The 144179-nt window shown below is 43.9% G+C and overlaps 1 protein-coding gene across 2 annotated transcripts; it reads left to right on the top strand.

The window, feature by feature from the left end:
• Positions 1 to 50676: 50676 nt before the first annotated feature.
• LOC141110720 (MOB kinase activator 2-like) lies at positions 50677 to 140078 on the top strand. Of its 2 annotated transcripts, none has more exons than XM_073602259.1 (6): positions 50677 to 50842; positions 87243 to 87362; positions 104697 to 104842; positions 106577 to 106670; positions 127907 to 128031; positions 139201 to 140078. In XM_073602259.1, the coding sequence occupies exons 2-6, from the start codon at positions 87325 to 87327 to the stop codon at positions 139476 to 139478; spliced, it is 681 nt and encodes a 226-aa protein (XP_073458360.1). In that variant the 5' UTR covers positions 50677 to 50842; positions 87243 to 87324; the 3' UTR covers positions 139479 to 140078. The 2 variants fall into 2 exon arrangements, with proteins under 2 accessions (XP_073458360.1, XP_073458359.1); XM_073602258.1 differs by having other exon boundaries at positions 50679 to 50842; positions 104694 to 104842.
• Positions 140079 to 144179: the final 4101 nt, after the last annotated feature.

The following is a 144179-nucleotide window of genomic DNA, read 5'->3' as shown; positions in this document are numbered from 1 at the left end:
GAATATACTGCAGCTAACTGAATTAACTACCTGCCTGTAGTATATTAGGAAGAGAACAGGAACGGTCTGCAGCGAGATCTAGCTGCACAGGATACAGTACTGAATATACCGTAGCTAACTGAACTGCCTGCCTGTAGTATATTAAGAACAGAACAACAGGAACGGTCTGCAGCAAGATCTAGCTGCACAGGATACAGTACTGAATATACTGCAGCTAACTGAATGAACTGCCTGCCTTTACTATATTAGGAACAGAACAACAGGAATGGTCTGCAGCAAGATCTAGCTGCACGGGATACAGTACTGAATATACTGCAGCTAACTGAATTAACTGCCTGCCCGTATTATATTAAGAACAGAACAACAGGAACGGTCTGCAGCGAGATCTAGCTGTACAGGGTACAGTACAGAATATACTGCAGCTAACTGAATGAACTGCCTGCCTCTACTCTATTAGGAACAGAACAATAGGAACGGTCTGCAGCGAGATCTAGCTGCACAGGATACAGTACTGAATATACTGCAGCTAATTGAATTAACTACCTGCCTGTAGTATATTAGGAAGAGAACAGAAACGGTCTGCAGTTAGATCTAGCTGCACAGGATACAGTACTGAATATACTGCAGCTAACTGAATGAACTGCCTGCCTTTACTATATTAGGAACAGAACAACAGGAATAGTCTGCAGCGAGATCTAGCTAAACTGGATACAGTATTGAATATACTGCAGCTAACTGAATGAACTGCCTGCCTGTAGTATATTAAGAACAGAACAACAAGAACGGTCTGCAGCGAGATCTATCTAAACTGGATACAGTACTGAATATACTGTAGCTAACTGAATGAACTTGCCTGCCTGTAGTATATTAGGAATAGAACAAACAGGAACGGTCTGCAGCGAGATCTAGCTGCACAGGATACAGTACTGAATATACTGCAGCTAAATGTATGAACTGCCTGCCTGTAGTATATTAAGAACAGAACAAGAGGAACGGTCTGCAGCGAGATCTAGCTGCTCAGATTACAGTACTGAATATACTGCAGCTAACTGAATGAACTGCCTGCATGTACTATATTAGGAACAGAACTACAGGAATGGTGTGCAGCGAGATCTAGCTGCACAGGATACAGTAATGAATATACTGCAGCTATCTGTATTAACTGCCTGCTGTAGTATATTAGGAACAGAACAACAAGAATGGTCTGCAGCGAGATCTAGCTGCACAGGATACAGTACTGAATATACTGCAGCTAACTGAATCAACTGCCTGCCTGTACTATATTAGGAACAGAACAACAGGAATGGTCTGCAGCGAGATCTAGCTAAACTGGATACAGTATTGAATATACTGCAGTGAACTGAATGAACTGCCTGTCTGTAGTATATTAAGAACAGAACAACAAGAACGGTCTGCAGCGAGATTTAGCTGTACAGGATACAGTACTGAATATACTGCAGCTAACTGAATGAACTGTCTGCCTGTACTCTATTAGGAACAGAAGAACAGGAACGGTCTGCAGCGAGATCTAGCTGCACAGGATACAGTACTGAATATACTGCAGCTAATTAAATTAACTACCTGCCTGTAGTATATTAGGAAGAGAACAGAAACGGTCTGCAGTTAGATCTAGCTGCACAGGATACAGTACTGAATGTACTGCAGCTAACTGATTGAACGTGCCTGCCTGTAGTATATTAGGAACAGAACAACAGGAACGGTCTGCAGCGAGATCTAGCTGCACAGCATACAGTACTGAATATACTGCAGCTAACTGAATGAACTGCCTGCCTTTACTATATTAGGAATAGAACAACAGGAATAGTCTGCAGCGAGATCTAGCTAAACTGGATACAGTATTGAATATACTGCAGCTAACTGAATGAACTGCCTGCCTGTAGTATATTAAGAACAGAACAACAAGAACGGTCTGCAGTGAGATCTATCTAAACTGGATACAGTACTGAATATACTGTAGCTAACTGAATGAACTTGCCTGCCTGTAGTATATTAGGAATAGAACAAACAGGAACGGTCTGCAGCGAGATCTAGCTGCACAGATTACAGTACTGAATATACTGCAGCTAACTGAATGAACTCCCTGCCTGTACTATATTAGGAACAGAACAACAGGAATGGTGTGCAGCGAGATCTAGCTGAACAGGATACAGTACTGAATATACTGCAGATAACTGTATTAACTGCCTGCCGTAGTATATTAGGAACAGAACAACAAGAATGGTCTGCAGCGAGATCTAGCTGCACAGGATACAGTACTGAATATACTGCAGCTAACTGAATGAACTGCCTGCCTGTACTATATTAGGAACAGAACAACAGGAATGGTCTGCAGCGAGATCTAGCTAAACTGGATACAGTATTGAATATACTGCAGTGAACTGAATGAACTGCCTGTCTGTAGTATATTAAGAACAGAACAACAAGAACAGTCTGCAGCGAGATTTTGCTGTACAGGATACAGTACTGAATATACTGCAGCTAACTGAATGAACTGCCTGCCTGTACTCTATTAGGAACAGAAGAACAGGAACGGTCTGCAGCGAGATCTAGCTGCACAGGATACAGTACTGAATATACTGCAGCTAACTGAATTAACTACCTGCCTGTAGTATATTAGGAAGAGAACAGGAACGGTCTGCAGCGAGATCTAGCTGCACAGGATACAGTACTGAACATACTGCAGCTAACTGAATGAACTTGCCTGCCTGTAGTATATTAGGAAGAGAACAACAGGAATGGTATGCAGCGAGATCTAGCTGCACAAAATACAGTACTGAATATACTGCAGTTAACTGAATGAACTTGCCTGCCTGTAGTATATTAGGAACAGAACAGGAAGGGTCTGCAGAAAGATCTAGCTGCACAGGATACAATACTGAATATACTGCAGCTAACTGAATGAACTTGCCTGCCTGTAGTATATTAGGAACAGGAAGGGTCTGCAGCGAGATCTAGCTGCACAGGATACAATACTGAATATACTGTAGCTAACTGAATGAACTTGCCTGTCTGTAGTATATTAGGAACAGAACAAAAGGAACGGTCTGCAGTGAGATCTAGCTGCACAGGATACAGTACTGAATGTACTGCAGCTAACTGAATGAACTTGCCTGCCTGTAGTATATTAAGAACAGAACAACAGGAACGGTCTGCAGCGAGATCTAGCTGCACAGGATACAGTACTTTATATACTGCAGCTAACTGAATGAACTGCCTGCCTGTACTATATTAGGATCAGAACAACAGGAATGGTCTGCAGCGAGATCTAGCTGTACAGGATAGAGTACTGAATATATTGCAGCTAACTGAATGGACTGCCTGCCTGTACTCTATTAGGAACAGAACAACAGGAGCGGTCTGCTGCGAGATCTAGCTGTACAGGATACAGTACTGAATATACTGCAGCTAACTGAATGAACTGCCTGCCTGTACTCTATTAGGAACAGAACAACAGGAACGGTCTGCAGCGAGATATATCTGCACAGGATACAGTACTGAATATACTGCAGCTACTGAATTAACTACCTGCCTGTAGTATATTAGGAAGAGAACAGGAACGGTCTGCAGTGAGATCTAGCTGCACAGGATACAGTACTGAATATACCGTAGCTAACTGAATGAACTGCCTGCCTGTAGTATATTAAGAACAGAACAACAGGAACGGTCTGCAGCGAGATCTAGCTGCACAGGATACAGTACTGAATATACTGCAGCTAACTGAATGAACTGCCTGCCTTTACTTTATTAGGAACAGAACAACAGAAATGGTCTGCAGCGAGATCTAGCTGCATGGGATACAGTACTGAATATACTGCAGCTAACTGAATTAACTGCCTGCCCGTATTATATTAGGAACAGAACAACAGGAATGGTCTGCAGCGAGATCTAGCTGTACAGGATACAGTACTGAATATATTGCAGCTAACTGAATGGACTGCCTGCCTGTACTCTATTAGGAACAGAACAACAGGAGCTGTCTGCAGCGAGATCTAGCTGCACAGGATACAGTACTGAATATACTGCAGCTAATTGAATTAACTACCTGCCTGTAGTATATTATGAAGAGAACAGGAACGGTCTGCAGTGAGATCTAGCTGCACAGGATACAGTACTGAATGTACTGCAGCTAACTAAATGAACTTGCCTTACTGTAGTATATTAGGAAGAGAACAACTGGAACGGACTGCAGCGAGATCTAGCTGCACAGGACACAGTACTGAATATACTGCAGCTAACTAAATGAACTTGCCTTACTGTAGTATATTAAGAAGAGAACAACTGGAACGGACTGCAGCGAGATCTAGCTCCACAGGATATAGTACTGAATATACTGCAGCTAACTGAATGAACTGCCTGCCTGTACTATATTAGGAACAGAACAATAGGAACGGTCTGCAGCAAGATCTAGCTGCACAGGATACAGTACAGAATATACTGCAGCTAACTGAATTAACTGCCTGCCTGTAGTATATTAGGAACAGAACAACAGGAACGGCCTGCAGTGAGATCTAGCTAAACTGGATACAGTACTGAATATACGGCAGCTAACTGAATGAACTCGCCTGCCTGTACTATATTAGGAAAAGAACAGGAACGGTCTGCAGCGAGATCTAGCTGCACAGGATACAGTACTGAATATACTGCAGCTAACTAAATGAACTGCCTGCCTGTAGTATATTAGGAAGAGAACAACACGATCGCTCTGCAGGGAGATCTAGCTGCACAGGATACAGTACTGAATATACTGCAGCTAACTGAATGAACTGCCTGCCTGTAGTATATTAAGAACAGAATAAAAGGAACGGTCTGCAGTGAGATCTAGCTGTACAGGATACAGTACTGAATATACTGCAGCTAACTGAATTAACTACCTGCCTGTAGTATATTAGGAAGAGAACAGGAACGGTCTGCAGCGAGATCTAGCTGCACAAAATACAGTACTGAATATACTGCAGTTAACTGAATGAACTTGCCTGCCTGTAGTATATTAGGAACAGAACAGGAAGGGACTGCAGCGAGATCTAGCTGCACAGGATACAATACTCAATATACTGCAGCTAACTGAATGAACTTGCCTGCCTGTAGTATATTAGGAACAGAACAACAGGAACGGTCTGCAGAGAGATCTAGCTAAACTGGATACAGTACTGAATATACTGTAGCTAACTGAATGAACTTGCCTGCCTGTAGTATATTAGGACGAGAACAACAGGAACGGTCTGCAGCGAGATCTAGCTGCGCAGGATGCAGTACTGAATATACTGCAGCTAATTGTATGAACTGCCTGCCTGTAGTATATTAAGAACAGAAATACAGGAACGGTCTGCAGCGAGATCTATCTGCACAGGATACAGCACTGAATATACTGCAGCTAACGCAATGAACTTGCCTGCCTGTAGTATATTAGGAACAGAACAACAGGAACGGTCTGCAGCGAGGTCTAGCTAAACTGGATACGGTACTGAATATACTGCAGCTAACTGAATGAACTTGCCTGCCTGTAGTATCTAAGGAAGAGAATAGGAATGGTCTGCAGCGAGATCTAGCTGCACAGGATACAGTACTGAATGTACTGCAGCTAACTAAATGAACTTGCCTGCCTGTAGTATATTAGGAAGAGAACAACAGGAACGGACTGCAGCGAAATCTAGCTGCACAGGATACAGTACTGAATATACTGCAGCTAACTGAATGAACTTGCCTGCGTGTAGTTTATTAGGAACAGAACAACAGGAACGGTCTGCAGCGAGATCTAGCTGCACAGGATACAGTACTGAATATACTGCAGCTAACTAAATGAACTGCCTGCCTGTAGTATATTAGGAAGAGAACAACAAGAACGGTCTGCAGGGAGATCTAGCTGCACAGGATACAGTACTGAATATACTGCAGCTAATGGACTGAAATTGCCTTCCTGTAGTATATTAGGAACAGAACAACAGGAACGGTCTGCAGCGAGATCTAGCAAAACAGGATACAGTATTGAATATACTGCAGCTAACTGAATGAACTGCCTGCCTGTAGTATATTAAGAACAGAATAACAGGAACGGTCTGCAGCGAGATCTAGCTGCACAGAATACAGTACTGAATATACTGCAGCTAACTGAATTAACTACCTGCCTGTAGTATATTAGGAAGAGAACAGGAGCGGTCTGCAGCGAGATCTAGCTGCACAGGATACAGTACTGAATATACTGCAGCTAACTGAATGAACTTGCCTGCCTGTAGTATATTTGGAACAGAACAACAGGAACGGTCTGCAGTGAGATCTAGCTAAACTGGATACAGTACTGAATATACTGCAGCCAACTGAATGAACTGCCTGCGTGTAACATATAAGGAAGAGAACAACAGGAACGGTCTGCAGCGAGATCTAGCTGCATAGGATACAGTACTGAATATACTGCAGCTAACTGAATGAACTGCCTGCCTTTACTATATTAGGAACAGAACAACAGGAATAGTCTGCAGCGAGATCTAGCTAAACTGGATACAGTATTGAATATACTGCAGCTAACTGAATGAACTGCCTGCCTGTAGTATATTAGGAATAGAACAAACACGAACGGTCTGCAGCGAGATCTAGCTGCACAGGATACAGTACTGAATATACTGCAGCTAAATGTATGAACTGCCTGCCTGTAGTATATTAAGAACAGAACCACATGAACGGTCTGCAGCGAGATCTAGCTGCACAGGATACAGTACTGAATATACTGCAGCTAACTGAATGAACTGCCTGCCTGTACTATATTAGGAACAGAACAACAGGAATGGTCTGCAGCGAGATCTAGCTGCACAGGATACAGTATTGAATATACTGCAGCTAAATGTATTAACTGCCTGCCCGTAGTATATTAGGAACAGAACAACAAGAATGGTCTGCAGCGAGATGTATCTGCACTGGATACAGTACTGAATATACTGCAGCTAACTGAATGAACTTGCCTGCCTGTAGTATATTAGGAACAGAACAACAGGAACAGTCTGCAGCAAGATCTAGCTGCACAGGATACAGTACTGAATATACTGCAGCTATCTGAATGAACTGCCTGCCTGTACTCTATTAGGAACAGAACAACAGGAACGGACTGCAGCGAGATCTAGCTGCACAGGATACAGTACTGAATATACTGCAGCTAACTGAATTAACTATCTGCCTGTTGTATATTAGGAAGAGAACAGGAACGGTCTGCAGCGAGATCTAACTGCACAGGATACAGTACTGAGCGTACTGCAGCTAACTGAATGAACTTGCCTGCCTGTAGTATATTAGGAAAAGAACAACAGGAATGGTCTGCAGCGAGATCTAGCTGCACAAAATACAGTACTGAATATACTGCAGTTAAATGAATGAACTTGCCTGCCTATAGTATATTAAGAACAGAACAGGAAGGATCTGCAGCAAGATCTAGCTGCAAAGGATACAATACTGAATATACTGCAGCTAACTGAATGAACTTGCCTGCCTGTAGTATATTAGGAAGAGAACAACAGGAACAGTCTGCAGCGAGATCTAGCTAAACTGGATACAGTACTGAAATACTGTAGCTAACTGAATGCACTTGCCTGCCTGTAGTATATTAGGAATAGAACAAACAGAAACGGTCTGCAGCGAGATCTAGTTGCACAGGATACAGTACTGAATATACTGCAGCTAACTGAATGAACTTGCCTGCCTGTAGTATATTAGGAACAGAACAACAGGAACGGCCTGCAGTGAGATCTAGCTAAACTGGATACATTACTGAATATACTGCAGCTAACTGAATGAACTTGCCTGCCTGTAGTATATTAGGAACAGAACAGGAATGGACTGCAGCGAGATCTAGCTGCACAAAATACAGTAATGAATATACTGCAGTTAACTGAATGAACTTGCCTGCCTGTAGTATATTAGGAACAGAACAGGAAGGGTCTGCAGCGAGATCTAGCTGCACAGGATACAATACTGAATATACTGCAGCTAACTGAATGAACTTGCCTGCCTGTAGTATATTAGGAACAGAACAACAGGAACGGTCTGCAGCGAGATCTAGCTAAACTGGATACAGTACTGAATATACTGTAGCTAACTGAATGAACTTGCCTGCCTGTAGTATATTAGGAATAGAACAACAGGAACGTTCTGCAGCGAGATCTAGCTGCACAGGATACAGTACTGAATATACTGCAGTTAACTGAATGAACTGCCTGCCTGTAGTATATTAGGAAGAGAACAACAGGAACAGTCTGCAGCGAGATCTAGCTGCACAGGATACAGTACTTAATATACTGCAGCTAACTGAAGAAACTTGCCTGCCTGTAGTATATTAGGAACAGAACAGGAAGGGTCTGCAGCGAGATCTAGCTGCACAGGATACAATACTGAATATTCTGCAGCTAACTTAATGAACTGCCTGCCTGTAGTATATTAAGAACAGAACAAGAGGAATGGTCTGCAGCGAGATCTAGCTGCACAGGATACAGTACTGAATATACTGCAGCTAACTGAATGAACTGCCTGCCTGTAGTATATTAGGAAGAGAACAACAGGAACAGTCTGCAGCGAGATCTAGCTGCACAGGATACAGTACTTAATATACTGCAGCTAACTGAATGAACTTGCCTGCCTGTTGTATATTAGGAACAGAACAACAGGAACGGTCTGCAGCGAGATCAAGCTGCAAAGGATATAGTACTGAATAAACTTCAGCTAACTGAATGGACTGCCTGCCTGTAGTATATGAGGAAGAAAACAACAGGAATGGTCTGCAGCGAGATCTAGCTGCACAGGATACAGTACTGAATATACTGCAGCTAACTGAATTAACTGCCTGCCTGTAGTATATCAGGAACAGAACAGAAACTGTCTGCAGTGAGATCTAGCTGCACAGGATACAGTACTGAATATACTGCAGCTAACTGAATGAACTTGCCTGCCTGTAGTATATTAGGAACAGAAAAAATGGAACGGTCTGCAGTGAGATCTAGCTAAATTGGATACAGTACTGAATATACTGCAACTAGCTGAATGAACTACCTGCCTGTAGTATATTAGTAAGAGAACAGGAACGGTCTGCAGCGAGATCTAGCTTCACAGGATACAGTACTGAATATAAAGCAGCTAAATGAATGAACTTGCCTGCCTGCAGTTTAATAGGAATAGAACAACAGGAACGGTCTGCAGCGAGATCTAGCTGCACAGGATACAGTACTGAATATACTGCAGCTAACTGAATTAACTACCTGCCTGTAGTATATTAGGAAGAGAACAGGAACAGTCTGCAGCGAGATCTAGCTGCACAAAATACAGTACTGAATATACTGCAGTTAACTGAATGAACTTGCCTGCCTGTAGTATATTAGGAACAGAAAAGGAAGGGACTGCAGCGAGATCTAGCTGCACAGGATACAATACTGAATATACTGCAGCTAACTGAATGAACTTGCCTGCCTGTAGTATATTAGGAACAGAACAACAGGAACGGTCTGCAGAGAGATCTAGCTAAACTGGATACAGTACTGAATATACTGTAGCTAACTGAATGAACTTGCCTGCCTGTAGTATATGAGGAAGAAAACAACAGGAACGGTCTGCAGCGAGATCTAGCTGCACAGGATACAGTACTGAATATACTGCAGCTAATGGTATGAACTGCCTGCCTGTAGTATATTAAGAACAGAAATACAGGAACGGTCTGCAGCGAGATCTATCTGCACAGGATACAGTACTGAATATACTGCAGCTAACGCAATGAACTTGCCTGCCTGTAGTATATTAGGAACAGAACAACAGGAACGGTCTGCAGCGAGGTCTAGCCAAACTGGATACGGTACTGAATATACTGCAGCTAACTGAATGAACTTGCCTGCCTGTAGTATCTAAGGAAGAGAATAGGAATGGTCTGCAGCGAGATCTAGCTGCACAGGATACAGTACTGAATGTACTGCAGCTAACTAAATGAACTTGCCTGCCTGTAGTATATTAGGAAGAGAACAACAGGAACGGACTGCAGCGAAATCTAGCTGCACAGGATACAGTACTGAATATACTGCAGCTAACTGAATGAACTTGCCTGCGTGTAGTTTATTAGGAACAGAACAACAGGAACGGTCTGCAGCGAGATCTAGCTGCACAGGATACAGTACTGAATATACTGCAGCTAACTAAATGAACTGCCTGCCTGTAGTATATTAGGAAGAGAACAACAAGAACGGTCTGCAGGGAGATCTAGCTGCACAGGATACAGTACTGAATATAATGCAGCTAATGGAATGAAATTGCCTTCCTGTAGTATATTAGGAACAGAACAACAGGAACGGTCTGCAGCGAGATCTAGCAAAACAGGATACAGTATTGAATATACTGCAGCTAACTGAATGAACTGCCTGCCTTTAGTATATTAAGAACAGAATAACAGGAACAGTCTGCAGCGAGATCTAGCTGCACAGAATACAGTACTGAATATACTGCAGCTAACTGAATTAACTACCTGCCTGTAGAATATTAGGAAGAGAACAGGAACGGTCTGCAGCGAGATCTAGCTGCACAGGATACAGTACTGAATATACTGCAGCTAACTGAATGAACTTGCCTGCCTGTAGTATATTTGGAACAGAACAACAGGAACAATCTGCAGTGAGATCTAGCTGCACAGGATACAGTACTGAATATACTGCAGCTAACTAAATGAACTGCCTGCCTGTAGTATATTAGGAAGAGAACAACAGGAATGGTCTGCAGGGAGATCTAGCTGCACAGGATACAGTACTGAATATACTGCAGCTAATGGAATGAAATTGCCTGCCTGTAGTATATTAGGAACAGAACAACAGGTATGGCCTGCAGCGAGATCTAGCAAAACAGGATACAGTATTGAATATACTGCAGCTAACTAAATGAACTGCCTGCCTGTAGTATATTGAGAACAGAATAACAGGAATGGTCTGTAGCGAGATCTAGCTGCACAGGATACAGTACTGAATATACTGCAGCTAACTGAATTAACTACCTGCCCGTAGTATATTAGGAACAGAACAACAAGAATTGGTCTGCAGCGAGATCTATCTGCACAGGATACAGTACTGAATATACTGCAGCTATCTGAATGAACTGCCTGCCTGTAGTATATTAAGAACAGAACAACAGGAATGGTCTGCAGCGAGATCTATTTGCACAGGATACAGTACTGAATATACTGCAGCTATCTGAATGAACTGCCTGCCTGTAGTATATTAAGAACAGAACAACAGGAATGGTCTGCAGCGAGATCTAGCTGCACAGGATACATTACTGAATATACTGCTGCTAACTGAATGAACTGCCTGCCTGTACTATATTAGGAACAGAACAACAGGAAAGGTCTGCAGCGAGATCTAGCTGCACAGGATACAGTACTGAATATACTGCAGCTAACTGAAGGAACTTTCCTGCCTGTAGTATATTAGGAACAGAACAACAGGAACGGTCTGCAGCGAGATCAAGCTGCAAAGGATTTAGTACTTAATATACTTCAGCTAACTGAATGGACTGCCTGCCTGTAGTATATGAGGAAGAAAACAACAGGAGTGGTCTGCAGTGAGATCTAGCTGCACAGGATACAGTACTGAATATACTGTAGCTAACTGAATTAACTGCCTGCCTGTAGTATATCAGGAACAGAACAGAAACTGTCTGCAGTGAGATCTAGCTACACAGGATACAGTACTGAATATACTGCAGCTAACTGAATGAACTTGCCTGCCTGTAGTAAATTAGGAACAGAACAAATGGAACGGTCTGCAGTGAGATCTAGCTAAATTGGATACAGTACTGAATATACTGCAACTAACTGAATGAACTACCTGCCTGTGGTATATTAGGAAGAGAACAGGAACGGTCTGCAGCGAGATCTAGCTGCACAGGATACAGTACTGAATATACTGCAGCTAACTGAATGAACTTGCCTGCCTGTAGTATATTAGGAATAGAACAACAGGAACGGTCTACAGCGAGATCTAGCTACATAAGATACAGAACTGAATTTACTGCAGCTAACTGAATGAACTTGCCTGCCTGTAGTATATTATAAACAGAACAACAGGAACGGTCTGCAGCAAGATCTAGCTAAACTGGATACAGTACTGAATATACTGCAGCTAACTGAATGAACTTGCCTGCCTGTAGTATATTAGGAACAGAACAACAGGAACGGTCTGCAGTGAGATCTAGCTAAACTGGATACAGTACTGAATATACTGCAGCTAACTGAATGAACTTGCCTGCCTGTAGTATATTAGGAACAGAACAGGAACAGTCTGCAGCGAGATCTAGCTGCACAGGATACAGTACTGAATGTACTGCAGCTAACTGAATGAACTTGCCTGCCTGTAGTATATTAGGAATAGAACAACAGGAACGGTCTTCAGCGAGATCTAGCTGCACAGGATATAGTACTGAATATACTGCAGCTAACTGAATGAACTTGCCTTACTGTAGTATATTAGGAAGAGAACAAAAGGAACGTCTGCAGCGAGATCTAGCTGCATAGGATATAGTACTGAATATACTGCAGCTAACTGAATGAACTGCCTGCCTGTACTATATTAGGAACAGAACAATAGGAACGGTCTGCAGCAAGATCTAGCTGCACAGGATACAGTACTGAATATACTGCAGCTAACTGAATTAACTGCCTGCCTGTAGTATATTAGGAACAGAACAACAGGAACGGCCTGCAGCAAGATCTAGCTAAACTGGATACAGTACTGAATATACTGCAGCTAACTGAATGAACTTGCCTGCCTGTAGTATATTAGAAACAGAACAGGAACGGTCTGCAGCGAGATCTAGCTGAACAGGATACAGTACTGAATATACTGCAGCTAACTAAATGAACTGCCTGCCTGTAGTATATTAGGAAGAGAACAACAGGAGCGGTCTGCAGGGAGATCTAGCAAAACAGGATACAGTACTGAATATACTGCAGCTAGTGGAATGAAATTGCCTGCCTGTAGTATATTAGGAACAGAACAACAGGAACGGTCTGCAGCGAGATCTAGCAAAACAGGATACAGTATTGAATATACTGCAGCTGACTGAATGAACTGCCTGCCTGTAGTATATTAAGAACAGAATAAAAGGAACGGTCTGCAGCGAGATCTAGCTGCACAGGATACAGTACTGAATATACTGCAGCTAACTGAATTAACTACCTGCCTGTAGTATATTAGGAAGAGAACAGGAACGGTCTGCAGCGAGATCTAGCTGCACAAAATACAGTATTGAATATACTGCAGTTAACTGAATGAACTTGCCTGCCTGTAGTATATTAGGAACAGAACAGGAAGGGACTGCAGCGAGATCTAGCTGCACAGGATACAATACTGAATATACTGCAGCTAACTGAATGAACTTGCCTGCCTGTAGTATATTAGGAACAGAACAACAGGAACGGTCTGCAGAGAGATCTAGCTAAACTGGATACAGTACTGAATATACTGTTCCTAACTGAATGAACTTGCCTGCCTGTAGTATATTAGGACGAGAACAACAGGAACGGTCTGCAGCAAGATCTAGCTGCACAGGATGCAGTACTGAATATACTGCAGCTAATTGTATGAACTGCCTGCCTGTAGTATATTAAGAACAGAACAACAGGAACGGTCTGCAGCGAGATCTATCTGCACAGGATACAGTACTGAATATACTGCAGCTAACGCAATTAACTTGCCTGCCTGTAGTATATTAGGAACAGAACAACAGGAACGGTCTGCAGCGAGGTCTAGCTAAACTGGATATGGTACTGAATATACTGCAGCTAACTGAATGAACTTGCCTGCGTGTAGTTTATTAGGAGCAGAACAACAGGAACGGTCTGCAGCAAGATCTAGCTGCACAGGATATAGTTCGGAATATACTGCAGCTAACTGAATGGACTGCCTGCATGTAGTATATTAGGAAGAAAACAACAGGAACGGTCTGCAGCGAGATCTAGCTGCACAGGATACAGTACTGAATATACTGCAGCTAACTGAATGGACTGCCTGCATGTAGTATATTAGGAAGAAAACAACAGGAACGGTCTGCAGCGAGATCTAGCTGCACAGGATACAGTACTAAATATACTGCAGCTAACTGAATGAACTGCCTGCCTGTACTATATTAGGAACAGAACAATAGGAACGGTCTGCAGCAAGATCTAGCTGCACAGGATACAGTACTGAATATACTGCAGCTAACTGAATTAACTGCCTGCCTGTAGTATATTAGGAACAGAACAACAGGAACGGCCTGCAGTGAGATCTAGCTAAACTGGATACAGTACTGAATATACTGCAGCTAACTGAATGAACTTGCCTCCCTGTAGTATATTAGGAACAGAACAGGAACGGTCTGCAGCGAGATCTAGCTGCACAAAATACAGTATTGAATATACTGCAGTTAACTGAATGAACTTGCCTGCCTGTAGTATATTAGGAACAGAACAGGAAGGGACTGCAGCGAGATCTAGCTGCACAGGATACAATACTGAATATACTGCAGCTAACTGAATGAACTTGCCTGCCTGTAGTATATTAGGAACAGAACAACAGGAACGGTCTGCAGAGAGATCTAGCTAAACTGGATACAGTACTGAATATACTGTAGCTAACTGAATGAACTTGCCTGCCTGTAGTATATTAGGACGAGAACAACAGGAACGGTCTGCAGCAAGATCTAGCTGCACAGGATGCAGTACTGAATATACTGCAGCTAATTGTATGAACTGCCTGCCTGTAGTATATTAAGAACAGAACAACAGGAACGGTCTGCAGCGAGATCTATCTGCACAGGATACAGTACTGAATATACTGCAGCTAACGCAATGAACTTGCCTGCCTGTAGTATATTAGGAACAGAACAACAGGAACGGTCTGCAGCGAGGTCTAGCTAAACTGGATATGGTACTGAATATACTGCAGCTAACTGAATGAACTTGCCTGCGTGTAGTTTATTAGGAGCAGAACAACAGGAACGGTCTGCAGCAAGATCTAGCTGCACATTATATAGTTCGGAATATACTGCAGCTAACTGAATGGACTGCCTGCATGTAGTATATTAGGAAGAAAACAACAGGAACGGTCTGCAGCGAGATCTAGCTGCACAGGATACAGTACTGAATATACTGCAGCTAACTGAATGGACTGCCTGCATGTAGTATATTAGGAAGAAAACAACAGGAACGGTCTGCAGCGAGATCTAGCTGCACAGGATACAGTACTAAATATACTGCAGCTAACTGAATGAACTGCCTGCCTGTACTATATTAGGAACAGAACAATAGGAACGGTCTGCAGCAAGATCTAGCTGCACAGGATACAGTACTGAATATACTGCAGCTAACTGAATTAACTGCCTGCCTGTAGTATATTAGGAACAGAACAACAGGAACGGCCTGCAGTGAGATCTAGCTAAACTGGATACAGTACTGAATATACTGCAGCTAACTGAATGAACTTGCCTGCCTGTAGTATATTAGGAACAGAACAGGAACGGTCTGCAGCGAGATCTAGCTGCACAGGATACAGTACTGAATATACTGCAGCTAACTAAATGAACTGCCTGCCTGTAGTATATTAGGAAGAGAACAACAGGAACGGTCTGCAGGGAGATCTAGCTGCACAGGATACAGTACTGAATATACTGCAGCTAATGGAATGAAATTGCCTGCCTGTAGTATATTAGGAACAGAACAACAGGTATGGCCTGCAGCGAGATCTAGCAAAACAGGATACAGTATTGAATATACTGCAGCTAACTAAATGAACTGCCTGCCTGTAGTATATTGAGAACAGAATAACAGGAATGGTCTGTAGCGAGATCTAGCTGCACAGGATACAGTACTGAATATACTGCAGCTAACTGAATTAACTACCTGCCTGTAGTATATTAGGAAGAGAACAGGAACGGTCTGCAGCGAGATCTAGCTGCACAGGATACAGTACTGAATATACTGCAACTAACTGAATGAACTTGCCTGCCTGTAGTGTATTTGGAACAGAACAACAGGAACGGTCTGCAGTGAGATCTAGCTAAACTGGATACAGTACTGAATATACTGCAGCTAACTGAATGAACTTGCCTGCCTGTGATATATTAGGAAAAGAACAGGAACAGTCTGCAGCGAGATCTAGCTGCACAGGATACAGTACTGAATGTACTGCAGCTAACTGAATGAACTTGCCTGCCTGTAGTATATTAGGAAGAGAACAACAGGAACGGTCTTCAGCGAGATCTAGCTGCACAGGATATAGTACTGAATATACTGCAGCTAACTGAATGAACTTGCCTTACTGTAGTATATTAGGAAGAGAACAAAAGGAACGTCTGCAGCAAGATCTAGCTGCACAGGATATAGTACTGAATATACTGCAGCTAACTGAATGAACTGCCTGCCTGTACTATATTAGGAACAGAACAATAGGAACGGTCTGCAGCAAGATCTAGCTGCACAGGATACAGTACTGAATATACTGCAGCTAACTGAATTAACTGCCTGCCTGTAGTATATTAGGAACAGAACAACAGGAACGGCCTGCAGCGAGATCTAGCTAAACTGGATACAGTACTGAATATACTGCAGCTAACTGAATGAACTTGCCTGCCTGTAGTATATTAGGAACAGAACAGGAACGGTCTGCAGCGAGATCTAGCTGAACAGGATACAGTACTGAATATACTGCAGCTAACTAAATGAACTGCCTGCCTGTAGTATATTAGGAAGAGAACAACAGGAACGGTCTGCAGGGAGATCTAGCTGCACAGGATACAGTACTGAATATACTGCAGCTAATGGAATGAAATTGCCTGCCTGTAGTATATTAGGAACAGAACAACAGGAACGGTCTGCAGCGAGATCTAGCAAAACAGGATACAGTACTGAATATACTGCAGCTAGCTGAATGAACTGCCTGCCTGTAGTATATTGAGAACAGAATAACAGGAACGGTCTGCAGCGAGATCTAGCTGCACAGGATACAGTACTGAATATGCTGCAGCTAACTGAATTAACTACCTGCCTGTAGTATATTAGGAAGACAACAGGAACGGTCTGCAGCGAGATCTAGCTGCACAGGATACAGTACTGAATATACTGCAGCTAACTGAATGAACTTGCCTGCCTGTAGTGTATTTGGAACAGAACAACAGGAACGGTCTGCAGCGAGATCTAGCTGCAAGAGGATACAGTACTGAATATACTGCAGCTAACTGAAGGAACTTGCCTGCCTGTAGTATATTAAGAACAGAACAACAGGAACGGTCTGCAGCGAGATCTAGCTGCACGGGATACAGTACTGAATATACTGCAGCTAATTGAATGAACTGCCTGCCTGTACTATATTAGGAACAGAACAACAGGAATGGTCTGTAGCGAGATCTAGCTGCACAGGATACAGTACTGAATATACTGCAGCTAACTGTATTAACTGCCTGCCCGTAGTATTTTAGGAACAGAACAACAAGAATGGTCTGCAGTGAGATCTATTTGCACAGGATACAGTACTGAATATACTGCAGCTAACTGAATGAACTGCCTGCCTGTAGTATATTAGGAACAGAACAACAGGAACGGTCTTCAGCGAGATCTAGCTAAACTGGGTACAGTACTGAATATACTGCAGCTAACTGAATGAACTTGCCTGCCTGTAGTATATTAGGAAGAGAACAGGAATGGTCTGCAATGAGATCTAGCTGCACAGGATACAGTACTGAATGTACTGCAGCTAACTGAATGAACTTGCCTGCCTGTAGTATATTAGGAAGAGAACAACAGGAACGGTCAGCAGCGAGATCTAGCTGCACAGGATACAGTACTGAATATACTGCAGCTAACTGAATGAACTGCCTGCCTGTACTATATTAGGAACAGAACAATAGGAACGGTCTGCAGCAAGATCTAGCTGCACAGGATACAGTACTGAATATACTGCAGCTAACTGAATGAACTGCCTGTCTGTACTATATTAGGAACAGAACAATAGGAACGGTCTGCAGCAAGATCTAGCTGCACAGGATACAGTACTGAATATACTGCAGCTAACTGAATTAACTGCCTGCCTGTAGTATATTAGGAACAGAACAACAGGAACGGCCTGCAGCGAGATCTAGCTAAACTGGACACAGAACTGAATATACTGCAGCTAACTGAATGAACTTGTCTGCCTGTAGTATATTAGGAAGAGAACAGGAATGGTCTGCAGCCAGATCTAGCTGCACAGGATACAGTACTGAATGTACTGCAGCTAACTGAATGAACTTGCCTGCCTGTAGTATATTAAGAACAGAACAACAGGAACGGTCTGCAGCGAGATCTAGCTAAACTGGATACAGTACTGAATATACTGCAGCTAACTGAATGAACTTGCCTGCCTGTAGTATATTAGGAACAGAACAGGAACAGTCTGCAGCGAGATCTAGCTGCACAGGATACAGTACTGAATGTACTGCAGCTAATTGAATGAACTTGCCTGCCTGTAGTCTATTAGGAAGAGAACAACAGGAATGGTCTGCAGCGAGATCTAGCTGCACAGGATACAGTACTGAATATACTGCAGCTAACTGAATGAACTTGCCTTCCTGTAGTATATTAGGAACAGAACAATAGGAACGGTCTGCAGCAAGATCTAGCTGCACAGGATACAGTTCTGAATATACTGCAGCTAACTGAATTAACTGCCTTCCTGTGGTATATTAGGAACAGAACAACAGGAACGGCCTGCAGCGAGATCTAGCTTAACTGCATACAGTACTGAATATACTGCAGCTAACTGAATGAACTTGCCTGCCTGTAGTATATTAGGAAGAGAACAGGAATGGTCTGCAGCGAGATCTAGCTTCACAGGATACAGTACTGAATGTACTGCAGCTAACTGAATGAACTTGCCTGCCTGTAGTATATTAGGAACAGAACAACAGGAACGGTCTGCAGCAAGATCTAGCTGCACAGGATAAAGTACTGAATATACTGCAGTTAACTGAATGAACTTGCCTGCCTGTAGTATATTAGGAACAGAACAACCGGAACGGTCTGCAGCGAGATCTACCTGCACAGGATACAGTACTGAATACACTGCAGCTAACTGAATGAACTTGCCTTCCTGTAGCATATTAGGAAGAGAACAACAGGAACGTCTGCAGTGAGATCTAGCTGCACAGGATATAGTACTGAATATACTGCAGCTAACTGAATGGACTGCCTGCCTGTAGTATATTAGGAAGAAAACAACAGGAACGGTCTGCAGCGAAATCTAGCAAAACAGGATACCATATATATATATATATATATATATATATATATATATATATATATATATATATATATATATATATACAAAGCCTGGAATGTATATACTGTGGGGACGGAAAGTATTCAAACCCCCCTAAATTTTTCACCTTTTTTGTTATATTGCAGCCTTTTGCTAAAATCATTTGAATTCATTTTTTTCCTCATTAATGTACACACAGCACCCCATATTGACAGAAAAGCACAGAATTGTTGACATTTTTGCAGATTTATTAAAAAAGAGAAACTGAAATATCACATGGTCCTAAGTATTCAGACCCTTTGCTCAGTATTTAGTAGAAGCACCCTTTTGATCTAATACAGCCATGACTCTTTTTGGGAAAGATGCAACAAGTTTTTCACACCTGGATTTGGGGATCCTCTACCATTCCTCTTTGTAGATCCTCTCCAGTTCTGTCGGGTTGGATGGTAAACGTTGGTGGAAAGCCATTTTTAGGTCTCTCCAGAGATGCTCAATTGGGTTTAAGTCAGGGCTCTGGCTGGGCCATTCAAGGACAGTATATAACAATATAACAAAGTGAAAAATGTAAGGGGGTCTGAATACTTTCCATCCCCACTGTATATACTAAATGTACTGGAGCTAACTGAATCAACTGTCTGCTCAATCTATCTAAATGAAATTAAATGACACTCTCTCTCTCTGAATGCTGGAACACACTGCACATGGCCGACGTGCAGGCCGACTTATCTAGTGTAGGGCGTGTGCTTAATCCCCTGAGCCCTAATTGGCCAAAGCACCCTGCTTTTTTCCAATTAGGGTTCTGTTTGCTTACAGCGCTGTGATTGGCCAAAGCTTGCGGGTCATAGTGAATGCTTGGCCAATCATCAGCCAGCAAACCACTGAGATGACGCAGTGCATTATGGGCCATAATGCGCTGCTCGAGTTTGGTGCAAACAGGCCCACAATGTTCGATCTTCATCGAATGATCGAACAGCCAATGTTCGAGTCAAAGTTATGTTCGACTCGAACTCGAAGCTCATCCCTACCAGCCACAAAGGGCCTGGTAATGGGCTGGGGGGAGGGGGGAAACATTACATTACAGCCTCAAGCAGTTTTATTTGACTTTATTGTCACAGATCAGCCGCGGAGCTGATCTGTGTCTCACCTTTACTGCTGTAGGCCTGCTGGAACCTGTTCTTCCACTAGGTTGTGTTCAGCTCTGCTGCACTCTGCAGCTATGGGTGTCGCGGGCCTCACCTGTTGCTTAATATAGGATTCCTTCCTGCTACTCGACTTGTTCTGATTACGTTGTCTGCAGCCCATCCTGACTAGGTATGAGCTTTGTGTTCGAGTCGAACCCATGTTCGATTCGAACATCGTCTGTTCGACCGTTTGTCGAATTGCGAACGATATGGGCCGTTCACGCCAAATTCGTGTGGCACGTCATGGCCCATAATTCACTTCGGCATCGCAGTGCATTGCTGGCTGATGATTGGCCAAGCATGCACTATGACCCGCATGCTTGGCCAATCACAGCGCCGTCGGTAGAGAGAGCTGTAATTGGCCAAAGCCAGGGTGGCTTTGGACAATTATGGCTCAGGGGGTTTAGAACACACCCCACACTATATAAGGCCACCTGCACAGCGGCCCTGTGTAGTGTGTTCCGGCGTGCTAAGAGATAGAGAGAGAGAGAGAGAGAGACAGTGTCATTTCATTTGAGTTAGATAGATTAGGCAGGACAGTCAGTCAATTAGTTGCACTTACAGTGTATTGTTTATATATATGCATCCCAGGTGTTGTATATATATATATACACTGTATTCAGTTTAGCTAGATCCGTTCCTGTTATCTTCCTACTGACAGGCAGGCTTGTCTTGTTACAGTATTTACAGCTACCTGAAGAAAATTGCTGGTGTTCTTTTGATCCTATTAGTACCACAGTCAGGCAGCTAGACTATTTAGCGTAGTGTAGTGCGTCCTCCTCACAGTGTTCAGCTAAAGCTACAAGTTAGTTTAGTGTGACCTCTGCACAGTGTTCAGCTAAAGCTACAAGTTAGTGTAGTGCGTGCTCTGCACAGTGTTCAGCTAAAGCTACAAGTTAGCGTAGTGCTTCCTCCTCACAGTGTTCAGCTAAAGCTACAAGTTAGTGTAGTGCGTCCTCCTCACAGTGTTCAGCTAAAACTACAAGTTAGTGTAGTGCGACCTCTGCACAGTGTTCATCTAAAGCTACCTGTAGAAGGTTGGTGGTGTTTTCCTGATCCTATCACTACCGCAGGCAGCTAAAGTATTTACACGTTAGTGTAGTGCGACCTCTGCACAGTGTTCAGCTAAAGCTACAATTTAGTTTAGTGCGACCTCTGCACAGTGTTCAGCTAAAGCTACAAGTTAGTGTAGTGCGTGCTCTGAACAGTATTCATCTAAAGCTACAAGTTAGTGTAGTGCGTCCTCCTCACCGTGTTCAGCTAAAGCTACAAGTTAGTGTAGCGCGTCCTCTGAACAGTGTTCATCTAAAGCTACAAGTTAGTGTAGTGCGTCCTCCTCACAGTGTTCAACTAAAGCTATAAGTTAGTGTAGTGCAACCTCTGCACAGTGTTCAGCTAAAGCTACAAGTTAGTTTAGTGTGACCTCTGCACAGTGTTCAGCTGAAGCTACAAGTTAGTGTAGTGCGTCCTCTGAACAGTGTTAAGCTAAAACTACAAGTTAGTGTAGTGCGACCTCTGCACAGTGTTCAGTTAGTTAGTTTAGTGTGACCTCTGCACAGTGTTCAGCTAAAGCTACAAGTTAGTGTAGTGCGTCCTCTGAACAGTGTTCATCTAAAGCTACAAGTTAGTTTAGTGTGACCTCTGCACAGTGTTCAGCTGAAGCTACAAGTTAGTGTAGTGCGTCCTCTGAACAGTGTTAAGCTAAAACTACAAGTTAGTGTAGTGCGACCTCTGCACAGTGTTCAGCTAAAGCTACAAGTTAGTGTAGTGCATGCTCTGCACAGTGTTCAGCTAAAGCTACAAGTTAGCGTAGTGCTTCCTCCTCACAGTGTTCAGCTAAAGCTACAAGTTAGTGTAGTGCGTCTTCCTCACAGTGTTCAGCTAAAACTACAAGTTAGTGTAGTGCGACCTCTGCACAGTGTTCAGCTAAAGCTACAATTTAGTTTAGTGCGACCTCTGCACAGTGTTCAGCTAAAGCTACAAGTTAGTGTAGTGCGTGCTCTGAACAGTGTTCATCTAAAGCTACAAGTTACTGTAGTGTGTCCTCCTCACAGTGTTCAGCTAAAGCTACAGGTTAGTTTAGTGTGACCTCTGCACAGTGTTCAGCTAAAGCTACAAGTTAGTGTAGTGCGTCCTCTGAACAGTGTTCATCTAAAGCTACAAGTTAGTGTAGTGCGTCCTCCTCACAGTGTTCATCTAAAGCTACAAGTTAGTGTAGTGCGTCCTCCTCACAGTGTTCAACTAAAGCTACAAGTTAGTGTAGTGCAACCTCTGCACAGTGTTCAGCTAAAGCTACAGGTTAGTTTAGTGTGACCTCTGCACAGTGTTCAGCTGAAGCTACAAGTTAGTGTAGTGCGTCCTCTGAACAGTGTTAAGCTAAAACTACAAGTTAGTGTAGTGCGACCTCTGCACAGTGTTCAGCTAAAGCTACAAGTTAGTGTAGTGCGTCCTCCTCACAGTGTTCAACTAAAGCTACAAGTTAGTGTAGTGCGATCTCTGCACAGTGTTCAGCTAAAGCTACAAGTTAGTGTAGTGCGACCTCTGCACAGTGTTCAGCTAAAGCTACCTGTAGAAGGTTGGTGGTGTTTTCCTGATCCTATCACTACCGCAGGCAGCTAAAGTATTTACACGTTAGTGTAGTGCGACCTCTGCACAGTGTTCAGCTAAAGCTACAATTTAGTGTAGTGCGTGCTCTGAACAGTGTTCATCTAAAGCTACAAGTTAGTGTAGTGTGTCCTCCTCACAGTGTTCAGCTAAAGCTACAGGTTAGTTTAGTGTGACCTCTGCACAGTGTTCAGCTAAAGCTACAAGTTAGTGTAGTGTGTCCTCCTCACAATGTTCAGCTTAAGCTACAAGTTAGTGTAGTGCGTCCTCTGAACAGTGTTCATCTAAAGCTACAAGTTAGTGTAGTGCGACCTCTGCACAGTGTTCAGCTAAAACTACAAGTTAGTGTAGTGCATCCTCTGAACAGTGTTCATCTAAAGCTACAAGTTAGTGTAGTGCGTCCTCCTCACAGTGTTCAACTAAAGCTACCTGTAGAAGGTTGGTGGTGTTCTCATACTGTAGGCAGGCATTTGATTTTGTAGTTAGTGTAGTGCAACCTCTGCACAGTGTTCAGCTAAAGCTACAGGTTAGTTTAGTATGACCTCTGCACAGTGTTCAGCTGAAGCTACAAGTTAGTGTAGTGCGTCCTCTGAACAGTGTTAAGCTAAAACTACAAGTTAGTGTAGTGCGTCCTCTGAACAGTGTTCATCTAAAGCTACAAGTTAGTGTAGTGCGTCCTCCTCACAGTGTTCAACTAAAGCTACAAGTTAGTGTAGTCCGACCTCTGCACAGTGTTCAGCTAAAGCTACAAGTTAGTGTAGTGCGTCCTCTGAACAGTGTTCAGCTAAAGCTGCAAGTTAGTGTAGTGCGTCCTCCTCACAGTGTTCAGCTAAAACTACAAGTTAGTGTAGTGCGACCTCTGCACCATGTTCAGCTAAAGCTACAAGTTAGTGTAGTGCGTCATCTGAACAGTGTTCATCTAAAGCTACAAGTTAGTGTAGTGCATCCTCTGAACAGTGTTCATCTAAAGCTACAAGTTAGTGTAGTGCGTCCTCCTCACAGTGTTCAACTAAAGCTACAAGTTAGTGTAGTGCAACCTCTGCACAGTGTTCAGCTAAAGCTACAGGTTAGTTTAGTATGACCTCTGCACAGTGTTCAGCTGAAGCTACAAGTTAGTGTAGTGCGTCCTCTGAACAGTGTTAAGCTAAAACTACAAGTTAGTGTAGTGCGTCCTCTGAACAGTGTTCATCTAAAGCTACAAGTTAGTGTAGTGCGTCCTCCTCACAGTGTTCAACTAAAGCTACAAGTTAGTGTAGTGCGACCTCTGCACAGTGTTCAGCTAAAGCTACAAGTTAGTGTAGTGCGTCCTCCTCACAGTGTTCAGCTAAAACTACAAGTTAGTGTAGTGCGACCTCTGCACAGTGTTCAGCTAAAGCTACAAGTTAGTGTAATATCGTAAAAAATACTGCGCTATCCCATAAGTGGAAATGATCCCCACATGTGTGTGATGAAAAGACAAATATCTCAAACCAAAAATTGAAATGTAAAATGCTGCTGCAACCTTAGATGTGAAACAACCTCCACCTTACTAGCTATACAATTTAAAGGCTGCGCTGCTAGTGCAAATACATGATCATATTAACTGAAAATACCATAATTATGAATGAACACAAGTGAATTGTTTCATAACAAAAAAAAAAAAAAATGCACATAAATCGCATGCAAAAAAAAAGAATCGCATGCAAAAAAAATGAGTGGAACATTCAGTAAACAAAAACGATTAAGTAGAGTCCATTTAGTCATAGATTGAAATGAACTGTAGGTCTTGTGGGTGTAGAAAATGGTTGGATAGAGGGAGAAAGACACCCTTCCTTCAAGTGATATAAAGATTATCTCCGTAGGGAGCGTGATGTTAAAATAGAGAGAAGATCCTCCACCTCAAGTAAGGTAAGCCCCTTACCAGATCCAAAGATCTCCTGTCACAGAGATCATGCACACATGTGGCTGTGTCCCCCAGCCACTGGGTCTCTGTCAGTGCGCAGATCGGAAGCCACCTCTCCAGGAAATCAATCCAAACGTGATTTATCCGCTCACAGACCATGGATAAATAGGAAAGAAATGCTCCATAGCGTAATACAGTTAAAATCCACTTTAATTTATAAAAGAAAAGCACTTACAATTTGTGCAGTAAAGATCGCTTATAAAAACATGTAGCGCCGGCCGGCTTCAGCTGCTGCCCGTTTCTTCCGGGTTCAGCGTGGTATGGTGGTGACGTCAGCACGCCGCTCCTCCCTACGCCGTTTCGACAAATCTGTCGTCTTCCTGGGGTACGGGCGGCATGCTGACACACCACCTATATGGGAACTCAAAGCAGAGGAACGCCCCCTTCTGTGATCAGGGCGTCCGAGGCCGCTGCCGCCATCTTTGTATGGGGCAAGCGGAAACTGTATGTTGTTGATTCACTACCATGTATACCGTCACAACCCGGGCAAAAAGGGTTATAACAGGATAGGATTATACGCTCCATTGTTGCCAACAGCGTATAGACCACAAAAAAATGGATGTCAAAGGGATGCAGAAATTCAGATCGGAAAATACCGCATCTGATATTAGATGCATAATAAGCAAAAAATGAAAACAAAAATACAAACTATCTGTTAAATAAATAACATCTATTTAAATAAAAAAATCTATGTAAAAATGCCCAGGTGGCCTGATATTATCATTAATTGGGGCTGAAACTAGGTAGATTCGCCACTGGGGACCCTAGTGAGCTAATGCAACATCAAGTCAAGGAAAATTTAACCCTTAGGTTCCAAGGTTTTCTTGTATAGAGTAACCCTTTGTGTTCTAATAAAAAATTAAATGAATAATAATAATAAAACTTAAAGACGATCACACCGTCAGTGTGTACCTATACATATTGGTCCATCTCTGCAACAATGGAGCATAGAATCCAAAGAGAAGTTTGATTGTAGAATGCCCTATGAAAGTCCAAATGTAAAATGAACATAGAGAATGGATATCTTTGAGTATAGGACATCAAAGAAAGTCAACACCGATGGGGTCTTTGAAACCTATAAGGATGGGGATAATGATTTGGGAGGCCTCTTCATGAGACTAAAAAATCTTATGGTCTCAGAAATCCATACACAATGGGATGTGGCTTTCTTGGAAACTTACATCCGTTTAAAAATGGTCCCTAGAAGCTTGAGGTGGGAGGTCTGCCCACAAAAAGGAGAGACGGAGCTTGAAGAATGGTTCCGGTATTTCAATAATGCTGGTACTGACTTCCTCCAGTTCCTGGTAACTCGCAAAAAAGATAAACTCACGAGATTAGATTTGGAAATCAAGACTCTCAAAGACAGTCTCCTTCCTTACAAAAACGGTGAGGAATATAAAGAAAGAACCAGTTCCCTGATTAAAACACTTGACAAAGAGGAAAGGGAACAAAAAATCAAAAAACGCAAAAAATACAATAGTGATTATGATGACTATCAAGCTAGCCTGGTTTTCGAGTGGCAGAAAAAAATAATGGCTGAACAAACGGCCCATTCTGATCCTCGGATGGAGGCTATTACTCAGGGAGAGGAATGCCCTGACACAGCTCCCACATCGTCACAACAATTACCTAGAACACATCAAACCCAACAGACATCAAAAAAACAATCAAGAAATGTTAGGGGTGACAAGAGAGGGAGGAGGGCCTCTTACCAATCCCCACTTAGGGTGAGGGGTATGCCCGGAGGAGGATATCCAAAGAAACTCACAGGGGACCATACTCTTCCACCACAAAGAAGGAATGGTCACTATGAATATGGCTCTCCACACTACAAGGGTCCCTTCCGTGATCAGGGGAGAGAACATCAATACCCCAGAAGGGAAATAGATAGAACGCCATATTATGATCATGGCCCTAATAGGCATTATGATTATGAATACCGCTACAGGGACCGTACTTATTCTGAAAGGGATAACGATTATGGTTATGACTTTAGAATTGATACCCAGAACCGGTTTTTTCCCTTGAGTGACAGGGAGGGACCCACTGAATTGAGATCTGGTAATTCCGCCAACTATGGCCGTGATTATGAACATGTGAGACCAGGTCCCTCTGGTGAATATTCTAATAACCGGAAGGGGGCAAACCATTCACAGCAGGATTGGGGTTTTCCCAGGCCAAATCAAGGGGTCAAAAGACCGGTGGAAAACAAAGAGGAACCAGAGGGGGGAGGAGAGCACAGTCAAAAAAAATCAAGGAAGTGAATAGCGATGGGATCTTTAATCTCAGTTCTCAAGCTCTCACTGCCGCAGAGACCTCCTTGTTGAGTAAAGGTTTGAAATTTGCACCCCCTAAAAAGTTAAATAAGTTTCAAACCTATATGGATATACATAGATTTGTTCGCAAGGTAAATATCAAACGACATTTTGCGACCAATCAAACCATCCATACTATTACTGAACAACAACAAATCCAACACTCAGGGTTATCTAATGCTTCAACGTTCAATCCCCCTGGAACTTTGGCTCCTTCACTGAGGGTATTCAGGGATGTCCTTATACGGGATTTGGAACTTATAAAGAATCCGAATCCACGTATGGATAAGACCCTTGAGGAAGGGCTGGATTCACTCTGTAACAAAAAAAACATAGTGATTCGCCCGGCAGATAAGGGTGGGGGCATCGTCATTTTAGATAGAGATGCTTATCTCCTGGAAATACAGAACATTCTAAGTGATCAAGACACGTATGTCCGATTACCAGGTGACCCAACCCGCGACTATAAAAAGACGTTAATTCCTTTAGTTGACAAGGGTTTTAGATTGGGCATTTTAAATGAAAAAGAAAAACTCTTCCTCATTCCTAAAGCCCCGAGAATTCCCATTTTGTATTGTCTACCCAAGATTCACAAAAGTCTGACTTGCCCCCCGGGACGTCCCATTGTTAGTGGGATTGATTCCATCACGTCCCGGGTGGGCAAGTATATAGACCATTTCCTCCAACCATTGGTGCACACCATGCCCTCATATGTGAAGGACACCCGACATATAATTAATTTACTGTCGGAACAGAGGCCTAATGACCAGACATTGTTAGTGACTGCGGATGTCACATCCTTATACACCATCATCCCTCATCATTTAGGAGTGGCAGCCGTGGAACACTATTTGAAGAGGTTCTCTACCCTACAGGCACAACAACAGACATATATTTTGGAATTGCTTGAATACGCAGCTGGCCATAATTATTTTTGATTTAGTCATCAGTTTTATCGCCAACAACGTGGCGTGGCCATGGGGGCAAAATATGCCCCCAGTTTGGCCAACCTATTTATGGCCAAGTGGGAGGAGGACGTCATCTATAAAGACCGAAATCCCCATCTTAAGTTTTGGGCTAGGTATATAGATGATGTCCTCCTCCTATGGGATGGGTCCACCTCTCAGCTTGAGGACTTCTTCTCCGCAATTAATGACAACAATAGGGGGATAAGGTTTGTCCATGAGAGCAGCTACGAGAGGATTAATTTCCTCGATCTCACCATCTCTAAGGAGGGTGATATGTTTACAACCATTTCCTTTTTTAAGAAAACGGATCGGAACTCCTTTATCCCCATTGGGAGCTGCCATCATGATCCGTGGCTTAAATCCATTCCGAAGAGCCAATTTACCAGAATGAGGCGTAATTGCACTGACATTAAAGACTACAGGGTACAGGCTGATATCATATCCAAAAGATTAGAAGAAAAAGGATACGATAAAGAACTTCTAGTTAGAACTAAGCAACAAGTTGAAGCCCTTGACAGAGCCTCACTATTGAATGAGGCCCCCAAGGCTAATTTGGGGGGACCGTCATTACCGTTCATTACGGGCTTTTCCACTCAACATTATCAGATCACGAGGATCTTGCGAAAACACTGGCACCTTCTAGAAAATGACAGGATCATTAAAACAATCTTGCCCCATAAACCACAGATTGTATTTAGGGGGGTCCCTTCGTTGCGGGACAGAATTGCCCCTAATGTGGTGGACCCACCCACTCAAAAGGTATCCTTCTTCCAGAATTTATCTGGTTACCACCAATGTCGAAGGTGTCAGATATGCTCACTCAACAGAAGCAAACAGAGAAAAACAGAATCCTTTGTATCCTCCAGTACCTCTAGGGTCCATAAGATCGAACCTTTTGTCACTTGTAGCACTAAAGGGGTGGTGTATTTATTGCAATGTCCTTGTGGGCTGCAATATATAGGCCGTACCAAACGCCCCATGCAGGTCCGCTTAGGAGAACACATTACTAATATCAAGAATGGATATCAATACCATTCGGTATCAAAACACTATGCTTTACATCACAATAGGAACCCTGCTAACACTCTATTTTTGGGGATAGATAGGTACAGTGCACACTGGAGGGGTGGATCCTTAGTCAGAGAATTATCTAGATTGGAAATGACTTGGATCCATCGTGTCCGGTGTTACACCCCTTATGGTTTGAATATAGACACTGATGTGAACGCCTTCATTGATAATGGTTGATTGTTCATGTGTGTAACCTTCATCTGAGATCATGGTGTCCGGAGGTGGGCTAATAAGGTACGGGAAAAGAAAAACTCCCCATAGCACATTCTTCCTTTTTTCTGTTTATTTATTTTTATTAATGAAATTTGGGACATGGAGGGCTGTGTTTTTTATAGAGCATCATTCTCTATGTTCATTTTACATTTGGACTTTCATAGGGCATTCTACAATCAAACTTCTCTTTGGATTCTATGCTCCATTGTTGCAGAGATGGACCAATATGTATAGGTACACACTGACGGTGTGATCGTCTTTAAGTTTTATTATTATTATTCATTTAATTTTTTATTAGAACACAAAGGGTTACTCTATACAAGAAAACCTTGGAACCTAAGGGTTAAATTTTCCTTGACTTGATGTTGCATTAGCTCACTAGGGTCCCCAGTGGCGAATCTACCTAGTTTCAGCCCCAATTAATGATAATATCAGGCCACCTGGGCATTTTTACATAGATTTTTTTATTTAAATAGATGTTATTTATTTAACAGATAGTTTGTATTTTTGTTTTCATTTTTTGCTTATTATGCATCTAATATCAGATGCGGTATTTTCCGATCTGAATTTCTGCATCCCTTTGACATCCATTTTTTTGTGGTCTATACGCTGTTGGCAACAATGGAGCGTATAATCCTATCCTGTTATAACCCTTTTTGCCCGGGTTGTGACGGTATACATGGTAGTGAATCAACAACATACAGTTTCCGCTTGCCCCATACAAAGATGGCGGCAGCGGCCTCGGACGCCCTGATCACAGAAGGGGGCGTTCCTCTGCTTTGAGTTCCCATATAGGTGGTGTGTCAGCATGCCGCCCGTACCCCAGGAAGACGACAGATTTGTCGAAACGGCGTAGGGAGGAGCGGCGTGCTGACGTCACCACCATACCACGCTGAACCCGGAAGAAACGGGCAGCAGCTGAAGCCGGCTGGCGCTACATGTTTTTATAAGCGATCTTTACTACACAAATTGTAAGTGCTTTTCTTTTATAAATTAAAGTGGATTTTAACTGTATTACGTTATGGAGCATTTCTTTCCTATTTATCCATGGTCTGTGAGCGGATAAATCACGTTTGGATTGATTTCCTGGAGAGGTGGCTTCCGATCTGCGCACTGACAGAGACCCAGTGGCTGGGGGACACAGCCACATGTGTGCATGATCTCTGTGACAGGAGATCTTTGGATCTGGTAAGGGGCTTACCTTACTTGAGGTGGAGGATCTTCTCTCTATTTTAACATCACGCTCCCTACGGAGATAATCTTTATATCACTTGAAGGAAGGGTGTCTTTCTCCCTCTATCCAACCATTTTCTACACCCACAAGACCTACAGTTCATTTCAATCTATGACTAAATGGACTCTACTTAATCGTTTTTGTTTACTGAATGTTCCACTCATTTTTTTTGCATGCGATTCTTTTTTTTTTTGCATGCGATTTATGTGCATTTTTTTTTTTTTTTTGTTATGAAACAATTCACTTGTGTTCATTCATAATTATGGTATTTTCAGTTAATATGATCATGTATTTGCACTAGCAGCGCAGCCTTTAAATTGTATATACAAGTTAGTGTAGTGTGTCCTCCTCACAATGTTCAGCTTAAGCTACAAGTTAGTGTAGTGCGATCTCTGCACAGTGTTCAGCTAAAGCTACAAGTTAGTGTAGTGCGTCCTCTGAACAGTGTTCAGCTAAAGCTACAAGTTAGTGTAGTGCGACCTCTGCACAGTGTTCAGCTAAAGCTACCTGTAGAAGGTTGGTGGTGGTTTGCTGATCCTATCACTACCGCAGGTAGCTAAAGTATTTACACGTTAGTGTAGTGCGACCTCTGCACAGTGTTCAGCTAAAGCTACCTGTAGAAGGTTGGTGGTGTTTTCCTGATCCTATCACTACCGCAGGCAGCTAAAGTATTTACACGTTAGTGTAGTGCGACCTCTGCACAGTGTTCAGCTAAAGCTACAAGTTAGTTTAGTGCGACCTCTGCACAGTGTTCAGCTAAAGCTACAAGTTAGTGTAGTGCGTGCTCTGAACAGTGTTCATCTAAAGCTACAAGTTAGTGTAGTGCGTCCTCCTCACAGTGTTCAGCTAAAGCTACAGGTTAGTTTAGTGTGACCTCTGCACAGTGTTCAGCTAAAGCTACAAAGTTAGTGTAGTGCGTCCTCCTCACAGTGTTCAGCTAAAACTACAAGTTAGTGTAGTGCGACCTCTGCACAGTGTTCAGCTAAATCTACAAGATAGTGTAGTGTGTCCTCTGAACAGTGTTCATCTAAAGTTACAAGTTAGTGTAGTGCGACCTCTGCACAGTGTTCAGCTAAAGTTACAAGTTAGTGTAGTGCGTCCTCTAAACAGTGTTCAGCTAAAGCTACAAGTTAGTGTAGTGCGACCTCTGCACAGTGTTCAGCTAAAGCTACCTGTAGAAGGTTGGTGGTGTTTTGCTGATCCTATCACTACCGCAGGTAGCTAAAGTATTTACACGTTAGTGTAGTGCGACCTCTGCACAGTGTTCAGCTAAAGCTACCTGTAGAAGGTTGGTGGTGTTTTGCTGATCTATCACTACCGCAGGTAGCTAAAGTATTTACACGTTAGTGTAGTGCGACCTCTGCACAGTGTTCAGCTAAAGCTACCTGTAGAAGGTTGGTGGTGTTCTCATACTGTAGGCAGGCATTTGATTTTGCTAGCTGCAGTATCAGTGTATATATATATATATATATATATATATATATATATATATATATATATATATATATATCCCAGCTTAGTGCAGCTACAGGCCATTAGTATGTCTGGAAGGCCAACAAGGAGAGGCAGACAGGCACAAGCCAATAAAAGAGGGCAAGCAGGCTCTGTGTCTAGAGGCAACGGTGCTGGTCGTGGAGACGGTGCATCCTCATCAGCACGTGGCCGTGGGACACGCTTGGCCTTTTTTTCGGCAGCTGGCCGTGTTGAGCCGCAACATGCGGAAGACTTGGTCGAGTGGATGACCAAGCCGTCCTCATCCTCCACATCCTCCCTCACCCATGCTTAGGGTACTTTGTCTGGCAAAGCAGCTGCCAACGTGGCCTCTTCCCTCGGCTCAATGGTATCAGTGACTCCTTCCCTAGCCCCACCATGTCCTCCTGAGGAGTCTCTGGAACTGTTTGACCACAGTGTTGGGTACATGCTCCAGGAGGATGCCCAGCATTTAGAAGGCTCTGATGATGATACTGAGCTAGATGAAGGCAGTAACGTGAGTACGGACAGAGGGGGTGCCCAAGAAGGACAGCAATCTGGCAGTCATGCTCCCCCTGCTGCAGCATACTGCCAGGTTTGCTCCAGTGATGACGAGGGTATCTAAAAGACCCACACCAAAGAACAAAGAGGACCTCTCCTTGCTCCTAATCAGCTGAGATCTCCAACCCCACTATACCTTCAGTCCTCTCTGAGACCTGCACTGAGAGGAATGAAGGTGTAGAATTAGGTGTGTCACAGCCAAGTACTTGTGGGCAATCTGCTTTCAGTACACCAACGTCAGATTGTACCAGGCAAATTTCCCTGTCCCAGCTGCTGCACCACCGAAAGAAATTCGCTCCCAGCCATCCACATGCCCAGCGGTTGAATGCTAGCTTGGCAAAATTGCTAGCACTTCAACTGTTACCTTTTCAGTTGGTAGACTCTGCCCCCTTCCGTGAGTTTGTGGAATGTGCGGTTCCTCAGTGGCAGGTACCAAAACACCACTTTTTCTCACGGAGGGCGATTCCGGCTCTCTACTGGCATGTGGAAGGCAATGTCTTGGCCTCGCCTGACAGGGCGGTCAGCAGTAAGGTGCGTATTACTGCTGACTCATGGTCCAGCAGGCATGGACAGGGACATTACCTAAGTTTCGCGGCGCATTAGGTCACTCTGCTGGCAGCTGGGAAGGATGCAGGACAAGGTGCAGTAGTGTTGGAGGTTGTTCCGCCACCATGCCTCCAAAATGCCACTACTAATGATTGTGACACACCTCTCTCCTCCACCCCCTCCTCTTCTTCTTCCTCCTCCATGGCCTCTTCCTGTGCTTTGTCCTCGGAACCAGCGGTGCTCCATAGCCGTTCAAGGGGCTACGCAATTACGCAGGCCAAAAGATGCCATGTGGTGCTTGAGCTTGTGTGCTTGGGGGACAGGAGCCACACTGGGGCAGAGATTCTGTCAGCTCTGCAGGGGCAGGTTCAGAGGTGGTTGATGCCATGCCAACTTAAGGCAGGAATGGTGGTTTGCGACAATGGCACCAACCTCCTCTCCGCCCTCCGACAGGGACAACTGACCCATGTGTCCTGTTTGGCTCACGTCCTTAACTTGGTGGTGCAGCGGTTCTTGGGCAGGTACCCAGGCTTACAGGATGTCCTGAGGCAGGCCAGGAAAGTCTGTATGCATTTCCGCCAGTCACATAATGCCAGTGCTCAGCTAGCAGACCTCCAAAAGGAATTTAACCTGCCCAAGAACCGCCTAATCTGTGACATGCCCACCAGGTGGAACTCAACGTTGGCCATGCTGCAGCTGCTGCACACGCAGCAGAGGGCCATCAATGAGTACCTGTGCGACTATGGCACCAGGACAAGGTCAGGGGAGCTTGTTTTTTTTTCCCCACGCCAGTGGGCCATAATCAGGGATGCATGCACTGTCCTGTCACCATTTAAGGAGGCCACAAGGATGGTGAGCAGTGACAGTGCATGCATCAGTGACACTGTCCCCCTTGTCCACCTGTTGGAGGACACGCTGCGTGGAATAAAGGACAGGGCACTTGAGGCAGAACAGAAGCAGGAAGAGGAGGACTTCCTTAGCTCTCAAGGTCCCCTTCATCTGGACAGTGTTCCTGTGTGCCCGCCGATCACACAGGAAGAGGACGAGGAGGAGGAGGAGGATTGTGTCAGCATGGAGGTGGATCCTGGCACTCAGCATCAGCAGCAGTCTTTTATGGGATCATTTAGAGTCCCAAGAAACACATGGACTTGTACGTGGCTGGGAGGAGGTGGCTGCGGATCATGTCGTCCTTAGTGACCCAGAGGACTCCGGACCGAATGCCTCAGCAAACCTACGCTGCATGGCCTCCCTGATCCTGCAAAGCCTGCGGAAGGATCCTCGTATTTGTGGTATTAAGGAGAAGGACCAATACTGGCTGGCAACCCTCCTTGATCCACGTTACAAGGGTAAGGTTGCGGACCTTATCTTGCCATCGCAGAGGGAGCAGAGGATGAAACATCTTTGGGAGGCCTTGCAGAAAGATCTGTGCAACACGTTCCCAGAGACTGGGAGGTTACAAACTCCTGTTTCTGGACAACGTGTTGCTGAGGCTTCGGTCAGTCAAAGAAGGAGCGGTGGAGAAGGTGGCCGTCTGACCGATGCGTTCAGACAATTTTTTAGTCCGCAACCCCAAGGTATGATCGGTTCCAGCAACCATCGTCAGCGTTTGTTTTACATGGTGCAGGAATACCTAGGGGCAAGATCTGATTTGGACACCTTTCCCACCGAAAATCCTCTGGGTTACTGGGTCTTGAGGATGGATCACTGGCCAGAGCTTGCACAGTATGCAATTGAGCTACTGGCCTGTCCTGCATCCAGCGTTCTTTCGGAATGCACATTCAGTGCTGCTGGAGGCTTTGTAACCGATCACAGGGTGCATCTGTCCACCAACTCGGTTGATCGACTGACCTTCATAAAAATGAATCAGTCTAGGATCACCACCAGATACCAAGCACCTGATGCTGATGTAAACGAATAATTTTTTTGGAAATGTCAGATCCCTTAAAAGACTGCCTATGCTGATACTGAGTGACTATCCTGTTATGCTGAGTAATTATCCTCTTCCTCCTCAATGATCATGCTGATAGATTGTAAGGACAATTTTGTTTCTGGGCGCCGCCACCAGTGCCTAATGCCCAATTTTTAAGCCCCTGTTTAACAGGGGCGTGTAATTACAATTTTTGATGCAATACTTTGCAGAGCAGAGCTCGTTCCTGCGTTCCAACTAGAGTATCTGTGAGGGGTTGCAGTGTTGTGGCAACAGCACCAGTGCCTAAGGCCCAATTTTTCAGCCCCTGTTCAACAGGGACATGTAATTAGAATTCTTGATCTAATATTTCACAGCAGGGCCCGTTTCTGCACCCACCAAGAGTAACTGTGAGGACTTACAGTGTTGTGCCAGCAGCGCCGCCACCAAAGGCCCAATTTTTCTGGCCCTGTTCAACAGGGGCATGTAATTACAATTCTTGATCTAATATTTCACAGCAGGGCCTGTTTCTGCGCCCACCAAGAGTAGCTGTGAGGACTTACAGTGTTTTGCCACCAGCACCACCACCACCACCAAAGGCCCAATTTTTCTGGCCCTGTTCAACAGGGGCATGTAATTACAATTCTTGATCTAATATTTCACAGCAGGGCCCGTTTCTGCGCCCACCAAGAGTAACTGTGAGGAATTACACTGTTGTGCCACCAGCACCACCACCGCCAAAGGTCCAATTTTTCGGACCCTGTTCAACAGGGGCATGTAATTACAATTCTTGATCTAATATTTCACAGCAGGGCCCGTTTCTGCGCCCACCAAGGGTAACTGTGAGGACTTACAGTGTTGTGCCACCAGCACCACCACCACCAAAGGCCCAATTTTTCTGGCCCTGTTTAACAGGGGCATGTAATTACAATTCTTGATCTAATATTTCACAGCAGGGCCCATTTCTGTGCCCACCAAGTGTAACTGTGAGGATTTACAGAGTTGTGGCACCAGCACCACCACCACCATCACCAAAGGCCCAATTTTTCTGACCCTGTTCAACAGGGGCATGTAATTACAATTCTTGATCTAATATTTTCACAGCAGGGCCCTGTGAGGGCTTACAGTGTTGTGGCCACAACAACACCTAAGGCCCAAATTTCTGCTGAGTATATAGAGCAGGCCCCTACTTTCAAACATCCAACTTACAAATGACTCCTACTTGCAAACGGAAGGAGACAACAGGAAGTGAGATGAAATCTACCCCAAAGGAAGGGAAATTCTCTCCTGTAAGAGTTAATATGGGAAAAACTTTTCTCCTTTACACTGATGGTTTATCACCAATCCTTGTTTCACTAAAAACCCCAAATTTTCAAAAAAAAATTGTCATTGGGACAAAAAGTGAGGTGAAATCTTATGAAGAGGAGCACAGACAGCAAATCGAATGTCACAGAGGTGATAACCCTTCCCTATGTTTTCCAAAAAGCTTAAAATCAGATTTTTTGGCTGGAGCTACACTTTAAACAATGTACCAGTTCAAAATTACAAACAGATTCTACTTAACAACAAACCTACAGTCCCTGTCTTGTTTGCACTGCCTGTATACTGCTGTTCAGAGTATATAGGGCCTGGGGGCCCCACACCTTTCCTTTTTTAATTTGGGTGCGGGGTTCCACTTAATATCCATACAAGACCCAAAGGGCCTAGTAATGGACTTGGGGGTACCCATGCCGTTTGCCTCACTGATTTTCATCCATATTGCCAGGACACGACATTACATTAAAGCCGCAAGCAGTTTTAAATGACTTTTTTTCCTTTAAAAATGTCATTTTGTGCAGGGACTGTTCTAAGCACGTGAAACACGCTCTACTTTACAGGCATACTATAGACACCCCCCAAGTACGATATGTAAAGGAATATTTCACTTTTTTTTTTTACTTTAAGCATCATTAAAATCACTGCTCCTGAAAAGTTTTTTTTGCATTGATACATGTCCCCTGGGGCAGGACCCGGGTCCCCAAACCCTTTTTAGGACAATACCATGAAAATTATCCTCTAAAATGAGCACTTTCGAATGTTCGAGTCCTATAGACGTCAATGGGGTTCTAACTTTCGTGCAAATTTTCGGTCCGTTCGCAGGTTCTGGTGCGAACCGAACCGGGGGGTGTTCGGCTCATCCCTAGTCCTGACCTTGGCTCGCTATCCGGCTCTCCTTTGCTTTATCCATCCATTCTTGTCTGACAGTGTCTTCTGGTACTTCCCTAGTGAGTGGGGTGAACCCGGGGGTCGTGACCTGGGGTCAGCATGCAGCTAAGCCCAAACCCTTGTGAGGGGGTCCCTGGAAGAATACCAGCTGGCCCTTAGACTCCACGCCCTGGGGGATCCCATGTCACCTGCTCACCTGTGGGCTCACTGTAAGTAGTACCATGACATTTATTCCTTTAGAAATGTCATTTTGTGCAGGGACTGTTCTAAACAAGGGCAAAAATGCGCCACTTTACAGGCGTACTATAGTCACCCCCCAAGAACGATATTTAAAGGAATGTCTCACTTGTATTGTTTCACTTTAAGCATTATTAAAATCACTGCTCCCAAAAAAACGGGCGTTTTGTAAACTTTTTTTTGCATTGATACATGTCCCCTGTGGCAGGACCCGGGTCCCCAAACTCTTTTTATGACAATAACTTGCATATTAGCTTTTAAAATTAGCACTTTAGATTTTTCACGTTCGAGTCCTATACACTTTAACAGTGTTCGCACAAATTTTTTGCCTGTTCGCATGTTCTGCCGCGAACCGAACCGGGGGGTGTTCAGCTCATCCCTACAGTTAATCTATCTTTATAGCTAAGGCCTTCATGCCCAGTATTAATGTATTCGCCCCTTTTCCACAACATCCTTTTTGTGAATTGGTATTTGAAACTGATCTAAATATTCAAGATGAGGTCTTGCTAATGCTTTATAGAAGGGCCAGTTTATTTCTGACTGCCTCTTGAGTACATACTTCTTAACCACTTGCCGACCAGCTCCTATATATATACGGAGGCAATGTGGCTCTCTCCCACGAATCGCCGTGTATGTACGGCGGCTCCTTGCAGGCATGCGTGCACCGGCTGCATGCCGGGGGACCCGATGCGCATGGCCGCGGGCGCGATCTCCGCCAGCCACCCGCGATCACGGGCACGAGAGCCAGAATGGGGATTTGTGTATGTAAACACAGAAATCCTCGTTCTGTTGTAATGGCGAACAGTGATATGTCTCCTCCCCCAGTCAGCCCCATCTCCCCACAGTTAGAAACACTAACGAGGGAACACATTTAAACCCTTGATCGCCCCTAGTGTTAACCCCTTCCCTGCTAGTGACATTTACACAGTAATCAATGCATTTTTATAGCATTGATCGCTGTATAAGTGTCAATGGTTCCAAAAAAGTGTCAAAAGTGTCCAATCTGTCCGCCACAATGTCGCAGATCACCGCCAGTACTAGTAAAAAAATATATACGCTTATTGGGATTTTTTTACCAAAAATATGTAGAATACATATTGGCCTAAACTGATGAAGAAAATAGTTTTTTACATTTTTTGGGGGGGATATTTATTTTAGCAAAAAGGAAAAAATATTGTTATTTTTTTTTTTCAAAATTGTCGCTCTTTTTTTGTTTATAGCAAAAAACAAAAACGCAGAGATGAGCAAATACCACCAAAAGAAAGCTCTATTTGTGGGGAAAATAAGGATGTCAATTTTGTTTGGGTACAACATCGAACGACCGCACAATTGTCAGTTAAACAACGCAGTGCCGTTTTGCAAAAAATGGCCTGGTCATTAAAGGGGCAAATCTTTCTGGGGCTGAAGTGGTTAATACAACATAGTGTTTTGCTTGCTCTAAAAACTGAAGCTTAGCATTGCATGCTGTTATTTAGTCCACACTCATCAAAACACCCAGATCTGTCTCTATCATTGACTCAACCAGATGTACTCCCTGAGATTCAGAGACAGATTATTGCACAATGGGGCATCTTTGCTCACTACCTCCAAATTTCTGACATTGATAATGATATCGATATCAAATGGCACAGCAAGTTTATTCATTTGTCTGTGTTGACATTGTCCTGTCCTTCAACACCCAAGACAAAAAGCCAAAGTGGCCCACCTCATCATGAGCTGTGAACTACCCTAACATAACAGCATAAGTTGCAAGTCCAGCTATTTCTGTGCCCTCTTCATGCTGAAGTGCCCAGACAGTTGCCTCTTTTACTTAACTCTTGGCCCAGCTATGGAAATGCCACATCAGGCACCGACCAACATAAGCCCAAAGCCTGTTGACTCAGGTCCTATAGGTTGTGGATAGGCCCCCTGGACATCCACTGAGCCTAATGCCGCATACATACGAGCGGAATTTTGTTGGAAAAATCTTGGATAGTTTTTCCGACGGAATTCCGCTCAAGCTTGGCTTGCATACACACGGTCACACAAAAGTTTGCTGAACTTTCGACCATCAAGAACGCGATGACGTTCAACACAACGACGAGCCGAGAAAATTAGGTTCAATGCTTCCGAGCATGCGTCGAATTGTTTCCGAGCATGCGTAGGAATTTTGCTCGTCGGAATTGGTACAGACGATCGGAATTTCAGATCGGAACTTTTTCCAACCGAAAAATTGAGAACATGCTCTCAATCTTTTGCTGGCTGGAATTCCACCAGCAAAAGTACGATGAAGCAAAAACACGGTTGCATTTTCGGACCAAAAGCTCTCATCGGACTTTTGCTGGCGGAATTTCCGCTAGTGTGTACGGGGCATTAGGCTATCTTGTGCATAATCTAGATTTCCTGATGCCTGCATAGTTTAAGCTCCCAAGTGCATATTTTTATTAACATTAAACCTAATTTTTAAATATAGTTTCCCAATCAAGCAGAGCATTTAGGTCATTGGTTTAGTCAGAGACCTCTTGTAGGAACTTTATTCTACTACATTTTTGTTAACTGAAAACCATTCTCATTGGAATACAAAAAAGAGAAAGCTAAGAGTTCAGTTAGAAATGAGAAATGGCAAATATTTCACTGGATAAAAATGTTCATTTGATTTTCCAATGATTAATGGGATCAAAGCAATGATCATTTTCGACTTTAACGACAATATAAAAAAAAAAAAAAAGGCGCATGAGAATTTTAACAGTGAATGTACAGTAACACTGCATGTGGTTTCCATTCAGGAAATTCTTTTAAAGTGTAACTCCACTTCTGTTGAGAAAAAAACATTCCCCTTTGGGTGATCTATGTATATTGCAAGGATTATACCAACCTTTGTTGCAGATTCCTACCTTTTGTTATTCTGAAGAAATCCATGTGTGTTTGTCTGTGTCTCTTGGCTAAGTGAGTCTAATGGCAGTGGTTTCCTAATTATCAGTCAGCTATTCCTATTGGAAATGTCTCACAAAAAATGACATTTTTGTTGCAGGGGATGCCTGAAATCTGACTTGTATCTTAGGCATACTTCTGGGAAAATCAGTGAGCCAATCACACAAGCAGGAAATTATGTTTCTGGGGAGTGGTCAGTACACATTTTGTGTACAGAACAACTCCATGTAGCCATATTGCTTTGCATTTATAGAAAATTACAGCAGCTGTAGATTGAAAAGGAAAGGTTATTTTTAATAACATTCAATTACAATATGAGTTGTATCGCAATTGTATACGCTATATTATTTTTTCTTTATTTGCTATTTTTTTCCCCCACAAAAGTGGAGTTATCCATTGGTTCCAAAATTAAATGTCAAAAGCAAACAAAATTGTGAAGTACTTTTGAACATTTTTCAAGTCTCTAAAGGCATTATCAAATGTACTGATTAATTTTCTCATATGGATATTCTTACGAAAATTTTTCAGTATATGCCCAGCTTTAGAATGATGTCAGATGGGGGATTAACCTGGCAAGGAAACCACTTATCCTAATAGAAATGCTTACTCGCTGGCATTAAAGGTTAATGAGCGAGCAGCAGTGAAATCTCGCTGGTCTGGCTAGCAAACTTAAAGCGGGGCTCCACCCAAAAGGGAAAGCTCCACTTGTTCGCACCCTCTCCCATCCACTGCCACACTTGACACTTTTTGGGGGGGAAGGGGGAGCGGGTATGTACCTGGTTTTGACAGGTACCAGCTCCCACTCCTGAGTAAGATCTACGATTATGTCCATCCCAATCCTTCCTCATGCAGGCTTCTGGGACACACACAGGTCCCAGAAGACAGCGGAACTATTCACAAAGTGCACATGTGCAGTAGGAAACCAGCTATGAAGCTTGAAGGCTTCACTGCCAGTTTCCCTTAGTGAAGATGCCGGCAGGGACGTCTTACTGAGCGGGCACCCCTGGGCACTGCCCAGGGGCCCCAGGTTCACCTGGGGCCCCATCAGAGCCAGACAAATAGAAGAAGCAGTGGAGCAAGGGAGTCAGGCTTAGCAGGCACAGGCAGTCCGAGGGGCAGGGCCGCCATCAGGGAGGTACAGCCCATACACTAAGGGCCCGAGCATCTAGAAAGGCCCGGCTGTCTGGTGGGGATGGAAGAAGGCAGGGGCGGGTGCAGGAGAGCTCTGTGGCTGTGCTGGATTTTGGAATGTGTGTGAGAGTCATTGAGCTGACATTGGGCTCTTTGCTGTCCCCTCTGGTAAATTCCGGCATGTGCACCCCTTGTGTGTCTTGCACAAGAGCTGGGAGTGGGACAAGGAACACCACCTAACAAGTAAGGCAGACATCCCAACCTGCAAAAACTAATTTCAGGGAGGTGGCAAACTTATTTCAGGGAGGTGACACACATCAGGGCACGGGGCACACAGCGGGGCATGGGGCACACATCAGGGCACAGGGCACACAACAGGGCACAGGGCACACAGGGGCACTGGGCACACATCAGGACATGGAGCACACAGCAAGGCATGGGGCACACAGTAGGACACACAACAGGGCACAGATCAGGGCACGGGGCACACAGCGGGGCATGAGGCACACAGGAGGGCACACAGCAGGGCACATCATGAGGCACACAGCAGGGCACACAGGGGCACTGGGCACACATCAGGACATGGGGTACACAGTAGGGCACACATCAGGGCACATCATGGGGCACACAACAGGGCACAGGGCACACAGTGGGCATGGGGCATACTTCAGGACATGGGGCACACAGCAGGGCAGGGGGCACACAGCAGGGCACAGGGCACATCATGGGGCATACATCAGGACACAGGGCACACAGCAAGACATGGGACACACAGCAGGGCATACAGTGGGGCATGGGGCACACAGCGGGACACTGGGCACACAGTGGGGGATGGGGCACACAACGGGGGATGGGGCACACAGCAGGGCACACAGCGGGGCATGGGGCACACAGCAGGGCATGAGGCATACAGGAGGGCACACAGCAGGGCACACAGCAGGGCACATCATGGGGCACACAGCAGGACATGGGGCACACAGCAGGGCACAGGGCACACATCTGGACATGGGGCACACAGTAGGGCACATCTTGGGCACACAACAGGGCACACAGCGGGCATGGGGCACACATCAGGACATGGGGCACACAGCAGGGCAGGGGGCACACATCTGGGCACAGGGAACATCATGGGGCATACATCAGGACACAGGGCACACAGCAAGACATAGGACACATAGCAGGGTATACAGCAGGGCATGGGGCACACAGTGGGACACTGGACACACTGCAGGGCACACAGCAGGGCATGGGGCACACAGCAGGGCAAACAGTGGGGCATGGGACACACAGCAGGGCACTATGCACACACAGCAGGGCATGGGGCACATGATGGGTCACACAGCAGGGCACTATTCACACAGCAGGGCATGGGGCCAGGGCCGTCTTTAAGGCAGGGCAAAAGGGGCAGCTGCCCTGGGCCCTGTCATTGTTGTGGGGCCCAAAGCAGCTGCCTCATACTTGCCAACTATCCCAGTTTAAATTCCCTTGTCCCTTGAAGTTTTAGTCCTGTGCTGTGTCCTGATATCTCAGTGTGAAATGCTGTTACTAATGCTGCCCAGCTCTGCCCTATTGTTGTGTACAGATGACTCACCTGCAGACCCTGTGTTTACATGTAAATAACCAGCATTCATATGTAAATAGTGGCGGCATTACTAAGTAAATAGCTGCGGTCGGTGGCATTGATATGTAAATAAAGGCGGCATTCATATGTATATCATGCTCCCCTGCAGTCAGGAGATGATGTGCTGTAACCTCTAGCAACTAATCAGTAAGCTGTAATGTGTGCTGTAACCTCTAGCAACCAGTCAGTAAGCAGTAAAGATATGCTGTAACTGCTGGCAACCAGTCGCAATTGCTGCCTGATCTGATACAGTAAATTGATTTTAAGTCTAGCTGCTATTTATTGTATGTCTCAGAGCAGGTGGAGAGTGAAATTGCATGGGGGGGCCCAAGAAAATTTTTGCCCAGGGTCCAATCAATATTAAAGACGGCCCTGCATGGGGCACATAATGGGGCACACAGCAGGGCATTATTCACACAGCAGGGCATGGGGCACATAATGGGACACACATCACAGCAAGATCCAAGCAGCTGCTGTTACATTACTTGCAGAGTAGCGTGGGAAGCGGCTGTCATTACCTCTTGTGGCATGCTCCTCCCCACCGGCCCCTCCTCTCTTCTAGTCTGTCTGAAGTGATGACAGATCTGGTCCCTGCAAAGCGGCAGTCGTTTTACCTCTCATGGCACGCTCCTCCCCGCCGGCCCCTCCTTCGCTCCCGTCCACCCCAGAAGCACCTGGGGTGGATGGGAGGGAAGGAGGGGCCAGTGGGGAGGAGCGTGCCATGAGAGGTCTCAGCGTAGCACGGGGCACCAGATCTCTCGGCTCTGTCCCGCCCCCTCCCCTGGCTACAGAAAGAAGACGGAGCAGCTCGAGCGGCCACCGCGGCTGTACTCCATTAGACCACTCGGGTTGCTCTGTCTGTGGCTGAGTGACAGTCCGGGAGCCCGCAGTCAAATGCGGGAGACTACCGCAACTCGCGGGAGACTTGAGAAGTCTGAGTAAGGGATGTTCTACAAGTAAGGGGGGGTTGTGTGTGTACATGTGTGTGTCTGTGTACATATGTGTGTGTGCCTGTGTACATATGTGTGTGCCTGTGTGTCTGTTTATGTGTGTGCCTGTGTATCTGTGTGTATCATATATACACATGTGAGGGGGCTGCGAGCGTACAGGTGTGAGGGGGGCTGCGAGCGTGTGAGGTGCGTAAATTGGGCAGGCTTGTAGGGGCCCATGATGTTATAAAGATGGCCCTGGATGCCGGCACCTACACTTGAAGCCAGTTGAAGAATCGGCTCAGGTTTCAACATCGCTGGATCCCTGGACAGGTAAGTGTCCTTATATTAAAGGTCAGCAGCTACAGTATTTGTAGCTGCTGACTTTCAATTTTTTGGGGGGAGACTGGTGCTCCTCTTTAACATAAAAAAATGTTGCTTATTAAAAAAAAAAAAAAAATATATATATATATATATATATATATATATATATATATATATATATATATATATATATATATATATATATGTACATTATACTAAAACAGGAATAATCTCAGTCTAAAAAGGCCTAATTGCACCGCTCAGGAAAAAATGAAGTTCCCAAAACATATATGTAGAAAACATATATAATGTATATGACGTAAGTCTTTGTACATAGCGCAGCTGCTTAAAGAAAACATAAATATACATGTAAGTAAAAAAAGTCCATATAGACAAAGTTCCAATGCTCAAAGCAGCGCTCCAATAAAATAAATGAAATATGACCACCATTGAGATGTAAAGACATATGGGAAATCAATATTATGTTGAGACAGTTCAATTGATAGGTGAAGGATTCTGCTTAACCAGACCAAACAGGAGACACCTGGTGTGTTAAAGGCCTTTGAACTACATCCCTTTGGTGAGTGTAAACCCCAAGGGGGAGTGTGTTTCATGTGGTGTGGACTCTGGTGGATGGTATACGCCTATCAATGATTAAGTAGAATCCTTCACCTATCAATTGAGCTGTCTTATCACCTATCAACATACTATTGATTTCTTATATGTCTTTACATGTGAATGCTGGTCATATTTCATTTATTTGATTAGAGCGCTGCTTTGAGTATTGTAACTTTTTCTATATGAACTAAGGACTTTTTTTTACTTACGTGTATATTAATATACTAAAACATGTTCATTTGCCTTGAGTTGCATTACTGATGCCACCACACCTTAAAGCAAAACAAGGTTGGCAAGGGGTATAGAAGATAAGGCAAGGCTTGTTTGTGTGTAAATGCATATTTATATGCGGGGTGTGGCAGAGCACACAACCAAAGCCAAACGAAACAGCAGGCTGAAAGTTTGCAGTATACCATAAAGAGGCAGACTGCTTTCAATTGTTTACTACTGTCTACTAGGTGGATTACATGGATTTGGGATTATGCTAACTTATAACAATCACTCTCAGCAATTATAATTGGATCATGTGTAGGGCTGCCCATACATGGGTAGATATTGTCTCAGGAAGTCTCACCTTAAATTAAAAATAACATACGTAAAGGAAAGTAATACATAGAAATTTTTTTTTTAAGGAATGATAATAAAAATGACATGAAAAAATGACATGAAAAAATATATATACGGTATATTTAAAAAAATCTAGACCTAGTATAATAATATATTTTATATATATATCTATATATACTGTATATATAGATAGATAGATAAATATATAGATATAGATATATCTATCTAATATATATATATATTAGATAGATATATCTATATATATTTTTTTTGGTTTAAAAAAAACCTGACAGAGGTTTTAACCCTTTGGTGCTCCTTAAAAAAATGGTTTAAAAAGCATCGGGTGATGCTTTACTTATTAATTATCTTGTATTGGATCTGGTTAATAAAATTTCTCTGTATGCTTCTGAAATGTCACAAATTGTGTAATAAGCAATTTAGTATCGCCTATACTTGTTAGTTTTCCCAACCCTTTTTTCTTCATCCTTCCTTTGACTCTATGTTGTGTATATATGTATTTTATGGTTTCATATTTATATAGTTTACCAATGTTATTTTATGAACATTTATACAGATTTAGCTTTGTTAGAATAAATGTCCGCATTCCTTGTCTCCATTTTACAAAACTACTGTATATACTCAAGTATAAGTTGACCCGAATATAAGCCGAGGCACCTAATTTTACCACAAAAAACTGGGAAAACTTATTGACTCGAGTTTAAGCCTAGGGTGAGAAATGCGCAGCTACTGTAAGTGGAAAAGCGGGTCAACAATGCCCATTTGCAGCCTCACTGTGCCCACTTGCAGCAATAGGTCTCCCGAACTTAGTAGTTAAGGGTTCCTAGATGCCCCCTAGCTGCAGCCAAAATTTGGTGTCTCTGGACTCAAAGGGTCCCAAAATGACATTGATGCCAGATGGACACAGTTGACCAACTTTAGGGCCCCGTATCCCAGGGCCACTTAGTGCTAGGAACCCGAAATTTGGTGTGCAAACCCAGTGGAACTAGTACCACAATATATCCAAGGGTTCCTGGCACCAAGTGGCCCCGAGATATGGGGCCCCAAAGTCAGTTCAGAAAATGTCAAGCACTTTTCTGCAGCAGAGAATGACATTTTCCAAACTGACTTTGGGGCCCTATATCTCAGGGCCACTTGGTGCTAGGAAATCCAGCATGTTGTGGTGCTAGTTCCACTGGGTTTGCACACCAAATTTGGGGTTCCTAGCACCAAGTAGCCCCGAGATACGGGGCCCCAAAGTCGGTTCAGAAAATTACATTTTTTTTCTGCAGAAAAGTGCTTGACTCGAGTATAAGCCGAGGGGGGCACTTTCAGCACAAAAAAATGTGCTGGAAAAACTCGACTTATACTCGAGTATATACGGTATGTAATATGAAGACAAAACTATACAATCCAAACATTTTTTTATTCAGTGGCACCTGTGCTTCCATTACATACAGTAGTTGAGGGTAGCTCTAAAGGAGATAGTATAGTGAGATTATATAGTGTATGGTCAGTAAATGTCAAGCACTTTTCTGCAGCAGAGAATGACATTTTCCAAACTGACTTTGGGGCCCTATATCTCAGGGCCACTTGGTGCTAGGAAATCCAGCATGTTGTGGTGCTAGTTCCACTGGGTTTGCACACCAAATTTGGGGTTCCTAGCACCAAGTAGCCCCGAGATACGGGGCCCCAAAGTCGGTTCAGAAAATTACATTTTTTTCTGCAGAAAAGTGCTTGACTTGAGTATAAGCCGAGGGGGGCACTTTCAGCACAAAAAAATGTGCTGGAAAAACTCGACTTATACTCGAGTATATACGGTATGTAATATGAAGACAAAACTATACAATCCAAACATTTTTTTATTCAGTGGCACCTGTGCTTCCATTACATACAGTAGTTGAGGGTAGCTCTAAAGGAGATAGTATAGTGAGATTATATAGTGTATGGTCAGTTTATGATCTACCAAGACTTATGTAGTGCGAGGGCCTGCCTGATTTAGGTTTAGGTGGATGAAGATATGAAGATATTACATAGTTTTAATCAATCTACAGTATAATTGATTGTACAGAAAGTGTATGTTCAGATTTTATCATGTACGGTGAGCCTTGTAAAGGATCTGAAACACCGCCAGATCTAGCCTATCTGATTTCTTGGATGCAGGAAAAAAATTCAGGGGGTTTAATGTCAACACTGTGTGTGAGTCAATGACAGTCTGTCACTCAGTGTGATAGAGATGCAGGGAGCCAGTGTTCCCTGTACACCCAGCGCACTTCTGTATCACAAGTCATGGCCTGGTCTGACAGGTAGTACAGAGGTGGTGCAGGAGGGAACAGGAAACAGGCTGTCTTTAGATTAGAATAATAATAATCATTAATGTACCCTCAAACATGAACTTTATCAGAATACCCATTTACATTACAATTGCCCCCATCTAGGTCCCCTTTTATATCAATGGTCCCTATCAGAGTCCCCGCTTACATAAATTGCCTCCATCAGAGTCCCCCCTTACATCAACTACCCCCATCAGGCTGGCTCGTGGATCAGTGGATGCATTTTTAGAGATCTAGGGGGAACAACTAAAATCTTTGGGAAGGGCACAGTCCACCTCAGCAGCCCCCTAGATCCATGCCTGATCTAGAGAGGTCTACATTATCAGATTTCAGCTAACACCTTACTGACTAATGCTGGCAAGATAGTCACCTCTTTTTCAGATATGAGCTTAATTAAGGCTCACTAGTTGAACAGCAGCTGGAAGTGACTTGACCAGTCTGTGATGTGTCTTTAGATGACAAAGTGGATGTGGAATGATTCAGACAGATTACTGTATGTTCTGCTCCCTTAAGATGTTTACATGCACATGCTTGCATGTGCACTAATATGACAATATAACCATGTGTCAGCTGGACTAAATGTGACTCTAACAAAATTGGTACTCCATGTAACTGAAATGGATATACAATCAGTATTATACATCTCTCCTAAAAAGATATTTTATTAATTCATCCATCCTCTTATTCATAATGAATGATCGTGGTTACTAAAGATCCAAGAGGAGAGAAGATTAACCACTTGCCGCCTGCCATATAGCAAAATGACGATGGCAAAGTGGTTTAGTTATCCTGATCGGACGTCATATGATGTGATCAGGATAACAGAGCGGGCACGTGCCACTAGGGGCGTGCAGCGCGGCGATCGGAGGTGCTGTGTGTCAGTCTGACACACCACAACTCCGATCGTGGTATGAAGCCTCTGACAGAGGCTTCTTACCACGTGATCAGTTGTGACCAATTGCAGCTGATCATCGCGTGAACCAGGAAGTGCCATAAACGGCTTTCCTCTGTTCACACTGACAGGGAGAGCCAATCGGTAGCTCTTCCTGTCAGAGGGGGGGGGGTCTGTGCTGATAATCAACCGCCCCCATCAAATAGTGTCCATCAGTGCCCATCAACTGCCAGCCTGTCCCCCTCTATAAAGCCTGTCAGTGCCAAAAAAAAGTGCAGATCAGTGCCCAAAAAAGTGCCAATCAGTGCCCCATCATTAATGCCTGTCAGTGCTCCATCAAAATGCCAATCAGTGCCACTCAGTAAGGCCTGTCAGTAGCTCCTCATCAGTGCTGCCTATCCAGTGCCACCTATCAGTGCCCATCAGTGCCACTTATCAGTATTTTTCACGCAACACACATAGGGCAGCCTATAGATTTCATGCGACAAACGCAGCAAAGTAGCTCATGGAGGGCTCATTCACACCTAGTAATTTGGTGCAACATGCATAGGTCAGGATAAGGAGGTACCACCAGCCCTCCTGTACAGGGCCTTGGGCCAGAAGGGGGACCCAGGCAGCAAGGTGAATTGGATGTGGGCAGTGAGGATGATTAATGGAACCCATCTTCTGTATGAGAGCTGTCTTCTTTTCCTTTCCCTCCCTTTTGTTTTCAGCTACTGCAGAGAGAGCTATACAAAGGATCTGTTTCAGTAATTGCCCCCCCCCCCACGCCGATCACCCTCCCTGTGCATCATACGTTTCTCCCTGCTGCCCAGCCCCCCCTGTGTTTTTCCCCACCCCCTCTCTTCCGCAGTGCTGACGACTTCCATCCTCTCCTTCCCGCTGCACACAAAAACACACAATAGGATCCTTTAAGACTGAGAGTGGGGGAAGGGTGCAGTAAATATGTCATATTTACCAGCCCCTTCCCTTCCTGAATGAATTAACACAATGTGTGATCAGTACTGATCAATCACTGTGTTCATTCATAACTGAAGCATTGGCTGTATGGGACCCTGTGTCAGGTTGTCTGTATGGGGCCCCATGTCAAATTTTCTGTATGGGGTCCCGTGGTTTCTAACAGCAGCCCTGCATAGGGAAGCCTGTTGATTTCAATGGGCTGCCCTACGTGCAACAAATGGTGAAAAGTAGCTCATGAATCTTTTTGCCACATTCTGCTTTGCGCATTTTATCGCATGTTTTCTTGCATTTTGCTTTTGGCTAAACACGCGTATGCTTCCCGCGTTTGGGGTGACGTTAACAATTAATGACACATGTAAACAGAACCTGATGGCAACGGAACCCATGCATTTGCTAAAAAGCAGCGCATTTCTCTTGCGTGTTGATAACTTGCAAGATTTAGGTAAACATCTGAAAAAAAAATGTGTGATGAGCTGATCTTAACATCATTAATGTCATTAGCTATTGCCTATAGTCAGCCCTGTGATGGTTGACACCTCAGTACTGCAGCCAACAGCTAGGAACCCTGTCTAGAGGGGCGGGGATGATGCGTCCTCGGTTGCCATAGCACATGGCTCCTCCCCCGCTCTCGTTCATTGGCTGGCTGGCTGGCTGGCTGAGTGTACTGTGTTCAGGGAGGGTGGAGTGTTGGCTGAGCTGGAACACGCACTGCTCCGGCCGGTTCTTCCTCTTTTGTTCTGCGGATGTTTGTAAAGCCGAGCGAAGTGCGGACCGAGCCAGCGCCAGCGGAGAGAGCACACCGGACATCAGGACAGGTGAGAACAGATTGCGGGCCCCGGGTGTCATATAGAGGGAGGTCATAGTCTTGTCTGTGGGTTACACCCGATCATCATCCCTGACTTTTCTATGGAGTGTTTACCTGGCGATCTGATTGTACAATCGATCTCCACACACGTTACAGTCTGATTGTACGATGTCATATACACTGATCAGCCATAACATTATGATCACTGACTGGTAAAGTGAATAACATTGGTTATCTCATTACAATGGCATCTGGAATTGGGTTGGATATATTAGGGATCAAGTGAACATGTTGTCCCTGAAGTTGATGTGTAGAAGGAGAAAACTGCAGCTGTTGTGGGATGTTCCGGGTCTGCAGTGGCCAGGATCCATCAAATGTGGTCCAAGGAAGGAAAACTGGTGACCCAGCAAGGCAGGCAAGGCTCATTGATGCACATGGAGAGTGAAGGGTGGCACCTGTAGTCCGATCCAATAGATGAGCTATTGTAGCTGATAAAGTGAATGCCGGTTCTGGTAGAAAGGTGTCAGAACACAGTGTATCGCCGATTGTTGTGTATGGGGCTGCGTAGATGCAGACCAGTCAGGGTGCCCAAGCTGACCCGTGTCCACAGCAAGAAGCACCTACACATCAGAACTTGACCACAGAGCAATGAAAGAAGGTGGCCTGGTTTGATGAATTCAAGAATGGTTTGAGGAACACAAGATAGAGGTGTTGACTTGGTCTCCAAATTCTCTAGATCTCAATACATAATGTGAGATGTGCTGAAAAAAACATGTCCGATCCATGGAGGCCCCACTTCATAACTTACTGGACTTAAAGGATCGGCTACTGATGGCTTGGTGCCAGAACTTTAGAGGTTTAGTGGAGTCCATGCCTCGTTGGGCTATGATGGGTAGTCATAATGTTATTGCCGATCTGTAAGGCTGGCCATACATGGTACATCATTGTTATATATATATTTTTTTTTTTTTTTAGCCAACGAGTTGAATGAACCGATTTCCCCCATCTACACATTTGATGTAGATGGGGGGAATCCTCCCCACTGTGCTATTGTATTCTTTTGGGGGCCTTCTCTGCCATCAAAGTACACTGATCAGTGCTAGCCAGTGGCTAAAAACCTGACAGGCTGGTTGTACATAAGTCGATCGATAGATTAACATGTTTACAACCAGCTAGCCCATGCATAGATCAAATATCAGCTGGTCCCTGCTGACCCGGTCAAATTGTGATCCATGTATGGCCAGCTTAAACGCCTACCCTATTGGATAGATCAAGTGCTCATGTTACATAGTTTTGGTAAATCTATAGTTGATCATATGGTCTGATTTGTAATGTGTATGGTGACACCTTGGAGTTACAAAAACTGTGTTCAGGCAAGACCTTACACTAAATATAAAATTGCGCTAGTCTAAAGCAAATAAAATCTGAAATGATATTGAATAATATGCTGGTAGTGTTATGACACACTATAAAGTAAAAAAAAAAACATATAAAGGTGTTTATAACAACCAAAGTGAAAAATAACACATAATCAATTTAAATGCAAGAGCAAAAAAGCAGTGCCTGAGTCCTTTGAATATAATAAAGACCAAAAATAGATATAAATTCTCCACCACCAAGTGAGTTGATGAAATTGTTGTGGTCGTCAGGGTCGTTTACAGTTGTTTTCTAGGCATTTGAGTTTAGAGGCATTTTTGGAACGCAAAAATATGGGTTCAGAAGCTGAGTTTAGAGGCATTTCAAGTGACAAACAGGTTTAGCCGCGTTTCATTTACAGGCGTTTTTCATTTTGGCTATTTTGAACGCAAATGCGGCTAAATGTGGCATATAACACGGCAAAAATTTTAAACGTGGGTTATCTGGCAAGTTAAATCGTTCAAGAGAGGTTGTAAAAACGTCGCGTGTATATGAAGCCTCAGTAGCCAATCGGCTGTTTTTTCAATAAATTATATGCTTGCGGTATTGCACTATTGGAGCTTTTGTTTTATATGATTACCTCCCACCCCTGGATATTTTGGATGTCCTGATTTACTATCCCATTATCCTGTCATCATTATAACCCGCAGAAGTATTCTGCCTGTCTGCTTTGACCATCTTAGAGATAGGTGGTCCCGACGATTCGGTAAGAGTCCCAGACCACCGTGTGTGGTGTATCACAGAAAAGTTTCATCAACTCACTTGGTGGTGGAAAATTTATATCTGCTATTTTTGGACTTTATTATATTCAAAGGACACCTTTTTTATGGGTGTTTTTTTTTTTTTTTTACTTTATAGTGTGTCATAACACTACCAGCATATTATTCAATATATTTCAGATTTTATTTGCTTTAGGCTCGGTTCACACCTAAACCGGCTGTGGATTGCACAGCAACGCTGTCTGTCCCTGTTCTCCGTTTCTGGGACCAATCAGGGCAGACTCTTTGCCTGAATTTGGCCCTGAAACGGAGGGAAAGACGCACAGCGTTTCTGTGCAGTGCGCTCCGCAGCCGCCCTGGAGACATGTGAACCGGCTCCATAGAGAGCAGGTCACATTCTCCTGCTATGCGAACCCAGCCTCAGACTAGTGCGATTTTATGTTTGCTACTTGGATTATACAGTATCGCACAAAAGGGAGTACACCCCTCACATTTTGTAAATATTTTATTATATCTTTTCATGTGACAACACTGAAGAAATGACACTTTTCTACAATGTAAAGTAGTGATTGTACAGCTTGTATAACAGTGTAAATTTGCTGTCCCCTCAAAATAACTCAACACACAGCCATTAATGTCTAAACCGCTGGCAACTAAAGTGAGCACACCCCTAAGTGAAAATGTCCAAATTGGGCCCAAAGTTTCAATATTCTGTGTGGCCACCATTATTTTCCAGCACTGCCTAAACCCTCTTGGGCATGGAGTTTACCACAGGTTGCCACTGAAGTCCTCTTCCACTCCTCCATGATGACATCACGGAGCTGGTGGATGTTGGAGACCTTGCGCTCCCCCACCTTCTGTTTGAGGATGACCCACAGATGCTCAATAGGGTTTAGGTCTGGAGATTATTCAGGTGCTTATCTAATAGTTTCTTGAAACTATCGATGCCCCAAAAACCACCCCCCGCTGAGACCACCGCCTGTTGGAGAGAATTCCACATCCTTGCCGCTCTTACAGTAAAGATCACTCTACGTAGTTTAGGGTTAAACCTCTTTTCTTCAAATTTTTTAATGAGTGGCCACGAGTCTTGTTACTCCCTTCTGCGAAAAAGTTTTATCCCTATTGAGGGGTCACCAGTATGGTATTTGTATATTGAAATCATATCCCCTCTCAAGCGTCTCTTCTCCAGAGAGAATAAGTTCAGTGCTCGCAACCTTTCCTCATATCTAATATCCTCCAGACTCTTTATTAGCTTTGTTGCCCTTCTTTGTACTCGCTCCATTTCCAGTACATCCTTTCTGAGGACTGGTGCCCAGAACTGGACAGCATACTCTAGGTGCGGCTGAACCAGAGTCTTGTAGAGCGGGAGAATTACCGCTTTATCTCTGGAATTAATCCCCTTTTTAATGCATGCCAATATTCTGTTTGCTTTGTTAGCAGCAGCTACCCCTGGCTCCTTTTCCATCTTATATTCCCCCAGAGGTTCTCCCCCCAGTGTATAGATTGCATTCATATTTTTGCCACCCAAATGCATTATTTTACATTTTTCTACATTGAACCTCATTTGCCATGTAGTTGCCCACCCCAGTAATTTGTTCAGATCTTTTTGCAAGGTTTCCGCATCCTGCAGAGAAGTTATTGCCCTGCTTAGCTTGGTATTGCACGCAAATACAGAGATTTAACTGTTTACCCCATCCTCCCAGGTCGTTTATGAACAAATTAAATAGGCTTGGTCCCAGCACAGAACCCTGGGGGACCCCACTACCCACCCCTGACCATTCCGAGTACTCCCCATTTATCACCACCCTCCGAACTCGCTCTTGTAGCCAGTTTTCAATCCATGTACTCACCCTATGGTCCATGCCAATGGACTTTATTTTGTACAGTAAACGTTTATGCGTTTAACGTTTAAAGCAAGGCAGTGGTTGTCTTGGAGGTGTGTTTGGGGTCGTCATCATGTTGGAATACTCCCCTTCAGCCCAGTTTCAAAGGGAGGGGATCATGCTCTGCTTCAGTATGTCACAGTACATGTTGGCATTCATGGTTCCCTCAATGAACTGTAGCTCCCCAGTGCCGGCAGCACTGATGCAGCCCCAGATCATGACACTTCCACCACCATGCTTGACTGTAGGCAAGACACACTTGTCTTTGTACTCCTCACCTGGTTGCTGCCACACATGCTTCACACCATCTGAGCCAAATAAGTTTATCTTAGTCTCATCAGACCACAGGGCATGGTTCCAGTAATCCATGTCCTTAGTCTGCTTGTCTTCAGCAAACTGTTTGTGGGCTTTCTTGTGCATCATCTTTAGAAGAGGCTTCCTTCTGGAACGAGAGCCATGCAGACCAATTTGATGCAGTGTGCAGCGCATGGTCTGAGCACTGACAGGCTGACCACCCCTTCAACCTCTGCAACAATGCTGGCTACACTGATACATCTATTTCCCAAAGACAACCTCTGGACATGATGCTGAGCATGTGCACTCAACGTCTTTGGTCAACCATGGCTAGGCCTGTTCTGAGTGGAACCTGTCCTGTTAAACCTGTATGGTTTTGGCCACCGTGCTGCAGCTCAGTTTCAGGATCTTGGCAATCTTCTTATAGCCTTAGGCCATCTTTATCTAGAGCAACAATTCTTTTTTTCAGATCCTTAGAGAGTTCTTTGTCATGAGGTGCCATGTTGACCTTCCAGTGACCAGTACGAGAGAGTGAGAGCAATAATACCAAATTTAACACACCTGCTCCCCATTTACACCTGAGACCTTGTAACACTAATGGGTCACATGACACTGGGGAGGCAAAAATAGCTAATTGGGCCCAATTTGAACATTTTCTCTTAGGGGTGTACTCACTTTTGTTGCCAGCGGTTTAGACATTAATGGCTGTGTGTTTGTTATTTTGAAGGGACAGCAAATTTACACTGTTATACAAGCTGTACACTCACTACTTTACATTGTAGCAAAGTGTCATTTCTTCAGTGTTGTCACATGAAAAGATATAATAAAATATTTACAAAAATGTGAGGGGTGTACTCACTTTTGTGAGATACTGTATCTTCTAGTTAATCGCTGCAGTCGCTATTTTTTTTTTTCTTTTTTCACTATCACTTATTTTAGCGTGGTATATAATCCCTTTTTAAAGACCTTACACTGCATAGTTGTTGGTAAATCTAAAGGTGATTGTAACCTGTGTGCTAGGCTTTACATCTAAAACAACTATGGAGTGTTAAGTTCTGTACACACAGATCGATGTCGGGTGGCATCAGCTGGTTCAATAGAAACCGGCCAACATGCAGCTGGTCCAACAGACGCCTGCCGTTCTGCTGGCTTATGTCACAGGGATGTGACTGAAAAAAAGTCTGCCGACCGGCTCCCTATCAGCGCTCTCAGACAACGGCAGAGAACACAATAGTACAGCAGGGGAGATCGCTGTACCAACATCAGATTGTTAGTACAGCGGCTCCGACCTGAGCTGTCAATTATTTTCTCGTTCAGCCTGTTAGGTTGAACGAAAGAAAAAACTGTTGGTGTGCACTAGACTTAAGGGTCTGCATGGATACACATTGATTTTGTTTATATTAGGTAGTTCCTAATATTACATAGTTTTGGTTGATCTATCATTTGATTGTACAGTCAGATTGAAAGGTGTGTGGTGTACCTAAGGCTGGCTATATACAATCTGGTTGTAAAATCTCCTTTAAATCTACCATCAGCTATGTGGTATAGGCTGGCCTTCCTGACTTGATGCTAATAAATTGTGTTTTTTTTTTTTTTTTTTTTTTTTTTTTACATTTGACCTCATATTGCATATTTTGGTGATTGTACAATCAAAATGTGCATTGTATGGCTAGCTTTAAGTGGATTGTACAGAGATTGTAACATGTATGGTGAGCTTTGTAGTGATATCTCTGTCATTGTGCTGTTTGTACTGTGTGTCCGTAAACTATGTATTCTGCACACTTTCAACTGCCCACTCACTATATAATCAGTTCATATAATCTTCATTACTCTTAACAAAACTATCTCTAGAGGTGCAAACCTAAGCTATCCATTCAGCCAGTGTCCAATCAGACAGGCCTTTGCACTGCATTCTTGGTGATATATCTAAAGGAGATTGTACAATCAGATTGTATGTATTGCCCATCCTCCTAGTACTGTTGTGTGTTTCAATATATATTCAGTAATGCTAGGTTCACACTTCTGTGTGTGGCGGCGGGTGTGGGAATTGCAGTGATTCCCACATTTGCAGTGAAAACGCACTGTTCTGGGGAAACGCATGTAAAGTTGCAGTGTGGGTGCAGGAACTGCAGGGAAATTTCCCTGCTGCTGCTGTTTTGAAAAGGTGCATGCACTTCTTCCTTTTTTTTTTTTTTCTTGCGAAAACACAGACATGACAGCCCATTCATTTGAATGGGCTGCTGTGCCTGCGTAAATGCGGCCCACAAAAACGCATAGGTGTGTACCTAGTGTTAGAAGCAATTGTAAGGAGTAGGGGGAACGTGTTAACTGATCGGTTTATACAAAGGAGGAAATAATTGTAATGTTAGAGCCTGGCACCAAGGTTTTGAATGTCCTGGGCCGCTGACACTAAAGCGCTGATAAAAAGTTTGTGACTTCCGTATTGTTTGTAGTAGATTCCTTTCAGCTTTGTCAGTTTTTAGATGTCCTTAGTAGCAGCTTTGTTCGTGTGTGTGTGTGTGTGTGTGGTTTTTTGTTTTTTTTTTTTTTTTTTTTATTTTCTTTGGGATAATCAGTTGATCATAAACAGTCTGCCTGATTTGCTACAGGAGTTCAATATTTACAAACAATTAATTGTCCAGCCGTGTGGAGCCGATATGGAGATTTGCTTTTCATGTGATCAGATGATTGAAGTGATTATTTGTACAATGCATTGTATGTACCTGGAAGTAGCTCTCCGCCCTGGCTCACACCAGTGCGACTTGTCATGCAACTTGACAGTTAAGTCACATGACAAATCGCACCCCATTTGCGGTAATGGAACTGTTCAATCAACTTGAGTCGCAGCGACTTTGAAAAAGGTTCCTGCACTATTCCAGTGCGACTTGCATTGACATCTGTTAAATGAAGTCGCACAGATGTCAGCAAGCTGCACATGAAATCGCACTGATAGTCCGTTTTGAAGTTGCGCTGTAGTGCGACTTCAAAGCCGCACTGGTGTGAACCAGGGCTAATACAGGATCTGACATCATTGTGTATATAATATGCATTACGACTGCGTTCTGAATCCTTCAAAAATCAGTGAAATATTGATGCCATTCTTGGGGCTGGGAGATTTTCTTTAAAAAAAAAAAAAAATCTTCGATTTTCTTAAGAAAAACTCGATTCACGATTCGATTTTTTTTTTTTTTTTTTTTTTTTTTCTTTTTTCTTTTTTTTTTAGGCGAGGCCACGGCTTCGGCCTAGTCCAGGCTCGCGGACTACGCCGGAGCCGCAGCCTCACCTAAAAACTCCTGCCCGCAGCTCCTCAGGACCGGCGCGGTGTCAGCGCCCTTGTTAAACTCCCTTGTTAAACTCCCTTATGCGAAAAAGTTTTATCCCTATTGTGGGGTCACCAGTATGGTATGTATATTGAAATCTTAACCCCCGTCTCTTCTCCAGAGAGAATAAGTTCAGTGCTCGCAACCTTTCCTCATAAGTAATATCCTCCAGACCCTTTATTAGCTTTGTTGCCCTTCTGGGGTGGGGCCATATCGGGGCTCCATGTCTGAATTGATACGCGGAGCTTTGACTCGGCTTGGGTGTCCCCATAGAAAGCTGCTGGCTGTGGGGGCACTCAATAGGAGGGAGGGGCCAGGAGCAGCAAAGAGTTACCCGAGAAGAGGAGGATCCAGGCTGATCTGTGCAAATCCAACTGCACAAGAGGAGGTAAGTATAACATGTTTGACTTTTTTTGTTTTTTTAAATGAGACTTTACAATCACTTTAAGCTTTGGCAATAACACTTTATGAGTTATTGTGAGTCTGATTTTGCACTTTTCAGCTTTAGTAAATAAACCCCAATATATCACACATTTGGAGTTTGAAGTTACTATGCTAGGTTGATCAATATTACATTTAAAAAAGTAACGAGCTGAACATGCAGAAAAATAATTACTACTGTGAACTACGTGGAAATCTCATAGAAACAGCACCACATTTCTGTTCACTTCACACACGATTCAGCGCAGTGCGACTTGAGCCCATTTTGAATGGGCTCTAATCGCATCACATCGCACCAAAGACATTCATGCAGCAATTTTGCAACTGCATTACAATCGAATTGCATAGTACTTCTGTGCCATACGGACCGGTGCATGCAAATGTGCTGCGTTTGGGGTGTCGTTAAGGTTGCACTGACATCCAAGGACAGTGCGATTTAATTGTGGTGTGTGAAACATGCATGGTGTTTCCCGCATTGCATTAGGAACATGCAGGTATGTGTCCAACAATATTAAATTAAAGCTGAACTCAAGGCAAAAAATTTCCATTTAAATATATTCCTTGATAACCACAAAGAATACAAATATACTTTGCGTGTACCAAGTGTCTTTGCAAATCCAGATATTACCTTGTAAAAATTGGCAGTGGCTTCCTCTCTGTGCTGCAAATATCTTGAGCAGAGCTGTGGGAGGGACCCAGCAGGCCACACCCACTACCTGCAGAAAACTACAGAAGGGGGGCAGAGACAAGACCAGTTACCATGTGCAGGGAGAGAGCAGGAGTGTCTTTATTACAGGAAGCTCCTGCACTGGATTACTGCACAGATGTGGAAGAAATACACAAAGCATCCCAAGATTCTATTAATAATGCTAGGCTTGCATTTAGACAATATTTCAGCTTTAAACAATAGGATCTAATTTAATTAAATTTTGCTTAGCCAGTAATAATGGCTTTTAGTTATTAATTGCTAGTGATTTCAGTACCCTGATTCAACTTTAAAAAGAGGAAGTGATAGAAATGTGAAAACAATAGTATTTTTTTTTTTTTGGTGGTTTCCAAATGGAGTTGGCAAGTCTCGAATCATGATGGATGAAGATGGCTATATTGCCTGACCTGATGTAACTTCTGCAGTGTTGAGCTATGTATCTGCCTCTGTACATATACAGGAATTACTTACATTGGAACATGGATGGCATAACATTCAAGGTACAAAACTGATTGGTAATGACTAATAACAATGGGATCATTCTGCGGTGAGTCATTTTGACAGATGTTTTTAACATAAGTAATTTTACAGGGCAAAAACAGTCTATGGCTGCATTCTCGTCTGAGAATCAGGCGATTTTGTAGCGTGTTTTTTATGGCATATTCAGGCTTCAGCGTTTTTTATTTAGCCAATAAAAAGCTAGTTACTAGGAGGAGATGGTAATTTAGGCTTAAAAGCGTTAATTTCCAGGTGCTCCTATTATTAAAGTCTCTATAGGTGCCGAAAATGTCCCTTTTTGTTTTTCCTTAGGGGTTTTGTGCATTTTTGATCTTGACTAGGTCACATTTGGCAGGCAGGAGGGTTTTTTTTTTTTTTTTCTTGCCTGTATATGTGTATACACCTTATCTTTGCAGCTTGGAGGGGCGGTAAAAACGCAACACAGTTGAATGTTCTTACCGCTGCCACAACCGTAAGTGTAAAATAGGCCTAAAACCCCAACAAGTGCGTGATGCTGGCCATGCATGGCTCGAATTTGGGGTAGCCAAATCGGCACTACCTGGCTTGATGACCTTTGATTAAAAAATAAAAGGAGCTGGCTGAAAAATAGCTGGCCGAATAGTGACTGCTTTTGTTTGAATATTTAGGCAGTTTGAATATGTTTTAACTGGCAAAGGAGCTTTCTACATCCATGCTATTTAGTGTGAAGGGGGGAATTTGAATGATTTCTCTTGTAAACGTGTATGGCTAGCCAAATGGTGGCCATACATGTATAGATTTTTTTTCTGTTCAGCCCCACAAGCTCCGTCTATGCTACACAGCACAGATGGACAACTCTTCCACTTGGCTATAGTATTTTGACCGCCAGCCCTGCCGGCTGTTAAAATACCCAAAAAGTGCCAGTATCTGGTTGCAGACACTGTTCGACCATAGATTTTCCCCTTGGCTCCTTTTGTTTTTTTTTTTTTCATTTGAAGAATGTTGGACAGGAGGGTGCTAAAAGGGCCACCAATTAAGTGTATCGTGGTTAGTTTACCAGGAACCAAGCGACATGCGCTGCGTGTATTGCCATGTAAGGCCCCTTTCACATGTGCGGACCGTTCAGATCTGCCTATCAGTTTTTTCAGGTGGATCTTAATGATTGCTCCATACAGCTCTATGGAACGTTGCTCTGCAAAATCCAGCCGGATGGATGTCCTATTTTCCATCCATTGATCGGATGAAAACGGACAGGCGGTCCGTAATCATCCAATCCCCCCCCCCCCCCCATAGAGGAGAGCGATCCCTCTGACAGATCCGTCCCTGCACAGTGCAGAGACGGACTTGTCATCCTCCGGCTCAGGGGGGATCAATGGAGCGATCTCTGCTGAGCAAGCGGAGGAGTAAAAACGGACAGCCCTGTGTGAAAGGGGCCTAAGGGTGGCATTTGTCACATCCCCCAATAAAAGCTACATATAGTTACATAATTAATCTGGCTGAAAAAAGTCAAATCAGTTCAACCAACATAGAAAGAAAATAGAAAACTTCCATGTACACTATCCAGTACCCACAGTTGATCCAGAGGAAGGCAAAAAACCCCAGAAAAGCATGACCCAGTTTGCCCCATCAGGGGAAAAAAATCCTTCCTAATCCCCCAAGGAGGCAATTGGATATTCCCTAGATCAGATGGGGACTTGCCTGTAGTACCCACCATGATTTTTGTTGATTCAATCAATTGCTAATGCCTGGCACTTTGGACCTTCGCTCTTCTCCATTAAAGGACATGCGTATTAATACTCTCTAGCAGAGGTTTCTCAAAAGGGTTCTCCAGCTTGAGCAATTTTTGCCTCTTGGATAAGTCCCCACTGACATCATTGACCTTTTTAGCTAATAATTCTTTCCAATAACCGCAAGTATAAGGTACATTCTTTCCACTAAGCCTCATACTAATGTGCCATGAGTTCTAGATATAGTAATTTTTAGCATGGATTCCCTAAGACCAGAACGTTAATTCAAGGACTCCTCTGTGTTGAAAAGGTTGAGAAAGGCTGCTCTAGTACATAGGAAAATGCTAATATAAAATAATTTTTTGGGAAACCAAAACCATTGCTTGCTTATATTGAGCTGTTATATGGTCTGACTAAGAGTCTTTCTTTCTTTCTTTCTTTCTTTCTTTCTTTCTTTCTTTCTTTCTTTCTTTCTTTCTTTCTTTCTTTCTTTCTTCTTCTCTCCTTCTCTCCTTCTCTCCTTCTCTCCTTCTCTCCTTCTCTCCTTCTCTCCTTCTCTCCTTCTCTCCTTCTCTCCTTCTCTCCTTCTCTCCTTTTCTGAAGATCTATTTCCTCCAAGTATCTTGTTTGTTCTCTTTGTTCAGTAAATATTTGCGGCTTTGCATACATTCCACACATTGTTTGTACATCTTGGCTGCCTCCTTCTCACCTGGAGTGTCTGAAACAGGTTGGAACAGGAAGCCAAGGATGTGGCTGAGCCAATCGCTTTTCTTACGACATTCCACCCACCCCACAGCATGTTTGTGCTTGCGCTGGGCCGCCATCTGCCACCCTGCTCGCATACTTGGAGTCTCCTGCAAATATTATACAGCTCACACTTCCCGATCATTCAAAGCATATTCCTATCATGACATGTAGAGGAGAAGGTGGTGTGCTTCTGCTTTTTTTGGCTTGGGGTGATCAGTGTGCCACGTGGAGGAAATCTGTTTGCGAATGAAGGAATGTATTACACCAATAATACCATATGCCCTATAAATCCTTTTGAGTCTTACAGTATAGGCTGGCATATGTTTTTTCCTGGTTTTGTTCTTTCCTATCGTCTTCTGCAAATAGAATGGGTAAACTTAAAGCTGTATTAAACCCAAAAGCAAATATGTATTATTATGCAGTTTGCCAATTCTTAGATGGGATTGCTGTATTCGGTTTCTATTTTAGGCTTTTATCTTTTATTTTCACCTGGTGATCTAGCCTGAGCGTTGAGACAAACCATTTAACACTAAGGCTCCTTTCACACTGAGGCGCTTTGCAGGCGATAAAGTGCTAAAAATAGCGCCTGCAAAGCGCCCTGAAAGAGCCACTCAATGCAATCCATTGTGAAAGCCCCGAGGGCTTTCACACTGGAGCGGTTCGCTTGCAGGGCGGTCTAAAAAGTCCTGCAAGCCGCATTTTTGGAGCGCTGTAGGAGCGGTGTATTTACCGCTCCTAAAGCGCCCCTTCCCATTGAAAACAATGGGAGAGCGCTCCAAACCCGCCTGCAAAGCCCCCTGCAGTGGTTTTAACCCTTTTTCGGCCGCTAGCGGGGGGGTTAAAATCGCCCCATTAGCTCCGCTAAAACGACGGTAAAGCGGCACTATATTTAGCGCCGCTGTACCACCAGCGCCCGCACACCTCAGTGTGACAGTAGCCTAACAGTGGTGCTAACCATGATCAGCTTTTATTTATTTAAAATCTGTATCACAAAAGGAGAAAACTGTTGCTGCAGCTGTTAGTGTATCCTATGTTGGCCATAGATGGATGGAAATTCAGGCGGTTCAGCGCTGGGCACTGCAAATCGAAATAGAATAGAAGTCAATTTCTGTTCAACTACTTTTTTTTTTTTTTTTTTGTGTTCTAGGTAAGTGCATGAAAAGCTACATTCCAATGGGCGGGGAGGGGCACATAGTTTGCTGTGTTCAGAGGTGGCTAAACCCCGCCTCTGGACGCAGCAACGCTGTGTAGTAGCCACATACAAACTGACCGATTAGCTGTGGCCAGAACACCACAAAAATGTGTGTGTGTGCAGGGAGCATTAAGAACCGCCCGCAGAGAACCTAGGCATCACTGGTGGCCATATGGCTTTTTTTTTTTTTTTTTTCTTTGGATCGAGGTAAGAAATAGCTAAAGTGATATAAATTCTTAAATCGAAACTGGCTTGGGTTCTGCACCAAATTAACAAAGGGATCGTACCGATTTTCAACATAGAAAAGTGCCTCAGATCCCCACCAGATTGGACCTGGTGTGCAGGATGTGACACTGCACATACCTCTCTCGGCTCGTGTTGTTACCATACCACAAGAGCAGAGCCTAAATGTAAGCAACGAAAGCTCCTTTCACGTGGGGGGAGGGAGCTGGAGCAAGCAGCTCTCCTGCCTTCTATGCTAGACACAGCATAGAAAGTGGAGCGGATTGCTTGTGCCCCCTTTGTTAATTAGGAGCAGGATCTGCTCTGTGTTCTCAGTTTATAAAAGCGGTGTTCAGTGACCCCTCTCCAGTGCAGTGGCCGCTTTTCAGAGCTACAGTGATATGCACAGCAATTCTGATCACTCCCAACTTGCTCATACACAATGTAGGCCTGTAAGCCGTCTCCTGGATCTTGTAGAAGCACGCTGTCAGATGGCACCTGAACATCAATGAAGGAAGATTTTGGCAGTATTAAAGAGTTTAAAATAAAAAAGGAAATAACACAGTGTAGCATAACAAAGGCTTGTCTTCTATATACAGCGTCTCACAAAAGTAAGTACACCCCTTACAATTTTGTAAATATTTTATTATATCTTTTCATGTGATAACACTTTGCTACAATGTAAAGTAGTGAGTGTACAGCTTGTATAACAGTGTCAATTTGCTGTCCCCTCAAAATAACTCAACACACAGCCATTAACGTCTAAACCGCTGGCAACAAAAGTGAGTACACCCCTAAGTGAAAATGCCCAAATTGGGCCCAAAGTGTCAATATTTTGTGTGACCACCATTATTTTCCAGCACTGCCTTAACCCTCTTGGGCATGAAGTTCACCAGAGCTTCACAGGTTGCCACTGGAGTCCTCTTCCACAACATCACAGAGCTAGTGGATGTTGGAGACCTTGAGCTCCTCCACATTCTGTTTGAGGATGCCCCACAGATGCTCAAAAAGGTTTAGGTTTGGTGACATGCTGGGCAAGTCCATCACCTTTTCCCTCAGCTTCTTTAGCAAGGCAGTGGTCATCTTGGAGGTGTGTTTGGGGTCGTTATCATGTTGGAATACTGCCCTGCGGCCCAGTCTCCAAAGGGAGTGGATCATGCTCTGCTTCAGTATGTCACAGTACGTGTTGGCATCCATGGTTCCCTCAATGAACTGTAGCTCCCCAGTGCCAGCAGCACTCATGCAGCCCCAGACCATGACACCACCAAGCTTGACTGTAGGCAAGACAAACTTGTCTTTGTACTCCTCACCTGGTTTCTGCCACACCATCTGAACCAAATAAGTTTTATCTTGGTCTCATCAGACCACGGGACATGGTTCCAGTAATCTATGTCCTTAGTCTGCTTGTCTTCAGCAAACTGTTTGCAGGCTTTCTTGTACATCTTTATAAGAGGCTTCCTTCTGGGATGACAGCCATGCAAACTAATTTGATGCAGTGTGCGGCATGTGATCTGAGCACTGACAAGCTGACCCCCTACCCCTCTGCAGCAATGCTGGCAGCACTCATACGTCTGTTTCCCAAAGACAACCTCTGGATATGACGCTGAGGCATGTGAGACCTGTTCTGAGTGGAACCTGTTCTGTTAAACCGCTGTATGGTCTTGGCCTCCGTGCTGCAGCTCAGTTTCAGGGTATTGGCAATCTTCTTATAACCTAGGCCATCTTTATGTAGAGCAACAATTTTCTCAAGTCGTCTTCCAGGACGGCACCCTGAGAGATGACTGGTCCACCTGACAGGAAACACAATCAATCAAGAGGTTAAAGGCCCCCGCCCCTCCCGATGCTCCTCAGTTTTTGATTGTGTTTCCCCACAGCGAAACCGTTTGTTATTTTTCTGTTGACCTAAAAGCCTGGGGCTGGTGGTCTCCCCCTGGGAGCCGGACCAAATGCCTGGGAAGCCTCTGGGTCCGGCCGGATGGTTCTCATCCTTCCTGGGGGGTTTCCCAATCCGTGTCTCGGGGGGGGGGGGGGGAGAGGCAGCAGACCGTGCTTCTTTCCATGGAACAGCCCCCCCCCCCGAGTGCTGAAGAACCCTGGGTGCGGTGGTGTACCCAGAACTTCAGGGGCCAAATTTCCTGTTGCCCTTCCTTACCTGTGCGGTGGCCTCGCAGTTGCAGGAGTTGGTGGTTTTCCTTCTACTGGCTACAAGACCACAGGAGGCGAGTCTGGGACCCGTTCTGGGGTCTGGCCAGGGCTGCCATTCGTCCGCCTGTCCACCGACCGTTCACGGGAGGTCGCGCGGCAAGAAGCTCTACCTGGAGAGCTTTTCTTCCAGGGACCTTGCTGAGTGTAGCTCAGCACCATTTTCCTGAAGATCAGGAAATTACATCACTTCCTCCTCTAAGAGGAGGGAGTGGGAAGGGCTGCAGCAGGAAGTGACCTCAGGTCCAGTATCACTTCCTGTCTTCGGCAAGATGGCGGTGGCGAGTTGCAGCCAGCATACAGAGGATATAAAAAGCCACAGGGAACAGGCGCCCATGTCTCCTCTGCGTTCCTGTATGCAGCACCTCCAGGGAGAGATTGGAAGTAGCATGGAACATGAGAAGGAGAGACCTGCAGGGTCTGCGGCCATGGAAGAGACCACAGGGGGTGAGTCTGACCGGCCTTCGGAGGTTTAGAGGGGGAGGATACCCCAACTCTTCTCCTCCGACTCTCACAGTGTATGCCTGTGTGTTTTTTTCAGGGGACGACGCTATTGCCCGTGAGGTTGCCAGCCGTCCTGTGAAATCCTCCACCCGCTCTAAACGATGTGGGAACTGTAATGACAGGCTACCCCCAGAACATCCAAAGCCCTTCTGTTTTAAATGCATACAGAAGTTGACAGGGAAGGAGACATATCAGATAATGAAGGAATTTCTTACTGTGCAAACTGAGATGCTGTCCACCTTAAAGTCTTTTCAGGCCACCCTTAAGCCTAGGGATTCAGAGGCTCACTCTAGTAAGGATGCCTCTTCCCAGGAGAGCTCCGCCTCCTCTAGGAGGTATCGGGCGGAGGTACTGAAGTATCCACTTCCCCACGATTCAGAGGAAGAGTGTGATTTAGAAGTTCCTAATCAGGAGTTTTCTGATGAAGGGGTGGTGGACAGCCAAGAGGAGGATGGGAGGGAGGAATCCAGGTCTAGCAGACATATATTTTCTGCCGACGACATGGAAGATCTTCTGAAAGCTATTTATGCCTCAGAAGAGATTCAGGAGCCTGCTGCACAGGTGTCCGCTCAGGATAGGATGTATAGAGGCTTGATTAAACCTCAGGCCAGGGTCCTTCCGGTACATTCCGCCCTTAAGGAAGTCATCTTAAGGGAATGGAAAGAACCAGAAAGAAGGCTTCTGAAATATAAAACCTGGAGCTTGGATGCCCCTTCTCTGAGGAGAATGAGGAAAAGTTTTTCAAAACTCCTAGACTAGACGCCTCCTTAGCACAGGTCTCTAAGCAGTCAGATCTTTCCTTTGAAGATACCGGTAACTTAAAGGATCAAATGGATCGCAGGGCTGAAACCATTTTACGCAGAGCCTGGGAAGCTAACGCTGCGGCTATGAGCCCCGCATTGGCCTCAGCTTGCATCGCGAGGAATGCCGACACGTGGGTCTGTAAATTAATGGACCACGTATCCCGAACCTCAAAATCCAAGGAGGTCCTGGATTCTCTGGAGGTCATAGGGAATGCTGACGCATATTTAGCAGATGCTGCGGTTGAAACTCAGCCAGGCGAGCCCTTTGGGTTAAAACCTGGGATGGGGATAGCTCATCCAAGACCCATCTATGTGGTCTCCCTTTTGAAGGGACGCTCCTTTTTGGTGCTGGCCTAGATCAGGCTCTAGCCAGATCTACCGAGAAGGGGAAAAAATTTCCTACTAAACCTAGGAGAGAGAGGAAGCGGTTTTTTCGTGGCCCCCAGGCAAGGAATCGCTTCTCCGAGAAAAAGGTCTCCCCTAATAGACGTTGGGGCGCAGGAAAAGACAAACAAAAAACTGGCGTTCTCTTTTCCAGCCAGAAGTCAGTTGACAAGACCCCCAGATGACTTTCCGGTAGGGGGCAGACTTTCCCACTTTGCCTCTCAGTGGGAAAGGATCACTCAAAGCCCCTATGTACTTCGGATCATAAGAGAGGGTTACAGATTGGAATTTCTCTCCCCTCCACCCCCCAAGTTTCTCTTGACCTACCTTCCCAGGGATCCCTGCAAGGTGGTAGGAATCCTTCAGAATATAAGAGAGCTGGCCAGTCAGGAGGTTATAATACCTGTTCCAGTGGACCAGCAGGGTCAGGGGTTTTATTCCCACATTTTCGTGATACCAAAACCCTCAGGAAGGTATCGTCTTATTATAAATCTAAGGAACCTCAACGTTTTTCTTCGTTACAAGAAGTTCCGCATGGAGAGTGTCTATTCCCTCAGGAGACATCTCCTCAAAGAAGTGTTTATGGTGACCTTGGATTTAAAAGACGCCTACCTTCATGTTCCCATTTTTCAGGGCCATCAAGGCTTACTGAGATTTGCGATCGCCTCTCCAGAGGGAGTGCAACACTGGCAGTTCACAGCCCTCCCCTTTGGACTGGCATCCAGTCCGAGAGTCTTCACAAAGGTCATGGCCGAGGTGGTGGCTTTTTTGCACCTCCAGGAAGTGGCATTGATTCCCTACCTGGACGACATTTTGATTTACAGTCTAAATCGGGATCAACTACTTCTGGATCTATCCAGAGTAATGCAGACCTTAGAAGACCTGGGATGGATTGTCAGCAGGGAAAAGTCCTCACTGACTCCTGCTCGGACAAAGTTGTATCTAGGTTTCCTGGTGGACTCCTCAGAACAAAAGTTAATTCTACCCCAGGGCAAGGTAGAGGGCCTCATATCAGCGGTCAGGTCGCTGTTACAGGCAAGCACCATCTCCTACAGAGGTATCATGAGAGTTCTGGGTCTAATGACGTCAGCTATCCCAGCAGTTCCTTGGGCACAGCTACACTCCAGGCCCCTCCAGCACTTCCTTCTATCCTCTTGGGACAGAAGAAGAGACTCTCTGGACATAGAGATAGCCATTCCAGTAGAAGTAAAGAACTCCCTTCACTGGTGGCTCCTTCCTCAGAGGCTTCAAGGGGGCCTCCTTTGGAGCCAACTTCAGCCTCTCAGGTTAACTACAGACGCAAGTTCCTGGGGGTGGGGAGCCCACCTAGAGGAACTAATAGCTCAGGGGTCCTGGAATTCAGAACAGAGAAGGGCCTCCTCCAACTTTCGAGAGCTGTTGGCCATAGGAGAAGCACTAAAGGCTTTCGAGGGAAGGATCAGGGGCCAGGAGCTGCAGGTCTTGTCAGACAATGCCACGGCAGTGGCGTTCCTGAATCATCAGGGGGGTACCAGATCTACAGCACTCCTATCCCTATCTGCAGAGATCCTGTCCTGGGCGGAAAGTCGGGTTCCTTCCATCTCCGCAGTCCACATAAAGGGGACATTAAATGTAAAGGCAGACTACCTCAGTCGGCAGCCGATTCTGCAGGGGGAATGGGAACTGAATCCAGAGGTCTTTTCCCTGGTAAGTCGGCAATTCGGCGTTCCAGAGATAGATCTCTTTGCCCGCAGGAAGAGCAGAAGGGTAAAGAGATTCTTTTCCCTTGCTCGAGAGAGAGGCTCAGAGGGGATAGACACGTTGGCACAGGTCTGGGACTTCCGACTCTCCTATGCCTTTCCCCCTCTGGGACTAATTCCGAGGGTCCTTCAAAAACTGTTCCTCTCGAAAAGCAAGTTGATTCTAATAGCCCCTTGGTGGCCCAAGAGAGCCTGGTTTCCAACCCTGCAGGGTTGGTCCATAGCCCCACCGCTTCACCTCCCGGTCCGGGGCGATCTTCTCCTTCAGGGTCCTGTCCACCACCCAGACCCCAGCTTCTTCAAGCTGACGGCCTGGCTCTTGAAAGGCAGAACCTGCGGGAGAAGGGGCTGTCGGACAGAGTAGTGGATACACTGCTCCTTAGTAGGAAGCCAGTCACAAGGCGTATTTACGCCAAGACCTGGGCGATTTTCTCTCGCTGGTGCCAGGAGAGAGGGACTTCTCAAAGAGAGATCCCTGCTATCTTAGAATTTCTCCAGGATGGAGCAGATCTAGGTTTGGCAACCAAGACCCTTAAGGCGCAGGTTTCAGCCTTGTCCTGTTTCCTTGAGAAACGTTTGGCATTACACCCCCTGATCAAGAGATTTCTCTTGGTCAGGGAGAGGTTGTCCCCTGTTCAAATGTCCAGGTGTCCTCCTTGGGACCTTACACTAGTACTGGAGGGGTTAACAAAGGCCCCATTTGAACCGATAGATCAGATCCCCCTTAGGATCCTGACCTTTAAATTAGCCTTTTTACTAGCAATCACCTCAGTTAGGAGAGTAGGTGACATTCAGGCTTTTTCTATTAAAGAACCATTTTTTTCTTTATTCGAGGACAGGGTTTTACTTAGGCAGGACCCCCTGTACCTCCCTAAGGTAGCATCAAAGTTCCATAGGACTCAAGAAGTGGTGCTGCCTTCCTTTTTGTAGTAACCCCAAAAGTGAAGGGGAAGTTTCTTTTCATTGTCTGGACGTCAGACGCTGTTTATTATCCTACCTAGAAAGGGTTAAGGAATTCAGAAGGTCCAGCCATCTTTTAGTTAATTTTTCTGGCCAAAAGAAGGGCCAACAGGCATCCAAGGCTTCTATAGCTAGATGGATTAAACATACCATTTCGTTAGCCTATGAGCAGTCAGGTAAAGCAGCTCCTAGAAATCTTAGAGCGCATTCCACGCGATCTCTGGCAACCTCCTGGGCGGAAAGGGCTGGAGCTTCGGTGGAGCAGATATGTAGAGCCGCTACATGGTCAAGCCAGAACACGTTCCTGAGGCATTATAGAGTGGAGTTACTATCTCCTTAGGACCTGGCATTTGGCAGGAAGGTCCTGCAAGCGGTGGTCCCGCCCTAAAGGTAGGCCTGAGCTACTTGCTCTTCTCTCAGGGTGCCGTCCTGGAAGACGACTTGAGAAAAGAACCAGTTACACTTACCGGTAACGGTGTTTCTGGGAAGTCTTCCAGGACGGCAGGCCTACTTCCCACCCGTTCTATTTAGGAAAACATGTAATATTTAGAGTGTGGTGGTGGTTATGTTTTTCACTCTCGTGCACTGGTGTGGGTCAATACTTTGTCACAACTGAGGAGCATCGGGAGGGGCGGGGGCCTTTAACCTCTTGATTGATTGTGTTTCCTGTCAGGTGGACCAGTCATCTCTCAGGGTGCCGTCCTGGAAGACTTCCCAGAAACACCGTTACCGGTAAGTGTAACTGGTTCTTTTTTTTTTTTTTTTTTTTTTTTTTTTGTCTTTAGATCCTCAGAGAGTTCTTTGCCAAGAGGTTCCATGTTAAAGTTCCAGTGACCAGTAAGGGAGAGAGAGAGAGCAATAACACCAAATTTAACACACCTGCTCCCCATTCACACCTATTCACACCTAAGACCTTGTAACACCGAGTCGCATGACACTGGTCCAAATTGCAAGCGGTTTAGACAATGGCACTGTGTGGAGTTATTTTGAGGGTACGGCAAATTTACACTGTTCTACAAGCTTTACACTCACTACTTTTTATATTGTTGCAAAGTGTCATTTCTTCAGTGTTGTCACATGAAAAGATATAATAAAATATTTACAAAAATGTGAGGGGTGTACTCACTTTTGTGAGATACTGTATATTATTTTAGGAGATCCTAGATTTGTTACATTGAGCTACAATAACAGCTTTTTTTTACATCCTACCATTTTATGCTACATAAAACATGCGATTAATTCAACACATAATAAACTGTATTTTTTTAGTTTTGGATGAGTTGATTCAACTGTCAGGTTTTTCTATGTGTCCCTGCTGGAGAAATATTTACTTTTTGACCTGGTGACCATTGTTGGCGAAACTGAAAGTGATGGGAAACTATAAAAAGTTTTGGAGTTGTCACCAGAACAAGAGGCAAGGGCTGATCTTCCAGTGGTGATACCTGCTTTGGTGGGCCATTAACCATTAATAATTTGGAAAAGTCCTTCAAGTGAGATGAACTTTGGTACCATGCACTTATCCATACAAATGATTGCTCCGGTGAGGGAAATTCCCCTCAGGTAGGATTTTACTCTGTTTCCTCTAGCATCTCTGGGATAAAGAATTTTCTCCAACAGGACACAGTCAACTAAAACAAATTAATGGGGTCGAAAGCTTACCTTAAGGGTCCCTTTACATGCTTTCCGTGCAGGTTTCCTGCACTGTCCTTGCGATCTGCAGTGGCTGTCAGTGAAATGTTAATGACACCTCAAACACAGGTCACAAACAGTGTGTTTGCCCCATGGTTCAAAAGTACCATGCAATCAGGTTGCAGTGTGTTTCCAAAAGTAGTGCATGCACCACTTTTGGTGTGGTGCGATTTCAGCCCATTCAAAATGAATGGGCTGAAATCGCACTGCACAGACCTGCATGTGAATTGCACAGGAAGGCCTGTGTGAACCGACCCAAAACTTAAGTGTTCAGTGGTGTAGTGGATTGCACTTTCGCCTAGCAGTAAGAAGGGTTGCTGGTTCAAATCCCAACCACGACACTACCTGCCTGGAGTTTGCATGCTCTCCCTGTGCCTGCGTGGGTTTCCTCCGGGTACTCCGGTTTCCTCCCACACTCCAAAGACATGCTGGTAGGTTAATTGGATCCTGTCTAAATTGTCCCTAGTATGTATGAATGTGAGTTAGGGACCTTAGATTGTAAGCTCCTTGAGGGTAGGGACTGATGTGTATGTACAATGTATATGTAAAGCGCTGTGTAAATTGATGGCGCTATACAAGTACCTAAAATACATACAGTCTAAATCAAAGAAAATCTAATTTAATTAGTTTTAAACAATTGGAACTACTTTGGACCCATGGGGCCCCTAAGCGATTGCGTGATGGGTGAATAAAGCTGCTATCCTATATCAGTGTTTTTGTGATGTACTGCCAAGCGCATAAACTACAAACAGGTGATTAACCAGTAGCAGGGTGCTGATAGATAATGCTTTCTACTGTGTCACTGGGAAAGCTGTGCTGATACAAAGTTCTTGAGAGTCAGAATACCTTGCATTTATGTCCAAATGCATTTGCTGCAGCCTTCAGACAACTATTTCCACTGTATTACCTGGCAGAGTTTGGCAAGTACAGTTCTGATGGGTCAGCATGGCCCACCCATATGTCTTTGTCAGATCCCTCTTCATGGCAATAAAGTGAAGAGGGGGGGAAAAAGTCTTAAATTAATATGAAAAAAAAGCCCCATTCACAAATGTATGGGCAGGTAGGGCCAAAACGCATACATACAACTGTTGTGCAATACATTCTAGTTATCCCTGCACATGCCTGAGCGTCTGTCATTTTAGAGCTGAATTCCGCGACACATAACAGAATATATACTGGGTATCTGTGACTTCTTAGGCACCACCAACAACAACATAGCATATAAGATCAATTTTTTTATTGACACTCTGTAGGCTCTGAGATACTCCCAGTATTGGCTAAATACAGTCTTAATGTGCGTTATGTATTTCTTCCTGATCTGTGCAGTAATCCTGCGTGAAATTTTGTCTCTGTACAGGAGCTTTCTGTAATAAAGACCAGTCACTGCTGCTCTCTTTCCTTGTGCAGAGTGACTGGTCTTGTCTCCACCCCTCCTGTAGTTTTCTGCAGGCAGCCTGTAGAGGGCATGGCCTGCTTGGCCCCTCCCACATCTCTGCTCTCTGCACAGGCTATGTACAGCACAGTGACGATGCCACAGCTACGTTTACAGGGTAATATGCAGGTTAGCAAAATGTATTTGGTGCAAATAAACTGGGTTTATAATCTGTGTAGGTATTACGAATTATATTTAAATGAGAGGTTTTTATGCCCACAGTTCAGCTTTAGGTTAAATAAGGACCTGAACTGTGGAGGCAAGCAAAAAGTGAAAAAGGCTAGTCCCCAAAATTGCCTGTAGGCCTCCTGGAGCTGGTCCTTTTTCTCTATTACTTCTTGCCATGCCTTGTTGTACAGTTTCTGTGTGTTGGAGGCAGCCACTTTAGTTGAGGAACGGGGTTTTAGTTCCTGTCAGAGCTGCCCTCCGATTGATCTGATTACTGGTAGGGGGATATTCAATCAGCAGAAGAGGTGGAGGAAGCACAGACTGTATAAAACAAAAGCACTGTGTAAAGGTGCTTTGGCACAACTGACATTTCTATTTTAGCAAAAGTGGTCCAGCAGTGAAACCTTAAAGTGGAACCTAACTGTATCTGAGCTCCACAACCTGAAAACTCTATTCAATTATTTTTTATTCAAAGCAAACTTACCCATCTATTTATGACCCTATACTTTTATTTGTTGCGAAATCACTCAGCATTTCTAGCTGTGGCCATCTTGAGTAAGGGCAGATGATTTGTGTAGCATTTTTCTTCTTGAAATCCATCTGGCATGCAGGCAGGAAGGTGTGCTTAGCTGAGAACACCTCCTCCAGATGAGGGGGAAAAAAATGCCCATGAAGACTGCTGCGATGTATGGCAACAAAAAACAGGATGCAACTGAAGAATTTTTTTTTTTTTTTTAAAACAAATAATTCTTCTATATATTCCTAGCTATTTATTAATGCTGGCACCATAAAATAGGTAATGTTGATTGAGAGAGTTTAGTTCCACTTTTTAATGCTATTTCTCCAGCCATAAGTGGGGAGGAAGCCATGCAAATTATTAACGTCATCCTCCTAACATGTCATGCAAACCTCCTTATAATTCCCAAAATAATTTGCGGAAGAATCTTCTGGTTTGACACTGGTATTTATTAACTGCTTTCACCCTCAATCTTTTTTTATTTTAAACGTTCCCCTTTACAATGTCCTATGCTGGGGATACATTCCTAAATGCCCTCCTGCTCTCAATACTGTCTGTCATTGACGGCTTTGTTTTGCTCCTGACAATTTGGTACCAATAAGAGTGCTTCCTGATCATTTGATCACTGTTTTTTAATGAAATATTGATCACGTGCAGGCTGGAGGCTTATTCATAAAAAGGAAAGCCTTAAACCTGCAGAGGAGAACTGCCACTTTCCGGCTGCAGTGTTCTATTGTGATGCCTTGCCATATATATACGCATTATTAATAATATGTTTATTGGACAAGAAAAGAATAAAAAATATTAGGTTAACTGTCACATGCTGGCGCTGAGCAATGAAGCATAAAAGGGTTATTGTTTATAGACGCCAGTTTGGAAAGGTATTTCTTTGAACTTCCACTGTTGCAAATCCGCCCTGTTTACACCTGACATTGGGAAATATTTTCTAGTTTTGTAACTTTATAGAAGCTTGTTTCATGTTTTCTGGTAGGTGGGTGGGGTGTAACTTGCACTTGAAAATCTTTAGGGCTGCAACTAACTATTATTTTCATAATCGATTAGTTGGCAGATTATTGTTTCGATTAATCGGTTAATAACCTTAAAAAAAGTGTGGTGTATAATTTAGTTAATATGTAAAGTGTTTTTTTTTTTTTGTTTTTTTTTTTTAAAAAAAGGCAATTTATTATTAAATATCTCTATATGCAATGGTAAATATAAATAACCAATTATATGGTTAAGGAGCAAAATATTAAATCCACTCTGAGAATAACAGACTGAAGAGATCTACTGTATATACTATTAGAGGAGAGATATACTGTATATACTATTAAAGGGTGAATCTGGTAAATATCATCGGACTCAGAGATCAAATTTTTTTTATTAAAAAACAATACAATCTCTCCCTTTAAAAAAAAAAAATTCATTTTAAGAACGTTCGTTTGATTTTCTAATCGTTAGTGGGGTCAAATCGACGTTCATTTTCAACCACAGTGATGGGAAAATTTGTAAATAGAACATTTTTTGGTCAAAGGAATTTTCAGACAGTGTGTGGTTTTCGTTCAGAAATTTAAATTGATTTTAAAAACAAGTGAAGATTTCAAGCAACATTCTTTCATTTAGCGAATGTACAAAGATTTTTCGTATTAATATTCTTGTCTGAAAATTGATCAGTGTGGCCAGCATAAGGCTCGGTACACACCTATGCAGTTTTGAGTGCTTTTGATCTGTTTCTGCAGTGCTTTTTGCTGTGCGTTTTGATTTTTGCACATGTGAATTTGGTGCGATTTGCGTTTTTTGCCTTTTTTTTTTGGCCAATTTGTTTTTGGGCAATTAAAAAACGCATTGCTGCAAAAACGCATTACATGCTTTCCTGCAGCTTCTCCATTGAAGTCTATTGAACAAAAAAAACACTGTTTTGCGTTAAAAGTCCCTAACACTTTCCATATACACAGCAGCTAAAAAAAGCATAGATGTGAACGTGTCCCATAGGAAACCATGTAAATGAATTGTAGTGCGTTTCTGCAAAAAGCACCAAAAAGCACATAGATGTGAGCCAGGCCTAAGACGTTTAGTAACATAATGAGGTTAAAAAACTAAAATTAGCCCTTTATAGTACAAAAAAAGCAGATAATCACTACTGTAAGGGGTTCATTTTTTTACTGTAGAACTGTGAAAGTAATATTTACAGTAGTGATTATTTGCTCTTTTTGTACTATAAAGGGCTCATTTTATTTTTTTTAACCCCATTATGTTACTGGCCGATTAATCGATTATGAAAATAGTAATCGATTAATTTCATAACCGATTAGTTGTTTCAGCCCTAAAAATCTTTGAAAGAAAATATCTTTAAACTCAGGATTGCACACACAGAGGTGGATTTAATAAAGGCAAATAGAGCAGTTGCTCTCTGCAAGTGCACTTGCTCCAGAGCTTAATAGATGAGCAGAAGCTCTGCTGACTTTTATCATCCAATTATGTGCAAACAAAAATGCTATAGCAACTGCATTTGGTGAAGTGCAAGGTCTATTGTAAATCAACCCCATAGTATAATTAAATGCCTGTAAAGGACAACCACATTTTTATATTCCTTAAAAGAGTTGCTAATTGTAACAAGAATACTTAAAGGGGTTGTAAAGGTTTGTTTTGTGTAGGTGTTTTTTTTTTTTTTTTTTTTTTTTTTTAATTCCAAACATGGTATACTTGCCACCTCTGTGCAAGGGTTTTGCACAGAGTGGTCCCGATCCTCCCCCTCTGGGGTCCCCCCAGCGGCGCTCCTGACTCCTCCCCACATAGTCCCTCCCCCCCCCCCCCCCCCCCCCTCCCCCCGAGACTTGCATTCCAAGGGAGCACTCTTGTGGGACTCGGCCCCGCCCCCAAACTCCCGTGTCACTGGATTTTATTGACAGCAACGGAAGCCAATGGCTCCTGTTGTTATCAATCTGTCCAATGGGGACCCGAGACAGCGGCTGGAACTGCTGGGCTCGTTCTCGTTTCTGGAAAAATCGGGTTCAGGTAAGTAAAAAGGGGGGCTCTGGGGGGCTGCTGCACTTAGGTTTTTCACCTTAATGCATTAAGGTGAAAAAACACGAGGGTTTACCCTTTTTAAAGTGGTTCTAAACCTCAGACATGAAATGTGAACAAAGCATATCTTCTATAGTGTGCACTTGTCTAAATCCAGAGCACTAAGGGCTTAATTTACTAAAGGCAAATGCTGTGTACTTTGCAATGTCCAGTTGCTCCAAAGCTTAATAAATGAGGTAAATGTTCACTCTGCAAAGAATAGCCAATCACGTGCAAGGAAAACAAAAAGACCCCCCAAAAAAACAGCATTTTTGAAAGCATGATTGGACGATGCATGTCAGCAGAGCTTCTTCTCATTTACTAAGCTGTGGAGCAACTGCACTTGCAGAGTGCAACTGCCCAGTCTATTTGCCTTTAGTAAATCAACCCCTAAGTGTCATATCTGTCTGCTGCCTCTTTTCTCTGCTATCTGCGTGAGTCACTTCTGAAAAGTTCGCCTAGCACTAAGAGAAAAAAGGTGAAGAGAGGAAGCTCCAGCACACAGTGGGGGTTATTTACTAAAGGCAAATCCACTTTGCACTACAAGTGCACTTAGCATTGCAGTTGCGGTAGATCTGAGGGGAACATGCAAGGACAATAAACAGCATTTTAGCTTGCACATGATTGGATGATAAAATCGGCAGTGCTTCCCCTCATTTCAGATCTACAGCGACTGCACTTCCAAGAGCACTTGTAGTGCAAAGTGGATTTGCCTTTAGTAAATAACCCCCAGTGTGTGATTGACAGCCTCAAATCTGTTCCTGTGTGCTGTGTCCCCTTCCCTCCCCTTCCCTCCCCTTCCCTCCCCTTCCCTCCCCTTCCCTTCCCTCCCCTTCCCTTCCCTCCCCTTCCCTCCAGTCAGCTCTCAGACCTCTCCTCACTGAGCTCAGCCATGTGTAATTTAATCTCTCCTCCCCATTTTCTGAAAGCTCAGACAAGCTTTATAAATTCTGGACTTTGAATATGGAAAAGAGAAGACTGCAGATAGACAGGTACAACTTATGTGGGAGGATTTGTTTAATCTTTTGTATATCACCTAAGGGCTGGTCACTCATACTGGGTATGCGTACTGGCTATTTTTCTAAATGTTATTTTATTTAAATGGGCCCGCAGGCTACAAAGTAAAAAAAAAAAAAAAAAAAGTAACTTGAGCTGCAGTACTAATTTTCAAGTTAAAGCAATCCCCTGCAGTACTTCTTTTTTTGCGACAAGATGTTAAATTGGAAGCGAACTTTAAAAAGTAAAGATTTGCAATGTTTAAGGGAAAATGTAGAAATGTTAAAACTGAACTTTACCCATAACAACTTGATAGAAAAAAAAAGTTCTTTAGCAGTGAACGTGCATTCCACATTAATAATTATGCTATTAAAATGAGTGTGCTGTAAATTGCCTTCAGCTTTGCTCCCGTTTCTTCTTGCTTGCAGGTTGCCATTTTACTGAAGCCCAGAGCCCATGAGCAGCAGACAGTAAATCTTTAGATTATCTGTCCACAGATCGAGGTCTACATTTTGGCACAGTGCCAAAAAAATAGAGAGCAACTGAGCATGTGCAGAGCAGGGTGAGACAGTGTATTACTGGATTTTTAATAGTATAGCCACTTATTTAAGTGGGGATTTTTAAGTGATTGTAAAGAAAAAAACTGCAGATTTGAATATGCATGTACAAAATGAAAAAAATCGCTCCAGAGAGGAAGAGGCTACTATCAGTCCTCCTCACACCACACTGCCCGCCTCCATATATTTTTCTCCATATCTACATGCAGACCAAGCTGTCCAGCAAAAGTGCTTAGAATTTCACTGCAGCAGAGGAACTGTTTTCAGTGGAATTCAGGAACACATTGGATTTCTGGGAGATAATCTGGTATTTTTGCAGCACTTTTGAAGACCTAAACATACATAAATTTGCATGAAATGTAGGGATGTAGTGAATTCTAATAATTAAAATGATAATTTTATTATAATCATCACCATCCAATATTATTAATTATTATTCTCCTCAGACATACATTTTTTATTTTCCCATGCATATCCAAGTGTCAGGCAGCTCAGGATGTTGTAATGTAGACTGATGCTATACCGATTTAAGACAGGTATTGCATATGTAGCAGTTTGCATTTAAAGAGGAAGTAAACCCTGATGGGTTTACTTCCTCTTTGTTTTCTGCAAAGGTAAAGCATAATGGGCTACTATACATTGCATAGTAGCCCATTATATGTCACTTACCTGACACAGGAGCCTGCAATGTCACCTCTGTCCCCTCTTCCACGAAGCGTCCATCTTCCTTCCGGATATCGCCGCTCCGGCGCTGTGACTGGCCTGAGCAGCGATGACGTCACTCCAGCGCATGCGCGCGGGAGCCATCAGTGACGGCATGATCGCCTTCACTAACGGCACATTCAGTGCGCCTGCGCTGCTGTCTACGGCGCGCATGCGCCATAGACATCTGTGCCCGTTTTTAGGAAAATATCTCCTTAACCGTGTAGGTCAGGCATGTCCAAAGTCCGGCCCGCGGTCCGGTTTTGAACGGCCCGCCTGGTTATCTAAACATGTATATCTTTTGTGGCCCCCGACGATCTCCCAGCGCCGGGGCCACAAAAGATATATAGACTGGCTGCCTCGGAGGGAGGAGGTGGGACAAGCGCTGTGCACACAGGATTAGTATTTCCTGTTTGCCCTGGCAATGGTGGGTGCATTCCTGGCAATGGTGGGTGCATTCCTGGCAATGGTGTGTGCTGCATTCCTGGCAGTGGTGGGTGCTGCCTTCCTGGCAGTGGTGGGTGCTGCATTCATGGTAAGTGAGGGTCTGCAGATGGGCACTGACCCTTATTTTGCTTCACAGTTCTTTTTATTTAAAATTTTTAAGTTTCATTTTTCTGAAACTTCCCTCTTAAAGTGAAGGTGTGTGTTATACGCTGATAAATACGGTATATCCAAATAATACGCCTGAGCTCATCTCTTCACCACACACAGCCACAAAGGCAGGAGAATTCTTTTTGGGCAGTGTATTAGTGCTCGAACGAACACACTTAGACCGAATTTTAATGGTTCAAAGAATGTCAGGCAAAATGGTCGTCCCTCACGCATGTTCACTTCATCAAATCTGGCCCTCTTTGAAAAAAGTTTGGACACCCCTGGTGTAGGTTAAGGAGATATTTCTTGCACCTACAGGTAAGCCTTAATCTAGGCTTATCTGTAGGTTAAAGTGGTCTGTAAGGGTTTACAACCACTTTAAGGCTGTTCTTGGTTATCACGTTTCTGGTGTATGTTAATGAATCAGGATAGGTCAGGTTTTGATTAAGTAAATACTGAAGGATACAACTGTACAAGTTGCTGTTGTTTCTGAGCACCAATGCCCTCTGTAAGGGGGAATGGACCATCTCCAACCCCATTCACAGTTTGCTGGTGACCATATGTTTAGGATCATTTATGTGTAAAGGTTACCTGTCTATTATATCTCATTCTGAGCCATTAACCCATAACAAGTATAAAGAAAGAAAAAGGAATTTGACTTTCCTAATCTGCATCCTTGTTTTGGATCAGTAACTCAAACATATTTATGACTAAAGACCAGCATGACAGCCTGGCATTTGCAGAAAGGGAATTTGGTAATGGCAGCCTCCATGTTTGTCTCTCAAAATGTTTACATTACTGAGCAGCCACTTTATAAGCTCAGTGTTTTTTTTGTTTTGTTTTGTTTTGTTTTTTTTTTTTTTTTTATGCTTTGTGGGCGTAGGGTGTCAGGGGAAGGAGGTCCTGAGTCCCCTATATAGATTTTTAGTTAGACCTCATTTAGAATACACTGTCCAGTTCTATAGACCTCGCTTACAAAAATATATTGATAAGATGAGTTCAGAGACTCGTTACAAAAATTGTGAAAGGGGATAAAACGTATCGGGAGAAACTTGAGGAACATAAAGTGATTGTAAAATCTTGTTTTTAAAAAAAATATTTACCTCCTCCAACCAGCAGAGGGGGCTTATTTTAGATACAGTAGTTGGTTTACTGCTGTGCTATAAATAAAGTTCTTAAAGTGATTGTAAAGTCTAGTTTAAAAAATAAATAAAAAAATAACAAACATATTATACTTGCCCCCTCTGTGCAGTTGGTTTTGCACAGAGCAGTATGGATCCTCCTCTTCTCGAGTCCCTCTTCGCTGCTCCTGGCCTCTACCTCCTGTCGAGTGCCCACACAGCCAGCAGCTTTTGCTATGGGGGCACCTGAGCCGAGTCACAGCTCCGTGTGTCCATTCAGACAGAGCCCCGGCACCGCCTCCTCTTTCCTCTGATTGGCTAACTGACTTTGACAGCCGCGGAAGCCAGTGGTGCCGCTGCTGTGTCTTAGCCAATCAGAAGGAGAGTCCTGGACGGCTTAGACACTCGTGGACATCGCTGGAGAGAGATGGGGCTCAGGTAAGTAATTAGGGGGTGCTGGGGAGGCTGCTACACACAGAAGGTTTTTTTTTATCTTAATGCATTAAGATAAAATAAAACCTTCTGCCTTTACAACTCCTTTAAAATATACAGTATGGAGGAAAGAGGGGAAAGGAAAGACCTGATTGAAACCTTTAACCGCTTGCCTCCCACCCAGGGTACAGCAGCAGCTGCAAGCCAGGCAACATATCTGTAGGCACTGAACTTTCAGATTTGTGGCGTGCATGTCTGCACCCCCTGCTGACCTGTGTTGTGTTTGGACACAGCACTAGTTTGTCAGCAGCTTACAGTCAATGATAATGGCTGTACGCCTGCTGATATGGCTATTGGCTGTACGGATCTGTGTTTACAAACACACACAACTCTGTACACCGACTGCGATCTGGCTGTTTCTCCTCCCTGAACTTGGAGTAGCCGGATCTGTGAGTAGAAGCAGCACACATTACACTTGTTAGGCACACAGTTAACCCCTTGATTTCCACCAATTTCCAGCCAGTGTCATTAGTACAGCGTACAATATTATCACTGATCACAGTCAGTGCCCCTCCCAGCCAGTGTCTGTTCGCATTGGATTACCTACCACGCTATCACAGTCAATAGCTGATCACCACCATTATTAGTATAGTATCTGTACGGATCAGTATCTTGGTAACGATCAGAACTATACCAGGCCTAAATTTATGAAGAAATTTGATTTTTATAACAAAGTAGAAAATATTATTTTTTTTTCTTTCAAAATATTTTATATAACAAAAAAACCCAGTTGTGATCAAATACCACCAAAATAAAGCTCTATTTGTGTAAAAAAAAAAAAAAAAAAAAAAAATTATATATTACATTTGCGTACAGTGTTGCTTGACTGAGCAAAGAGTTACGTTCGCACAGTTCTAAATAGCAAAAAGTGCCCTAGTCATGAAGGGGGTGAAACCATCTGAAGGTCAAGGGGTTGAATAGGGTTCAGGAGGACAGAGTATTTTTATTATAAAGCCAAGCTCAAGAGCATGGGGACATGAGAACTCAAATTAACATGAGGAAAGTTCAAAACTAATCTTAGAAAGTAAAAAGTATTTTACCGAAAGGGTAGTTGTTTGGAACAGACTTCCAGCAGAGGCAGTCAGTCAACAGAAAGTGGATTCGAACATGCTTGGGACAAACCTAGTTTTATACTGTTTAGTTAACGAAAAAAAAAAATTGTATAAATGTGTGTTTAAAAAAAAAAAAAAAACGGGTGGAGACAATTGGTCTTCTTCCCTTTTTTTTTTTTTTTTTTTTTAATTTTAGTTTATCTTTTTTTTTCTGCTGTCACGTTTCTATGTACCAAAACTCATTTTAGACCCCTATGTACAAAAGATTTTATGACCGTTGTCACTGAAATGGATAGTAAATAAATAAATGTAGCGCTGTGTGTAAAATTATAAATGTAAAGTGCAAATCTCTAAAATACATAAATCTTACATATAAATGAATAGTCCATAAAATGAAAAAATGAAGAAATAAAACATGAAAAACTCTTCTTGTGATCAGTGTATCCACACAATTCCACCACAGTGATTGTTCGTCCTCAAAAGGAGTGCACACCACCACCAGTAAAAATGCGTGCCCACCTCCCAGATGAGTGAAAACTCGTATGCGGATCTCCCCACAAGCTCTTTGCTCTCACTTCCTCTTCCCAATCAGTGGTGGGTAATCCAGATGGCTCTTTTCCTAATGGTAACTCGGCTCATTAATATCCAAAGAAGCGGATCATCTCCCAGCTTGGCTCAAGATTCCATGAGTTCAGGACATGTAAATAATAAGTATAGAGACCATAGTGTTCTCTGTATACAAATTTATTCAAAGTCTCCAAACAGACAAGTTGCACTTACAAGATAAAAACTTTAAAATCACATAAAAACCACATAGCACCACCATGTCCACATACACGGTGTCTGGCTGGACGTGACTATCGGCTCCTCCCTTCTAGACGCGTACTGGCCAATCACAGGCCTTCCTCAATAGATCTGTCACTGAAATGTTTTATAGCCTGCCTATTGAGGGTTCAGAAAATGATTGGCCTAAAAATAAAACTATAGATTCGATCTATGAAACACTCAACTGGCAGAAATTATGTATGTATGTATACACAGATAAGGAACTCTAAGTTGCACAATAGTCTACGTTTGACCTGCGTAAGTTGCACAAGCATGTTTAAATGGGCCCCAGTTAATAATTCAGGCAAAGGTAAATGTAGACTTCATTCTGCGACAGCTTGCAGCATGTCTATTTTTAAACATGCAGTAAAAGGATGGGAAACCCAAGCCTGCATTTTCCATGAAATGGAACGTCTTCACCTCCTGATGATGTGAAGGATAATACGAAGCTGTAGCCCGCTGGAAGATGATCTGTGGAAAGCGAGTGTGCACGATTTGTTTTTTTTTTCCAGAACAGAAAGAGCTCTGCAAAACCTCAGAAGTGAAGCTGTGAACGTTTTTTATTACATTGCTATTACAGTGCGAACTTGCATCAAAGGCCCCAATTACACCTGTGCGTTAGAAAACGCATGTCGCGTTTTTAATTCCTCGCGTGGTGTTGCATGCATAGGTAAAGTTTTACATTGGTTGTTTGGGATAGTCGGGGAACCTGTTCAAAAGTGATGCTTATAGCATTGGTAGAGAGGTTTGCAGAAAAACCTGATGTCTTTTTGGGTTATTAAGACCCCTATGTTATAGATGGCTATAGCGACGGCTGTCATTTGCAGAATTCAAGGCGTGTAGGCCAAAAGCCCATGCCTTTTAGTCACATGATTTCTCCTGCATGAGAAGACGAAGAAATGATTCTGCATTGCAACAGAGGTAATATGACCAAATGCATTCATTTTTTGTATTGTGAAGGGTAAAGGTACTGCAGCCCTTAGGTTCTCCTTCTTTAACCATCCCAGATTTTCTTTCGCCATCTGTGTACCATTATGGAGATTTCCCTTAATTTCCTGTCCCATAGCCAAACAAGAAGTGAGGGGTAATCCCTGCAAATTAAGAGAATTCCTTGGGGTCACCAGAACTAGTGTCTCCATTGTAAGAGTTCCCCCTCCTAGTACTTTTCTGGGGATATGGGATTTTCTTTTACTTTCACTTTCAATGATGATGGTAAACAGGACAAATAGAGAGGGTGAATCTCCCTAATGGGGGCACAGACAGCAATGAAAACCCAACGGGTGTTCTAATCCCTCCACTCTATCCAAAAGGGAAAAAAAGTTCTGCCTTTAGTTGTACTTTAAAGGATGTGCTGCTGATGGGTTAATGCCAGATACCACAGCGTACCTTCAGAGGTCTAGTGGCGTCCATGCCTCGGTTATGATACAGTTATTGCAAACAGGCAGATAAGTGTATTGCATGTCTCTACTGCAGGAAAGAGCCTGCCTGTCCACAAATTTTATTTTTTCCAACTGTAGTTCTGCTTTAAGCCTTGTGAGTCAAGATCTTATAATGATATGCACATGATTTGTTTTGCCTATTTCTCTATTCACTTCATTTTAATGGTCAACTAGCTCTGCAAATGGACATTTTGGTACGTAGTGGTCAATATCTTCTTACTTTTAAAGGAGAAGTCCAGCCTGAGCTTTTTAGGCTGGACTTCTCCTAAGGGTCACAGGAGTGCAATTAGTTTTGCACTCCTGTGACCCGTTTTCAGTGGAGAGCGGTCTGAAGTCCGCTCTCCGCTGACGTCACTTTCATCAGCCGACTTCTCAAGTCTGGATCTGACAGCTGCCTAGATTGATGGCCGTCTTAGCGAGCCACTGATATGGCCTCTCCCCACTACTCCACAGCTCATCGCTCCAATGAGCATGGTGCTGACAGTCAGCATCGCTCTGCTCAGGGAGGAGTGAGAACCGAGCCATCAGCGGTGTTCGGCAGCTCGGTTCTCATTGCAGAGACGCCGGGGGACAGCTGTAGCATTGGTCTGATGCTCCTTCCACTGAGGTAAGTATGATTAGAGGGAAAAAAAAAAATACTTATTTTTTTAAATCCCATCACTAGGATTATGGTCTTCTCTGCTTTAGTACCTGTGCACACATCAACCCCATAAAAAAAAAGTAAACTACCAGCTGCATACATTATAAAAGCTGTATATTACTACCTGTTGTGATGTCATGTAACCAGAGATTTCTCTGGTTTAAATGGCTGCCAGGGGAGGGTCTGAGCAACATCACTTCCAGCATTCTTTTCAGGGATTATATGTCCCATGATACCTGTCCTATCTTGATGTAGATCTATTGGATGGTCTTACAGCAGTCACCCCCTATTTTACTGGAACAACCTGGAATCTGCCAAACCACCTCAGAGGTCTTCATTCAAGTTCAAGCAATGTGCGCTATAAGACCAAGCAAGAAAATCACCTGTGGACGTCCGTTATGGTTTGGCAGATCCCAGAATTTTTTCAGTAATATTGTGGATGATAGTATATGATAATAGGATCTGCTGTGCTAATGTATTGTGTAGACTCTATTTTAATACTGACAAAAAGTAAGACAATACATTGACATAATTGCTGTGGGCACCATCTACTGAGCCAATCTCCCTTAGTTTTACCTTTTTTTTTTTTTTTTTTTTTTTTTTTTTTTTTTATATGAAGTATTTTATTCTTGTGTTAAGATTTTAAAATGATGTGTATTAGGCCTCCTTCACATTGACTGTGATGTTTAAATCGTGCGACTTTAGCTGAAATCACACCATTTTAAAGCCACATTTCAGTGTGACTTCGGGTGCGGCTTTGAAGACATCTGTGTGGCTTCATGCACAGAGATCTAAACAAATTGCACCCAAAATCGACAAAAGTAGTGCATGTAATACTTTTTCAAATAGATGCGGCACCGCAAAGTTGGCGGCGTGCCAATTCGAACAGTTCGATTGCTGGCAATAGGATGTGACTTGTCATGCAATTTGACCTGTCAAATCACGTCACAAGTCGCTCCAATGTAAACGAGGGCTTAGAAATTTTTTTTCCTACAGTTGGTGATTTGACAATCAGATTTAATGGTCTTGCACTGTAGACAAGAGATTTATTTAAAAATTCCCCTTGTTCTAACTAACTTTAGTCTATTTGGTCTGGAACAGTTTTGGCCTGGAATAATTTCTTTTTAATTTCTGGGGAAAAGCACTCTGTTTTAAATCCTTTAGAAATGCTCCAGAAATGCACATTAGAAGTAAAACGCAACCAACCCCCTATGCATGATTTAATGAAACTAGTGGGGGGGTTACATGAATCGGAAGCAGACCAGGGCTCAAGGTACAATTCATCTACCACTGTTAACACTGTATTGTGATTCACAATGCTAATCTACAAACCATGCCAGTAAAACAAATCCCTTACACCTTTTTTTTTCCCCCCCAAATTGAACATCAGGTTTCAGTACAAACTACTGAAGAAGCTGCATTCCGCTTGAACATCCGTCTGAAGACTGAAGTGACGTGAAACCAGAGGCAAAATGGTGTTCCAAGCAGTTGGAAAATTACTCGGCAAACAGTAAGTATCTGTATTTTTTCAATTTTTATTCTTTCATGCATATAGAAGCCTACTCAATATCTGGATGTTTAGTTGCCAACTACTTTACTACATGAAGGCCTCATGCACACTGCTACTCCTAAACTGACATTTTTGGGGCTTTTGCTGTTTTTCGCCGAAGCCCCTGAACGCACCTCAATAAAAGCCTATGGGGAGATTTACTAAAACTGGTGCAGCTGTGCATAGTAACCAATCCCAGCTTTGCATAGTAACCAGTCCACTTCTAAATCAAGCTTGTTCAATTCAGCTATGACAATAAAACCTGACTAGTTAGTATGCACAGCTGCACATGATTCTGCGTGCAGCAGTTTTAGTAAATCTCCCCCTATGTGTCTATGCACACATAGGCTTTTAGAGGAGATTAGGAGTAGCAACGTTTAGAGGCAGTCAAAGCTCCCTCTCCCGAATGCTGCATTCAGGAGAGGACCTTTTAGGCATAAAAAATGTCAAGCGTGGCTAAGTGCGCCGAAGTGCTACGTGCATTTGCAACTTGAGCATTTTTTTTTTTCCATTTCAATGGGCAGAATAGATTAAAATTCTGTCCAATAATCTAAACACCCAAACGCGTTTGAAAAAAAAAGACAGCTTAAAGTGCTTGTAAACCTATAACTTGTTCTTATACCTAAAAGGTAAGGCTTACCTATAGGTACTGTAAATATTTCCCAAACGTGCACCGTTTAGGAGATAATTGCTATATATGCAGCTGATGACGTCATTGGCGCATGCACTCAGAAGGAACGACCACGCGGGCTGTTCCTTCAGAATCCTGTGCCCTAAATGATGGCTCCCCCGCACATTCGCAGAAGTGATGTCATCACAGCTGGAGTCTGCGGACCCGAAAGGAAGACAGGTGAAGATGGTAGCGGGCTCCAGTGATTCCAGCACTGGAATGCTTCATTTGCAGGTAAGTTTCACAATGTGCTAGTATGCAATGCATGTAAGGAGAAACAGCATGTACAATAACGGAAAATTGTATACTCACCTTTCCGTAATTTTCCTTTTCTGACGCATCTTCATGGCAGCACACACTGGGTTGTGACTCCGCCTCCACAACCTGACAGGATTGGTCTAGCTATAAAAGTTGAAGAGAGATGCCCCCCACTATTTTCTGTATATATCATCTAGAAACAGGGTGGGTTTCTGTGTGCTGCCATGAAGATGCCTCTGCCAAGGAAAATTACGGAAAGGTGAGTATACAATTTTCCGTTTTCCTGACGCCTTCATGGCAGCACACACTGGGAAATAACTCGCCAGTCGGGTGGGTGCAAAAAAATTAAAGTTTATTTATTAAAGAGCTGTAGAATTGGCTGTAATAATGGATCTGCCAAAGTCTGCCGCCGTTAGCTGAGCAGAATCTATCTTATAGTGAGAAATGAATGTATGTCTAGATGACCACGTCGCTGCCCATGAAGTCGCCACTGCCCTGGTTGAGTGTGCCCTGATGCCCTCCGGAATAACCAGTTGACGAAAAGAGTATACAATCTTGATAAAGATAACCAGCCAGAATGCAATAGTTCGAGAAGTTGCTGGATGACTTTTCCTAGGCCCATGTGGAATTCTGAGGAGGGTATCCAACTTTCTGAAGGAAGCTGTGGCTTCTAGATAGTTGTTAGTGCAAGTTTTCACATCCAATGCATGGGGTTTGCCCTGGTTGTTAGTAAAGGATGGAAGGATGATATTCTGATTGTAATGAAAAGAGGATGATACTGTGGGGATGAAATGGTCTGAGGGTCTCAGTGCCACTCTATCGGGATAGAAGATTAGATATGGTTCCGTTATCAATAATGCTTTAAGTTCCGAAACTCTTCTTGCCGATGTAATGGCGATAAGGAAGGTTAACTTCAAAGTCAGGTTCCAAAGAGAGATTGACTCAGCCAGAAAAAAAAGGAGGGTTTGACAGTGCGTCAAGTACTGTTGAGAGCTCCCATGCCGGAAATGTTGGTCTTTTTGGAGGTCTAATTTTTAGGCAGACCTTTATGAACTGGATTACCAGGGGGTGCAAGGCCCATCTAATGCCCGTTTTAGCCGATAGGGTGGAAACGTGAACTTTAAGGGTACTTGAACTCAGTCCTTTACTAATACCCAATTGAAGAAACTCTAGAACTTGCGGCGGTGATATTGGGTTCTAGTTCTTTTGTTGGGCCAGCGAACAAAACCTACTCCAGACGCGTGTGTGTGTGTGTGGTGGTTTTTTTTTTTTTTTGGTGTTTTTTCTGGCCTGTAGAAGAGTCGAAAATTACTTCTTATGATCATCTTTGCGCTAGCAGCCGAGTCCTCTCAATTTTAATGCTGTCAAGTGTAACTTCTCCGGTGCTGGATGCAATAATTGACCCTGGGATAGGAGGTCTGATGTTACTGGGAGAGGCAGTGGTTGTTGCAGGCTGAGCTGTAGTAGGGCTGTGAACCAAGGCCTCCTCGGCCAAAAGGCAGTTACTGCTATCACCGTGGCTGATGATCTCCGAAGCCTGGATAGGAATCTTGCGATTAAGGGAATTGGTGGAAAAATGTATCCCAACTTGAAATTCCATGGATCAGGCAGTCTATTCCCTCGGCCGATGGGAAGGCTACGCTTGACAGAAATCTCCGACATTTGGTGTTCACAGGAGTAGCTGCCAGGTGGATCTCCGGTATTCCCCAAGTTTCTGAAAGGAGAGAAAAGGCCTGCTGGCTCAACGACCATTCGTTGTTTAAGGGAAGTTCCCTGCTTAGATAGTCGGCCAGCATGTTCTGTCCTGCCGGGACATACACTGCCCTCAGGTCTACCAGATGTACTTGTGCCCAATCCAAGATAGGGCGAACTTCTTTCATTAGTGTGCGACTCCTCGTACCTTCTTGCCTCTGAATATATGCTACAGCAACTCTGTTGTCCATTTGAATCAGAACACTTTTCCCTGCAGGTATGGAGCAAAGGCCAGAAGCACCTGAAAGGCTGCTCTGAGCTCCAGTATATTCGATATTATACCGCGAGCTCGGAACTGCCACTGCCCCTGGGCTGCTAGATTTTGGTAATGGGCTCCCCATCCCTTCTGACTGGCATCTGAATAACAACTTCTGGCTGTAGAGGGACTATAGGCTTGTACCTCTTGAGGTTGCTGAAACGTGTCCACCACCACATCGATTGTTTCGCATATCTGTGGATGTAGATTGTCTGAAGCATTGATGCTCCACTCCGCTACTTCATAAAGGAATTCTGCAACGCTCTCGTGTGCCACTGGGACCACTGGATCATGGGCAGAGTTGCAGACATGGAACCCGGACGCTCATACAAACTCTGGCTGGTAAGCGTGTTGCTGAAATTAGCCTCTGTATTTTTTGGATTAGAGGCATAACTTTCTCCTGAGGAAGCTGTACTCTGTTCAGAATGGTGTCCAATTCCACCCCCAGTAATACCATAGTCTGTGTGGGCTGCAATTTGCTTTTCTGCCAATTGACTAGCCAACCGAAATCTCGCAGGGTTGTCAGTAAGATCTCCCGGTGCTGGATCAAGACCTGGCGATTTTCTGCTAGAAGTAGTATGTTGTCCAGATAATGGTGTATTCTTAGACCTCTCTTTTTGAGATATGCAATGATGGGTAGAAGAACTTTGGTGAAGTTTCTGGGAGCCAACGAGATGCCGAATGGTAGGCACTGGAACTGGAAGTGATAGTGGTTGATTGAAAAGCGTAGAAATCTTTGAAAGGCAGGATGTATTGGGATGTGTAGATAGGCGTCCGACAAATCTACGGACAGCATCCATTCTTTTAGATTCATTGCTAATAGTATGGACTGGAGGCTTTCCATCTTGAAGGACTCTAATTTGATGTTCTTGTTGAGTCTCTTTAAGTCCAGCACCGGTCGGTCATAAATCCCCTGTTTTCTTTTTTACAAGAAATAGGGGGGAGTAAAATCCTGTTATATATTTTAGAAGGATCTTTCTCTTGACTGGAGAAGACAGGAGTCTGGTTGGATAAAATTGGTTTCTGGGAATTCTGTTTAAGAACCTCCACTTGTGACCGAACTTGATTGTGGAAATGGTCCAAGGGTCTTTGATGTTTTTTGACCATATTTGTGCGAATCTCCTGAGTCTGGCGCCCACCCTTGGAGGATGGGCGGGCGTAACTTCAAAAAGACTTCTGCTGTTCGCCAGAAGGGGTGGTCTTGGTTTTTGGCATTTTCAAGAAAGATGACTGTGTGTTCCTCCAGTTTCGCTTAAACTCTTTACCTGGTCTATAGGTCTTCTATGACGTGATCGGCAATGTCGCGAGCGGCTGTGGCGAGAGTGACCATGGCGAGAATGACTATGGCGTGAGTGCCTATGATGGGATGAGGAGCGTGACCAGCTTCTGTGGATCTTCTGCTTGAGATATGGCTCAACTGTTCTTTACGTTTTGATCTTGACCGGAAGGGCTATCAGAAGGTGCCATGTTAGTAGATGTGCTCTTTTTTCTCTCCAATACTTACCACTCAAGGCGGATAGCCTCTTAACTTTATTGGATGAGGGTGGTCTGCGTGGGCAGTGGTCTCCATGAGCAGTGCAGATAGAGGCAGGCAGGAAAAAATAGGAACCCTGGAAGGATACACAAAGATCAGGAAAAAATAGAAAAAATAACATAAAATCCCTGGACTATAGGGAAGGATAAAGGATTGGGGCACTTACCTGGCAATTTCGAATGATTACATACAACGTTGTATGTAATACAGTGACCTGGGATCACTGACAGGCATTCATGTGCTTTTAAAAACGCTGCCACAGTTGTGGCAGAAATTACGCTTTTGCGCATACGCAGAGGTACCACGATCGCGCCGGTGCCATCTTTGAATCTGGCAAAGGTCTCCTGAACGGCCGAATCTCCCCCCCCCCCCCCACGCATGCGCAATGCAGAGGGAGAGATGCGGTAGCCATGACGGTCTGGACCGAGTGCTGTGGGAGTACAGATCCCAGAAGATAAACGGGAAGAAAATAGCATAAGTTTATTGCCACAGGAAGAGCAAAATAATAATAGAAAATAAAGAGGAGACCACTGCAATATTTAAAGCTTACTTCCGTGCCAGATGATTCTGTTGCCGATGCCCCTGAGACCACCAGAGCAGGGTTCCCTCCATAGAAGCTCCTTTAGAGACTGTACAGGAGGGACTTCCAATCAGGAGAAGCTTGAACCTGCTGGGGCGATGCGGTAAGAGGCTTGCGATGTCCATCCAATCTCGTCAGGTGAGGATAAAAAAAAAAATAGTGGGGGGCATCCCTCTTCAACTTTTAGCCCTCATGCACACAGGCTGTTAAAAAAAGTTATGAAAACGCCAGTATCTTTGCAGTGATTTTTTTTTAACTTTTTTCAGCGTTTTTCAGCGTTTTTGCAATAGCGTTTTTGAGCGTTTTTGAGCGTTTTTCCACGTTAGCGTTTTTGAGCGTTTTTTTTTTCAATGGATCAAAAACGCTAAAAAACGTTGGTGAATTGCGTTTTTGAGCGTTTTTGAGCGTTAGAGCGTTTTTACAGCTGAAAAACGTCTCTCAGAACCCACTGGTCCTGGGTTTTTTTTACAGCTTAAAAACGCCTATGCCACTTGCAGCTCAAAAACGCCTAGGTGGGAATGAAGCCATAGACTAACATAGACAGGCCTTTTTAAGCTGCAAAAAAAGCTCAAAAAAGCAGCTGTAAAAACGTCCGTGTGCATGAGGACTTATAGCTAGACCAATCCTGTCAGGTTGTGGAGGCGGAGTCACAACCCAGTGTGTGCTGCTATGAAGGCGTCAGGAAAAACCAAAGTGCATGAGGCCTAAAAATGTTTAACTTGAACCATACTCTTATGTATTTTATTGAGGCAGGTTATATGTTTGTAAAAGAAAATACACTTTCCCTATTTCATTTTAAGCATAGGTAAGAAGAAAGGAGGTTAACCTTAGATTGAAGAAATGGTTCTTTACTGTTTGAGCAGTAAAAAATGTAGAACTTCCTCTCCCAGGAAATGGCACTAGCTGAGAGTGTGGACAACTTAAAAAAAACTTTGGCCTATGGGAATTGTTGGGGAGTAAAAATCAAACGTGTAATTACGCACATAGGTTGAATTTGATAGCCTGGATCCTGTGTCTTTTTCAATTATCTGAAATATCCCTATGCAATATTTTAATATTTATTTTTATTTTATTTACCTCCTCCAGCCAGCAGAGGGGGATTATTTTAGATTATTTTAGATATAGTAGTTTTACTGCTGTATTATAAATACAGATCTTAAAGTGATTGTAAAGTCTCGCTTTAAAAAAAAAAATAAAAATAACAAACATGTTATACTTATGTAGCACATCGGTGGAGCTGCTGGTTTAAGCGGGCTTGTTACCTTCACTCTCCTTCCCTCTGTTTTACCGGCATCGGGTCTAGGGTTCCGTTGAGTTTACCTCTGGACGATACATGCACCAACACTTGAATACGTTTTCAATGCTTTATTAAACAGTTTACTAAGGAAGTAGCAGGAAAGAGGCAGAAGGGAAACTGCAGAAGAAACTCAAATATCTTCTTATAAGATTCTTGATAAATATCCTGGTAGAATTTGGATATTACAATAGGATGCGCTCCCCTCGTGGAACACACTCTTTGCTCGCCTGGATAGGCCTCTCTCACTTGCCCAGCAGCCAGTACGTAGCACGAACAAAAGTCTCTGCCACAGACTTATTTGGGATAAACCTGTACGATCCTCTGCCACAGGATGTATGGGTTTTCTGCAATGAACGTCAGTCACAGTGCTTGAACCTTTAAGCCAACCCGGCAACACTATGCTGTATAGTTACTTTTTAGGATACGTCCTCCAACCGAGTCACCAGGCCCCTCTCCAGACCAGAACGCTGCATGATCCTTCCATGACGGGTCCTCCCCTGGGATCTCCTCGGTTGTCCAGCTTCTTCCCTTCTGGATAGACAGCTCAGGACCATTCCTCGGCTGCTGTGGTAGGCCCCAGACAAGCTTCTGGGCCCACCCCTGCGCCGTATCGGTGTGGGCCTCTGGAACGGCAGACCACGAGATTGTTCTCTAACGCATACCTGTCGGCCAGGAGGGCCAGCAGGTGGCTGTAAAACGAACCCCACAACATGGCGTCTGTCCCATAAATACCCTCGCCCAGAACGCACCTCGGAGGACCACCTCCACCGAATTGTCTCTGGGACAGAAGAGCATCCATACGCTTTGACACGTTGCCTTTCCAACACTGGCCAGTGATAACAGCGGCACCCACCGGTCAGTATGGAAACACACACAGTTGGTTTTGCACAGAGCAGCCCAGATCCTCCTCTTCTCGGGTCCCTCTTCGCTGCTCCGTGCCCCCATAGACCAGCAGCTTGCTATGGGGGCACCTGAGCTGAGCTGCAGCCCTGTGTATCCATTCAGACACAGCTGCTGTTCGGCCCTGCATAGAATGCATTAAGATAAAAAAAACCTTTTGCCTTTACAACTCATTTAATTCCACACTATGGAATGAGTCAGTTGAATGGCTCAATATTGGGACATTTCCATCCTCCTCTCGTAGAGATTGTACCATCTAAATCTTCAGCCTACTCTCAAATTCGCATGAAAGCATCCTGCATTTTTTAAGGATTTTGTACAAATATTTAATATAATTAAATAAAACTGACCAAAAAACATTATGGTCATCCTTGTAGATTGTGAAGCTGTCATCCTGATAGTGTGTTCACTACCTTGTTAGTCACTTGCCCAGAATAACCATTAGTTAATCCTAAAAAGTCTAAACTCTTATCCTGAATCCCTCTTCCATGTCAGCAAGTTTTTAGGTGAAGAAGCCAGACGGAGACCACGCCAGCTCTAGAGCATGCACCCTAAAAACAAGTTACCAATAGTAGCTGCCATGTTATCCTCACAGCCTTTAAGTACAGAGAACTTTTGGGGAACTCAAGCACAAAATCTCTCTTCACTTGCGGTTACTAACTCATTAGTGGCTATGCAGCGGTTTTCAATGCTTCTGATGTATTATCTGGTATACTAATGGTCATAGTCAGGGTGGCTGAGATCTAAGAATCATCTTGGTGATGCTTTTCTTCTGCATTGTCTTTCAGCCACTTCCTTTCTGCATACACTTTAGTTGCACATCACTGCTTTGGACCGTCTTCCTAATAGTTATAATAACATAATTGGGGGACGGTTATCTCCCCAAGGCAACAAGTCAACACTGAAGAAATGGCTGCACTCCAGGATCCATCAAAATTCTTGTTTAACCACTTAAGCCCTGGACCATTTGGCTGGCCAAAGACCAGAGGACTTTTTACAATTTGGCATTGCTCTGCTTTAACTGGTAATTGTGCGGTCATGCAATGTTGTACCCAAACAAAATTGCGTCCTTTTTTTCCCCACAAATAGAGCTTTCTTTTGATGGCATTTGATTGCCCCTGCGATTATTATTTTTTGCAATATAAACGGAAAAAGACTGAAAATTTTGAAAAAAGATGATATTTTCTACTTTTTGTTATAAGAAAAATCCAATAAACTCAATTTTAGTCATAAAAAAGGGGGAAGAAAACTGCGCTTGGAAGAATCAAATAAGCAGCAGCTTATTGTGGGATATACACAAAACAAAATAAAAAACAGAGAAGCTGCGCTCAAAAAATTGTCCTAGAAAAGTGATTAATTCCAGTAATGATTTGGATGTAAATATCTCTAATGCATAAATTTAAATGAATCTGTGAAGAAAAATGTTTTTGTTTAAAACTTTGGGGTGAATGAATAACCCAAAAAAACAAGAACAAAAATTCTGTAATGTGCTAGTTAAAGTCCAAAATATTAAATGTCCCAATATTACAAATGATAACACTCAGTGACTTAACATAACGAAGTGTATGCCCAACTGATGAATGGCATGCTTACCAGAATGTAAGCCAATTAAACAGGTGGCCTAACCTAGCCCAGGCTTGGATGCGAACCAGTCACAGTAGGATATATCGATATTCCACTTGAACCGCGGGTATGCGTTGAATCCACGTTAAAAAGTCATCCCAAAAATATATATAAATAACATAGCGTAATACTGACACAAAAAATTATAGAAATAAAATAAAAGTGACGCTCACATTGTGAGACAAAGAAAAGTGCATAAAAAACACCCAGTGATGAAAAAATTGCAATCAACACCACACAGAGGGCCTCCTTACCAAATGGCAGATTATCAGTGCAAAATCTTAACTGATATGTGGAACATCAGCCAGTGAAGAAATCAATAAGAGCACCAACACCACACAGAGGGCCTGCTTACCAAATGGCAGGCTCAGAAAGCCTTCCATTTGTTTGTTTGTTTGTTTGTTTTTTTCAGTTTTATTCATACATTTAGGCCAAAATGTATTCAGCCACATGTCTTTGGTAAAAAAAATGTCAGTAAGCGTATATTTATTGGTTTACGCAAAAGTTATAGCGTCTACAAACTAGGGTACATTTTCTGGACTTTACGCAGCTTTTAGTTTATGACTGCCTATCTAATTTCTTGAGGTGCTAAAATAGTAGGGCAGTACAACCCCCCCCCCCCCCCCCCCAATGACCCCATTTTGGAAAGTAGACACCCTAAGGAAATTGCTAAGAGGCATGTTGAGCCCAGTGAATATTTTGTTTTTTTTGTCCCAAGTGATTGAATAATGACAAAAAAAAAATTTTTTTTTACAAAAAGTTGAAAAGTTGTCACTAAATGATATATTGCTCACAAATGCCATGGTTATATGTGGAATTGCACCCCAAAATAAATTTTACTGCTTCTCCTGAGTACGGGGTTACCACATGTGTGGGACTTTTTGGGAGCCTGGCTGCGTACAGGGCCCTGAAAACCAATCACCGCCTTCAGGATTTCTAAGGGTGTAAATTTTTGATTTCACTCCTCACTACCTATCACAGTTTTGAAGGCCATAAAATGCCAAAATGGCACAAACCCCCCCCCCCCCCAAATGACCCCATTTTGGAAAGTAGACACCCCAAGCTATTTGCTGAGAGGCATGGTGAGTATTTTGCAGCTCTCATTTGTTTTTGAAAATTAAGAAAGAAAAAAAATGTATTTTTTTTTCTTTTTTCAATTTTCAAAACTTTGTGACAAAAAGCAAGATCTGCAAAATACTCATCATACCTCTCAGCAAATAGCTTGGGGTGTCTACTTTCCAAAATGGGGTCATTTGGGGGTGGGGTTGTGCCATCTAGGCATTCCATGGCCTCCAAAACTGATGGGCAATGAGGAGTGAAATAAAAAATTTACACCCTTAGAAAGCCTGAAGGCGGTGCTTGGTTTTCGGGGTCCCGTACGCGGCTAGGCTCCCAAAAAGTCTCACACATGTGGTATCCCCGTACTTAGGAGAAGCAACAGAATTTATTTTGGGGTGTAATTTCACATATAGAAAAAACAAAAAGCCCAAAGGCTGAAGCTGTGCAAGAAATAAGAAATAAGAAATAGTGAATGAGTGTCAAAATAAATTGATAAAAGCTGCCGGCACCTAAAAGTCTAGTATCAAACTCCAAAAGTACATATAAAAACAAAAAATGCAGCGCTAGAAATAACATGTGAAAAAAAACTTTGAAATTAAATTGTGACTGGAGAAAACTAAGGCAGAGTCTCATAAGCATACCAGTATATAATCAGTGGTGAAAATTGATATGAAACATGATCTGGTGCAAATATAATAATAATGATGCAAAAACGTATATAAAAAACTTTACAAGTGAGAAATGTAAAGAGGAAAAGTCCCATCAAGTATCAGTCCATGAGAAAACAAGAAAAAACACCCATTCGTGGGGATGCAAGAAAACCAGGAATAAGAAAGGATAATCTTCTGTGTAGTTTCACACCCAATGTGAGTAATATAAACCGCTTACCAGATGGTGATGACTGCTATTACGGCAGTCTCGCCCAACCCAGGGAAATCTGTCTCCCCGAAACCCAAGGCACAATACCGGAACAGCAACTAGTGGCGGATAATTCTCGGGAATATGAAACGAAAAACTTCCATATCGTAATACGTACAAAATAAGTGATTTATTGAGGATAAAAAGAATCGCACTTACAATGTTGCAGTCAGTTAAGAGCAATGGGGTATAGCATAAGAGTAAGTTGCTGTGTCTCTGTCTGCTGAACTTCACTTCCTACGTTTGTTTGTTAGCCCATCCAAAAAACATAATGACGTCACCGTCGCAGGCTCCTGCCTACGTGTTTCGTCACGATAGGATGTCGTCTGGGGATTGGCCAGTTGACGTCATTACGTTTTTTTGGGGGGTTTTGAACTGTCATGGCATTTTATGCACAACATTTAGAAGCTTATGTCACACATCACCCACTCTTCTAACCACTAAAACACACTATATTGCCCAAATATTTGATGAAATAAAAAAGATGATCTTAGGCCGTGTGCATGGATACCAAGCACGACATGCTTTAAAATTGCGCACAAACGTGCAGCAGCGACAAACTACATATATTTTTAAAAGCCTTTAAACGCCTTTACAGGTTACCACTTTAGATTTACGGAGAAGGTCTACTGCTAAAATTACTGCCCTAGATCTGACCTTCGCAGTGATACCTCACATGCATGGTGCAATTGCTGTTTACGCTTACGTTCGCCTTTGCGCGAGAGCATGGGGGGACAGGGGTGCTTTTTTTTTTTAATTATTTATTTTGCTTTTTTATCTTATTTTTAAACTGTGTATGTGTGTGTGTATGTATGTATATATATATATATATATATATATATATATATATATATATATATATATATATATATATATATATATATATAATATTTTATTGTTATCTCAGGGAATGTAAATATCCCCTATGATAGCAATAGATAGTTACAGGTACTCTTTTAAAAAAAAAAAAAAAAAAAAAGAAATTGGGGTCTATTAGACCCTAGATCTCTCCTCTGCCCTCAAAGTATCTGACCACACTAAGATCGGTGTGATAAAATGCTTTCCCAATGGCGCTGTTTATATCCGGCGAAATCTAAGTCATGAAATGCTTGTAGCTTCCGGTTACTTAGGCTTAAGAGATGATTGGAGCCGTTCTGATCTCTGATCAGCTCTATGGTCAGCTGGCGGAACCACCGGCTACATTCTCAGGTTCCCTGTTGGGACAGGAGAGCCAGAGAAAACCATGAGAGACGGTGGGAGGGGGGGAACATTAACTCCCACTGTTTGTAAAAGCAGTCTAGAGGCTAATTAGCCGCTAGGATTGCTTTTACATGAAAGCTGACCGCTGGCTGAAAAGAATGATACCAAGATGATACCTAAACCCGCAGGCATCATATAACCACTCAAAGTCCAGCAACATACCAGTACGTTGCTGGTCCCTGTTGGGCATATATTGTAATCTTTCTTTTTTCATGCACCCTTTGGGGCTGAACGAAAAAAAGAGATTGATCGGTGGGTATGCCCACCATTAGAATACCTCCCTTCATCCATCCACTTCTAATGATGGGCATACATGCACCATTTTGTTTTTAACTGTGGTGGTGAAATCACCTACAGCTCTGGAGTCACAGCTTTATGTATCGTGGGAGCAAACGCTGTTGCTGTCAAGATAAATAAATCCGCGCTGCAGCTGAATGGCGTACCTGAAAACAAAAAAATGGTTAACAATAAAACACAAACAGTAAAGTATAAAAAAATTGCGTACCTGAAGAGCAAACATGATAAAACATAATAACAATAAAACCTTGCAGAATAGAATACAGTAAAAAAGAGCAGAACGAGAGAGAGAACAATAAAACTTTTTTTTTTTTTTTTTTTTTTTTTTGTGGTGTGTGTTTTTTTTTTTTTTTTTTTTAATTTATATATATATATATATATATATATATATATTTATATTTATTTATTTTTTACACTTATTATTTATAACTGTAATGACCTGTACACATGATCTGACATTGATCAGACATTCCGACAACAAAATCCATCAGATTTTTTCTGACGGATTTTGGGCCAAACTTGTCTTGCATACACACGGTCGCACAAAGTTGCCGGAAAACCTGATCGTTCTGAACGCGGTGACGTAAGACACGTACGTCGGGACTATAAATGGGGCAGTAGCCAATAGCTTCCATCTCTTAATTTATTCTGAGCATGCGTGGCACTTTCTGCGTCGGATTTGTGTACACACGATCAGAATTTAAACGATCGGATTTTGTTGTCGGAAAATTTTATATCCTGCTCTCAAACTTTGTGTGTCGGAAATTCTGACGGAAAAAGTCCGCTGGAGTCCACACACGATCGGAATTTCCGACAACACAATCCGATCGCACTTTTTCCATCGGAAAATCCGACCGTGTGTACAGGGCATAACTAACAGCTGGGTTCCAGGTTCGGGTCTCTCAAAATGCGATGGCATCTTGGGAGACCCTGTGAAAGTGTGTCCTAGTCTGTGCAGTGCTGTACCCTACGCTAAAACTCAACTAGTGTATGGTAGCGTAAAAAACATTAACCAATGCTAAGACCAGGATTGTCAGGACAGGAGGGACAATAGCGGGTGTCACGCCTATATGCGCGCTTGCTACAGACACAACATTTTCTTTGGGGGTTTGTTGGGTAGGGGTACTCGGGAGGACATACAGAAAATGACTCTCGTGCAGCCGGCTTACTGCATTTAGATTGGGAAGGTGAGGTAGAGCACCGTCTGGAAACAGAATGGCTCTGACGATCTCTTCCTGGAATTTAAGGAAGGGTCCAGTCCGTCCTGAAGCTCTGTATAGCACATGAGCTTTCAGCAAAGCCAATTGAAATGAGTATACAGACACTTTTTTTATACCAGTGTCTGGCCTTATGGGCAACTAGGTACGGTGCTAACAACTGGTCGTTGAGATCCACCCCCCCATATTTTGGTTATAGTCGTGGACACAGAGGGGGTTTCTCCACAACACCAGTCACCGTAGGAATTTGGACCGTCGTGTCTGCATGAAGGGAGGACAGAACGAAAACATTCTTATTATCCCTCCACTTCACAGCGTGCAAGTTATTACACTTGAAGCAGGCTCTCTCCCCCAGCCTAAGTTGGGAATTTACAAGCCTCTAGGGTAAGCCCCGGCGATTAGATCGCACGGTGCCACATGCGCCAATCTGATGATCAAACAAGTGACTAAAATTGGCACACTCGTGTAATAATTGTCCACATACAAATGGTACCCCTTTCCAAATAAGGGTGACACCAAGTCCCACACAATCTTGCCAGCACTCTCTATGTAATCTGGGCAGTTTGGCGGCTCTACGTGACTATCTTTTCCCTCGTAAACCATAAAACTATATGTATACCCTGTGGCCCTGTCACAGAGCTTCACAGAGCTTATACATCTTGATCCCGTATCTGGCATGCTTGTTGGGAAGATACTGTTTAAAAGACAAGCGGCCAGAAAACTTAATCAGGGACTCATCAACGCAGACAACTTGATGAGGAGTAAACAAGGCTGCAAAACGTTGGTTGAAGTGGTTTACGAGGGGCGGAATTTTGTAGAGCCGATCGTATCCAGGGTCTCCACGAGGACGACAAGAGTTAATTGTCGTTGAAGTGCATGAGCCGCAAGATCTGCTTGTACTGTGCCCTGGCCATGGAGGCAGAGAACACGGCATATGGTAAATTGGGTCAGTGGACCAATATGAGCGCAACATACTCATTTTAACTATGCCCATGTCGAGGGATAAGACCCAGAAAGGTCTTAAATTTGGAAACCGTAATTGGTTTCCAATCTCTGGCAAGGGAGGACTGGAGATTAGCGGCGATGAATTGACCAGCATACAAATTACTTTGGTCCACAATAGATCTATCTTCCGTGAAAAACAGTGAATAAGAATCAAGTGACATAAAATCAACTGTTTCCACCTAAATTCTGGATTGGCCAGTGAATGGGGGGAAGTAAGGGTGCTGCAGAAGTGGTGGGCTCCAAAATAGGATTGGCAAATTCTGCAGGAAGGACACTATGGGCATGACCGGCCTGTGTTTGTCTTCTTGGTATCAGCGGGACACTACTTGTGCTTGCCACCTCGCCAGCTTGAACTGCACTTATGGGAATCACCACGTTATAGTGCAGTGCTGGATGTACAACCAGGATGTACTAAGCCGCTGGTGCTTGCCAGTTCACCAGAAGGATGAGCGGCACTAGTACTTCTCTGCTCCATAAGAGAGCCCTGTGGTTCTTGTACCTCAACAGCAGAAGATGATCAGGGTCTGGTACGCCTGAACTTGGCAGGGACCACAAAGCCATCGTCAAAGCTATCTGTCATAGAGCCACTGTGGTCTACAGGATCGTATTCTGAGCCTGAATCTGATAGATGAGTGACTTCCTCTTCACTATCTGTCATGCTCAGAAACGTGTAGACCTCTTCAGTACTGTTAACAACAAAACCTGGGGAATGCCCAAGAAAAAAACTCCAAGCCTACTTACCACCAGCTCACAGACAACCAATTAACCTGTCTAACAGTACGCGTTAAAAACAGGGGTTCAGTCCGCAGGCATTTACAAACGCATGCGTAAGCCACAGAGCCACGTCACGGCACCCTGTAATCTGTGGTCCTAACACTAAAAATTTGGGTGTCCCCACAGTGGAGGCACATGCATTCTGATGGTTAAGTGAGGGCAGGTGGACTGAAGGGAGCCCACCCCTTCTTAAAGGTACAGGGCACACCAGACACCCAGCAAATAGCACAATGGCTGCAAAGGTGCTGGTGCCTTGCTGGACCAACACACACCCCAATGTGATTACAAAAACATTGCCACCACCCTCACTTATAGCTGGCTATCGCAGTAAGTCGCATTGGAAGGCCACAAACAGATAACAACAAAACCTGGGGAATGCCCAGGAAAAAACTCCAAGCCTACTTGCCACCAGCTCGCAGACAACCAATTAACCTAACAGTACGCGTTAAAAACAGGGGTTCAGTAGTATACGCTAGTATAGATCTGATCAGATATTGATCCGTTCAGACACTATACCACTAAGGGAGGTGTATGCTGCGTACATGGGTGTTAGCGGTACTGGCACTAATCTGACGCTGCCTGGGGCGACGCAGACCCTGACTGACACTAAGACTTAACTGATATCACCCACCGGGCGATCAGGGGGTTTAACCTTTGTTGGGTAATAAACGGTGAGTATAAAAAACAAACTAACCAGCATCACCCGTAACACTTATACAGTGATCACTGTTGAAAGGGTTAACTAGGGGGCAATCAGGGGATTAAAACCTTTATTAGGTAGTATATGGGGGTACCTGACGCTATAAAAAGCGGACGGTGAACCTAAATAACTAACAGGCTAACTAGCGTCACCCATGACACTTATACGGCGATCAGAAAAATTATCAATTAGTGGCACTGGCGACAGGGGGGTGAAAGGGTTAACTAGGGGGTGATCAAGGGGTTAAACCATTTATTAGGGGGGTTCCCTAGACCCAAAGGGGCCTACCACTAATTGCCCTAACACTTATAACAGTCACAAAATGACACCAATGCAGTGATCAGTAAAAAAATAAAAACTGCTATTGGTGTCACTGTGACAGGGGGTGCAGGGGGGTGATCGGGGGGTGATTTGTGTGCCTATGTGTACTGGTGTTAGTGTGCTGTTGATGCAAACTCACATTAATGTCTTCTCTCCTTGGGAGCCGGAACGAAAAGGCTTCATGAGGAGAGATGACAACACTTCCTCTGCTTCTGTTTACATTTCTGAAGCAGAGGAAGCTTCCCATTCGTCAGGAGCGATCGTGAGGGAGAGGCCATGAATCGGTGGCCACCCCCTCAGGACAGATTGCTCCTGCAACGATGCTGACCGCCTCGGGCACTGGGGGGGGGGGGGACAGACGCGATCGCGCCCACGGGAGGGGAGTAACGTACCCATATGTTACTCTGCCTGCCCTGCCATTCTGCCGCAGTATATCTGCGTGAGGCGGTCGGCAAGTGGTTAAGAGCTATGGGCGGAAGTGACGTTTTGACATGGCTTTCACCCTGCAATGGCATGGAGACAGGTGGGGGTCATCTTCCCCTCACTCATCTCCAAACCCGGCTCCGGTAAGCGGCGGAGGGTACCGGAGCTCCGCCGCAGAGACCACTATTATCAGAAGCCAGACCGCCAGCCAAAGAAGAGGATACCGGGGTTATGGCAGCTATCTGCTGCCATAACAACGATATTCCTCTTCAAAGTTAGGACGTATATCGGCGTGCAGCAGTCCGGAAGTGGTTAAAAAGTCACCTATAGATCTCTCCAGTGTCCAAATGGCCCTTTGTCACATAAAAAATATTTGATATGTTTTTGTTAAGATTATAGCAGCCATTTACCTGACCCTAGACTCAGTTACTCCTCTTTTCCATCTCAGCAGTAAAATGAAGAAGAAAGCCTCAGCAGAAACAGAGAAACTCTACTTGGAACCTCGATACACATCTGCCCGAATACTAGATGCTGATGTATTAATGCTGGTTGCATTACCTAAAGGACTCAACGTAGACGAATGGCTTGCCAGTAATGGTAAGTTAAAAAAAAATTTTCATCAGCTTGGGCTGCTTTTGTATCATTTCTTCTGAACTCATGATCATTTTAATGCTCTATCTATGAATACATCCAAGACCACAAGGCAAGTAGCCAAGTACACATTTGATTTTTTTTTTTTTTTATATGGGAATGAAAATTATTCCTGCCACAGAATTTGTAGTTCTGGCCAGCTAGTCCTGTGATCTGGTTCACTATTTCAGTAAAATTGGAGTGATGGAGGAGTAAAGAATATCAGTCCCAATCCTTGGCAATTCAGACTGAGCATATAATAAAATAAAAATAATAAATATATGTAAAAAAAATGCAGAAGCATAAGTTAACTTGGTGAAAACTTCATGTCAGGTCAGTAGATTCAGAGATAGAGGCAACTCCAGTTATGCTCATCTCAGTTTTTTTTTTTTTTTCTGTACAGTTAAGCTTGCCCAGCCATCCCTTGTCTTATAAGTCTCGCTGCTGCTGAGTAAGGCCATCCATTACAAGGGCCAACATAGATATTTAGAACAGTAAACAAACAAAGGGTGCACCGGCCTTGTGCATTATCCTTATATATCATTTATTAACAAAATCAGAGTACATTGTTATACTCACAAACCAATGTATGTATAAGCTCCTTAAAATAAATCCAGGAACCGAACATCAGAACTTCTGCATATCATCTTATCCCATCACAAGACGAAGCTATGCAGGTCTGGAAGGCTGAGGCGCTTCACGGGACATACCTGAGGAAAAGGGGTATGTCCCTCGAAATGTGTCAACATTTCAGACCCGCTTAGGTCCATCTTGTGCTGAGATGATATGCAGAAGTTCTAATGTTCTCTTCCTGGATATATTTTGATGAGCTTGTACTTACGTTGGTTTGTAGGTATAATATGTACTCTGATTTTATTATTAAATGGTATATAAGGATAATGCATTAGGCTGGTGCGCCCTTTACTTACTGTTCTAGCATATTCAGCCTACTACCAGTCTTTGGAGGGCAGCAAAGTGTGGTGCTTATATTTGGATCAAGAATGAAACAGTAGAAGCAATAGCATCTGAGTACCACACTTGAGCACAGGAGGTTGCTTCTTCTATAGATGTTTGGAACATCGGAAAAATGGGACCAAACTCAACTTTACAAGTCCGAAGAGTCAGGATATGCATATAATATGAGCTGTTTACACCTTGAAAACTGCCACTACAGCTTTTTTACAGCCATTTATCCCTGCACAGTTTTAAAACGGTACTCAGTACCATCTATCTTTCTGCAGCAACAGATTATGATACTATTATGATAACGTGTAACTCAAGGCTGTATATGGAAAACTGTAAACAGGCAGACTTCTGGGGGAAAAAAAATGTGCAATGTCTCTTCTGCACTAAAATACGCTTACCTGCTTCTTCAAAGTCTTCTGTAGTGTGTGTATATACACTGAGCTGCGCCCAGTTTACATTCCGGCATAGCATCTGTGTGCTGGGATAACTGCACTGCAGTGCATGCATGGGAGTGATGTCATCCTGCCCTGGCCAATCAAGGCAGCAGAAGAATGCCACCGGGAGAAGATCCTGGCAAGTCAATTACAACAGCTGCTGGTTACAATGATTATAGTCTTTGTTCCAGTGACTATGGGGGAAGAGAATAATCTGTGACTCTGGGCATAGGGATATGTATACATTTTTGTTGTAATGTATTTGAACTTTTTTTTATTTATTTATTTTTTATTTTTTAAGCATCTGCATTCTACAACCACGTCAGTCTCATGTATGGTTCCATCTCTGAATTCTGTACAGTATCATCCTGTCCCACAATGAAGGCTTGGGCCATGTAAGTTGTGTGTGTTTTTTTTTTTTTTTTTTATATATACATGAGAATTGCTTGAAGCAGAACTCCAGCCAAAAGTAAGATCAGATTTAATAGCCCATTATCAGCTTTTTCTGCAATAATAAACTTTGAATCCAGAGCGGACATCGCATAACCACCACCCAGTACTTCTTTTACACCACTAGATGTCCTCAACTTGATGTCCAGCATTCTTTAACACACTTCCTAAGCCCAGGTTGTCATGGATTCACCCAAGTCTGTGAACTGGACAGTGAAAGGAAAAGTAGCACAGTAATGCGCTTATTACTATGTCACCCTTTCTATTCTGAGCAACATACTTCTTGTCAGCATGTGCCCTGATTAACTTATTTTGCTGTTTCTTCCTCTCATGCTGGAGCCCTGCTGTACAGGAACTGCAAGAGCTTGTCACATTCAGATACTTGCACTGTTTGCATAAAAAAAAGTTTAAAGGTTTACAGAGTTATATTATTGTGTATGTGTGTCATATATCTGCCTACAGTTCAGCTTTAATAATGATAGTCTTACTGATGTTTATTTAAGCAGACCTAACATTGGATTCTCAGCACCTGCTTATCACAGGGTGTTGAAGCTGATTCCTGCCTTCCAAATGCATCTAGAGATATATTGATGCCATTGGGATAATCTGTCCAGACTACTTTCCTACCACCACAAGAAACAATCTTTCATAAAATTACACCCCGGTAATTTTTTTTACTCTGCACTGGAATGTGTGCATAATCCGGCAGACAGGAATTGGAATGCTGTCAGTAACATAGGTGTTGCTAGGATTCTGAAAGGACTAGAGCACTCTTGGGTGCCCTTAGAGCGATGTTGGCGAATTGTGCATGTTGTCACATCAGATTCAGCAGTGGGTATAGCTTGAAGGGGCATAGTAAAATAGAACAAGTGCTTACTCACTGTGTGTGTGCGCTAAACACAGTAAACACTTGGTCAGAGGTATGTAATGTACAGCACAGCTTACATAAACCACCAGTTAAACTATATGATATACAGTAGTCAGTATGTAATATACAGCATATACTCCTGGCCACTGCACTCTTTGGAGTTATCCATGATATGCACTGTGCAAAGTGGTCAGTGTAGCAATCCCTTACATTGGTGGTCAGTGGTGAAGTGCAGTGCCCCCTAACATTGGTGACCAGTGGTAAAGTCTAATGCCCTCTTAAAGCGGACCTTCAGTCATATTTTTTTTTTTAAAACTTGACATCATGCACCTCCTCCCTCCTCCCCCTCTATAAAACAAGGATGGTGTCTGATAAAATATCCTTCTGTTTTTAATCAAAATTACTGCATTGTTATTGCCTTTTATTATCAGATCAGTGTCACTACACCAGGGTAGTCAGGTGCAGAGTTTTATAAAATCTTGTTGCCTTGCATTTGGAAGGCAGGAATTTGCCATCTGGATCTCAAATTTTCCGACAACAAAATCCGTTGTCATAAATTCCAATCGTATGTACACAATTCCGACGCACAAAGTTCCACGCATGCTCGGCATCAAGCAGAAGCGCCGCACTGGCTATTGAACTTCATTTTTCTTGGCTCATCGTACGCGTTGTACGTCACCGCGTTCTTGACGTTCGGAATTTCAAACAAGATTTGTGTGACCGTGTGTATGCAACACAATTTTGAGCCAACATGCATCAGAAAAAATCCATGGATTTTGTTGTCAGAATGTCAGATCGTGTGTACGAGGCATTAGAGTGAAACATGGACACAGTCTGCAACAAAACTCTAATTGTCCTGATCACCAGTGTCCCTGGCTATTAAAGTAAACAGAAATAAAGGGGAAAGTCTTCCAATAGGGACACATCTCACCGTGACAACTGTCTAAGAGGAGATATCTCTCACATTAGAAAGAAATCCTCTCACTTCCTGTTGAGTCTGCAGGTCAGGATGTAAAGCGAGAGCTTCATGAGAAACAGATGGCAAACAAACTAACAATTCTTTAACTCTCCCTACTTAAAAAATAAAAATAAAAGTTTTGGCTTTACATATGCTTTAATACTATTCACATGCCAGGTAGATACAGTAGCCATTGCCCTCCACCTACAGCACTTAAACCGTTTTGAATGTCAATGCTTTTAGGTGCATTGTAAATAAATGTAGCTTGAGAATCACATGGTTTTTACTGGTTTTCTGACTATGACCCTGTGGAATGTGGTTGATTTGCATATATTATCCCTTTTGGGTATTTAAATTATTAAATATTGTGTTTACACCTGTATGGTCACATGTGTTCCGCTTGAGTCTGTAAAAATTCCCGTCTGTTCTGATTCTGACATAGTGACCTCCAAGACTGGTCAATCATTAACATGCTGTTATGTTGAAGTGATTGTTGTGCACCAGTAAGTTAATGTAATACTGTGAAAGGTAAACAAGGAACATTGACCGTGTAGTTACAAAGAATCCTATTTCTCTGTAGCTAATTCAGATATCTTTAAAAATTAAGCCACGTACAAACTGATATTCGGTTTTTCTGCAGATGCCACAAAATTGGAACACGCACACCGCTTTTATTGTTTTAAGGACACTGGTTTATGAGGTCTTTCTATCTGCATTACCAGTTCAACCAGCCTGTTGCAGCCATTATGAAGGGGGGTCTACATGTTGACTTTTCATTATGTTAAAGTGGAAGTCTGATAAAAACCAGCAAAGCTTAAACCTGCTCCCACACTTTTTATTAGCCCTATACTAACTACCCTGTAAAGGAAAGATGCTTATACCTACCTAAGGGCACTCCAGTCTGGTCACATTGGCCTCAAGGGGGAGGCAGGACAGCGGATAACGGATGCCCCATAGTAAGTCAATGGGTGAGGTCACTGCCCAGGCTTTGTAGCAGTTGAGCTTTATCCTTAAGCTGGCCGCTGGGCAGATACGTGACTGGACCGGAATGCCCCTAGATTAGGTAAGTATACACATCTTTGCTAGTTCGTATAGAGCTTAGAATGGGGATGGCAGCAGGTTTAAGCTTAGTTGGGTTTTTATCGGACTTCCACTTTAAATTTAAAGTGAATGTATAGTGTTTTGCACATATTGGTTTGGTCTTTATTATGGTCATGGTTTCATGGTCACTAGCCATGAATAAGTTAAAACATAATTATGCATCAATTGTGATCATACAAAGTTTAACACTACCATACAAAAAAGTGGTTTTCCTTCATTCAAACCACATACACAGTCATCCACAACTCTTTCTCCAGCTACATTGCCAACTTAGTCTTAAAAATATCACTCAAACTGTCCTTGCCACTCCTGCTCTCAAGCCCCCTTGTCACCGCCTGTAATTGTCACCTCTAGGACTTCTCCAGAGCTACCCCCCCCCCATATTTTTGGATCTCTACCTCAATTTGTCTGGCTTCCTCCTACTCTGTCTGCCTTTAGACAGTCCATGAAAAAAAAAAAATTCTTTAAGGAAGCTTTTCCCGCTCCCTCCTAAAAACTGTAATTTTAATGCTTCCATCAAATTTATTAATTTTTTGTATCGCTTGGCCCTTCCTCAAGATTGTAAGCTCTTATGAGCTGGGCCCTCCTGTCTTGTATTGGTATTGTAATGGTGCAGTCTCCCTTTATTCTGTAAAGCGCTGCACAGACTGATGGCTCAGAAAAACTTGACTAGTATTTAGGATGGGCTAACGGTAGCGCACTTTTGGCCACAGCTTTCGCCAAAATTTCCAGCAGACAAAAAGGCTGTAACCTGCATGGACTAAGGTGTGAAGGCTCAAATGCAATTTTGATTCATATTTACTTATCAAAATCCCAGGTTTTGCATAACTCCCATGCCTCGCAGCACACAGTTTTTTAATAAGCACTGCAAGGTCTTAGTTGCTCATAGAGATTTGGGATCAATCTTGGGAACAGAACATGGGATATCTCTTGGGATACGAGAGAATATTTAATAATTTAGGTCTTTTTGCATGGATATGAATATCATTGTCATATTAGGTGTCTAAGCATCCATAACTAAGTGCCAAGATCACTAATTATAATTACAGATTTTTAATTTATAACCCTGCTTGGTTATACTATGAGGGTATAAAGCTTTGACCAAATCAATACTTGCCTGTGGAAATTAGTTTAAGATGGCTTAAAGTGGTAGTAAACCCGCTGACTTTATGCCTTTTCCCTTACAGGTGTAGGGAAAAAAATGAGCTAGTATGCACCGCATACTAGCTCATTATGAGATACTTACCTTAGAACGAGGCGCCGGCATCTCACCCGGTCCACGCCGAGGGAGCTGACATTTCCGCTTGGCGTGTCTTACGGGTATCGCGGCTCCGGCGCTGTGAGTGGCTGGAGCCGCAATGTCGTCACTCCCGCGCATGCGCGCGGGAGACTTCTTTCCGGCAGGGCTGCAGGGCTTTCAGCCGAGAATCCCCTGTGCGCATGCGCCACTGCAGTCAGCGGCTCATTGCGAGGGGAATATCTCCTAAACCTTACAGGTTTAGGAGATATTTTTTATAGCTACAGGTAAGCCTTATTATAGGCCTACCTGTAGGTAAAAGTTTAAAGAATAAGTATACAACCGCTTTTAAGCCTAGTACACATGGGCTGAATGTTGGGCAGATCAGCTGGTTCAATAGAAACCGGTCGATATTTGGCCCGTGTTTACTGTAGCTGGTCCAACAGACCAGCCATTCGTCTGTCAAAGGGGCATGACCTAAAAAGGTCTGCCAACCGGCTCCCAATCAGCCTGACCAGAGTGTTCTGGCGGGGGGACCTTCCCCCCTGTCAGAACACAATAGCTCAGCAGGGGAGATTGCTGTACTATCACTGGATTGTTAGTACAGAGGCTCCAACCTGAGCTGTCAGGTTTTTGTTTTTTTTGTTTGTTTTTTTTTTTCCCAACGTTTAGTGTGTACAAGGCTTTGGTCTGAAGTTTTAATCAGGCAAATAAGTTTTAAAGCAATTTTTTTGTTTGTCGTGCTCTTTTAGAGTGCTTTGAGAATCCTTTGCAGCAGACATGAGGCACTTCTACAGCAACAGGAGTAAAGCCTGTTCGAATCTCGACTGGTTCAGCAGGAACTTGGGTACAGCCAGCTTGTCATATTTTTTGACATATGGCTACTGCCACCGGCTATAGCCGTTATCCGTAACCATTGTAATCTGCCAGCCAGAAATGCCGCCTTTTTTTTTTTTTTTAAATAACAAACAGGTTATCCATGAAAGTGCTTTTATTACCAAATGGCTACTCGCCCGCTGCTGTGTCTCAGCCAATCAGGAGGGAGAGTCCCAGATGGCCCAGGTACTCTTGGACAGAGATGGGGCTCAGGTAAGTGTTAGGGGGGCTGGGGAGGCTGGTACACACAGAATGCTTTTTATCTTAATGCATAGAATGCATTAAGATAAAAAAACCTTCTGCCTTTACATCTCTAAGTTCCCGTGATTCCCTGACAGACAACGGATGGCGTTTTCTGTAGTTATGCCTTCTTCCAAAGCTTGTGTTTTTGGAGAAAACGCAGTGCTTGGATTCTGATCAGGTGATTCTGATCAGGTGATAAGTTAAGTTAAATACAAGGCCAGGACTGTGCAGCCTATTTGTTAGGACAGTCACATTCTTCCTCTTCGTGGCACACAGCTCTGTTTATATAGAAAAAAGAAAACTATAACATGTTTGCTCAATTTACAGTGCCTTGCAAAACTATTCACCCCCTTGGATTTTTACCTATTTTTGTTACATTACAGCCTTTAGTTCAATGTTTTTTGTTTAATCTGAATACTCTGTGATGGATCATAACACGATAGTCTAAGTTGGTGAAGTAAAATTAGAAAAATCTATACATAAAACTATTTTTCAGAAATAAAAAAACTGATATTTGGCATGTGCGTATGTATTCACCCCCTTTGTTATGAAGCCCATAAAAAGCTCTGGTGCAACCAGTTACCTTCAGAAGTCACATAATTAGTGAAATGATGTCCACCTGTGTGCAATCTAAGTGTCACATCATCTGTCATTACATATATACACCTTTTTGAAAGGCCCCAGAGGCAAGAGGCACCACTAACCACTAATACTGCCATGAAGACCAAGGAACTCTTCAAACAAGTAAGGAACAATGTTTTTAAGAAGTACAAGTCTGGGTTAGGTTATAAAAAAAAATATCCAAATCTTTGATCTCTAGGAGCACCATCAAATCTATCATAACCAAATGGAAAGAACATGGCACAACAGCAAACCTGTCAAGAGACGGCCGCACACCAAAACTCACAGACCGGGCAAGGAGGGCATTAATCAGAGAGGCAGCACAGAGACCTAAGGTAACCCTGGAGGAGCTGCAAAGTTCCACAGCAGAGACTGGAGTATCTGTACATAGGACGACAATAAGCCGCACGCTCCATAGATTTGGGCTTTATGGCAGAGTGGCCAGAAGAAAGCCATTACTTTCATCAATAAACAAAATGGCAGGTATTGAGTTTGCAAAAAGGCATGTGGGAGACTCCCAAAATGTATGGAGGAAAATGCTCTGGTCTGATGAGACTAAAATTGAACTTTTTGGCCATCAAAGAAAACGCTATGTCTGGCACAAACCCAACACATCACATCACCCAAAAAACACCATCCCCACAGTGAAACATGGTGGTGGCAGCATCATGCTGTGGGGATGTTTTTCAGCAGTCGGGACTGGGAAACTGGTCATAGTTGAGGAAAAGATGAATGGTGCTAAATACAGGGATATTCTTGAATAAAACCTGTACCACTCTGTGTGTGATTTGAGGCTAGTGTCAGAAACCATGAAATCAGGCCGATTTCACACATGTTCAATAATAAAAGTAAAAAGCACAAACGTGGTCAAAACATAACCAAAGTTCAGTAACCGGAATGGATAGTCAGCCAAGCCAGAAGTGAGGGATCAATGTGGTGGAACAGCAAGCAGGATCTGGAGCTAGAAGGGATGACGGCAAAGCAAGTCTGGAACAGGATCGCAGGAGAATGTTTCTGTGATGTTGACCAAGGCGAAGACAGAGATCCACTGGGCTGAACAGCTTAAGTAGGCAGGAGTGACGAGCAGGATATCTTCAACAGCTGATTACCTCTGGAGAGATAGGAGCTGGCAATTAGCCGACAGCTGAGCGGCCAGCTCTAAGAAGGAAGCCCTGATAGCTAGGACAGAGGTTCACCTTCCAGCAGGACAATGACCCCAAACATACTGCTAATGCAACGCTAGAGTGGTTTAAGGGGAAACATGTAAATGTGTTGAAATGGCCTAGTCAATGCCCAGACCCCAATCCAATAGAAAATCTGTGGTTATACTTAGATTGCTGTTCACAAACGCAAACCATCCAACTTGAAGGGGCTGGAGCAGTTTTGCAAGGAGGAATGGGCAAAAATCCCAGTGGTAAGATGTGGCAAGCTCATAGAGACTTATCCAAAGCGACTTGGAGCTGTGATAGCCGTAAAAGATGGCTCTACAAAGTATTGACTTAAGGGGGGTGAATAGTTATGCACATTGACTTTTTCTGTTCTTTTGTCCTATTGGTTTGCTTCACAATACAAAGAAACATCTTCAAAGTTGTGGGCATGTTCTGTAAATTAAATGATGCAAATCCTCAAACAATCCATGTTAATTCCAGGTTGTGAGGCAACAAAACACAAAAAATGCCAAGGGGGTGATTACTTTTGCAAGGCACTGTAATAGCGTTCGCCGTAGATTGCAACATTGTTTATGGGACCAATATAGGCCTTATAGAGAGGCTGCAAAGCATGAAAACGTTTAACACATTCCCATTTTTAAACTACATTTCAATTGCATTTTAAAATGGTCAAGGTTGGTTGGCACATTGCAAGAAAAAATAAAAATGGTTGTGCAGGTGTGTTATGTAAATCTTCAGCTAAAGATTTTAAAAGTTCTAAGACCTCCAGGATCAATACTATTTATGTATCTTCAGACTTTATCCCACCCTTTGTCATTGCTAAAGATGGGTACATAGTTGCCAACATTGTAAAAAAAATTTATAGGGACACTGTTTTTGTCTGTAGGCGGAGTCTTATAATTATCAGGTGAGGCATTCGCTTGTAGGTGTGACATAGTGGAGAAAGAGAAAAATTTGGCACGGCGATGTGGGCCGTTGTTTAAACTAAATATTGGGCGTGGCTCAAATGGGAGAGAAGGGGAGAGGGGGACCACACCAGCAATATGTGTATTCCAGAAAGTTTAACAATCCGCAGATAAAGATACTCCCAAACACTTGGTGTTGGCGCTTCAATCACCACGGCACCATGGTTGATATGGTGTCAGGATGATTAAAGCGCATTATTACATTGTAATATAAAATGAAATAGTTCAACTCGCCATAAAGCAGAATCGGTGGGAGTACTGAGCGTGTCATTTGCCACCGTGACCTGCCATCAGGTGCCCTCAGCAGAGTCCCTCCTGCCATCAGGTGCCCCCAGCAGAGTCCCTTGGCTCTGCCTCTCGTCGGATAATGCAAGATTTGACCTCTGCCGCCATTACAGAAGACCAGCTCTCGTGAAGGCCAAGCCCAACTTGCCAAGGGGAAGAAACGAGGTGGAGTCCGGGTGGCTGCAGAAAGAAATGGAGCTTCCGCCAACCCCGTCCCACAGCCTTTCCCACAACAGGTCACAGACTGGAAGCAGGCGGGGTGGGGGGTTGGCGGCAGCTCCATTTCTATTGGCAGCCACAAGGGCTCTGCCTCTTGTTTCTTCCCCTCGGAAAGTGACCGGTCTCCATGAGAGCTGGTCTTCTGTAAAACGTCAGCGGAGATCATCACCAGTGCCGGCCCCGGACCTCTATCGGCGGCTCTGGCGATTCTCCAGGAGTTGGGACAAATGCCAATTTCACGTGATTTTTTTTTTTTTCCTGGGACAACGTTAAAACTGGACAAGGGTCTAAATCCCATGAATGTCCTGGCAAAATCAGGACTGTGGGCATGTATGATAGGTATGATGTAACTTTTCCAACTGCCAATTTTGGCTGGCATTTACTGTAATTCCTTTTTGCTGTGTAGTGGACTTTTTTTTTTTTTTTTTTTTACCTGAATTTTTGTGAAGAGCCATGAATCTTGGTCTCTGCATTAGCCTGTTCGTAATGACTCTTCCTAAAATTAAAGTATTGGGAGTCACACACATGATTTTTCTTTGCTACATAAGCCTGCCCTGTTTAGAAGACTTCCAATCTGGCCTATATTTCAGCAGGGAGGAACTGGCAATAATTGTGTGTGTGTGTGTGTTAGATCGATCTATCTATCTCACAACTCACAAAGGTGAGTACACTCCTCACATTTTTGTAAATATTTTATTATATCTTTTCATGTGACAACACTAAAGAAATTACACTTTGCTACAATGTAAAGTAGTGAGTGTACACAGAGGTGTAACTAGAACTTTCAGGTGCAAGAAACCGTGAGGGGCCCTCCTGACCCCCGGGGCGACCTAGCCCCATGCTTCAGGGGGTCCATGTGTCACCCCTGTACGCCTGGATAGGAAGAGCAGCGGGGGGCGGCATATAGAGGACCTGATCCCCTCCATTTTCTTCCTGCAGCCATGACTTCAGGAGGAAAATGGAGGGTATTGGTTCCTCTATATGCTGCCCGTCCTATCCAGGTGTACAGGGGTGAGACATGGGGCTGGGATGAGTGGCAGCGAGCGGTGGTTGGCAGTGATGGGGGAATGGGATGGGATCAGTGGCGGCAGTGGTGGTGGGTCGGATGGGATGAGTGGCAGCAGTGGTGGGGGATAGGATCAGTGGTGGCTGTAAGGGGGGGGTTAGATCACTGGCAGTGGTGGCGGTGAGGGGGGTGGGATCAGTGGCGGGGGTGGTGGGATCGGTGGTGGTGGTGGGGGATGGGATCGGTGGTGGATCAGTGGCGGTGATGGTGGTGAAGGGGGGTGGGAGCAGTGGTGGTGCCATCCTCCCCCACCACCAGCTCTGCCTCTTACTGATCCCATCCCCCCACCACCACAGATCCTATCCCATGGGGGGATAGGGATAAGATCTGTGGTGGTGAGGGGGGGTCAGTAAGAGGCAGAGGTTGGGAACAGTTGCACTGACTATTTTGTCACTTACTTTGTCAGTTGATTCCTTCCCCTTCATCATTACTCCCGTGCCTCCAGGGCTGCTCCTGTGTCATGGGATCTCCTGCAGAGCTCCTCCCCCTTCACTGCATTGGTGTCAGCTGGTCATCTGACTTTCCCTTCCAGCGACTGCCTCCTTACATGGTTTCCCTTTCCAGAGATAGCAGTCTTTCCTCAGCGACTAGTGGGTGAACAAAAGCCCCCCTCCCCACCCCCAACCCCCCCCCCCACACCCACCCCCACCCCCACCCCCCGCGTGCGCGGAACGAAGAGACTGCCCCTGTCAGTGGAGAAGGGGTGGACGGGCAACCCTTACAGTGGAAAACGTACGGGCGGGCCCCCAGAAAGCAGAGAACGTGCGGGAGGGCCCCCGGACAACGGAGCACATGCGGGCGGGCCACTGACAACGGAGAATGTGCGGGCGGGCCCCTAACAGGGGAGAATGTGCGGGTGGACCCCCCCCAACAGCGATGGAACTCCAGGGCCCAGCTGCAAGTGCGACTGTTGCGACCCTGGTAGTTCCGCCACTGAGTGTACAGCTTGTATAACAGTGTAAATTTGCTGTCCTCTCCAAAATAACTCAACACAGCCAATAATGTCTACCACTGGCAACAAAAGGGAGTACACCCCTAAGTGAAAATGTCCAAATTGGGCCCAAAGTGTCAATATTTTGTGTGGCCACCATTATTTTCCAGCACTGCCTTAACCCTCTTGGGCATGGAATTCACCAGAGCTTCACAGGTTGCCACTGGAGTCGTCTTCCACTCCTCCAGACAACATCACAGAGCTGGTGGATGTTAGAGACCTTGCGCTCCTCCATCTTCCATTTTGAGGATGCCCCACAGATGCTCAATAGGGTTTAGGTCTGGAGAAATGCTTGGCCAGTCCATCAGTTTTACCCTCAGCTTCTTTAGCCATTCAGTGGTCATCTTGGAGGTGTGTTTGGGGTCGTTATGTTGGAATACTGCCCTGCGGCCCAGTCTCCAAAGGTATGTCACACTACATGTTGGCATTAATGGTTCCCTCAATAAACTGTAGCTCCCCAGTGCTGGCAGCACTCATGCAGCCCCAGAAAATGACACTCCCACCACCATGCTTGACTGAAGGCAAGACACACTTGTCTTTGTACTCCTCACCTAGTTTCCACACCACACGCTTGACTTCATCTGAATCAAATGAGTTTATCTTGGTCTCCTCAGACCACAGGACATGGTTCCAGTAATCCATGTCCTTAGTCTGCTTGTCTTCAGCAAACTGTGTGCGGTGTATGGTCTGAGCACTGACAGGCTGACCCCCCCACCCCTCCCTTCAACATCTCCAGCAATGCTGGCAGCACTCATACATCTATTTGCCAAAGGCAACCTCTGGATATGACGCTGAGCATGTGCACTCAACGTCTTTGGTTGACCACGGCAAGGCCTGTTCTGAGTGGAACCTGTCCTGTTAAACTGCTGTATGGTCTTGGCTCATATGCTGCAGCTCAGTTTCAGAGTCTTGGCAATCTTCTTATAGCCTAGGCCATCTTTTTATATAGAGCAACAATTCTTTTTTTTTTTTTGCTCCTCAGAGCTCTTTGCCATGAGATGCCATGTTGAACTTCCAATGACCAGTATGAGGGAGTGCGAGCGATAACACCACATCTAACACACCTGCTCCCCATTCACACCTCAGACCTTGTAACGGTAACGAGTCATATGACACCGGGAGAGAAAATGGCTAATTGGGCCCAATTTTGGCATTTTCACTTAGGGGTGTACGCCCTTTTAATGCCAGCGGTTTAGACATTAATGGCTGTGTTGAGTTATTTTGAGGGGACAGCAAATTTACACTGTTATACAAGCTGTACACTCACTACTTTACATTGTAGCAAAGTGTCATTTCTTAAGTGTTGTCACATGAAAAGATGATATAATAAAATATTTACAAAAAATGTGAGGATGTACTCACTTTTGTGAGGCTGTGTGTGTGTGGGGGGGGGGGGTGGGTGGGTGGGTATGTATGTATGGGCCACAATTGCATGCTGCCATTTGATGACATGATCACGCTGCTCTTTTTACTGTGTTAGTTTGGGGCCTGAAACAAGGTTGTACACGGCTGTCTTACGTAAATATGGCTATACTGAGGAACTATACTGGTGGAAACAATCAATCGAATTTACCTCTATGATAGTGAGAACATGAAAGTGAAAACATTGTTCCTCCCGAGCAACAAGGAGTAAACACACACACACCTCAAAAAAGTAAGGGAACGGTTTTTAATCAGAGTATAGCATCAAGTCAATTAATCGCCTAAGGACCGCCCCACGTACATATACTGCGGCAGGACGTATACATCCATCTTTTTATTTACGGAGTGTGTGTGTATATGTGTGTGTGTGTGTGTGTGTGTGTGTGTGTGTGTATATATTATATATATATATATATATATATATATGTATGTATGTATGTATGTATGTATGTATGTATGTATGTATGTATGTATATTTGCACGAACCTGGGAATACTGGATTGTCATGAACCTTGGAATACTGAAGTATTTCTCCTTATTACACAGTGGGGGGTCTTCTGCCCTGTCTTAAGGCTAACCCCCTCCAGACGGCTCTGTGGTCTTGAAGATATGCATTGTTCTGTGTTTGACCATTTGTTTATGTACTTTACCCCCTGGGGCTTCTCTGTGTCATTACACATATCAGTCCTCCTATTCACACTATTGGACCAATCCCTGCTGACCCTTTTTCAAGTCCTCATTTGCATGGCCAAGAGGACCTAATTGAGGACTAGAGGGTACTTTACAATTGACCAATAGGAAAGTGGTTTTTGGGGGGCGGGGTGTTCAAACTGTTGTGTATAAAAGTGTGTTGTGTGCATCCAATAAAGGTGAGATCCCTGTTTGAACTTACATACAGCCTGCCTGGTGTTTGTTCTGAGCTATCACAACTGGATTCGATCGGCACATGGCTGTAGTTCAAATCCCGGAGCATCGGCTGAACGAACCATCAGATGTACGAACCATCAGATGTTGCGATCTGAAATCTGAATTTATAGCCCAAGAGGAGTGTCGGGAGAGTGGAACCGAACGAGCTGGGGCTCGTATGTATATGTATATGTGTATATATGTGTATATATGTGTGTATATATATATATATATATATATATATATATATATATATATATATATAGAGAGAGACGCGTGTACACACCCACACATTGTGATAAGAATATATAGGCTGTTGGTGACCTGTTGCACAGTCTAAAAGTGTTTTCTTCCTGCTTATTAAACACTGGGCTTGGCTTGCTGTTAAAAGTCATGGTAGCAGGAAGTCCTGTAAAAAGGGACAGGCCCACTTATGGAATTTATTCTATTGATAGGAAAACAAAACTCAGGCGCCATGATGATTTGTGAGGTGAAATGTCAAGGATGTTGTTACATAGTAAGTCAGGCTGGAAAAAGACACGGAAGTTAATCTAGCTCAACCAACAGAAAAAATAAATAGAAAGCCTCCATATACCCACAGCTGATAGAGGAAGACAAAAAACTCCTATACCACATGTTCCAATTTGCTCCAGTGGGAGGGATCCACCAAAGGCAGTCGGGGGGGCCTACAAAACTGACAGTAAATGCATTTTACTTATCTGACTAGTAATTTTTGTGCCAGAACACTGAACAAACACTAGGTGTTTTAAAGGGGGTTCTTTGTTCTTTTTCTCTAGCATTGTTATGAGGAGATTGCTATGCCTCCCTTTTTCTATGGGGTCCACTCTGCACATTGATGAGGATAGACAATTCTGAAGTTGGTCAATAGTTGAGTTGGCAATTGGTACACAGGGCCGCCATCAGGGGGGTACGGCCGTCACAAGGGTAAGGGGCCCCGGCGCCCAAGGGGACCGCCCGGGCCAGAAGAAGGCAGGACGGGTTGGAGGGGAGCCGTGCTGTGCATTACAGAAACGATTCCACAGCTTCTGCTGTTCTCGTGTCACTGAGCTCAGACATCGAGCTCTTTACTTCCACCTCTGGCTACTATGTGTATGTGCATTCTTCGTGTGATCTGTACTATGCTTCTCAGCAACATGTCAGCTTTGTGAAACTGAGCTGGGACCAGGTAGGAAGATCTTTACAAGGGGGGCTGTGAGGGAAAGGGAGGGGGGCTATTTGTGTACAGGGAAGGGCAAGAGCCTTGTGTGTTTACAGGTTTGTGTATGCAGTGGTGTATTTTGCTTTTGTGCTGCCCTAGGCAAGACTAAAATGGAACACCCCCCCTCCATCTAAAATTGTCCCACCCTTCCTTCTCAAGTGGCTGCGCGGGGCCCCTGGTGGCTGTTTTGGGTTGTCCCTGGTGGTTGTGCAGGGTCTCTGGTAGCTGTTTTGGGTTGTCCCTGGTGGCTGCGTGGGGTTTGGGTTGGAGAAGTTAGCACATAGGTGACTGGAGGGGGGGTAGGGGCACCCCACACACACACAGGTAGGTAACATACTCTGCATGGGGCAGGCACAGATGACAGTTAACTGTTCAAGTCAGGGGAGATGTAGAGGAGAGCCCAGTCTGAGGAGGAGGGTGACAATGATATCGGATGTCTGTGTACAAGGTGTTGACTTGGCTGTGTCCACAGATCACTCACCTCTCCTAGGACATGGTGTCTCCGCTGACACACATATGAGCAGCAGAAACAGGAGAGTGGAGGGGGATTGGAGCCGCTCTCTCTTCTTCGGCTGACAGGAGGAAGGGGAGAGGGCAAGCAGGGCGAATACACAGACAGCCCACAGCTCTCCTCTCCCCTATCACAGTGCCACTGCCGAGTTCTCTGGCAAATTGAGCAGCGCTGTCACTGAGCACCGCTGTTGACTGCGTGCGGGAGGAGGGTGCGAGTGCTTTTTTTTTTTTTTTTTTTTTTTTTCTTTCGGAAAAGTGCCGCCCTAGGCCAAAACACAGCACTGTGTGTATGTGAGGGGCTGATATATATAAATATATATATATTAATATTATAATCACAGGTGGGGGGGGCTGAGTGCACACAGGTGAGGTGGCTGGTGTGTGGATTTGGTAGGATGGCCCGTGGGCAAGACCTGGGGAATGTTGGTGGTCGGACTAGGGGGGGGGGGGGGGGGGGGGGGCGTGTGCCCTAAAGCTGTGTAAGGGGCAAAAATGTCATGCTAACCTCTTAGGATCTCATAGCACTCTTAAGTTGCCAGGACCTAAATACAGGCAGGCAATGAAGAACATAATCTGCATTCTTCTTAGAGACTCTGTCAGGTCTTTAAAATTAACTGTAGCAATCCTCTTAAATCGAACATGCTATATACTTAACTCTCCTCCATTCCATTACTGCTGAGTACTGCAAAGTCTCTTTGGCACTCCTCTCTTCCAGCAGCTTTGGATGTTTGTGTTCTTTAATCCTTTCCTGCTCTCTGCGCCTCCTCTCTTCTGAGTGCCCCCTCAGCAAGCCATGTGCTGAGGGGGCACCCATGTGGGTGCACTCCAGCACCAGGCTGTTTGCATCCATAGGCGCTCAGTTTTCATTATTAAGACCTCATCTGGAATATGAAGTTCAGTTTTAGGCACCAGTTCACTAAAAGGATGTTGGGAAACTGGAGACCGTGCAGAGAAGGGCAATCAAACTGATAAAAGGCATGGAGGAGCTCAGCTATGAGGAATGATTAGAGGAACTGAATTATTTCTCTTGAGAAGAGGAGATTAAGGGGGATGTGATCAACATGTGCAAATACATAAGGGGTCCATAAAGTGAACTTGGTGTTGAGTTATTCACTTTAACATCATCACATAGGACAAGGGGACACTCTTTATGCCTAGAGGAAAAGAGATTTAATCTCCAAATATGGAAAGGTTTCTTCACAGTAAGAGCTGTGAAAACGTGGAATAGACTCCCTCTAGAGGTGGTTCTGGCCAGCTCAGTAGATTGCTTTAAAAAAGGCCTGGATTCTTTCTTAAATGTACATAATACTACTGGATACCAACATTTATAGGTAAAGTAGATCCAGGGAATATCCGATTGCCTCTCAGGGGATCAGGAAGGAATTTTTTCACCTGCTTGAAGTAAATTGGATCATGCTTTACTGGGGTTTTTGCCTTTCAACTGTGGGTATAGGATTATGCATATATGGTCATATGATTTTATTTATTTTTATTGATTTTACTAGATGGACTTGTGTCTTTTTTTTTTTTTTCCAACCAGACTAACTATGCAACTATGTATATATGTCCCCCTCAGCAGCAGGGGCCAATGGCTCATGCTGCTCTGAGAGTCTCTCTGAGACCAGTAGAGAGTAGCGCTGCAGCCGTGGACATCGCTGGATCAAGAAAGGACTCTGGTAAGTGTTTAGGGAGGGGGGGCGATGAAAACAGGTGTTCGAAGGTTTTTCTTTTACCACCAGCCAGATAATTCATTAAAGTAAAACAATATTTTTAAGTTTATAACCCGTTTTAATTCATCAGATCTCTGCCCCCTCCCAAACATAAGGGGAAACAAAAGTAAAAAAAAAAAAAATTAAACTTGTTGGATGATAAGAATGACCTCTGCATTTACTGTGCAAGCAATAAATAGTCCCATAAATTACTGCATTGTCATTTTGGATTTTTTGCGATTGCAAAAGTCTGTCATATTCATCTGACTCCTCACCAGACCAGCCTGATCTTATCCTTATGTTATGCTAACAATTTACGCAAACAATATTTTTTTTTTTTTCTTGTGTGGGTTGCAATGTAGCATAGAAAGGGGAATCAAATATTTACTTGCAGCTTTACTCTACTATATTTCATAGAAATCACACGCATGTATTATAATTTTAATTGGAAGACTTTGATGGGGTTTTTTTTTTTTTTTATGGGCAGTGGGGGCAAATATCGGAGTATATCAGTGGCAGTGCGCCCCCTATGTCATGTCACCCCCTATATGTAAAATGGATAGATTCATGTATAGCATAATAATGTATAGCATAGCTGTAGCCACCCCCTATTTAGGAGTCAGGCCCCTTTTTGGACACCGAGCACCTGAATAACAGTGGCGGGGATGTTTTTTAAGCACCTGATTAGGCTCTAATAGGCTTCAAAAAGGTGGACTCTAACCACCCAAGTGTGTTAGAAAAGCAAATTAATATTTTGCTTTTCTAACACTGAGCCGCCTCTCCGCCAATCAGGATACGCAAGTCTAATACCTGTCACCTGATTGACTGAATGCACAGGCATCCCTATTGGACGCCTAGCGGAACAGCAGAAGAGACGCACGGGAACCATGGAGGATGCAGGAGCCACCGCCTGACCCGATGCATGTCCCACAGCTCACCGTCATCACCCGCTGCCTGACCCGCCACCAGGATGGGGTATGTGCTGGTCAGGCAGCGGGCAGGCGGGTCACAGTGGCTGCATATGATGAGGCACAGTGGCTGCATATGATGGCATGGTGAGGCTGCAATTGATGATTTTTTTTTCTTTTTCAGTTTGTTTGCGCCCAATCCCCCCCCCCCCCCCCCCCCAAAAAAAAAAGAATCAATGCGCCTTTTGCAGGCACAGTCTACAGTCAACATCAGGAAACACTTTCTAATCGTGCTGTGCAGCCATTGCAGCCCAGCACTTTCTGGCAATGACAATTTCAGGTATTGCCAAAAAGTACTGTTCAAAACCCGGCGATCACACTCCCTTAAAAAGAACCAATTTAAGTAGTGCATTTCTGGTTCTCGAACATTGTAGAAGACCATTTATGACGCATGGCCTCCTTGTGGCAAGTGTTTGGGAAATCCAATGTTACACTTGTCAAAGAGCTGTGCAAATTCTGCTTTGTTGTCTTGAAGTTGCCAGGTAACCTGAAAACAAAAAAACAGCTGACGCTGGCCTGAGGGACGTATAATTAGCTCCCCCAGCACCTGCTGCTTTGCTTTGCTTGGAATTGAAGTGGTCTTTGACACGCAACTCAATTTAGCCTTTCCATCTGTTAGTGATATGAAATCCTTTGTTTAATAGGCTGAACTATAGACTAGCAAATGTTTGCCTGTTCATGAATGGGTTAATTTAGGCTAAATGTTTTTGGCTTCAACACACTGGTATGCATTACTGCTGATTCAGACGATGATATAGCTGAACACCTTATTTTGTCAAGTGGGCTTCCCCTTTACAGCTCATAGGTGGAGAGAGAATGGTAATCTTGTTATGGAGCAGAGGTATAGGAGACTACTTACCATGAGGGAAGAAAGAGGAGGCAGAATGGCAGGTGAACATGAATGAAGGAAAGGGACTGGGCTCTTTTATCCCATAACGTGCATCTGAAAAAAGTGTGCATTGAAAAGCATTTTACATGTGTTTTTATGCACGTTGATGTCAGTGGCGGCTGGTGAAGTTTTTAAGATGTTATGGAAGAGTTTTCCCCAGTGGGGCTTTAAAACAGCACTATAACAGGGTCAAAGATATTTTTCTAAATTGATATTTAGAGAGTTGTTTATTTGAAAAATGTCCAATATTTTGCTATAGTTAAATACAATATGTACAATATAAAGTCTGGTCCAATAATACAATACATGTTCCACAGTGCAATAAACAAATACATTTGTGCATATCGTTACATTACATAATGCTATATGGTATGCGAGTGCCGACGCGTTTCGATCTATGTATGGTCTCTTCAGGGGGACAATTGGATCTAAAAAAATATTACATATATTCAGAATTAAAGAAGCATGTCGTCATACATCACATTGATTAAGCCATATTGGTATATTTACCGCACTGTAAACGCCCTCTAAGGGACGGAGGAGCCCACGCCTGCAACGAATACCCAATGATAGCCATTTGTTAATTAGGAAAAATTGGGTAAAATATGGGTTATCGATGTATAAATTCGCCACGGTATCATTTACGTCCCATACTGATGACTAACCAATGTTAGATAGTAAATGATTAAAACAACATGGTGATATAGTAATGTAGAAAATGTGTTTGTAGTTCATTAGCAGTAATGTTAAATAATAATGTGTATGAAAAATATTTAGTACAATTATTACAAAAAAATGCATTGTGTGTGTAAGACTGACAATTAGCCTAGTCAAAGCGTGCACAGTGTGCAAAATAGTAATCTAGCTTAAATGATTCATTAAGTGATTAAAAATATTAGTACAATTAATAAATTGCATAGTGTCTGGCAAACAAATGCTGGTGTGATGTGAAAAAAGCAACAGTAACTAGAAAATAAAAACAAACCAAAAGTGTAAAAGCGTGTGTCTAGTGGTGTGATATACCTTATACAGTAATGTGATTCGTATAGTTGTGTAGTTTACCTTATACCGTGGTGTAGTTCGTATAGCCTTGTAGGTTGTTTAGGCTTGTAGGGCTTGTTTGTTTATTGAGGACCTGACTACAGATATGCAAGAAAGGTGGGGACTCTGATGCCAGATGGGGACTTAAGATGGGGGGTGCCAGACCCTGCCCTTTTTGACCCCACCCACTCCGTCCCTGTATTCTACTTGCTTCCACCCATAGTGTTAGGAGTATACAGCCCCGGAATCACAGAACAGAGTATACAGATCAGCACCACAGATACGGTATACAGATCAGCATCACAGATACAGTATACAGATCAGCACCACACACACTGACAGCATGGCAATGATTCTGGACCAGGAGAGCATAGATAAGACAAAGTGGAAGCTGTCCATTGCAGCAGGGATATGGAAGATAGGGTAGAAGATAACTGGGGAAGAAATAGAGGGGAAACAGAGTGCAAAGCTGGCCACACGTGAGGGTTTTTTGTTTTTGTTTTTTTGTTTTTTTTTTTGTTTTCCTTCATTTAGCCAGTGGACCAAACAAATAAAAACATAACGGTTAATTCTATCCAAGCACGGGTCTTATCAGCAGCTGTTTTGGCTGCCAAACCAGCTGCTGACAAGACGTGCTTGTAACCACGCTATAAGAAATGCCATTAATGGTCACATTCACTGCTAGTCCATTCACATTGTTTTCAAGCAAGCCCTGATAAAGTGGGGTCTTGGACCCCAGAAACGCTTGGTTACTGTTTGGATTGTCCCCCTGACTTTTATTGGAACAAAGTCACATTTGGGCCTCATAGCAGTGGTGTGGAGCTTGAGTTTACATTTTTGTTACACTCCAAGTCAAGGAGACCGCGAAGATCCTCTGAGATGTAGAAGCTGCCTGCCCACAAACCTGATTATTTACATCAATACTTTACTTTAAGATGGCAACACCAATAATATAACCTTATAGGTCCAGCGCTATTTTTCCACTTTCCTCAAAAAAAAGACAGGCAGTAGATCACTGTGGATTGGTGGGGAGGGGTAGAGATATATAAGGCAGTTGTATCTCATCGTGGACCAGGTATGAATGTGATGTGGTCATGGGACCATTGGAGGAATAAATAGGGGCTAAGGATGGTTGGGTGACAAAGAGGAAGAGAACTGTAGCTTGTGGGGAGGGAGACATGTGGACAGAGGAGAGTGGTGGCAGAGCATACAACAATCAGATTGTATTGCATATAGTCAACCTAAACCCTCTGATTCTAATGCTTTTTAGTTCTGTTAAGATTTTCATTGCTATGGAGGTTGATGGGATAATAAATGCTGGGACATATGAAGTATAATAGCACTAACTGCTAGGATTTCTAGCTCCACAGTTGGTAGGGTGGCTAACTTTTATACAACCTGGAGAAAGAAGTCACTGTTGATAACTGCAACCATTTTGCAGTTTTCAGAGAGCTTTTATGGGTGAGAAATGCTACTTTAAATAAAACTCACTGGATAACTGGTGTATTGGTATGTAAAGCAATTCAATGCAACAGGAGTAAAGTATTTGTTCTGCTGGAGGGATTTCCCTTTTACTTTCTGTCTTGGAGACATAACAGAAAGTGAAAGGAAATCTCCCAAAGTGGGGAGAATTGCCATCGTAGTCATCAGAACATTTGTCCCCATTGGAAGGATTCCCCTTCATGTTTTGCGATCGTGACAACACTAAGATGTGGGATTTCCTATCGCCTTCTATTGCAGTGACAGTGGTCACCAGGACAAATAATGGATCAATTTTAAAAACATGACAGGACAGTTTAACCTTTCCCATTCTATCCAAAACAAAAAAATAAGTTTTGTATTTTGTATACATTTTAAATCCCATAGAATGCTACAGTCTTTGCCAAGAGCTAAATTTCTTTTTTTTTCTTTGCAGGCAGATCCAGTGGACAGATGAAAAAGGACGCAAGAGAAAATGCTCTGGACCACAGTATGCAGATTATGCTGCCAGCATCATCCAAAAAATCCTGACAGATGAGGATTTGGTTCCTACTAAACACTGTAAGTTAAGCTTCTGTCCCTTAAAGAACCTGGGGGGAGTTGCTTCTCTATAATCATGTAGTACTTTGTCTCATGATTCTAGGTGCTTCCTAAGCTTTGTTTTAAAGGTTAGACTGGGTGCCCACTCCTCTTCACTCTCCCATCTTCAGCTGTCCGGTAACATAGCTAGGAAGGAGATGGCTGCTTCATGACGGTTGCTTGTCTTTGCTCTAAGCACTTTTTCCATGACAAATGGTGGCAAAAGAAATGAGAGGATGCATGTCACAAAATGTTCAGCCTTTAGAACCACTTCCAGCTTTAAAGAAGAAATATCATGAAGGTTTTTTGCCTTCAGGCATTTTATGCCTGAAGGTAAAAAAAAAACCTTCAGTGTGCAGTGCAGTCCCCCCCCCCCCCCCCCGGTCCCCCCTTATACTGACTTAAGCCTGATCCAGTGATGTGCACAAGAGCAGACGCTCTCCCGGGTCTGTCCTTCCTCATTGGCTGAGACGGAGCGGGAACTGTGTCAATCACAGCTAGTGAGGAGACACACAGAGGCGGCTTGGGAATGAGAATGCACGAGTGTGGCTATGTGGGCATTTCTAGCCCATGCCCCCATAGCAGCTTGAAATGCCAGGAGGGTTCAGACGAGAAGGAGGATTGGGGCTGCTCTGTGCAAAACCATTGCACAGAGCAGGTAAGTAGGTAAGTATGACATGTTTGTTATTTAAAAAAAAAAAAAAAATTTTTAACCTTTTACAAATGCTTGAATTCCCTAAATAATCATTTTTGATAATTTTGTGTTCACAATAACTTATTGTATTTGTATGTAAGTACTGTTTATATTAATACCTCAATCTGTCTTTAGATTGGCTTTACAATACAGTATAAAGACACTCATGAGTGATGATACCCAGTTCTTAACACACTTACAGACCATTCCCCTTCTGATCCCATGTAATACATTATTACGTAATATTTAGTCAGTTGGTGACTAAAGTGTATTGCTTAACTGTAGTGGAGTAAAGTGAGGTCACTTGTATGGTTGTGCTGTTTGACAGCAGTTATATGCATATCGTCTCCTCATGACCCCAAAGACCAGTTGCCTGTACTGACCGTTGCACCCACCTGCTATGCTACCTCATTTTATCTTAAGATAGGATGTCCCTCTCCAGCTCTGCTGAGTCAAGAATTTTTTATTTATCTTTTTTGTTAGATCAAGCAGCTGCTAGTAAATTCATACCAGATACCTAAAACCTTGGATAGTCTCTCCAGTCAGCCAATGAGCATAAGTCTTCCCAATTTTCTCTTCCAATGCACCCCTAGACAGTGTTTGCACTGTATGAGGCTCTGCACTCTGTGTCATGGCAGACCACCAAGTATGTGGGATTACTGCACCTGCCCTTTCCAGGTTTCACACTAGAAGGACTGAGTCCACCCTGGATACTCTAATGCAACGTACACACGGGCGGACTTTCTGACCGGACTGGTCCGACAGACTTTTGGCAGACTTCCGACTGACTTTTTTTTTACGAACGGACTTGCCTACACACGACCGGACTTTCCGGCAGACTATTTCCGACGGTCTTCCCGATGGAGTTACGACGGACTTTCCGAATGAACGGACTTGCCCACACACGAACAAGTCCATTCATTTTGAACGTGACTCGGGTACGACGGGACTAGAAAAGGAAGTCATTGTCGCCGCTTTTATCGGCGAGATTGACACCTTGCGAGCCCCGTCACGGGGCATACCAGGCCCTTAGGTCTGGTATGGATTTTAAGGGGAACCCCCTACACCGAAAAAACGGCGTGGGGTACCCCCAAAATCCATACCAGACCCTTATCCGAGCACGCAGCCCGGCCGGTCAGGAAAGGGGGCGGGGACGAGCCAGCACCTCCCCCCTCCTAAACCGTACCAGGCTGCATGCCCTCAACATGGGGGGGTGGGTGCTTTGGGGGAGGGGGGCGCCCCCCACCCCAAAGCACCTTGTCCCCATGTTGATGAGGACAAGGGCCTCTTCCCGACAACCCTGGCCGTTGGTTGTCGGGGTCTGCGGGTGGGGGGCTTATCGGAATCCGGGAGCCCCCTTCAATAAGGGGACCCCTAGATCCCAGCCCCCCACCCTATGTGAATGAGTATGGGGTACATCGTACCCCTACCCATACACCTAGGAAAAAAGTGTCAATAAAAAACACACTACACAGGTTTTTAAAGTAATTTTATTAGACAGCTCCGGGGGTCGTCTTCCGACTTCGCTGCTCTCCGGCCTCTTCTACCAGTGTTCGATCTCTTCTGCCGGCTCCTCCACTATCTTCTGCCGCTCTTTTGCTAGCGGTGGCCCAGAATACTGCGTCGTCTTCTTCCCTCTTCTTTATTTCCCATGTTGACACTACGCTCTCTCCCGCTGTAATGCTGTGTGAGCGCTCTGCCATGAATTGTATAGGAGGTGACCCCGCCCCCTTATGACGTCACAGTCCTGGGGCATGCTGGGACTGTGACGTCATAAGGGGGCGTGGTCATCGTGTGAGTCATTGCGGAGCGCTCACAGAGCATTACAGCGGGAGAGAGCGTCGTGTCAACATGGAAGAAGAGAAGAGGGAACAAGACGACGCAGAAGTCCTGGCCACCGCTAGCAAAAGAGCGGCAGAAGATAGCGGAGGAGCCGGCAGAAGAACCGGACACCGGGAGAAGAGGTCGAACACCGGGAGAAGAACAGGACACCGGGAGAAGAGGCCGGAGAGAGCAGCGAAGTCGGAAGAAGACCCCGAAGCTGTCTAATAAATTACTTTAAAAGCCTGTGTAGTGTGTTTTTTTTTTAATGACACTTTTTTCCTAGGTGAATGGGTACGATGTACCATACTCATTCACATAGGGTGGGGGGCCAGGATCTGGGGGCCACCTTATTAAAGGGGGCTCCCGGATTCTGATAAGCCCCCCCCCGCAGACCCCGACAACCAACGGCCAGGGTTGTCGGAAAGAGGCCCTTGTCCTCATCAACAAGGTGCTTTGGGGTGGGGGGGCCGCAGGGTGCCCCCCTCCCCCAAAGCACCCACCCCCCCATGTTGAGGGCATGTGGCCTAGTGCGGTTCAGGGGGGGCGCTTGTCCCCACCCCCTTTCCTGGCCGGCCAGGCTGCGTGCTCGAATAAGGGTCTTTTCGGCATAGGGGGTTCCCCTTAAAATCCATACCAGACCTGGGTGACATCGCCGCCTCGCGCTCGCCGCAATAGGAAAATTTGTTTTTCCTTTTGCAGCGAGCGCGAGATGTAGTACCCTGCCCCTGCGTCTTATCTGGTCCATCGGACCAGCATACAGACGAACGGGCTTTCCGTTAGGAACTGAGTCCGGCGGAGTTACGACGTAAAGATTTGAAGCAGGTTTCAAATCTAAAGTCCGTCGGATTTCCAACCGAAACCGTCCATCGGAAGACCGATACAGCCCACACACGGTCGGATTGTCCGCCAGATTCGGTCCGTTGGACCAGTCCGTTCGGAAAGTCCGCCTGTGTGTACACGGCATAAGGACTCACCAGGCTAGGTAAATATTCGCAGCGGTTTCCAGGGGAAGCGTTGCATTTTGGCAAATTTCATTTATTTGTTCTATGGCTCTTTTTTGACATTGTGCTGGTGCAGTATTCTTGCACCTCCCACCACTGTTCTGGTTATGGGTGTTTGTTCTCACTTTTAGGCTCCCATGTTTCATGGGCCCTTCTTATAGTTAGGGCTTGGACAGAAAATGAGTAGAGCTTCCCAATTGCACAACCTAGTGATCCTGGACCTATTGTTTTATGCTGTTTTCATCTGCAGTGTGCTTCCGCAATCCTATGGCTGCCACCTCAAAGCTGGGACTCAGCACAGCTACCCCCTTTTCTGGAAAGATGTAGTCTTTTTTCATAATCAATGTAATAGGGCAGTTCATTCAATCAGTCGTAGCTTTCTTAGCCTGTTAGGCATTTGTGGGATCATAGAGCACCCTGTGTCCTGTGAGAAACCTATTAAGAAAGCCACAAGAAACAGTTTTGCCTTGCTTGCACGCACAATTTTTAAAGCATACCTCAACTGTGGTGGCTTTGCCAAAAAAGGCGAGCAGAGGGCAAAGATCTAGTCCCCAGTAGGATCCCTGGAACTGATGGTTTTTCCCAATACTAACTTGCCATACCTTGTTCTGCCACTATGTCAGCATGAAGGTGGTCATCTTAGTTAAGGAACACAGGGATTTTCTTACTTATGTTGAAGTTGCTCCCTGATGACTGGTAATCTGATTACTGTTGGGTTGGGAATATTTAAGTCAAGATACAGTATGCCACAAATCTACAGTACATCAAGCACTCTGGAACCAATATTCTGTTTACAATGGTTTTCATTTTTTTACGTAGTGCAATTGTCTGATGTACAAGTGGTGAATACCTTCTCATACAGGCAGTATACATTAGTATGATTTTAAAGCATATTGTTTCATTATTGTTTTAAATGTTGTAATAAAATATTTTTATTTTAATATTGTGTATAGGTGTGCCTAAAAAGTCCAGGTTTGACGCTCCATTTTTAATTTCTAAGTAATTAGGACGTGGAACATGTGCTAATTTCGTGTATCCACAGTACCACTCTGTGGTGATACAAGTTACTATTTCAAAGAACACAGTTCAGCTGAACTTTGTGGTTGCTATTGTATAAAGGCAGCTTGTGTCCTACAAAGATGCTACTCTGAATTGCAGATGGCTATGATATGGCAGCCCTCAAATTTTCCACTCCCCTACTCGCATTGTGTGTGTGGAAAATGAGGGCTGGCGAGGAGCTGGGCTGCCTGAGAGTGGGGGGGTGAGCACCGCCGGCGGGGGGGGGGGGTTGATCGGGAGCTGTTCTCCTAGTGGAAGAGTGCATGGAGTTAGAGGAGAGCCGCGGAATCACCGAGCAGTAAAACACGCTGTAACAGCTGACATTGAAACTGTCTCCGCTCTGCTCACTCTCAAACAGCCACGCCTATTCCTAACCCGCGCCTGTGATAGACAGAACGCGGGTCCAGTGTGGGGATGCATTCTGTCTATCACAGTCGCGGGGTTAGGAGGAGGCGGGGCTGTGTGAGAGTGAGCAGAGCGGAGACAGTTTCAGTGTCAGCTGTTACAGCGTGTTTTACCGCTCTGCGATCCTGGCTCTCCTATAATTCCAGTCATGATCCAGCCGCCCTCTCACTTCCTCCACCCTGGCAAGGCTGCAATGGGGGCACAGTGAGGCTGCAATTTGGGTAACAGTGAGGCTGCAATGTGGGGCACAGTGAGGCTGCCGTGTGGAGCACAGTGAGGCTGCTATTTGGGGCACAGTACAGGCAAATGGAAATATGTCCCTCTTACGGGACTTTAGAGGGAGAAACCTACCCTGGGGTAATAAACAGTATAGGTTTGTAATGAGTTTTATTATCAAAAAGGGTGTAGGTTTAACAATGCAAGAAAGTGGGTATACAAAGGAATACAGGATGCGTAATACAACAAATATGCAATACAATGTATGAAATTCACAATCATTAAACTCCGGTACATATGGAACACACATACGGGGAGTACCCATCTCTTCTGCAGGGGTGTCTGATTGGAATCAGCACGACAAAGATAAGTCTATAAATAAAGAGACAGTTATGAGCCAGAGGTGAGATGGTAAACAATCATTGTTAGCAAGATAAGACCATTGTGGTGAAACCATATAGAAGGTAAGTACTGACCATATAGTATTGCTTGGAGGCATCATGGGATTACCGCATCCACTTAAACATTTAAAGGAAGGGCTGGAGGGGACAGCCACTGAACATGTGCTCACTCCTGGTCCAGATTAGGCGGGCCATATATGCCGTGTCCCGGTAGAACCACAGGGGGTATTCCCCAACAGAGGGCGCCAGGGACACCAGTCGGTGTACTAAAGGTCCTAAGGTGGAACTCCAATCTGTGGGGTAGAGGGGGGTGCACAAAAGTAAGGACAAGGTAGAGTAAAGGCCTGGGGGAGCCTAAAGCCACAGGTGGCGCTAGTTCCACATGCACATGTATATTAATAAATATATATATATATATATATATATATATATATATATATATATATATATATATATATATATATATATATATATATATATATATAGAGCGGAGGATACCTGGGAGTGGTTGTCTGGTGCTGAATGGGCAAGATCCTGCTCAGCGGGTGAGCTGAGCCAGTGAGAGGGGGGGCTGCAGGTGCCCACAATAACAGGGCCTGGCACCAAGGCACTGTGGGGCCTGGTGTGGAGGAGCTCCTGGTGGGGGCGGCGTATATTGGACTGCCTCGCAACAGAAGGTACTGGGGGGGAGGTTGTCCAAGTGCTGCTCAGGGCACCTAGGGATAGGTGCCTAGCCCAGGGTCCAAGCAAAGAGGCTCAGGGTATCCAGCCTGAAAGGAAAAGGATGTGGATAAGGTCCAGGCAAAGATAGCTAGCATAACAAAAATATGGGACTGAAAGGTGGCAGACACTGGATGTCAGCGCACAAAAGGGGGGGTTTTACCTTGGGGTGGTCCTGGGAGCGGTATGGTGCCGATGGTCGGGTGGACGTGCATCGGAGGGCAGGAACCTGAGAATGACTGGGTGGTGGGTGTGTAAAAGTACTGGGACCCGGCTCACGATAGGTCGCGAGCGTGGCCAATGGTGTGAGCTTAACGCCCCCGAGCTTTTGGCGTGCGCAACAGCCCCCATGAAGACCGCGGCTGGCGTGTGTATATGCTTTCGGGCACAGCGATGCAAACCACCCGGCATGATGACATGGAGCACACGGGGACCCAGACCCGCGCCAGAGGCCCGCGATAACCGGAAGAAAAACAGGTCGAGGAAACAACCCGGATCTTCAGCTTGTGGGGACGCCAGCTGTGACAACAATGTTGCTCCAGGCGGCCCCCCTGCGCCGAGTGGGGAATTACCTGGGGCTGCAGCCGGGCCAGACCGGCTGCCCAGGTCCAGATAGAGGAGTGAGCATAGTGTGGCAATAGGGGCCAGAGGTCAGGAATACCAAGAGGGGAGACCAAAAAGGGGGAAAGAACACTAAATAAAAAATATATACATGTATAAACATGAGCTGGAGGCAGGTGTATACATAGAAGAAAAATTAATGCATTAACCATGGTATAAGATGGACTCATACATGCATATTCTTATATATATACAGAGAAAACTATATACATTATGTACATGAGGGTGTATGGAAAGCAGCCCATAGTGACCAATGTGAAGAAGTTCAAGGTGGTAGGGAAAGGGATTTGTGGAGCTAGGAAGACGGATGGACAGGCTAGGGGGGGGCATGTCATCGGGCTCCCACTCGGAGCCCCCTGATGAGAAACCTTCCAGGAAGGGTCTGTAAGATATACAGGCATTCCTGGGGGTTGGGTGACTTTCAATCTAACCTCTGTTCGAGCTGTAGCAGCATTTTGTTAACATCTCCTCTACGCATGCCGATGTGCACGCGATCGAGGATTAGAAAGGAAAATTTTGGGCAAATGCCCTCAAGCACACTGGTAACATGTCGGCCAAGTGGTAAATTAGGGTTGCAGGTTCTCATGGCTGTAATGTGTCTGTAGGCCCTGCGCCAGAACTCCTGAATGGTCTTCCCTACATAAAAGCTGGTGCATTCACATGTGAGCAGATAAACTACCCCACATGTTTTGCAGTTGGCGTAATGTCTAGGTTTGAGGAGAGTGGGCAGAGTGACGTTTTTGGAGGTGTTTAGAAACCTGCAATAGTTGCATCCACCGCACGTGAATGTGCCTTTTTGTTCTTGCAGGGATCAGGTTTACCACCCCCTTTGAATTCACTACAGACCAGCTGGTCTCGAAGGGAGCCAGCTGGCCTGTAAGTGAATACCGGGGTGGCGGGTACGAATGGGCCAATGGAGGGGTCCATGGTCAGCATGTGCCAGTATTTAGATACAACCCGCTTGATCGCCGTATATTGGTTGGAAAATCTCATTATGATTGAGATGGGTTTGGACTTTTGTTTCTTAGTCGAGGATTATACAGTATGTCACTGCGGGTTCTGGCACATACTCTCTGCTGGCATAAAGTATAGAGTTGCCTGCAGAGGATTTTCTAAAAAGGCTGGTGCTGAGGGATCCATTGCTGTCTTTGTGAATAGTGACATCAAGGAATGTGATAGATTCTTTGTCCCAAGTCATAGTGAATGACAGGTTAAAAACATTGTCAATTAATAATTGGAGGAAGACTGGCAGTTGCTCTGTGGGTCTGTTCCACACTAGGAGAACATCATCAATGTAGCGATACCACATGACAACGTTCTCCATGTATGGGGCGAGACATGCAGATTGGTGTATCATTTGTTCCCACTCCCCAAGTATAGATTGGCGTACGATGTGGCACAGGAGGTCCCCATCGCAACACCCTGTACCTGGAGGTAACGGGAACCATTGAACATGAAGTAATTGTGCAGAAGAATAAATTCTAGTGCAGCCAGCTGTTTAGAGAGATTATATGTTGCATGCAGGAGAGACCTTTGTCATGTGGTATGGAGATGTAAAGGGCCTCCACATCCTCTGCCACAAGGGATGATGCGGGAGGGATGCATAGGCCATCTATGTTTTGTAGAAGGTGCGGGGTGTCCCGGATGTAACTTGGGAGTCTGGGGACATAAGTACCCATCCACGTGTTGGCTGAGTTTCTCGGTGAGGGAGCAATTACCCGAGATGATGGATCTCCCAGGTGGGCATGTCAAACTTTTGTGTACCTTTGGTAGGGAGTAGAAGGTTGGTGTTTGTGGGTGTTGGGTACGTATAAAGTCCCATTCAGCCTTGTTGAGAACACCCTCACTGTAGGCACGCTCAATCAGATTGTAGAATTCCCTGTGGAATCTTTTTAGATTCTGGTTGCCGGTATTTTACAGTAGCAATCTTGGTTACTGAGTATCCGGGTACACATATCTATGTAAAACTCATTGTCCATCACCACAATGTTGCCTCCTTTGTCGGAGGGCTTAATAGTTATTGTGGGATGGTCTTTGAGTTAGTTGAGAGCATCGCGCTCAGCCCGGGTCAGATTGTCATTTCCTGGGGTCAGGTGACTTGATTTTGCATATGTCTCTGGTGGCCAGTTTGACAAATGCAGATACGTTTGCATTGGTGTTAAGGTTGGAAAATTTGTCAGATTTGTTTTTCAAAACGCACGTGTGGGGGGGGGTCTGATTGGTCGAATCGACCGAGCAATTGCTCGAGGTCTATACGATCAATGAGGTCAGGTGTGTCATTCTCCTCTAGGAGCTCCACAAGGGTGTCCAGTGCCTCAAGTTCGCGTTGCTCAAAGTTAGGTTTGGTATGTATCTCTTTGGTGTACATTTGTTTCAATATCAGCTTTCTTGCAAAGAGTTGGATGTCTTTGATGACCTCAAATTGATCCAACTCTTGTTTGGGACAAAAGCTTAACCCCTTGGCCAAAACTTGTACTTGTAGGTCCGATAGAGAGTAGGAAGACAAATTAATGACATTTAAGTTCTCTGTTGCAGGAGCGTTAAGTAAAGAGTGTTTGGTTCTTACCTGGTCCATATGTCATAGAGGTTCAGAGTTCGAGGTGGGCCTACTGCTGCGGTTATCAGTGGAGACATTGAGTGGTGGTGCCTTGGTACCTGAAGATACAATTCTAGGAAGCAACGTGTTAGTGTCAGATTGAAACATAGAAGATGGGGTAGGGGCACTAGTGGGTGTAGGGGTGTCATGCCTTGCTGTTGGAAATGTCAAAGGCTCTGTGATGCGTTTTTTGTGCGATTTTTCTTGGGAACCGCTACCTTGTGAATTTCTCTTAGATTTCCTAGACCTATTATGGTTGGGTGGTTTTTGGGAAGAGGTTGACAATACTGATGATGCGTCAGAGAGACCTGGGTCATTTGTATTACATTTTTGTTTGGGGTTTGATCTGTTTCTGAAATTTTGGGCTCTTCCAGTTATAGGCTTTAAGTTCTTGGAAGCCCTTGGAGTCCCTTAGGAACTGTCTTTCTTTTTTTACAAGAATATCCCGAATTGAATTGTTCGAGATGATCGTTTAGTTCTTTGTCATATTGGTTATATTGGGCATGGGTTTTGAGAGTGGAAAGTTTGGCGTACATAGACTCCAGTTCTCTGTCTATTTGTATAATGGTTTTCCTGTATTCTTCAATGAGAAGGCAAATCATCCTCTTGGAGCACATAGAGAGGTTGTCCTCCCATTCTTTTTTGAACTTGGATCCAATGTTCTCCATGGTGGGAGAACATACTACATGGTACTCACCGTATGTGTGTTCCATATGTACCGGAGTTCAATGATTGTGAATTTCATACATTGTATTGCATATTTGTTGTATTACGCATCCTGCATTCCTTTGTATACCCACTTTCTTGCATTGTAGACTTGTTAAATCTACACCCTTTTTGATAATAAAATTCATTTTCATTACAAACCTATATTCTTTATTACCCCAGGGTAGGTTTCTCCCTCTAAAGTCCAGTAAGAGGAACAAATTTCCATTTGCCTAGACTATTGGGGATGTGGGTCAACCCTACTCTCTAGACCAACTCAGAATCACTCCTTAAAATTATACATTTGGGGCACAGCGAGGATGCAATTTGGGTAACAGTGAGGCTGCAGTGTGGGGCACGGTGAGGCTGCAGTGTGGGGCACAGGTCACGCTGCAATGATGGGCACAGGTCACGCTGCAATGATGGGCAAAAGTGAGCCTGCATTGATGGGCACTGGTGAGGCTGTGCTGAGGGGAACTGATAAAGTTGTTAATATTTTATTTTTGTAATTTAATTCTGCATAAAACATTCAAGTGTCATTTCATGAGATAATTTATGATGGCGTGATTAGGGGCGGGGCAGGGTAAGGGTTGACTGGGGCAACTGGTGGCGAGTAACCCTTGAGACCTGGCTAGTAGCTCAGGACTTGAAATTTTGAGCCCAGTGATATGGCATGCATCTGACCAGTGTCTAAGCTAAGGAATACTAAAGTTTCTATATTAAAGTATCAGAACCCTGAGCTTATTGGCTCATAGCTACATTTTTGCAGTTGTGTATCTGTTGAAACAAGGTGTGTAAGCCAATAACTCAGATTTGATTAAGTGTTTGCTCTGAAAAAAGTCTTCATTTTTAAAATGGTTTGATGCATTTAGTAACAATGATGTGTTTTGTCTTTTTTCTTTTGTTCAGGTAAAGACTTCTCAAAGTCCTTTAAACCAGCCATTCAGAAGACATTCCGGTTCCTCTTCCACCTTCTGGGCCACATCTACACCTGTCACTTTAAAACTGTAGTGAATCTTGAATTACATCCCCATCTGAACACCCTCTACCTTCACCTTCTGCTTTTCTGTGCAGAGTTCCACCTTCTCGACTCCAAAGAAATGGCCTTGAGTGAGGACTTAACCACTGCCTTAATAAATTCCAGCCCTTGTCCCAAAACTTCTGGAAGCCATTCTTGGAACACATGAACCAGATCCTTGGTTTTCTATGTATACTGCCACTTCAAATGTATAGCAAAATCATAACCGAAAAAAAAAAAAAACTTTTGTAATCTCCTGCTTGGTGTTGCACCTCCAGCACAGATTCTATTTGCCAAACTAAAGGACGGCGGAGCCCAGAAATTTCGGAGATGCATACTACAACAGCTCAAAAAATGGAGTCTGCTCAGGAAAGAAACCCTACATAAGCCACCAAAGTGCTTTACATGGGAACAGCAAATATACCTGTCAGAAGCAGTTTGAAGTTACGTAAAAGATGGCCAACAAGGACTTTTTTTTATGTATTACTTGGCAGAAAATGCTTAAAACTGTCTGCTTTTCATGGTTGACAGGGCGCTATTTAACATTTGGTCACTGGATAACAAATATTGACTGCACGTTTATATTGCAAAGGTCAGAGTCTCCAGAAAGGGCACTTTTTTGCTTTTATCTTTGTTTATTTTTATTTTTTTACTGGGTCTATTTTAATTATAAATCTCAATTCCATATTTTTAAAGATATGGTTGTAGTCTACAGTTATGTATATATTTATTTTGGTGATATGTTACTTTAAAAAAATAATGCACTTAACTTTTTTGTAATTTATTCATTTAAGTTAAAAAAAAATGAATTTAATTTTTTTTCTTAAGATGTATATATTTTTCTTTGTTAATAAAACAATAGACCAGGGGCTAGTTGCAAGGAAAAGAAATATTACTCCTTGAATTCAAACTGTTTCATGTAAGCTGCATTTATTGCCTCCAGCATATTAGCAATTCCCCTCCCACTCCCCCCCAACTAATGGTTGGTATGAAAAAAAATATCCAAATGCCCATTTTAAATAACTGAAGTTACGTTCACATCCTTTTGATCCTTTTTTTTTTATCTGCTTACTTCCTGGGGTCCTTCTTGGGGTGTCCACATCACTGTCTGCAGTGATGTGCACACCTCCTATTGATGGCAACACTTCCAGTGGCCAGTCTTTCTCTTCACCCCCAGAAGAAGGAGCACTCACAACGGTGAGGGGACCAGTGCTGAAGATAACAAGCAGGGAAAAATGTCTGGTTCCCAGTTCAGGATATTAGCTTGGCTAATAAAGGAAAATGTGACTTTGATCTATTACACTGAAGGATGGCTTAGGAAGAGTGATTTAAAATCAAAATTGAGGAGTAGAGATGGGCCGAAACCCGTGATTTTATTTATTTTTTTACATTCACTGTATATAGCTAGTTGATAAGGAGCAGGCCGGGAAGGCAGCCACTGAGTCCTTAGCAACTTATGATTTATCAGCTTTCAGCAGGCTTCTTGTTTTTCTTTACATTTCACAGCTTTTTTGGTGAATGGGTACGATGTTCCCGATATCCATTCACATAGGGGGAGGGCTGGGATCTGGGGGTCCCCTTGTTAAAGGGGGCTACCAGATTCCAATAAGCCCCCCTGCCCGCAGACCCAGACAACCACCAGCCAGGGTTGTCGGGAAGAGGCCTTTGTCCCCATCAACATGGGGGCAAGGTGCTTTGAGGTGGGGGGCGCAGAGCACCCCCTGCCCTAAAGCACCCACCCCCCCCATGTTGAGGGCATGTAGTCTGGTACGGTTCAGGAGTGGGGGGCACTCGCTAGTCCCCTCCCTTTGCTGACCTGCCAGGCTGCATTCTCGGATAAGGGTCTGGTATGGATCTTGGTGGGGAACCCCACACCATTTTTTTTTTTTAAATTGTCGGGGTGTCCCCTTCAAATGATATGGCCTTTGGGGGGACCACACGCCGTTTTATTTGTGAATTGTTTTTAGCTGGTCACTTTTTTTTTTTTTTACATTCAGTGGGGAAGACTCAGAGGACGCTGCTGCCTGCTTCCCAACCCGCAACCAGCTATATACAGTGAATGTAAAAAAAAAAAAATGCACAAATCGCAGTTCCAAAAATGCAGGAAGCACAGCACAAATCACTGCAGAAACGATCAAAAGCAACATGCATAGATGTGAATGAAGCCTAAAACAGGCCCTGATAGCTGCGCTGTGGAAAATAGGCCTGGGAATCTCCCTGTCTAACAAAAGACTGAGCAGACACAATGCACTCAGCAATCACCTGTGGGGAACAAGCTGAGTAGTGCTCACAAAAATTGGTGGGATCATCCTCAAAAAGCCACACTAGGGATATAACCTGATTCATACTAAAAGGGGGAGAGAAATCATCATGGCCCTCTGGAATACAGGGCAGGGCCAGCTCAGTACAGATCTTGATCAAAGGCTGCACCTCCCCAAACAATATATAACCCTGATCGACCAGGGAGTGAGCCAAACGGATAGCTGCAAACAACTGGTCACTAGACCATCCTTTCAAAGCCTGGCGGCAATAATCATTACTTTCAGATGCCAGCAGAGAAAACTAAATAACCTCATCGGCATTCATGTTTGCAACCAAACTGAATCAAAATGGTTCTCCTGTGCAGCCACTTCTGGTCCGGGATGGCCCTGGTATTCTGTCATAAACCAGATGTGACAAGAACTGTGTGACTGCGACAGAGTGAACCAGACATAAACAGATGAAAGTAAATACGTTTATTAAAGTGGAGTTCCACCCCCCAAAAAAAAGTAACGGGCTTAAAAAAAAACATTTGGAGATATTTTTTTTTTTTGCTCACCTCTAAATGCCTGTTGCTAGGGGGTCTCTCGTAGTCTGCCTCCTTCGGTGTCTGGGCTTCTGACGTCACTTCCCTCGGTGCAGGAAGGGAGACTGCCTCTCCACCCCCCCCCCTCTTGTCAATTATCTGAGACACGTGACCATTCCCAGATGATTGCGGGGCCAGTGACTGCATGCGGCTCGCGCACGCGCAGTTGGTGCCCGGCCGTGAAGCCACAGCCGGGCGCCCACAGTTAAAATGCCGTGCCGCCGAGCGGAGTGGGGGGGACGAGCGGAGCTTCCATCCCCCTCATCGCTGGACCCTGGGACAGGTAAGTGTCCAATTAAAAGTCAGCAGCGGCAGTATTTGTAGCTGCTGACTTTTTTTTTTTTTTTTTTTTTAATGGGAACCCCGCTTTAAAGTAAATGCATATAAATGTGAACACACCACCAATACAGAGTGAACAAACTGAACAACCACTGATAATAAGCCAACCAGTGTGTGTATATGTATGTATGTATGTATGTATGTATGTGTGTGTGTGTGTGTGTATATATATATAATATATATAGCAAGCCAGGCCAGGGTCATAAACGGGAGATCACCAGATGGGGGGCTAGGAGTAAACAGGCAGAGAACAAGATAGAAGGAATCAGGCTGCAGGGCAGGGATACAGGAACAGAAACAAACAGGTTCAGGAATCAAGGTTCAGGATCACAGATAAACAGGCTGCAGGTCAGGGCACAAGGACAATACCAGAACAAGGTGTGTGTGCACTTACCGGGTATTTATACTATAGCTGCTATCAAAGTCAGGTGATGCCTAGTTGCAGAAGGTAAGGCCTACTCCACACTGCCAGGATCCATCCGCTGGTGGATGCCAATACTGCGGCCCAAAGATGACGTAATGGGGCTATGGCAGGAGTAGCTGTGGACAAGGAGGCAGAATAAGCCACTCTGGCAGCTGCAGTGCACTGCGCACTAGTCTCTGCTTGGGTAATGGAGAATGAGGTGGCGTCCAACACAGCTGATGCGTCCAACTCCTCCAACCCGGCGTTATCCAAATCGTCCACCTTTTTGTTGCTGTTTTGAACAAAACCCTTTTGTTGGATGCCACCACTTCACTTCAACATCTGAATTGAGTAATGGCTGTACATCGTCAAGGAGCAAGTAGCTGACGCTGTGTTCAAATAACTCCACTCCATGCCTGATGCTGAGGCTATTGCTGGAAGTGCACAAGGAGGCAGGTTTTGCCACTCTGGGAGCTGCAGGGCATTGCACACTAGTCTCTGCTTGGGTGAAGGAGGATGAGGACGGTTAAGTAAGCCAGTCCATCACCTCTTCTTCATGCTGTGGCTGGATAGCACAGGCAACATCTCTAAACAGAGGAAATAAAGCCCTGCCTGAGGACTGACCACATCCACCTTTCCCTGTGGACATATACATTTCTGGCCCCCTACAGTGCCATGGGAACACCTGCCTCTCCTTGCTGTCCTCCCAGACATGGTGGGGGTAGTGGGGGGTTCTTAATAATAAAATGTAATAAAAATGTGTAAATATGTACGTGGATGCACTTTAATCAATGGAAAGTGGTGTTTGTTGCACTTTAATTTGAGTATTCACGACAGACACACTTCACGCATACACTGTAATATACTGCGTCAAACGTGCTGTAACACAATTAAATATACGGTGTTAAACTTGCAGTAACACACAGAAATATATGGTGTTAAACTTGCAGTAATGCAATGTAATATATGGCGTTAAATATGCAGTAACGCAATGAAATATACAGCGTTAAACTTGCTTTAACGCAATGAACTATATGCCGTTAAACGTGCAGTAACACATAGAACTATATGCCGTTAAACGTGCAGTAACACATAGAACTATATGGCGTTAAGCTTGCAGTAACAATGAAATATATGGCGTTAAACTTGCAGTAACAATGAAATATATGGTGTTACACTTGCAGTAACGCAATTAAATATACAGCGTTAAACTTGCAGTAACACATAGAACTATATGGCGTTACACTTGCAGTAATGCAATGAAATATACGGTGTTAAACTTG

Source organism: Aquarana catesbeiana, linkage group LG10 (genome assembly GCF_042186555.1).
Source record: "Aquarana catesbeiana isolate 2022-GZ linkage group LG10, ASM4218655v1, whole genome shotgun sequence".
Taxonomy (NCBI): domain Eukaryota; kingdom Metazoa; phylum Chordata; class Amphibia; order Anura; family Ranidae; genus Aquarana; species Aquarana catesbeiana.
Note: the sequence above shows the minus strand (reverse complement) of the source record. Positions and strands in the feature narration are given on the sequence as shown.

Bases quoted from the DNA above. Each gene is read 5' to 3' on its own strand.
- LOC141110720 (XM_073602258.1), top strand. From the start codon at position 87,325: ATGGTGTTCCAAGCAGTTGGAAAATTACTCGGCAAACA. The intron at 104,843-106,576 runs GTAAGTTAAAAA...TTATTTTTTAAG, and splicing joins CGAATGGCTTGCCAGTAATG to CATCTGCATTCTACAACCAC. The intron at 106,671-127,906 runs GTAAGTTGTGTG...TTTTCTTTGCAG, and splicing joins ACAATGAAGGCTTGGGCCAT to GCAGATCCAGTGGACAGATG.